The sequence below is a fragment of the Cyanistes caeruleus genome, chromosome 15 (genome assembly GCF_971803275.1).
Source record: "Cyanistes caeruleus chromosome 15, bCyaCae1.hap1.1, whole genome shotgun sequence".
NCBI classification, from domain to species: Eukaryota; Metazoa; Chordata; class Aves; order Passeriformes; family Paridae; genus Cyanistes; species Cyanistes caeruleus.
The window spans coordinates 11,888,009-12,029,612 of record NC_141715.1 but is presented as its reverse complement, the minus strand read 5'-3'; the positions used below and the strand labels follow the sequence as shown (position 1 = coordinate 12,029,612).

General features: G+C 37.8%; 2 long non-coding RNA genes across 6 annotated transcripts; both read left to right on the top strand.

Annotated features, from left to right (window-relative positions):
* Positions 1-26,487: 26,487 nt before the first annotated feature.
* Positions 26,488-115,954, top strand: LOC111935652 (uncharacterized). 5 transcript variants are annotated; one of them, XR_015276686.1, is made up of 6 exons: positions 26,488-26,778; positions 29,918-30,018; positions 31,141-31,219; positions 96,815-96,942; positions 110,092-110,202; positions 114,322-115,954. It is a non-coding gene; the product is annotated as an uncharacterized LOC111935652 (long non-coding RNA). The 5 variants fall into 5 exon arrangements; XR_015276687.1 differs by lacking the exons at positions 96,815-96,942; positions 110,092-110,202; positions 114,322-115,954 and adding exons at positions 31,654-31,814; positions 31,931-34,211; XR_002867778.2 differs by lacking the exons at positions 96,815-96,942; positions 110,092-110,202; positions 114,322-115,954 and adding an exon at positions 61,908-66,398.
* On the top strand, positions 105,605-108,903 carry LOC147650383 (uncharacterized). The gene is made up of 2 exons (XR_015276690.1): positions 105,605-106,600; positions 107,127-108,903. It is a non-coding gene; the product is annotated as an uncharacterized LOC147650383 (long non-coding RNA).
* Positions 115,955-141,604: the final 25,650 nt, after the last annotated feature.

The following is a 141,604-nucleotide window of genomic DNA, read 5'->3' as shown; positions in this document are numbered from 1 at the left end:
GTAATGTACAGATATTTATAAACTGGTGAATCTGACTGAGGATCCCCTGGCACATCTCCACCTGGACATCCAAGTGAAACTTGGGCAGTGTGTAACTGTGAGCAGTAAGCATTGCTGTCACACTGCAAAGAGAACAATGTCTTAATTTCCTATGGGAATTGGTGAGTTTAACAGTTAAGTGTGTGTCAGGGGGGTTGGAGAGCTTGTCTTTGGGAAAGTGTTGTACTTCCCAGAAGGACAGAATTCCTTACAGAAGGGAGATTGTCCCTTGATAAAAACTATGAAACTAATGTAGTGGTAGAGTTATTAGAAGGCATGAGCATTTTTAAAGTAAGGTATTTAATTGACTAGCTGTGCATGCTAGGAAAAAAAAAAAAAAAGAAAATAATTAAAGAGCTTACAGTTTTTTCCTAGAAAGTTACATTAACTTAATATATTTTATGTGGATAAAGCACAAGCACCTTCTTCACTTAGAATCAAGTGAGCAGATACACAAGAGGTTGGAGCTTTTGGGAGAAATGTGTTGAGCACCAGCACCTCTGACCAGCATTAGCATTAGCATTCCCTGCTCATTGCACAGACTCTTTAAAATGCCATTTGCATTGATGATGGTGTAATAAATGCCAATTGCATTGATGATCCCTAAGGAGCTGTGAGGATTGTAGGAAGCTTAAATCTCAGGAAAAGTCATCTGTTCTTGGGACTCTTTTATAGCCTGACATCTCATTGCTGGCAGGTTTTGCTTTGTTGTATGTTATCATTCTATTAATAAAGTGCCATCAGTATTATGGCTCTTCTCAAGTTCCCAGCAGTATTTTTGTTAAATCTAGTTGAACATTAACTTGCTAATTAGCATTACCACTTCATTCTATTGGATAATTGACTGCATATTTCTGTCTTGAATGGCTCTTCTGAAAGATATAGTGAAATAAACTTTTATAATGAAATTATTAACTTATATAAGGTTTCATTATTTCAGCAGTAAAAGTAATAGGATATGCAGTAAAAATTCTGTATTTGGTTTCCAGAGCTCTAAAGGCTAGGGACAAGGCAGGTGTACAAATCAATTACTAATAACTACAGAATTAAGGAACGTAAAATGTTAAAGGAATTTGGGAATGAGTACATGATTTGTATGTCCACATGTTATGTATCTAGTGAAAAATTCTTGGTAATGAAAATGGTATCAGAAGGAGTAGGAGAGGTGCTGGCTTAGTGAATCTGTGGCATGTAAGTGTGATTGCTTGCCTTTGGAAACAAAAGCTTTAGTTTGAATTCAATAAAAGATATTGGATGAAATTCTGATCTGATACTTAGGTGCAAATTTGCTGTAATTTCACTGAAGGCTTAACTTAATCCCACACTAAAGCAGCACCAAAAATCACATTGCATTTAGTTAGTCCATATTATTTTATGTGGACCTATAATTTATGTGAAGCCTCTTGCTCTGAAAGGAGGTACTGTGTGTTAAACTCTTTCAGATGGACATTGGATATATTGGTAATTTTAGGCACTCCAAAGAGAAACTGCAGTGATGAATAATTTTGAGTGCTTATTTTATGCAAAAGTTGAAATGCAATTCCTGAGCAGCAAATGATTGCAGTTTAAATTTCAGCTTTTTGTACGGGTAAAAGAGGTTTGAAAACAGTTAGTAATTATGTTTGGTGAGCATTTATCTTAAGTGTGTTAAAGACAAACCAACCACATTACACATCAAATTATGGAAGGGAAAGGGGGAGGGAGGTCTCTAAGTGATTTTTTTTTGTACAAGGTTTCTCATAATTTTTCCCTGTTCCAGGTATTTTATGTTAATTCTGTCAGTTAATGAATTATTGGAGGTTTAGAGGGGCCTGTACAGAGTAGAGACTGACAAAGGATTTTCTTTTTTTGGAAGTGTAAATGAGGAAGACAACAGTAGATGAGTGTGGAAAGAAAAGTGGAAAAATTTGGAGTAACTACTGTTAAGACAGATGCAGTTTATGATGCAAAAGCCTTGACAGATCCACTCTCATAGGCTTTTCTTGACAATCAAAAGGAACACACCAGTGCTTTTTTACAGGTGTGATGTTGATTGATGCACCATTGGAAAGGAAGATCAAGGCTGGAGGTAAAACAAACAGTTCAGGCACTTCACAAGGATTGTCTGACACACAGCCAAGGGAATGACACAGTTAAGCAACTACACTGACATTGGTAGTTCCCCTTTCTTTCTCTCTCATGGTGTTTGCACTGTACCCTTATTTGTCTGAAAATTAATTTCATGTGTCATCTACCAACCAGTGCAAGACATTTACAGAAACACAGTGTGGTGTGTGAAATGATTTAATACTCATGCTTCAAATCTAGATAGTTCTTTCTTCATTTAAATACTTTTGAATCATTTTATGCCATCATAGGTTAAAGGAGATACTTGAGAATGGAGAGCTTGATTCTGTTTCTTTGTACTTTTGGAAACCATACTAAAATTAAAAAGTATTAAAAAAGATGCCTTTCTATAATTTTTAATCTTCGAATTTCAGAATTATGCAAGAAATGTGAATGGTTACAGTGACCCATGGCATGTTCCCTATTCCCATGTTTATTTTAGTAATTGCTGCTATTTGCAATTATAATTTTCCTTTTGCACCTTGCCCTGCATTTTCAAAGAGCTGGTGCTGAAGAGAATGACCCTCAGACTGTTATTTATCACAAAACATTTACCAATGGTGGCATCTTTGTAACTTCATCAAATTCTAGCTCTGATAATTTAATTTCCCTTGTCTCAGGTATCTGTATAATTGCCTGGAATTATATTTTTCATCTCCCCTCTTATTGCCTGTTGAGCAGTGGCTGTATTGCACCCCAGCTGAAGAATGGGATGCAGGGGGGGATGAAGTGTTCCTGAAGTTTCTTGAGACAATCTGAAAGATTTTTAGTACCTCTAGGAATTTTTAGAATCCATGTTCTCTAAATGCCTAAGAAATTATTATTCAAAGCATAGCTTTCTTCAAGGGGTGGAGGGAGGAAATTCACTGGTGTATCCTAAGCACAGAAATTGCTTACCAATTTGCATTGTAGCTTAATATTACTGCTGTGTTTTCACTACTCCTGCATGCTAGTATAGAAGAAAATAATAAACTCCTTTTTCCTATCTTTATGCCACATTGAAGAGAAATTAATTTGTTTTTTTTCTTTGTATTCTCTGCATGGACAGCTGTTTTAAATTATATCTGACCTTCAGTAGCGTTTCCTAAGAGCTGCTGTGGATTTGTTTTTATCACATCATGAAATAGCTCTCAGATTAAAACCCCACCTGATGCCAGTCAGCCAAAATACTTTCACTACTTCCCTGCCATGGCTGTGTTTCAAGAGCCTGCTTAGCAGAGATTCTGAACTTCTGCTTTATCCAGTACTGATTCTGGTTTTGGTTTTTTTCTGCAGGAAAGAAGGAAATTCTAAAAATATTAAAGTGAGTATTTTTAGGCTTTACCTTTGTAAATGAGTAATGACTCAATTCAGACTTTTCAGGCCAAGGATATTTTCTGCAGGATGGTAAAGCAGGAATTTAGATTTCTCAAAGAATACTATGATAAAATGTGCTAAAGGTGAGAGGTGTTAAACTCAGAACTGTTTGGTGGGTCTTCAGAGACTTCACTTGAACTTTGTGTTCTGGGACCACAAGTCCACAAGCACTTGGCAGAAATTTGGATTGTTTGCCCTAACCATGAGAGTATTTTATGTTTAATATGTGGTTTATATGGTAACTGTGGTTCATGCAGTTTTCTTGGACAAGACTAGAAGATGGAGCTTTCTCTTTTTGCTAGCCAAGGAAGAAAAATGGCATCTCATTTAAATTAAAAAGAGGTATAAGGCATCAACATCAAGAGTCACAGACACTTTTTCTATCCAAACTTCATGTAAGGAGCAGCAAGTGGGAGCTTTTAAATTCCCACCAGTGGTGCAGTCTCTAGAGATGCCATTCAGATATGCCAAAAGTATTCAGCATGCACTGAAACCTTTTCCAAGCTGTGCCCTGGTGATGTCTGGGAAGAGTAATTGCTGTTCATGTAAGTGCAGTTGTCTGCACACTGTCCTAAAATAACAGCAGCTTACTGAATGTTTTCTATAAACTTTGGCACCTGGTAGTTATTTCCAGCCCTGTTTCTGTGTCAGGAGTTCTATTACAGTTGGATATCAGGAAGCCAAACAAATCAGATATACTGGGAAATGAACATGGTTTAAACTGGGCCTGGATTCTTCCTTGAGACTTCATTTTCCTTTTCAGCTTGAAAAAGCAGAAATTGAGTGAACAGAGTATCACCAAGGCCCTTGGTGAAAATGCAGATGTCTTGATGCTGGAATACATGTCAATCCAGAGAGAGCTGAGCGTCCTTTGTTGTCAAGTTGCTAATTATTCACAGAAAAGATTAAAGCTAAGCGTGGTTTTCCCAAATGATTTGATATTATACTCTGAATTAAAAATACATTATGCAAAATGCTGATGTGGTAGAAAGGATTTTTGTCAGTACAAGGCTACGAGGTTGTCATGGTGTTTAGACTAATAAAATCTAGGACAACAGGTAGAATGGTTGCAAGGAAATGCACTGCAGCAAGGCAGCTGCTGTCATGATGTGTATCACTGTGCTCTGTAGTAGGATGAACAATTTATTGCTGAACATCTCCCCTTGCTAGGAAGGTGTAGTAGACTTTGATATGTGGGAATTATTTGCATGTGTGGCCAGGGTCACTTGGCAGTTCTGGCCATGTAGCTGAGGTCAGTTTGACTCATACCTAGTTAATGTAATTTGGGTTTCTCAGCCTGCAGTGCCAGAAAGTATTAATTATGATCGAACTTGACATTATGAGAAAAAGTTTGGTTGAACATAATTTTAGGAAAGCATCTGTGCCTTTTGGGCCTTGCTCCCAATTATGCAGGTTGTCTAGAAGATGTTGCTTTAAGCATCCTAATAATACAGTTTTTCATCTGAATTTTGCATATTACAATTTTCTTTTGTACAGACACTTGAAGACAGCATGTTTTTCTGGAAGCAGACATGATGTGCTGTAGTTATAACATCTAGACTGTCCCACTCTACACTGCACTGATGTGACCCCATTCTGAGTGCCTCAGTATAATAGCCCTGTCCAGAGATGGTTTTATGATGGGATATTGTATTTCCTTAGTTTCTCTTCTGTTGTTAGGGCTTTGTTTAGGAGGCAGGTGTGAAGTTCTTTGATGGAAATACTATTAACCTCAGCTGAGCAGGAATATCAGTACATTTACACATATATTTTCATAGTACAAATGGTGGTGGTCAGAAGCCTTGGATGTGGAGAAGAAAAGGCAGCTGGCTATCTGTAAGGGACATTTGATTTCTTGCTGTGGTTTTTTTTTTCCCCCTGTATTCTGCAGTCTGATATAGGGAGCAGCTGGTAATAGGAACTGAGAGGCCAAGCAAGCCAGTGCTGGGGAAAATGAAAGCAACTGTCATGCAGAGGCAGGTGAGATCTTCTCTTGGGACTGCAAAGTTCAGAAATCTGTTATGCACCCTTTGTGAGTACGGAGCACAGGCCTTGCACAGATTTGACATTCATGGTACTGCTTTACCAGCTGTAACTAACTGCTGTGACCCTTGATCCCTCCTCATTATTTCCAGCTATGGCTCTTGAGAAAAGAGCAAAGGTCCATGATATTCTAAAAGAAAACTAGAAATAGATCTCTGTGTGTGTGTGTGTCTGATTTTTTGCTTCCTCCCTGGTAAAAGGAGAAAAGTAGAAGAAATATATTTATTCCTTATGCATTATTATATAAGACAGTGTTACCAAAAATACTTAGGAATTATCTAGGGTGAAAGGAGGGTCATGCTTTTGTCAAAGTATTAACTATTACCCAATCTGTGTCTCAGCCTGTGCATCTGTTATTCCTGGATATTTTGACATGGTTTTCTGATAAACACCAGGAAATTAAAGAATTGTTGAAATTGCTGTAATGGTTAAGCATGAATCACATATTATGCTTGGTTGACTGGAGCTGTTAGCTCTTCTTTATGGGTGAAGGAGGGCTGCATGATAGCTGCTAGGGGAGGCTGTGCTGGAAGCCTACAGCTGCTGCACACCCTGGCTCTGGCCTTGTCTCTTAGATATTCACAAGCAGTCCGGGCCATGTGCTCTGCTTGAGCTTAGAATTAATTTATTCATGATGACTGCAGGGAAACCTGGTCCCAGGTAATACTTGGGAATAAACAGAGGTATTTCAGCCCAATCTTTTTGAGAACTCTTGCATACTTTGCCCTCTTTACTAGAGAACAAAGTACTAATGTTTGCTTCTCCCCTCATAAGAGCTTGCTTGCTATTGTCAACTCCCAGCATTGAGAAGGAGGAATTGTTGAAGGCACAGGGATTGCAGTTCACATCTCCCATTTTTATCCCTTTTCAGTCAAAAAATCTCCACATTTCTTCCCTTATATTTCCTCTCTTATAATTTTCTCAATCCCTCTGAGCATAATACTACCTAGCTTCTAAAAAATGAAAAAAATATTTCCAGAGATCAAAGTATAGTGACTTTTCTAGTTTCAGGGCTCTGTGTTGTCACATGTTTTGTCCATCTGCTGTTGTGTCTGTGGAATGGGTTTTCTGCCCATCTGTGACTTCATTCCATTATTTGTGTGCCTGGCTCTGATCAGGCTTGTCTCCTATTAATTTATTCTGGATCTGTTTGCTATTCCTAGTAGCAATCATTCAATGCTTCTCTTTTCACTTTATTTCTGCTTGGTGCCTTTGATTAGTGTTCTTTTCAGCTTCAGACTATAGATGGTGGCTGGGGAAGGACAGGAATAAGTCTTCATTCAGCCAGAATAAACAACAATGGTTTATACTAACACAGAGCTCACTTCAAGTGACTTCTTGCCAATGTGGTTTCACTTTGGTGATTTCTCTTGACACTGACATTGCTCAGTTCATGGCTTTTTGCTTTAAGAAATGCTGCTACTCTGCTGGTGAGAGTCCTTTCCCCACTGCTTTCTAAGAGAAATCTTCCCTGCTTTTATTTCTAGATAAAACCATGAAGACTGAAAAGGGCTCAGCATCACCACTTATTTCAGCTGAAGCTTTTCAGTGTTCAGGAGGGCCTGTCCTGTTCATGTCCATGGTAGTGTTTATTTCTCTGTTTGAAAATGAACAAGCTATCAGAGTAAGTTAAAGTAGGATGGCAGTCATTTCTCAGGAGTCACTAACTCACAGCCCAGCATATCCAGAAAAAACTGTCCCAGTTCTAAGTTCACCAAATGAAATTAGGGCTATTTTGCCCCCTCTCCAAGCCTAGAACTGCACCTCTCTATCCCTCCTTCAAGTGGCTTAATCTAAATTAGTTATAGTGATATGCTGAAGTACATTCAATTTGCTTGGTTTTCTTAAAATCATATTATCATCCTATTGACCATGTTACTCATGTATCACTTGTTTCTGGTACTTGATTTATTGTTGACCAAACCAGCAGGATGATATCAGTGTTCCAGGTTGTCCTGGTTTAGAGTAAATTTGAGAAGAAACTTCTGAATGGGGTCCCTCCAGTAAGCAAATTCAAGTGAGCCCTCCCCCAACTGGTTTGGGAAAAATATTTCCATGGAGAAAAGTGGACAAAATGGTTTCTTTAACAAGAGAAGTATTCACAAGCATAAAGAAATGAATAATACTAAACAATAAAACCTCTCACTGTTGTGAAGAGATAGCAAATTCAGAAAGTCATTGTGGAGCATAGCTTGGCTCTCAGTCTCTTCAGTCCCTCTGGCACTGGAGTGCAGCATCCTGGGCCCTGATGGGCCACAGCTGCAAGATCATGGTGTTGTTTTGGGTTTTCAGTCCAGAGTAGATTTGAACTGCTCCAAGAAAAAGAAAAAACAAAGTCCAGGGAACTTCTCTGCTTCAGCTAGATAAAAACTAACTAAAAAGCAAATGAGATTTTCTCTCCCACTGTCTGTTCATGCTGCAGACAGCATAGTCTAGGAGCAGAATATGGAGGAGTGAGTGCAGTTTCTGAAAACAAACTGCGCTTCTTATCCCCCACCCTTTGCTCTCAGAACCAGTCTTAAAGGTTCAGAACTTAGTATTCAGCACAAACAGAACAGATGATTGGGGATACAAACATCATACAAACTACTGAAATCTCTAATGGTTGGTTAGAAGTTGAAAAAGCAGTGGAAAAGGAAATAGAAAATATACTCAGTTAAATGTCTTTGTCCCGTATTTCTTGACTTCAGAGGATGTTCCTTCTATGGACAGTGAGTAGTTCCTTATGAAGATGCTTTCATTTACTTGCCAAGCTTCTGGATTTTTAATGAGGTAGCTAGGAGTAAGTTTTGTGGGTTGATTGACTTCTGTTCATACAGCACAGAAATACAGAGAATACAGTTCTCCAGAAAGTCACCGTGCTGTTGGAAATCCAGAAGCACCAGCTGTTGGTTTGGTTTTGCTTCAGGCTGAGTTTGAAATTGTTTGATGCTTTAGCAGTGTAGTTGCTTACCCTTACAGGGTTGGATCCTGTTAAATGTAGTTAATTTAGTTTTGAAAATCTGATATTTGTGGTGCTGGGTTTGTAGAGGGTATTGGTATCCCTGTAGCATTTGTTTTTCTTGAGCTTCAGTATATGTTCCGAGCCATGACTTAATGTAGCTCTCGTCTTAAGGATTAGATTTGCTGCTGTGAAGGGCTTTTCCTCCAGCTTGCTTGATCCCTGAAGCAGAAAAGCGTTCAGCATTTAACTATTCCTTGTGTGTGATGTGTGTAGAATCGACCATTCTGACTCCTACATGTCTCCTACCAAGTCACATATTGGTCATCACTTTGCCAATGTTTTCTACAGTGCCTTACAGAGAAAGCTATAATGATAAAAGGATTTTTCCAAACTTATGCCCACTCAAAGTAAAAAGAGCATTTATGGAGCAAATCTCTGGTGTCTTTCTCCCCTTCCTGCTTAGGTGGAATTGGTATTCCTTGTGAGTGCACTGGTATATAGGCTTTTGTCTGCAGAAGCAGGCATGCTGATAGTTTTTGTCAAAATAATTTCAGTGTTGTCAGTCCAAGATAAAACTAGTAATAAAAAGCTCTTTTCCTTCTGAAAGTCAGTGTGGACCAAGTCAATTTTATTTTTATCTTGTCTAAGGTGTATGAGAGACCTGGTGGATATGTTCTCAGCTTCTGCTTTATTACCAAAATATGAACAGGGAAAAGTAAAACTATAAAAAACATTAAAAAATTGAAAGGTAAGAGCATATTGCAGTCTCCAGGAGCTATAAGAAAATGATAAGAACTGGGGCATTAATATGTAGAAGAATTTTATCATGTCTACTTAATCTCTCTATGCCACAGCACAGAGCCCTTAACTTTTCCTCCACCTGAGAACAGGAGATTAATGTTCTGAGTCGGAGTATTGGGAAGGAAAAGAAGAGACAATAGAGTGAATTTCCATGGCAAATACAAGCTGTTTGGTGTTGATTTTTCTCCAGCAGCCGCTGCTCGTGGCTCCGAGCCCTGCAGGTGGCAATCTTGTGCTGCCCGGGCCAGGCGACCCCCGCCGCTCCCCACCGCAGCCGGGAGCCCGCGGGTTAAGGCCGACAGAGGGGATGGCAGCGGATGAAAAAAGAATTTGTTTTTTCCACTTCTTTTCTTCAGCTTTTAAGTCTTGCATCCTTCAATATTTCCTCACGACTCCTTAATCCCCAGGACTTAGAGCAGCAATTAGCTGAGCAGGAGAGGCGGTGGCTGTGCGGCTGCTGGCTGAGCACGGGGGAGCAGAGCTGCAGAGGGATGCTGAGCACAGGGGAGCAGAGCTGCAGAGGGATGCTGAGGCAGAGCTGCAGAGGGATGCTGAGCACGGGGGAGCAGAGCTGCAGAGGGATGCTGAGCACAGGGGAGCAGAGCTGCAGAGGGATGCTGAGCACAGGGGAGCAGAGCTGCAGAGGGATGCTGAGCATGGGGGAGCAGAGCTGCAGAGGGATGCTGAGCACAGGGGAGCAGAGCTGCAGAGGGATGCTGAGCACAGGGGAGCAGAGCTGCAGAGGGATGCTGAGGCAGAGCTGCAGAGGGATGCTGAGCACAGGGGAGCAGAGCTGCAGAGGGATGCTGAGCTGCAGAGGGATGCTGAGCACAGGGGAGCAGAGCTGCAGAGGGATGCTGAGCATGGGGGAGCAGAGCTGCAGAGGGATGCTGAGCATGGGGGAGCAGAGCTGCAGAGGGATGCTGAGCACGGGGGAGCAGAGCTGCAGAGGGATGCTGAGCACGGGGGAGCAGAGCTGCAGAGGGATGCTGAGCTGCAGAGGGATGCTGAGCACAGGGGAGCAGAGCTGCAGAGGGATGCTGAGCACAGGGGAACAGAGCTGCAGAGGGATGCTGAGCACAGGGGAGCAGAGCTGCAGAGGGATGCTGAGCACAGGGGAGCAGAGCTGCAGAGGGATGCTGAGCACAGGGGAGCAGAGCTGCAGAGGGATGCTGAGCACAGGGGAGCAGAGCTGCAGAGGGATGCTGAGCACAGGGGAGCAGAGCTGCAGAGGGATGCTGAGCACAGGGGAGCAGAGCTGCAGAGGGATGCTGAGCACAGGGGAGCAGAGCTGCAGAGGGATGCTGAGCACAGGGGAGCAGAGCTGCAGAGGGATGCTGAGCACAGGGGAGCAGAGCTGCAGAGGGATGCTGAGCATGGGGGAGCAGAGCTGCAGAGCGATGCTGAGCACAGGGGAGCAGAGCTGCAGAGGGATGCAGAGCTGCAGAGGGATGCTGAGCACAGGGGAGCAGAGCTGCAGAGGGATGCTGAACATGGGGGAGCAGAGCTGCAGAGGGATGCTGAGCACAAGGGAGCAGAGCTGCAGAGGGATGCTGAGCTGCAGAGGGATGCTGAGCTGCAGAGGGATGCTGAACATGGGGGAGCAGAGCTGCAGAGGGATGCTGAGCTGCAGAGGGATGCTGAGCTGCAGAGGGATGCTGAGCATGGGGGAGCAGAGCTGCAGAGGGATGCTCTCCCTGCTCCTGCCTCAGCCCCCAAACCCTCCCTCCTGTGCCTGCTCAGGGCTCGAGTGCGATCACTAAAAGAGCTTTAACTTTGTTTTCCCTTGTGCAGCATGACACCCATGTTCCCTAAGTTCATAATTCCTTTAACTTCTGTCAGCCAGAAATAATTCCATGGAGGAATGGCTGAGAAGGATGTGGCCCATTCCAGTTCTAGGGTTTGCTGATTATTTATCTTTCAACCTTTATCAGCAGGACCTAGAAGAGTGAAGGTCTGAAATTTAGAATACAGTTTGGAAAATGCAATCATTTTTTGGATGAAGATGAGAAAAGGAGAAAACTTTGAGTGGCCAGTTTTAAGAGAAGCAGGACTAACCTGATATTTTAACGCTGTATTTACCATTAGTTTCCTGCCTATGTTCTTTTACAATAAAAAAGTCTTTGCTGGGGTTTATGTACTACTGAAATTATGTAAGTGATTCTTTGTATCTCTCTCTCTCTCTATATATACATAGACATATATATACATACATATATATATATATATCTCAGGGTTACACTAGGATGAAAATCTTAGCAGCTATGACTGGATCTAATACTTCCCTGACTTGAAAACTTCATATCCATGGACAGTCTTTTTTTTCTCAATCTCTTTTGGGGGATAAGGAGGCTGGACAGACCCCCAAAATCTCAGACACAGCTCTGCAAAATAAATATTTAGTTGATGTTGCATATTTCAGTAGAACGCTCAATACACCTGGGAAATCTGGGAGAGAAAACCTGGGACTGGGAACTGCAGAGCAGTAACTATTCAGTTCAGTACAAAGAATCAATTCTGTGGCTGCAGGAAAGTGAGTGAATTCAGAGCTCAATAAGGGATAGCAGTCCTGTCTGGATGTAAATCATGCAGCAAAATCATCCTTGCTCTAATATCAGTATATCACTTAAAGAACTTCAAAACTTGAAGGGTGTAAGCATGGGTTCGAGTTAATTTTGAGATAAAATGGGGATGCAGTTTTGGAATAAAATGAACATCTAATCATCTGGCTGCTTGCACCCTTAATCTATAGTTGATCTAGGTATGCAAAGGGAATCTGACAGTATGAACCTGCAGTGATTTAAGCCAGATGTAATTTTGTGTAGTTACAGGTTCACATTCCCTGCTGTGCATCTGGCCCTGAGGTGAGCTGGCTTAACTGGACTAGGCCAGCTTTGCTTTTTCTCACTAGTGATTAGCTGGAGCTGTTTGTTTCCAAGTCACACAAATGTCACCTCTCTTGAGAAGGGAGAGTGGAATGGTTTTGTTGAATGGGTTATTATGACAAAACACCTTAGGCTTTTATCTCATTCATCAGAGCAACACAAGTGATAACCTGTGGTCACTTCCTTCTAAACCTACAGATAACCCCTCGAGTGAGAGTATGGAAAGAAGTGATGCAGTAACAAAGATCTGCAGTGTAGTGAACACTGAATCAGAGAGGCTGCGAAGAAGGAAAGCAAGATGCATGATGCAGTATTTTTACTGTTTAGCATTTCCCTCAGGCTGACATTATTCATTCCTGTGTTGTTGTTTTTTTTCTTGACTAGCCACAGATTCAGGTCTAACCCTAGTCTGACCTTTAGTGAAAGTTAAATGGCAGCTCTCCACATGAAGAGAAATCAGACCTGCTTTTAAAACTCTATGGGAGATGGAGGCAGGAAGCTTTTCTTACCCTAAGGCAGACAGAAGTGCTGCTGACTAAAAGCTTTTTTGGAAGCAATGCAATGAATTATCCCAATGCACAGCTCAATTGAAGGGAAAAAGATCTAACAAGCCCGAGTAGGTAATATTTCATTAAAGTGTTAGTGAAGCTTGACATTCTTAATCTTGTTCTTCTTCTTCCACAACAGAAATCTGCTTCTAGCATAAAATATGTTCTAGAGGAGGGCTCAACAGGCAAATCCAAATAAGCCTGTTCAAGAAACTTGTTGTCTAGAAGGCTTCTCAATCACTCTGTATGGATTTGGTTTTCCCTTCATAGGAAATGAGCAAAAGAAATGATTGAGAAATGGTCAGGCTTTACTTTGTGTGCAACAGCAGGCACTTTGTTCCATGCTGAGCAACTTAAAGCTGAAACAGTTCTTAACTGAATTCTTCTTCATAGCTGTTCTTTAGAAAATAGTTTTTATTTTTTTTTCTTTCTTATGAAATGTTTCTGTCTCTTTTAAAAAAATACTCCCTTATAGGAATGCTTCCACCAGAACATATGGATGGCTTTACTTGATTCTGTCAGTTCATATCTTTGAATGATGAAAACAGAACTCTGCCTTATTACTGAATAAATACGGAGAAATATCTATTTTTAGTGTGTGGATTAGTATTATAGTACAACCTTTATCATTCTGAGGCTAGAATGTCTTGCAAAACAAAAATGTCTTCACACAGATCTCTGAGAAGGAAATACTGTTACACCTTCTAGACTGGGAAACTACAGTGTCCCTCTGTGTTTGTAGTCTGAGTGCATCCATGCCCAGCTTTGAAATGGCATTTTATACTTTTCCCACAGTCATGCAGAGGATAACACTAAATCCAAGCTAAAGGAAAATTATAGTCTGGATCTAATGAAGGGCAATGAACTAAGCAAATTTCAGGCAACTGTCCATGAACTGGAAATGAAAATTTCAGGTCTGAGACATATATGAAGCCAATTAACCTCTGTAATTCACAGTGCTTGCCTTGTTGGAGAGATGCTATAGCACTTCTTTTCTGACAAAAGGGAGGTTTCTGTGTTTGTGGACTGAAGGGTGGTTTCCTGTGTCTGAACACTGCTCAGCTGAAGGCAGACATGGTTTTGCTGTAATGCAGATTGCTGCTTTCAGATGCAGGCTTTGATTTTTGCTCCTTGCCAGTCACCTGTAAATGAAACTGCCAACACTGCAGGAAATGAGGGAGTCAAGGTCCAAACAGAAACAGTGCAAACCTTACTGGCCTGGGGAGACCAGGATCTGCACTAGCCCTTCTTTTAAATGTGAATGAAATGCTGTGAGTGACAGAAGCCAATACCCTTTCTGCTCTACTCATCCTCTCGTAGAGAGTCGATTCTAACTGCTCTCACCATTGGAAACATGAATCCTTCTGTGGCTGCAGAAGTGGCTCAGGATTGAAAGAGCAGCTGGGCTTTGGGCTGGTCTGTGAGAAATCAAGAGGGCAACTGTTGGGGTGGTCAGTGTGCTCACTGGGTTAACTGGAAGAGGCTGTACCCAAAACTCTCCTTGCTTCTGTTTGAAGCACCTTTAAAACTTAACTTGCTATGAAAAGATATGATGGAGGCATCTCTTTTTATTTTTTTTCCCCACTTAATGCTACTTGGTAAATTTGTGTGCTTAAATCATAACTTAATGCAATTATATGTCAGTGTTTTCATTGTAAATGGATGTGTAGGTTTTAAAAAATGTTTTCTGTTTCTTTGTGATAGCACTTGAGCATGGCAGTTTTCAGGATGGTATACCTGCCTTTTAATAGGGAGAAAAAACCCAGCCATGTAATCTGGTAAGTGATGGAATGTGGCTGTAATGACCAGTTAATGAGAACCACTATGGCTCATTTATGCAATCTATTAGTGCTTATAAAATACTTCCTAAGGGTCTAGACACTTTAGGTCACAAATATAAAATGAGAGTACGGGGTGGTTTTTTTTTAATAATTATTGAGAAAATGGCGATTTTATTAAAAACTTCCATCTGATTTTTCAGAGGTGCTGTAAAGAAAAGAACTTGTAATGGGTCTTTTAAAGCAGATATATTTAAGTTTCCTTGACCTATTCTGATTTCCATCTTCAGAGATTGTTCTTAGATGTAGAAAACTGTTTTAACAGCAGCTGGTAGGAAATAAACAATTTACTAATGTGATTTACTTAATGAGTTATCTATACAGATGATATTCCTACAGCTGAACTTTTTGGAAGAATTTGTCTTTGCTTTTTTGATAGTTTCTAAATACTTCAACTATTCCTACTCAAACTGTCAAGATGTATCTTCTATTTTCCTTGAATTCTAGCATTCTTCATTTCCTGGGATGTGTGGTTGCTCTTGGGCTTGGTCTGTTTGATGGAAGTGATTAACTTAACTAAGTGATCAACTTAACTTAGCTAACATAACCATCTTGTGAGATTACTTGGTTTTGTCTTGTGAGCCCTTGGTTTATCTTCATTGTGTTATCATTTCTGTAAAACTACAGATTGATTTCTTGCAGTTAATACCCATTTATTAGTTGCCTTTGCAATGAAAAATTATTCTGTATTGGTCTTTACAAGCAGCTCCTGCAGAATTCTGTAAATCAAGTTACCCTGTTGCAGTTCTCCTGTGCTGCTGTGGGTTCAGGTTGCACAGCTGTTCACATTAAAAGCAGCTAAGAAACTTTGTGGGAGTCTTTGTTCCAGATGTCAATTCTTATTTTGCACAGCAAAGAAAACCTCAGAAAAAACAGCAAAGAAAACTGCAATGTTTTTCATTCTGTGCTTCTCCTCTATCGTCACCTCTTTTTTAGATGGCTCTAGGAAACTGTATATAATGATTGCACCTTCTTATTCTGCTTCTTCTCTCTCTAAGTTTTGGCCAGTTTGACAAATAAGACTTTAAGTCAAGTATAAGCATCTGAATGCAGCCTTAACTTGCAAGCACTATAGTTGTCTTGCCTTAAGTATTTCTGAGTTGAAGTTCAGCACATGTCTCGGTGACTAAAGGAAGGAAAAAAAAGGAGGCTGAAGGAAATGAGGTTAGGCTTGCAGCAAGGCTTTTTTTAGGACTTAAAGAACTTTTACCTCATGTGTTCTGTGTGACTCTGGGCAACTTCCTGGGCTTAAGTCCTAAGTTCACTTGGAAGTACATGCTGAGGGTAACAGAATGCATTTCTTTTTCATTTTTATGTAATTGTGGATGCTTTTTTTTGTTTCTCTCTGGAATTTAGAGATTGGGCCATTGGGGCCATTCGGAGAACTTGCTTAAAGAATTTTTGCCATCTGAAGTTCCTTGACCTTAGCAATGCCCTCCCTCTGGTGCTCTGCTGTGGGGTGTTACAGTCCCACCTTTGGTCAGCTGTCTGTGTTTATTGTGATGTGCTGAAGGCAGGCTGATGCTTTTCCATCATTTTGGGCAAAGATTGAACTTGATCTTGGAGGTGTTTTCAACCTTTAATGATTCTCTGATGTGCAGACTCCATGTAGACTAAATGTTATTCCTATTTTTGTTTAGAATTTGTCAAAAATAACTTTATTAGCAGACTGGTAGAAGGTTTAATTTGTTGCTGTTTGTCAGGTGAGAGAAAAACCATATATCTTATCTGCAAAGGACTGGAGGGTTATCTCTCTGGCATGGTTTGTCTTAACTGCAGACACCAACAAACAGAAGTCATGAAACATCTCACCTGGAGTGGTTCAGTGAAAATAAGATGTGAACTCTGGTGCCTTTTGGGAAGTGCTGGCAAAAGATGATGTGGAGAGTGAAAAGCATTGTGAACTGCTGAAAATTATCAAAAGCTTTTTCATGTCCAAAACAATGTAGGTGAAGATGATTAGACTCAACTTCAGGTCTATTAATTTTCTAATAAGTTTGATGAAATCACAAGAAATTTCTTCTGTTTTTTTGTTGTTTTTTTCCCCCTTCCTAATTAGGACTCTTGATAAAGATTAGGAAACACTGTTTGGTGTTTTCTTTAATAGTGTTTCTTTAAAAGATATCAGGTCTCCATAAATGTCAAAATGATTTGACATGACTGAGCGAATAGCTTGACTATTCCCCAGGGGTCCTTGGTAGAAGAAAGCAGAGATGCTGCATGTTTTGGCACACATGTGCAGACACAGAAACTCAGGGAATTTATTATAAAGCAATCCCAAACCTATGCTTGTTTCTGTGCTTGCAGAAGAGAGAATCTATTTCAAATCACTAGGGCAGCATCTGGGTTAGGCCTGAGTAACAGAAGACTTGAATATGTGTGATTTTTTATTTGTCTAAGAGCAGGCAAGGAAAAGCTTGTTAGTAGTCAGCAATTTAGAGAATATTAGCTTTGAGTTGGATTGTACTAATTTCTGTGGCAGCTCAGAGAGGAAGTTGTGTGTGGAGTGACTAAGTGGAGTTATGCTGGTGCCCAGAGTCTTTAAAAACCTTGTTTTTTTAAATTTGCCTGCTTTATGAATTCAGTCTTACCTTTTGAAAGGTATTTGATCAAGGATCTATTCTCTCTGGAGAGAGAATGAAAGGATGATTGACTTATAATGTACCTTATGATTGCCTTTGAGATTATGTTGATGATGGGAAGGTTATTGAAGGCCAACAAGTGACTTCTGTTTATATTTTGCAGGTGGTAGGGGAACAATCACTGAGATTTAATGAGTTTTTCATCCTTTCAGTCTACTGTTTTATATAAAAGTTCAAATTAAGAGGCACATGAAACTAAAATAGGGTTTCCAATAGTCCAATTTGTGTTAATGTTAATTCCAATGTTTGTTCCTGTAACAGACCTATGGCACATGATCTAGATTTTATTACCAAATCTTGGGGAATGTGATGGGGGTAGAGTAAGAGCAAGGTAAAAATGTTTTTGTGTTTCAACATTTGCAGATCAATATATAATCCTATATTGTTCCTACTGCTGCAGAAGTGTCACATGTGTTGACAATAGCTCCCTGGAATAGGCTCACACTGGCAGACATTGTCAAAACACCAGCTACACAGAATTAGTCTGTGTTGGTAAATCCAAGGGGTCTGCCATGCCCAGCCAGTGCCCAGGGAACTTCTTCTAGTGGTTGCACTTGGTCTTTGTGGGTTTCCAAATGCAGCAGCTGGTAGTGCTCTGCCAGGTTAGGGGGGAACAGGGGGAATTGCAGGAGCACGATGTTCTCATGCTCCATCTCTAATTCCATCCCTCTGTCTTCACACCACAGTCTGTGATGCTCAAGCTATTTATGAACACAGTCCCACACCAGGACACACCTGGTGCATGTGCTGCTTCCCAGGGGGAAGGTGTTACTGGATGATAAAACACTGATTAACTGTGCAAACTGAACCCTAATGATGAGTGAAGTTACTCTTACCTTGAAAGTGTTGGACACCTTTTTTTTTTCTCCCCTGAAGAAAGAAACAGATAACTGAAGGAATTTGACATGCCCAAGTTAATGTTTTATTTTTGACCTAAATTAATAGAGGCTAAGTATGGTGATTTCAGGCTCCAGTAATTAATTTCTTATGGATAAATGAGGAAGAGTGTCAACTCTTCTCTTGGATCAGCATAGGATCAGTCTGGTCAATCACTAGCAGTCTGGAGAGACAGCAAATGTATTAACTGATGTTTCACTCAGTCTTCAATATTTAGTAACATCTTTTCCCAATTCCTCTATTCTTAGAATGTGATGACAGACAAAGCAAGAGCTTAAATTATTTAAAAGATTTCTTTAAAAATTTCTCTCCAATAACATTGTTGATAAGGCTTCAGGGACAAATTGTACTATAAATGATCTGTGTAAGAAACTGGTAAACAGTTTTTTGTTGTCAGTTAGGTACTCTGAGGAAGTTTATACCTCTGACAGCTGACCTCTGGATGCATTCCAGGATAACCTGCAAAGATGAACTGTATTCCCTCTATAAATAGGGAAGATGGACATTTGAAAACATGTGTCCCCTCATTCTCTTAGTAGGAAGAATGTTGTAGCGATTGATAAATCAAATTACCAGTTTCAGAGCTATCAGGCTAATTATGAACCCTGAATAATTCAGATGTTTAGAGTATGTGAAATCTGTTTTGAGACTGACCTAAGGGGAAGGTGATACTTCACTTCTTACTGCCTGAGTGTGCCATAATGGTCTTTTTCAGAAGTACTACTCCAAGTATTAGCGCTTTTCCACCACACAAATACAAGTAGGGTTTTGTTGTGATTTAAAAATTATTATTACAGCACAGAAAGCAGTTTTGTTTAATTGTCCCTAACAAGAGGTAGGTGGGGAAAGCAGGGAGTAGAAACTGGTACAGAGGAGGTAGCCAGTTCTGAAGAAAATAAAAAGCAGTAATGGGATTAAGACTAGAGGAAAAACTAAAAACATTTTGAGAAATCTCAATCTGTGAGTTTTTGGTTTGTTTCATCATTTGGAAGCCGCAAGATTTTGAGTTGGGGAATTTGTTCTTTCTATTATCTTTCATAATTTAAATAGATGTCCCATATTTTCAAGATAAAACCTCTCCCTGCAATTCTCTGAGTATCAAATAAAAGAAGTTCATTGAAAACATGAGGAGCAAAAGACTCTGGGGTTTTTTTTCTTCCTTCTCCAAATAAAGGTGTTGGAGTCCCCAGGTTAAAAGGTATTTAAGATTCATCTAATTTTCTGCCAGAAAACTCCTAACTAGCTTGGTTCAAAACTGGGAATAATATTCACAAATGGCTTATACTTGACCTTGTGCTTGTTCATTGTTCTTGGTGGCAGGAATCCTTCACCTCACACATTGAGGCACATACATATTGATTTAAAATAAAGTTCAAACTCAGCACAGGGGGAATAATCTTTGCTATGCAAATTCTGGTTCATAATCTGTATTGCTATGATGCATATATTGGAGTTTCTATTTTCATTTTTTTTTTTTTTTTTTTAAATGTAAGTGATGACCTTCTGTTGTGTGTGTGCATAGCCATGTAGGCTGTCTGAGGAGCTTTGGGACATGCTGCAGAATTTTATTCCCATAAATGTTTTCAAAGTTGGAATATTTGAAGCAGCTCTAAAAGAAAAAAAACCCAAGTTATGTGTGTTGTATTTGGGACTGGGGAGAGAGGGAGAAGTATGTTCATAATCATCTGGTTTGTAATGGTCTAGCAGAATTATTGTCATCTTGAACTGAGTTATTTTAAGTGATGTGGGAATTATTTCTTTAACACATAGAGAATTTGTAAAAAGCTGATAAGAGAAAACATTGCAACTCTCATATAGTATTGTGATTAAATTCTAAATTAGTCATTTGAATGACCTGCATTAAAATTAAATGCAACAACCAGTTCAGTTAAAAGTAGGTAGAAATTTCGAGGTGTAACTTCTTGCTTCCTACTGATACACCTGATTTTGTTTGAAAATCTTGCTATACTGAAGTGATGAATGGTGCTGAAAGTTCTAGGAGGCATCAAAGATGTGGGATTTGGTAAAGTTCATGAAACGTTATTTGCAGGAAGAAAGTAATTTCTCTCCCTTTTCCCTCAAATTAAACTGGGAAAAGAAGCCTTTGATCATCATGGGAACAGTGGTACATCTTGATGAATGAGGGCCTCCATGTTTACAGCAAGAAAAACCTGACTGTTTTGTACTCTATTTCTTGTGACTGTTAAAGCAAATAAAGATGTTACAGCTATTTTTGTTTTGTTTTGTTTTTCTGACCTAAGTTGTTTCTTAGGCCTCATCTGATTGACTCAGATTATTATTCAGTTTGATGTTTTTGTTTCACTTTTCTATTTTATGAAGGCAGGATTTTCTTCAAGACCAAGTGCCCTTTAGGTCTTTTAGCTGATGCAGAACTGGGTGGAACAGCCAATTTTGGATGTTATGTTTATTTCCTCTAATGTGAACTATAATTGGAATGATTTAGGCTGATAGATCAGTTCATGGGCAAATAAATACATTTTTCTTTAAAATGTAGGGAGCAAGAATAGTCCTTTATCCTTCTGAGAGATTAAAAGCTTCCTTAATGGCACTGTAGCTTTGATTTATTGAGTTATATATTATATATCTTCCCTTCCCTTCCCTTCCCTTCCCTTCCCTTCCCTTCCCTTCCCTTCCCTTCCCTTCCCTTCCCTTCCCTTCCCTTCCCTTCCCTTCCCTTCCCTTCCCTTCCCTTCCCTTCCCTTCCCTTCCCTTCCCTTCCCTTCCCTTCCCTTCCCTTCCCTTCCCTTCCCTTCCCTTCCCTTCCCTTCCCTTCCCCTACTGGGGAGGAAAAAAACCCAGAATTGAAGATGCAATCAATTAAAAAACATTGCTTTTTTACCCTCCTGTACTAAATTATTTTAGATTAGCTGGTGGTTTATATTTTGAAACATGTTAATTTTGACAACATGGAAATAACATTTACAATTTAGCTGCTCTTTGATTGAGTGTTGCTGAAAGCAGCTTTCCTTTTCTTACCAGAAGAGGATCTAGTAAAAAGGTAAAAAATTAAATGAATTATGAAGAAAATAATTTTCAAACATTATTAAATGGAGGTAAATTCTGCTTTCAGAAGGCAAGGAAAACAAGAGTGAAAGACACATCTTTCCTTGTGCCATGAATCATGATAGAAAATGCCAATGTAAATGGTCAGGGTTTATACACTGTGATACTCCAGCAAAACCAAACTCAGAGGTAGACCTCTGGAAAACTAGCTTGAACTATTTACTAAATATCACACTTCAAAATATTATTCTATATCTCCTTTCTTTATTCCTCAGACAATCTGGAATTTCCTCACATAATCTGGAATTCTAGTAGCTCTCTCCGTTGGGTGTCATAGCTGAAAACATGATTTCAGCTTTCAGATAAGGAGAGAGTGCTGGCTATTGTGTCATTCTGTGATTGTAGCAATCTGATAGCCTGACTCCATGGTTTCGGGTGGCACATACAGAGTGACTTTGTTCTGACTGGATTTGCAGTAAATGACTGAATGTTTTTCATTCTGGTTTCATAAAGCTTTGTATCTCTGTAACCTGGCTGTGGAAATACCTGCATAGCAACAGACAGGTTGGTTGCACTGAGTTTTCATCAGCATGCCAAGGATCTGGCATTGTCCACAGAAATCATATGGAGAAATAACCAGAAAATAAATGGGCTCTTGTAATCATACATCTCCTCTACAGGGATCTTTCCAGAAAAGGACTTCAGGTCTTGATTCTGCAAGAGTTGAATTTTGTATAAATGTTCAAAGTAGGAAACCTGTGACATCCAAACCAACTCTTCTGACTATGATGCTTGTGTGACTGTGGCATTACTAAAGGTCTTAATTTCTAAATTCTTTGGGCAGGAATCTTTCCAAAGACCTCGGTGGGAGTACCCTGCTCTGTGATACTACACCAGTAGTAATTTTACACATTCTTCATGGGCTCAGAGTTAGAGCAGAGATTTCTTTGGCCAGTGCCTCTGAGCTGAGGATATCCAGGGATTGTTACGGTGTTGAAGAGAAAAGGGGAACGAAAGTGCTAATTTCCTCCTGCAGATAATCCATGTTAGAGGGGGACTTAATCAAAGCATCATTACTTTAATGAAATTCTCATATAAAATGCAGGACACTTGATATAATTTATCTAAATTAATTATTCTCTGCTGCTAAAAGCAAGTTGTATGAAAAATTATTTGTTCTGCCTATTCATCCATTCTTTATCAGACCTTTTCCTACTCTGATGCAACATAAGGAGCAGAAGCAGCTTTTTTCATGGTGCTGAGTGGATTAATTTGCATTGATCCCAGGCTAATAGATGAGTTATTTCACCCAAGACAGCACTCAGTAATTTTAATAACATAATATTTTTCTGTGCCTAAATTAACAATCATTTTGCAAGTAAGAAAAATACGTAATTAATTATTTTTAAATTATTATTTTCAGTCGTGTTTTTTTTTAAGTTGTAAAATAAATTAAAAAAACCCCACAAACCGACCAATTTAATGTGTGAATAATAACACAAATCTCAGGTAGGAGTTTGTGCTCATGTTACAAATAAGAAAGCTCCTGGCATCTTTCAGATTATAAATTGTGTTTACACTTATCTGTAAAAATAAGATGCATTAGATGAAGAGCTTCTCCATCCAGTTAGAGTAAATGAAGACAAATGCCTCAGAAGCAAGGTGAATCAGCTTTAAAATATTGAAGTATTGTCCTGTGGGACACAAAGTATGAATCCTGAGTAGAAGTTATGTCTTAAACTTTATTGCCCATAAACTGTTGTTTTAAAAAGTTAGGGATGATCAACAAGAATAAGCAAAAGCTGAATAGCTTGTTTATCTTGCTTAAATGTTGAGCTTTCTTCATGGCAGCAGCAGGAGACTGCAGCACGGTGTCTTTCTGGATTGGGGTAGAACCACATCCAAATTACTTGATGTGGATTTGGGTTTGGTGTCCAGTTAGGGGCTGCTTTAGTGCTGAATCTGCAGTCCTACTCCTGAGCCAGGGTAACAGAGACAAATCTGAGACTCTGAAGTCCTCAGGTTTTTGGGAGGAGGATGCTGGGTTGGGCAGAGCAGTGCCTTTAACCTTGGCTCAGGTGGCTTGTGCTGCCACCTGAGTGCCTGGGCCAGGTTCTGTGGGACTGCAGGGCTGCACATCCCATGTGTCCCAGGAGTCCAGAGCTGGCATCAGTTCTCTCCATGGTCCCTTCGTGGTTCTGCCATGAAGATACAAATAATGGCATGTGGTTGCTGAGCTGTAACAATGTGTAATATTAAAATCAGATTGTCCTTACAGAAATAGAAGTGTGGGTTTTCCGTGCTGTTGCCTGTTGAAAGCTTGCTCACAAACTAGATCTGGCAGACTGGATTGTGTGAACACTCATCATGTCTGAGCACACAAGCCTTCATTTTCTTAGTGGGAAGTTCCTAAACAGTTTTTTAAAAGGATAGCTCGCTTTGATATGTACTAGGAGCAGCTGTTGTGCTGGTTCTTAGCTCTCAGCTAGTTCCTAAAGCTGGCACAGTGTCTGCAGCACACGGCTGATCACAAACCTGTGTTCAGGGCTCTGTCACACAGAGCGCGGCTGAACAGAGGGAAAGCGGCTTCTCTGCAGCTCCTCTCATCTGCGTGGGGGGCTGTCAGGGCAGAAGTGCTGTAGCACAGATGCAGAACCATTTACAGCTACTGTGTAAGCACCTTGAGCTGTGTCCTGTCATACAAACAACACAAGGCAAGAAACAGGGGCTGGGTTCAGCGTGATTTTTAAATAGCTGAGATATAGCCATTAGAACAATCTTCATTTCTACAGTAATGTGGGAATTTAAAAACAACTAAGGGAAGTATTTCTAATGTTACTTTCCAAGCCATTCTAATACTTCTATGTAGTTATAAACTTAGTTGTCATCCTTGATATTTTTTCCAGCATTTTCACTTTATCTGGGAAACTTTAAGCCAACTTATTTGTTCCTCTAACTTTTGATCTCTGAATATTGGAGCTCTTCTTTTCAGAATGTTTGTTATTACTCTCAGACTATGTTTGTGAACCTGCCAAACTCTGCTCAGGTTTCATGAACTCTTGATTCAGAAAAGGAATAATGAATGTTGCTCTGTGTGTGCCCAGAATGCACAAAGGCATTTTCCCAGGAACAGGTCCTGTCTGCTGAGGAAGGTTTGGTGAAACACGTCCAGCCTGGTGGCTGCTACATTGAGTTGTCAGTGAGAAGAAACGTGGAAACAGAATAGTCTTCGGGGGTCTTTTGAATGAATGCACAAGTGCTGTAAAGGAAATTGTGTTTCTTGTGTATTCTGGAGAGTATCTGGATAATAGTCCATAGTGTCTGGATAGATTAGTCTGTAGCTAAACCCAGGGGAGTTTCTCTCATATTTAAGGAACATTGAAGCAGAGAGTGGTGAGTTTGAATAGATTACCTTCAGGAAAAGCCAGCCTAATTACTGTTCCAGGTTTAAATTTGAGGGATATCTGGAAGAGTCTGGATAAGCACCTGAACTTTGCAGTACTCATTAGAACTGTTTGAAGGTATCTTGCTGGTAGATGGAAGTCCCTAGCTTATTTTTTCTTTACCTGTGAGACTTAGATTCTCCTCACACAACTGGCTTTGCTTGCCATTGACTCTTGGCAGCAGCAGCTTGCTCCCTGGCTAACCGAAATGTGCTTGAATTCAGCTGAGAAGGGCCATTTTAGGCAAACGAGAAAACAAAGAGGTCAAACTGACATCATTGCATATGCTGGAAAAATATGAGAAGCACAAATTATACCAGCTTGGTCTAGTTAAAGCCTCTAGGTGGACTAGCAGCTCCCAACCTTTCCAGTTTATACTGGTCATATTTTAACTTTGTTTTTTACAAACAAATTAAAATGGACACTTCAGCATCCTGAAATCACCCATTGGCTTACTTCTGAGACTTGACTGAAGCCAAAGATATGCAGGTGGTTCTGACAGCTGCACTCAGCAATAGATTCTAGTCTTGTGCCCACAGAAAGTAGGTTAATCCACTGCTTCTGGCATCGTGGGTTAGAAGGAACTCTTTGAAATACAATTGAGCACTGAAATGCTCTGTTTCCCCTTCCTACAGTTAAAATGAGATGTCCCCACATTTAGTGAGATTTTCTTCTCCTTTGTTAGCAATTATTAATGCTAATACTTTTATTTTTGCACTGCATTTCAAAACCTGAGTTTGCTGAAATAAACAATTGAGTGATGTTTATTTTTTTTGGCAGATGTAATCAAAGTGCACTTGCAAATATTTGCAATTGTTGCATCTATCTTTTGTAATTTATTTCTATTAAGAAAAATACAATCACTTCAATAAAATCAGTCTTTTGGGCAAGTTAGGTTTTTACTTTGAGCTCTGATGAGCTGGGTAAGTTTGTTTCCAGTCAATGTAAATGTAGTTTCAGATTAGAACGCATGAATAACAAAAAGGCAAAATAAGAGGCACGTTAATGGGCACTGATTAAACTCAGTGAGAGACACATGCATTATTCCTACATTATTAACTTTCTGACACAGTTTAAATTGACATAAATTAAATTTGCACGAATGGTTTAGACCCCCTGTAGAATAAAATGCTTGGTTGTGATAATAGAGTAAAAGGAAATTTAAGTCAAAGGTGAAATCTTAACTGATTGAGAGCTGATGAAATTTCCTATCTGTGTTGACAGTGCAAATTCCTTGTGTACTCTGGGTCACCCTAATGGGACAAAGCATCTTCACAGTAATTAAATCACTCTCCAACACCTCTCTTTCTGAAATTGAGGCTATAGGCTGCTTGGGATATACTTCTCTTCCTGTGTGTATGGACCCCGGAGAGGTGGGAGAACTCAGACTCTGAAAGGAGAATGAGGGGAGTGGAGATAGAATTTTACATAGTTTTTTTTTTTGTTTTCTTTAATACATACATGCACATATTTCTGGTTTCTGTGAACTAGACTTTGTCTGAAAATCAGACCTGAGTATTACAGTGAAGTTTTAGCTAATAAAATGTGCAAGTCCTTTCTGCAAGTGGAAGAAAAATTTAATAGCTGTATTCAATCTTGTGGTTGGAGGAGATGGAGAGAAGACACAACATGGGAGCTCTTGTGGCAGAGAGAGAGCTTTAATTGTGTGCCCAGTTCTTAAATGGGCTATTCAAAAGGTTCTGTGTTCAAAGCTGGTTAGCTGTGATTTGGTTACTGTCGCGGCAGGGGGAGATGAAGAGGAGACACCACAGTGGAAGTTCCTGCAGCAGAGAATGTCTTTAAGGGCGTGCCCATTGTATATTGGCTATTCAAAAGAGCCCACACTCAAACCTGATTGGCTGCCATTGTTACCGCCCAGCTCACTGGCCAATAGCTGCCTGCGACGTTCTCATCAGGGATTGGCTGGCTCCTGCTCTCTGTAGCCAAACCCCTCCTTCTCGCAGGATCCCAGCCCAGCTGCTCGCTCCATACAGTCTTAGGAGGTGGAGGGCTTGGGCTACTGTTATTTCATGCAAAACAGTGTTGAAGAAGTATTGCTTAGGAGTTTTTTTTTTGGGATGGATTAATTAAATGAAGAGTTTGTAGCGGGTTTATTGGAATTTGTTAACTCTTGTATAGTATAAGCATAGATATTTTTTCTTGATACGAATAGTTAAGTCCTATTAGAATCTGTTACACACATGGAAAACAGGTGAGCTCATTCACAGAAGCAAAGCAAACTGAAAACTATATGGAAGCAAAGTGTTTTCTGCATTGAGAACTTACCTGGTGTTGAGGCTTGAATGTTGGTCATTTTGCCTCTGTGTAGTCTTTGTAGGAAATGTTGGTTCCCTTTTTCTTTCCTGTCCCTTTGCCAAGTAAAAGGAAGTCATCAGCTCATCCAGCTGATGACTCCATCAAGGTTCATATTCCATGTTACAAAAAGATCACTGGGGAAACTTGAAGATATTAAATAATTATTTAAAACTTATATCCTCTTTTAAAATATTGTTATTGATTATTGCATATTTAATTTTAGTAATATTATTTCACTAGTGGCAACATTTTCTGATTGCTAAAGGAAAAGATGGCATTATTATATTCTGGAGGCAAAGGAAAACCTTTTTGATGTATTGGATAAATGCTTTTCATCAGGCAAGAGGGACAATGACTGTTAGTGTGGGCAGCAAGATGAAGTGAAAGCCGAGACTGAATTATTCTTGTGTCTAATTCAACACACCAGCTAGTTTTGCTTTCTCACATATTTAGCTTTATGACTCAAAGTTAATGTGTTTTTTGGAGAAAGATGTGGATGGAAAGGCCATCTGAAAAGGCCACTGAAAGAATATTTGTCTGTTCAGTTGCAAGTGGGTAAAAAAAAACCGTGAAACTTGAGCTTGTATTGAAAAATTGTGATGAGTTGGACATGAGTTGGTTCATGACAATGCATCAGAAAAAGTTGATCATGGTTTTGAAAATGAAGTTCTATATCTGGGAGACTTTGACTTATGTTTCCAATGCAAGGCACATCAAAGAGAGCAGGTGCACAGTGTTGAGTCAGGCTTTGTGCAAATGTGTCATAGCTCTCACTTGTGTTGCTGCTTCTAGGAGAGCTGTGAGGGCCTCTCTTGTTTAAAAGCTCTCATTGCACTCTGCAGGGGCATCAGATTTCCTTAGTGAAACTCCTTATTAATTCTGAATCTTTGTGACTTGAGAGACTATGAATAAAAATGATCAAAATAGGCTAATTGGCTCACAGTATTAAGACAAAATTTCTATTCAGTGTGAGTCTAATGTTAGTGATGATTCTTGAGCAAAGGTATTAGTTGAAGCATTTCCAGGAAAATTATTGCTGAAATTATTTACAGCAATCACCATCTGTTTTGATGGTTGGATATGCTTGATACAGCAAGGCTGAGATCACAAAACAGATTTCTTTCTATGGAATGAACTTCTCCCAGAGCAGAGTCCATGTCAAATGTATACCTGATAGTTCAGTACTATGCAAGTATTGAATGGCTTTGCATTTTTACTACTTTGGCCAAATATATCGATTTACAGCAGTTCGTAAATGTTGCTAAATGTTACTTAAGCCTACCTGTTCTCCTGGCCTTCCAGAATGCCTGAGTCATAGTAAATGAATTTAGAATTGAACCATCAGTGGCAGGATGCTGTCTATTACTCTCTGGTGTTATTTCACAGGTTAATTGCATATTGTATTGAAAACCATACATATATTCTTGATTAAAAATACATGTTTTGAATAATCAGGGGCTGGAGAGCTTCATTCTTTTTCTATATTTGGGTTTTGTTTTTTTTTTTTCCCATTGATTGGGATCTCCAGGAACTGGAAGAGAAGGAACATAGCTGAGATGGTGGTTTTTTTGAAGCTTTAGTCTGTAGACATGTAAAGTATTAGACTGAGGTGTGGGTGGAACAGATACTCTTCAGGCTTTTCCCTTCTGTCCCATGGCAGAAGCAGATGGGTGGATGAGGTAATTTACCTATCTGGACTCAGTCACAGCCATGTCCTGGGGCTGGGCTTCAAAATCAGCTTGCTGTTATGACAACAGGATACTGATTTGGTCATTTCAAAGAAAGGGTGTTTATACAATTTTATAGAATCTCTAAAGTAGAAATACATAGAATATATGTTGTCACATAAATTATAAAAATGTTAATGTAGTCATTGTAGTCATTATAAATTGTTATTTCATAACCAGTGCTGCTTTCTAATATGTGGAGAGAGTATTTAAATGATGTAAGGAATTAACAATTCATGAAAAGCAGCCACTGTGAGCTTCAAAGAAGACATTAAACACAACCTTTCAGATTTTTAGCACTGTTAAGGTTCAGTATTCAAATCAAATCGCTTCAGATGTATGTACACATAAGTCATGTAGTACTTCTGCTTTTTGCAACTCAGCAAATGAAACATAAGTGAAACTGTTTATTTTTGTTATTTAAAAGCCTTACATTTTAATCAGATCAGCCTTTTCAACATTTGACATGGTGACAGCAGCTTGTTATATATTAACTGTTAGAACATACCTAATGAGATGAATAGCTTTATTTTTGTCTTCTGTCTTAAGCTCTTTTTTTTAAGATCTAGATTATATTATGGCTTTATTTGTAAGAGATGTATCCAGTGTCTATGCCCTACTAACTGAATTTTGGTATAATGAAAAATGGATCAATGTATGTGGCATAAATTAGTATTTTCCTATCAGTTCAGACACACTTAATCTCCGCGTCTAGTCTTGGGGGGAATGTTCTCATGTTCTTTTTTCCATGTCTTTTCTTGTATAACCACCCCCAGCTCTTTTTGTGGTGATGAGAGATCCAGTCTTAGGAAGGGTAGTTCATCACTGTAAAATGCAATGTTCCAGTGTTTTTGTGATCCAAATGTATTTCAGCATTTGTGTTATGGAGGGTGTTAAAGACTTAAAAGAAGTGATTTACTACTTTGGAGCCATTTGAGTAGAAACTCAAGCAAAAAAATGTTTGTGAGGATTTTTGTTGGTTTTGTTTGTTTTAAAACTGATTCTGCCTTGTGCTTGCTTGCAAAGTGAAATACTCTGAGACAGGGATGGATAAGAAGAGATGTAAGCTGGTATGGCTGAGTATCAGCTCTGCTGACACCCTGGTTCTGAGAGGAAATTGAACTTTCTTCTAGTTTGTCATTCCATGTTCCTTAAATCTGTCTTTGCCATAAAAAGCTGTTGAAGGACAATACAGAAAATTCAAAAGCTTCTGCTTCCTTAACTACTTTAAAACTTAAATTTAAAAAGTATTAGAAAAGATTTAATACATCAGTCTGATGATTTTAATTTGAATGCTTTCTCTTTCAGTAAAGTCCTGCAGAAAATACTGATTTAGAGGAAAAGAATGTGTAAGAACATCTCCTCTTTGGGCTTGATCCAGATTCTGTTGTGTTGCATTACAAGAGGAGGTGAGTTATGAAGGTTGTTTTTACACACCATTCTACATTTGTATCTTTTCACCGTGTATCTTCCTTTTCCTCCTTGTTTTCACTCAGACAAATCTTTGTTTGTGGTCTACATGATGCACAACCTGTTCTTCTCAAAGATCAGGAGGTGTTCCAAGAACAAGGAGGAAGCTGCCCTGGCTGCCTTCTCAGTCAGGCTGTGTTCACAGCCTAGCACACTCATGTGATTTGCAGTTACGAGTATGATTTGCAAACTGAATTACAAAAATACCTTTGATAAACTATAAAGACTCGTGGTCCAATCAGGTAGATAGATGGATGGTTGCTTTTTATTTTCTATGATGCTCTGTTGATCTAGACTATTTGCACGAGATAGGCATGACTTTTTATATGAAAATCACTTCCTTGCTGGTGCTGCTGAAAGATGACTTGCAATGTAGAATTGAGATTGGTTTGCCTCACTGACAGAGGCTGGTCTCTGCACTGGTGTTCAGAATTTCCAGTCTGACTCTGTGAGTTGTAACTAATGGCATACTAACTATATTTCCACTGGAGAAAATGTGTAATAATTATATTGAAATGCTTCTATTTTTAGAATATGATAGGGTGCCTTAGTACCTTGTGTTTAGACCTGCTATTGCATTTTTTTTTGTGATTGATTTGCTTTTTTCCCCTGGAATTCTAGCAATTTGCCAAATTAAAGAAAGCGTTTGAGGAAGGGCAGTATGTCTTGCAAGGTACAATGAGAAACCTGCTTCTTTAGCAGAATGCTTGAAAAGGATAAATGTGAGGGATTAATCTGAGAAAAAAAGTCACAAAAGTATGTGAAATGCTGTGGTTTATCTTAAAAAAAATCCTACTTGGTATAAGGTTTGTCAAATTGGTGTGTATTTACCCACTAGTTAGAGCTGAAAAGTTATTTGTTTGTATCTAGAATGTGTTAGTCTGTGTAAATTTTGAGGAGAGGGACTGGTCTTCAGTTTTGAGAGGAGTCAGGTTTTTAAAGGCCTGAATGCCTCTAAGAAGTGTGCCAGTAGCAGGCATACCATCCAGCTTTCTTCCCACATGAAAGCATTGCAGAATGAGAGTATTTTTGTTTTAGTGCTTCTTGTTTCATACTTGTAGGTGTTGGCAGTGACAGATGCACTGAAGTACTACATGCAAGAGCCAGAAGAAATGACACAGCACACCTTGGGCGTTAGAGGTAGGATTTAAGTGGAATATAAATGGCTTTTATGCCTCTGAGTGGAGAATGTACTTTTTAACTGCTTAAAGGAATTTTCTCTTTTGATCATTTCAGCAAAGATGTACGGTCTATGTAAAGCCACTAGTCAGAGTTAACTTGAGGAAATCTAGTATGAACCTGCTTGGTTTTAATTAGAATAATTTCATAAGGAATTACCACTGCTGTCTGCATGCAGAACCAAAAGGGGGAGTGGTGTTTCAGAGCCTCTCCTGAGGAAGGAACTAGTTCACATCATGATACTGTGACTCAGCTTACTGCTACATCGCCATGAGAATGAATAAGAAAATTTTTCTGTGTTTGTTGAGATGCAGTGAAAATGTAACAAATGTGAACAGTAAGAGGGTGTTACCTTCTAAATAGGGGTTAAGAGTTTAGGATTAATTTTTTTGTAGATTTTGAAAGCTTGTGACAAAAACAGCATTTGCAAGATTGAGAGAAAGAACTAAATGTTTCATGTGTAGAAAATTTGCATTCTTCTGTTTGGAAAACCATCTTGATGGCAAACTGCAGAGTTAAAATATTCAAATGTCCTGTCAGCTTGATCATCTTTTAGGTAATCCCTGCTACATTTCTTCAAAGGCTGGCAGCACAGCTTTGAGAGCTCTTCATTTTTCTCTAGATGACTGCTTAAGTGACTTTGGAACCAAATTCTCTGGTCTCTGTTTCTAGGAGTGGCTATCTGCTCTCTTGGAGTCCAAAGAATGAAGCTGGGCTCGTGTGCCTCAGGTTTATTATCAGACCTGTCTTAAGTTAAAAAAATCTTCTTTTCTTCATACCTGTGAAACTGCTAAAGCTGTGCAAGTGCTGTCTGAGTGCTTGGACAGAAAAATCAGACTGATGGTTTCTGTTATCAAATTATTTACCTTTGTGGAAATGGAATATTTCATTTTAGAAATACACGTGGTTTTCACTTGGCAGATGAAGAAAAGCATTTTTATTATGGATATTGTTTCAGTATCAAAGGGTTTAGATCAGTAGCTCACCTCGAATTTGCAATATGAACTTTTATCAGTATCAGTTTTGTCTTCTCACATGCTGAAGTCTCTGGGAATTTCACTGTGTTTTCAATTGTTTGCATCAATAGTTCAAGACTTTAAAAGAAAAACTTGCAGAAAAGCTGAAACACTAGGCAGTATTGCCTACATTGAAGCAAAGATTAAATTCAGCCTTGATGTTGGAGTGTAACTTGAAATTGAAGTTAGTTTATGTAGGGAAGAAATCTCTTTTGGTCTCTCAGATACCTCATTGAGGAGAAGACAAGACAAAATACTCAGTGGAAAAAAAAAGAGGCTGTATGGGAGAAAGAAGATTATATCATCTCATCTTCTCAGGCTAGAACTTGCAATGAGGTGCAAAAGGCAGTCATGTCTTTTATGGGCTTTTGTAGAAATACACAGAAATGCAGTTACTGCCATTAATATTCAAAGTACTGAAGTTTCATTTGGTGCAAGAATTTGCCTGCAGGCCTGCATTAAGGGTTTATTATTTGACACAAAATTGTGATGCTGAAGTTTCAGAAAAGTGGAAAAAAATGTCAGGAAATAAAAAATGCTTTTCCCTCCTGGGATATTTAAGATTAATTATTAAATAACTCAGTAAAAAATTCACACTTGCTTCAAGGTACTCTAATTGGATTTACTTTAATGTACTATCCTATCTTACTAGAAGAAATATTGAAGCTTTTTTGACAGTTTAACTGTAATAAAAATAATAATCCTCTCAGTGGTATACAGTTTTACAGTATACACATGTAGTAGTAAGCAAAATGAAAAACCAACTAATTTCAAGTTGTAAGAAATAAAGCTCCAAAATTGTAGTTTGCTATTTCCTTTTTTACTCCCAGTTTCTTTGGCCACTGTTGTTCATGGGAGATATTTCTATAACCTCATTCTGCTTGAAGCTTGGACTTAGTTTAACTTCCAGACTAAAGTTTGCTTAGAGCCAGTTCTTCTGGTATTCTTGCCATATTTTGTGTGCTACCATGGTCTTAAATAGTTTTTATTACTGGGTTGGTATGTTTATGGTTTTTTTGGGTTTTTTCTTCACCACTTTGAAGAATTATATTTCTGTCACTTCTTAAGAGTTTTTGAGAGTGCACTAAGAAATGAGTAGTAATATTTTAGACTTAATTGATACCTAGAAGACATAGAAGAGTCTTTCTATTATTTTAGTTCCTGCTAAGAGGTGAGCCATCTGGTAAATAGCAACCTACAGCTCCATAGGGATGATCTTTAAAACATAGTGATGATTTTTAAAGATGCTTCATTAATACTAATGATATTTTTATTCACTGCTTTACAGAAAGGTGAGTAAATAATTTACTTTTATTAACATCAAGAGAACTGGTGAGTGTTAAGTACAGGCTGTTATTCTTTTGTTCAGAAAATGCTCAGGTATAACTTGGAAAGGTTTTTGGTTTGCTCTCTCTTGTCTCATGTTGATGAAGAATATTTGAGAAGGAAACTGCAATATTTCAGCACACTGCAAGTTTCTAAGAGCTGGGACCTTATTCAACACACACTTTGTACTGACTTGAAAGTACTATAAAATAATGATAAGCTATTTTGTGCCATTATTTGTGTTGCCATCAGCTGTATTTCTTGAGGTTTCAGTGAAAAGGCATTTAAAACCTTGTAGTTCTCTTGTACATGTCCTATATAAAGTGCAAAGTGATGGAGATAATTCTCAAAACTTTGTACTTTAATGCTGATCACAGAAAAGAAATCTGCCTTTTGTCATGTTTTTCTTCAGGTTACTGATTTTTAGTAAGAGTCTTACCTTAAAGGATTTTCACCTTTAAAGCTCAACATGTTAGTCTTCATGCTTCTCTTATTTGCCATAATTAATTCTTAGACTAAAATCAAACCTTTTTTATTTTGCAAGTCAGCCCTTTTAATAATACTTAGGATGAGTCTCTGTTGCACAAATAAAGTTATTTTACCTCAGGCAATCCCTGCTGTGTGTCTGCAAAAAACATTGTTGCTTTGAAGTCCTGAAAACTGTGTATCCAGCTTTTTTGTCCTTATCCCTCTTTTCAAGTATTTTGCATAGTTCTTTCTCCTAGTTGAAGCTAATTAATTATGCAAGTTAAACACTACAAAGTGAGAAGGAGAACATGCTTGAAATGAGGAAGGGCTGAAGTTTGTATTTTGCCAATGAAATAAAAATTAATCAGCATAATGGATTGTTTAGATTTTCAGCTTTGTGTGCATCCATGTGGCCTCCCACTGCCCCTGATCAGTCAAACTTGAGCTGCTTCCACTGATGATGATGATGGAGACTTTGGCCATTTTCTCTGGAGAGATGTCATCTGTCCCAAGAGCTCAGTGAAATAACCTGCTCTTGGCAGTAGTTTCAGACAGTAATCAGTGATGAATGTCTTCAGGAAGAGAACTTGTGCTTTCAGAAGAGGTTGATAATGAATAAATTCGGGGAATTCATGGTTTGAAGGGAAAACGTGCTGGGTTCAGGGGGTTCTTTGTATCAGTGAAATTATTATTTCAAATCACTCTTCTTTTATTCTGTTAGCTCTCCCAATAGTTAAATACATTAGGAATCTGAAATAGGACTTGGCACATGGAGTCTTAAAAGATAAAAGGGAAAGAGAAATACATTATTTGTTTTTTTTTTTTTTCAGAAGTAAGGGACTTTACTCCTGGCTTTCCCTTTTCTAGGACACTCTCACTCAATAGCTGCTTGGGCTCTTATCTGCTCCAGTGAATTTTCTTTTTATTCATTGCCCAGCTGAATTGAGGCATAAGCACAGAAGCTGATCTCTGAAATTCTGCAAGTTCAAAGGCTTGCAATGCCAGAGTGGGGGGTTGCAACTTTTCTGACTGCCTTTATAGACATTCTATTTTTATTTAACTTCCTGCTTTTTTCTGTTTCAGAAATTACATGATTAACCTCACTAGAAGTATCCAAGATACCTTAGTTGCAAAAGGAGAGCCAAGTGCAAATTTGTATAATTTGTTATCAAAATCTGAGCCTGTGTCATAAGTACTATTAGAGAATCAAAAATAAAGAAGATAATTTAGGACTATTTGATTCCAAGTAGGGAGCTAGGAACTCTAAAAAATAAAATATGAACTTACATGAAATTATTATATTAAATGGGAAAGTGGCTTGGAAGCACTGAAACACAAATTACAATGTTCCTGCTGATGATTTCAAATGAGCCTGTCCTTTAAAGAAAGATAACAAGTCATGTTGCTCCATCATGCAATGTATGTGTTGCATCAAAGGAGAATTTGGGAAAAAAAACCCAAGGAGCTGGAGATGACCTGCTGAAAACCTTGGTTTTATCTAAAGGGAACATAGAATTACTGAGACATTTTTGTCACAATAATTACTAATTCATGTATTACTAATTCATATCTATCCCTTCAAATGCTTTCCTACCACTTCTGTAATTTAGTCTTTCTGTCAGGAGAATTCACTGAAGTCCTGTTTAAGGTGTATAGGAATTCTGGGTGCCATTGAAAGCATGTAATGTTTTCAATCAAAACATTTCTGACAGCAAATGTAGTTGTTTGATGTTTCTTAAATCATTTAGGTTTTGTTGAAATTTCCTTTAAAAGAAATAAAACAAAGAGGATCTGTGAAGTTCAGATATTTATTTTTTAAAAAAGGAGTTCTTATTTGTTTTATTTCAGAAATCTCAGTTTTATTTTGTGGTGAATAAGCAAGTTCAAACAATATTTAGGATTGAAACAAAATGCCTTAATTATCTTAGTTTTTCCGTATGCACAAGACTAGTTATTCAGAATGTCAGCACAGTTCAAATAACCCCCTCAAACAGCAAAATTGTTCTCCCACAGCTATTTCCTAGGAATATTTGCATACAAAAATCACTCTAAAAATAATTACTTGTTTCTGCAGCTTATAATCAGGTAAAAAGGCCTCCATTTTCCATTGCAAAGATAGTGCCTGAATTAGTATCTGCAAATTGGTAGGAATGTAATGCATCAATTTTAATATTGAGGGTGTCATTTGACCTGATCCTTCTCTGTTTTTGTCTTTCTTCTTCTGCTTTGTGCTGTTCTGTACTTTCACCTCATACACATTAAAAACTTGCTACTGTTATGAAATTAACACAAAGATCCATCTCTCTCATTTGCCCTGATAATGTTTTTCCAGGCTTTGACAGTCATTTCTTCAAAACTCTGAATGCCACCATTATATTTTTTGCATTTGTCCCCACTCACTCACAGGTAAATGCTGAAGTCCTTCTGGGTTCATGACATTTTTGCATCCTTTTGATTTAGCCAAACACAGAGGATGGTAAACAGGACAGGAGATAAATGGGATTGGAAATAAGAAGTTGTAGCAGAGAAAGGACCTTCATCAGTGCAGGGGAAGCACTTGGCTCACTGCTTTTTTCTGTTTTTAGCTGTTCCTCTCTTTCCTGGCACTGCCCTTGGAACACTCTCAGGCCACTGCTCAGGTGTCCAGCTCTTTCCTGCTGTTCCTTGGCAGCTGTTCCTGTTCCAGATCTCTGTGACACAAATGCAGCCCCTGTGTCTGCAGTGCAGGATTGTTGTGTGCAGTGGCCAGAAGGGTTTTCCTTCTCAGACAGGATTTTGGGTTGGTGGTGAGACCAGAAAGGGTGCTGGTGCCAATATGAAAACACTGTGGTAAATAACTTGGGAGCAATACCTACCAGTAAAATAGGGTGTTTCTTGGTTTTCAGTTTGTATTTTCCAGCAATATCTGAGTGTTTCTTTGCGAGAACCTAAGCCACTGGGACTTTTTGGGTTTTGGTTAGAAAGAGAAAATCTATGTTAGGCTTTTTTAAAGGTTTAAAATCTGAATGATCTTGTAACTGATTTGCATTACAGCCTAATCTACTACTGCTTGTTGAGTAAAAGTACTCTGAGGGAAATAATTTTATTTTCACTTTGATATATCTAAAAGTAACTCCTAATGAGAAGAAACAAGCAAGAGAAACTGACTTTAACTGCCTCACCATATAAAAAGTGCCATGAAAATTATCTTGAGAGATGATGATGATTGTAAAACATCTAAGCTTACTTTGAGCTCTGACTGAAATTTTGAGTAGTTGATTGTTGCTCTGTTCAGCAAATAATTTCTTGAGGGTTTTGTGTTGTGTTCTACAAGTCAAAGGCAACAACTTTTAGTATATTTGGACATGTAAATTCATGTTTCCTCTAAAAGAAATTTTATGTTCAGCTACTTTGCTTTGCCATGAGTGCCTGCTCTTCAGATGGGTTTTTGAAGTGCCACATTTCGTGACCTGAGACTAATTAAACCAAGATTCTCTGCTGTCACCTTGAAAATTAAGCCTTCTGATAATGTTTTCATAGTTTTAGTTACACTCCCATGAAAGTCCTATAAACATAAGTTGTTTATCACATTCCTTCTAAGAAATGTTTTTTGATGGACATTTTGCATGACCAGTGTGCTTGGGAAGGTGGTGACTTAATTATCCAATCCCTGGTCACTGTCGAGAATTTATAAATACCAGAATCAAGAAATAAAGTCATGTTTTTTTGTTCTAACACTGAAGGTAGTAGTGTGAATCATTTTGTGTCCTTTAGCTACACTCTGCAGTAAAATACACACTTGAGACAGGTGAGTTCAGCTGAACTAACCATGCAAAGGATGAGAATCAAATACTGCAGTGTATTTCTTCACTTAATACAGCAATAAAAGTACATATGTGTGGTGGTGACTTTGTCTCTTTCAGTCTTTGTTCACAGACAGAGAATCTGTTCTGAAACAGGATTTCAGAAACATCCCTTTCAGGTTCTTTGTTTATAGTATGTTCTTCCATGCCTTTTGGAAACTGCTGGAAATATTTCCAGTACTTTAAAATGTTTTATTTTAATTTTATTGTAATTCCATATTAGTGAAAGTTACAACTGTATTAATTCAGTCAATTTCAGTTTATAGAAGGTTGTCCTGAACATATGATCATCTTTAATATTTGTATGAAAATTCTTCCAAAAAGGAAGATTTACATTTTTATTAAGTAATAAGTTTTATTTATTTTTTTTTTTAATTTCCATTCAGGTTTGTCATAGAAGTTGTGAAACTCTTGCTGGTGAGTTTTTTGTCAGTCAGTGATATGCTTCTGCTGAAGGCAGAAGAGAAGAGATAGGGAGCAAAGGGTTAGTTCATTAAAACACCTGAAATTAAAGAAGAAAGCTCTTGTATTTGGCTGTGAGATGCTTGTGCTTTAATAATTTAATCTGTGTTGTAGTGTTTGAGCAGGAGGGTGAAACTGAGTGTCCCTGCTAAGTTTCTTAGGAAGACATGCAGCCTCCTCAAATCTTTCAGTAGGATTTAGAAGAGATGACTCTTCGTTGCTTTTTTATTTTTAACTTAATTATTTCCTTTAAAATATAAAACTGAATGGTAGCATAGCTTTGAAATACTTTCTTCAGTTTATTTCTAGGACTGACTATAAAATTTGAAACTTGTCTTTAAGTACCTTTGCTCAATTGAAACTTCTTAATAAGACTCACTTTTCTCTTGAGTTTGGTAGGAATAAAAAACAACTTTAAAATATCAAAAAACTTTTTCCAAATAACATTATTTTTACTTTCTAGAATAATTATATAAGGGTTTAATATTTAGATTAATTTTCTCTGCGTTCTGTATGAGTTAGAAAAAGATTTCCTGCATCTTGCATGAACGCTTCTAAGATTGCTCTTTAATGGTGCCCTCCCTCTGTCCAGCTAAAAACTTCTCAGTGCCAAAATTAAATGTTTATTAAGCTACAGAGAAAACAGAAAAACAACTTTAATCTGAATTTCGGGGAAATCCTGTTACAAGTCTTGCTATGAAAAAATAAGGAAGTGTTTTTAGATTCAGGTATATCTATTCCTGTAATGTATCTGAGCTGTATAGAGGTGTGAGTCATATTTTAAAGACACAATTATATGTCCTTGGCAAGGAAGGAGTAAGCAGGAAAAATGTTCATATGCAACATGTTCTGTGTGGAGAGATTAAAAAAACCAAGTGATTCTTTGCAGAATGTCTTTAAGAATCTCCAGGTTTAACTGTAAGGGGGGAGGGAAGGAGGGGAAAAATAATTAGCTGACTAAATCTTTCCCTCAAGGTGGAAGATCATAAAAAGAATGATAGTCTTGGACACCAGCTTTTTTTATCTTCTTCAGAATATTCAGTTTTCTTTTAGTGCTAGTGAGTTTGGGATTTGTGGGGCTATAAAGTGAAAAAATCTTAGACAATCCAGTAATGTTGCCTTCTTGACTTGATGGGGATATTTTAGACTGTCATACATTGTGAATTTTCTTTGGACATTCATGCATGCTAAATAAAATTATTTGTACAATGACCAAAGGCTTCCAAGGTGAAAAAGATGATTTGTGGGTCACTTAGATCAGCTTTTACCCACTGTCTCGGTTCAGAAGGGAGCTGAAATAAATGAACCTGTTTATACTGATTAAAATACAGTATCTGTAAATGCTACAGTGTCCCCACAAATGAACCTGCTGTGGTATCTATAGGAGAGGTATCTATTTTTTGTATTTCTGCTTTTCAATTTGTATTTTTTTTGTATTTCTGCTTTTCAACCCTTTTCCAGGCAATGTAATGACAATCACTGAACAACTCTGCTTTTCTGAAATGTGTGATGCCTCTGTGTCTTGGAGATAGGTGGCCAGATCTAAAATTTTAAAGCCTGTATCTTCCCCTGTGTGTTGTTTCCAAATCAAAGGAGCAGCATGGTGAGGGATGGTTGCCATTTCTGATATCTAATGTGGGAACCCAGCTCAGTGGGTGAAAGGAAGATGCTGCTGCTGAGCCAGATAAGCTAAATTAAATCTGGTCTCATGGTCTACTTTTTAACCTAAACTCAGTTCTGGGGATGATCACTTAATTTGTAAAATGCATGTCCCACTGAATCAGTGATTTTGCTGTGACCTTACGGTGATTTGAGTGGATACAGAACATACTGCCCTAGAAAGTGAGCTGTGTCAGGGCAAGATTTACAGGACACTGATTTATGGAAGTTGCTTTGAGAGATACTGAGGGATCCAGAAACCAGTGTAATTCTGTCAAATCAATCTACACATGATTCTCTAATTCTGACTCTATATGAGCCATATTTGGCTGGAATTTAGTCTGCCTGTCTAGAAGTAGTACACACATTTTGGGAAAAGGAACTGCAAACAACATCTGAAAACTGCTGGCACAATATGCCTGAGTCTTTATGCAGGAAAATGTATTTAATAGCATGCAACTGGAGAGGAGAATATGCAATAACTGATTTCATACCATTGGGTGTGCAGGAAACTTGACTAGCAAATGCAGGGTAGGGATGTCTAAAATCAGTGCCAGCCTTCAACATTGTGACTTCACCAATCATAGTGCAATCTTACATATTTACTAATTTTGAGCTTAAAACTAACAATTAGGAATTCTCACTCGATTGTGGTAAATTTTAAGTTGTTCATTATATTTGTTATTTAATCCAGATTTATGTATCTGGTAAAATGTGTTCAAATTATGAGGCTATAATTTTAGCTAAGGTATTGTGCCTGTGGCATAGCTGGGTCCTGAACCAGAAATGTCTTTCTCTTTAACCACAAAGCTGCTGTTCTAGCTTGTGCTTACCTGGGGGGGAAAAAATTCCACATCCTGTGTTTTATGGGTTGCTTTCAGTAGAAGCTATTTTTCTAGTTTTAAATATGTTTTTGCTCCCAGTAGGATTTTTTAATATTCTTTTTGAAGCTTGAATACATTTTCTTCTCTTCTAAATTTTTCCTTATCCATTTGACAGCTCTAGCTTTTTGTGCATTTTTTTTCTACAGTTGAAATAATTGTGAAGCACTTTTAAAACTTTTTATAACATTTTGGTTTTGTGTGCCATATCAGTGGGCTCTGAATCCAGAACCTGTTACCTCACCACCTCAGAAACAGAAGTGTCCTTTAGGCCCTAGATAACACAATTTAAGAGCTGGAGGCTTTTTTTTTTTTACTTTTTGATAGAACTTTGCTGTTTACTGAGACTGTGAAGATGCTTTCGTTTTTTCCTCCTCCTTCACACTTGATCAATGGCAAGCATGGAGAGCTCCCAGTATCTTTCTTGCCCATTTGAGCTCTCTGTGCTTTCAAGCTAAGACATTCTAAGTTAAATTTGGCCTGATAAAGATCTCGGAGAAGTTGAGCACCAGGCACTGGAGATGCATGAGAAATCACCCCTGTCTGGGGGCAGCTCAATCTGCTTCATGTGGCCTCTGAGAGGATAAAACCTCAATCCTGCAGTGACGCAGAGCAATAATCTCTAGAGTTTTCTTGGCTTCACCCTTAGAGAGCCCCTCAGCTCTAAGGGACGTGGCTGCTCTTTCCTGTCCCCACATTAGCTGCCTGGAGGAAGCACCAGCTAATGTAGCCATTACTACTTTTATACACTTGGTGCAAGCCTCCCCTTACACATATAATGTATGTTTAGCATGCAGTAATAAAACACTGAATATAACAAACAGTAGCAATGAAAATTACATGCTCTTATAAACATTTTTATTTTAAACAACATTTTGTACTGTGATGCGGCAGAGGCATCTACAACATAATCAGCTCTGTAACAGGAGAAAGTAATTTCTTAGAATGATCCTAGAGCCCTTTGTTAATGTCAAGGATAATTTGGGCTGACTGATTTGATTGCTGCTCATTTCCAGCAAGAGGTCTCGATAAATGAAACTGCTTGCCTGGATAATTTAGGCTTATATGATTGCCAGAAAGCTAATGATGCAAACACAGCTGAAATAAAATTCTGCTTTATACTGGAGGTTTTGTAAAAAAAAAAAAAAAAAAAGAAGAGGGAGGAAAAAATCCACTGAAACACCTGCTATATGGATGTCAAAACAGGGAAAAGCCACTTGCCAGTCTCAGGATGGAAAGTGGCTTGCATGTATTATGAGACATGTTTCATACAACTGGCCTTTACAGATCACTAGGACAGTGTTTTATGTTGCTGCAGACAAGTGATCTGTTCCCTTCTGCTTTCTGCCCTTGTCAAAACAGGCTGTTAAAGTTTAATGGTTTTAAGGTAGGAAATTTTCTTTAAAGAAGAGCAGGAAAGCGAAGCTCTGGAGATATTTACAATGAACTTAGTATTCTGCAGTGATTTTTGCAGATTGAAGTTAAAGCTTCTTCATTTAGGAAATTTATGTATGAATTGCTGTACATTGGCTCAGACCATTTGTTTTTGGCATGAGCCCTTTGGAGAAAGAGTGGTTCTGGTGCACATATTGATTCCTTCTGTCACATAGAGTTCTGTCTGGGAGTAAGAGAGCTGAGTCTGTTCATTGGCTGCACTACTTAATGAGGAAATATTACAGGCCTCAAGGGGTAGGGGAAATGAAACCTAAAAGTGTTATTATATTTGGCTCTTAAAATGTTTCAGAGGCCAATTCATCATTTAGTTCTAGGTCAGCCTGTTCCTTATTACTTGTCCCTTTTTTGATTTCTTGTTGGTTTTGTGCTTTTTTGTGACTCCATCAGGATGTACCAACCATAAGCCAATGGTTGCAAAGTTTGCAAATTACTAAAATTCAAAGCAGAATCTTTGTAAAAAATTTGTAACAAATTGTCTTTGCACAGATTGTTTTAAAGCTGTCTGTGATGAGTTTTGTTCACTTCAGGTGGTTTGTTTGAAGACTTCCAATTTTTGGGAGAAATTGCACCTTATTATGAGCAGAAATCTGACATCATTAGGAGTTAAGCAAGTCAGAGGTGTATCAGTGATCAAATAGCTCAATGAGTAGTGTAGTTCTATCTCTAATTAAGTGGATTTACAATGATGAACTTTGGAGCTCATCAGGCAATATTATATGTTCACACTTGTTTATTTTAATCTTTCTGTAATGCTTCCATTTATTGTCAAGTACTTCTGTCTTACAGGTTGTAAAAGTCTAGATTTTTTGTCTAGATTTTTTTTGTAGCACTGCTAAAGTAAATTGGGCTTTATGAAAGCTTAATTCAGTTCTTCATGAAAGTTAACAGAGTAAAATATGTATGTGTCATATATGCACATTCATGGACTAGATATTACTTAGGTTAAAATAAATTCTTGTGTACATAATGAATATCAGATTGTTTAATAATAACTGCAAAAATAAAACTTTTTTATAACTTATGGTATATATGAGGGATGGAGTCACAATTTTCTTGCAGACAAGGAAGATTATAAGTTCTCTTATGTTCTTATGAATATTTTTAGTTGTTACTATCTTGGACTCATAAATTGTAAAGTTTGAAATAAAAGTATACACATGTAACTTCAGATGGGGGAGCAGTATCCTTCAGTACTGAGTTTGATTTATAAATAAGTTTCTAGCCACAGGCATCTCTTTCACCCTGAACCTGTTGCTCAACTCACCACCATCAGATTTCTAGTTTAATTTTCTCTACAAATTAGTCTGGATTTTCTCTACAAATTTAATAACTACCTCTTCAGCTAGGTGTGGCCAGAGTAATCCTCCCAAATTTTGCTCCCTAGATGCAGGCTGTAATGTTCAGCTTGGCTGTTGGGTGCCTCTGCTTTGTTCCAGAGAGGCAAGGTCATCTCAAAAGCCTGGTACACCCATAGGCAGTAAGGATACCTGTGAGGGATGTGACAGTGTCTTTGAATGAGCAATTTGGATGACAACCCTAGTGGAATTGCAAAATTCACCCAGCTCTTTACACCTCTTTTTCCTTAGAGATTCCAGGTTAAAATAGGATACAGGAATGTTACAATCAGTACTTGAGAATGAGTGAAATTGATGGGTTTGTATTCTCAGAAGCACGACTATTTTTTAATTGCATCAACTGATTTAATAGAAATTACGGTGCTTCCTTAGAAACCTCACCTTGTTTGACATATACAATTAATCAGCAGACAGCTTTGGGATGAAATGCAGCAGCCTAATGAGACCAAATCCTGATTGTGCTGATTAGTAATGAGAATTTGTAAAAAACTGGGCTATCTGATCAGCAGGATTGAATCAGTGTCTGTTTGGGTGTGTGTACACGTGGGAGGGAGGGGGGAAATAAGATGAGGAAACAAAACTTCTTCCAAATACCTTCATGACCAGGGAGTACAGAAGACAGCTGCCCAGCCACGCTTTGTAAACTGAGTCATTTTGAATGGAAAACCTTTCCCAGATTTTCAGTGAGGTTAGTGAATACAGCATGCCTGCAATGACATTTCAACTTTATTGAAGTTGTTCCCCCAATCTCAAGTCTTCACTTGTTGCAAAAACTGGGAATCTCTCAATTTCAGACTCTTTGCAAAACAGGCTGCTGGGCACTGGGTCACATCTGCTGGCCTTGGAGGCCTGAGATTGATACCGTGATTTCCTGCCTCTAAGACAATCTGGCTGATGGGTCTGACATGAAGTCTTTGTCTTTTGGCAGGGTGACAGATACACATTTTAAGGAAGCCTGTGGAATCTGAAAAAAAATGTAGATTACTGCTTTGAGGTCAGCAAAACATGCACATTTGTATATGTACACATACATGTATGTCTGTATATATGTATATATATATGGAGTTGTTTTTTTCCTATGAAACTTGGCTGAAACAGAAAGCTTTATATCAGTTTTCTAGTGCCAGGAACAGAATTCACTTAACTATTCACAGTGTTTTAGGACAGGTGGTAAAATTGAATAACTGTAAGGAAAATTCAGGTAAGGGAACATAATTACCCAGACTGGATCTTGCCCAGTACATTAGAGCTAACAGTTACCTTTCTCTGGAAAATACTGTGGGATTTTTAAAGGCAATTTGGTTTTATCTTGTATTACAAATATTGCCTGTTTTTATGGCTGTATGATTTGAAGCTTGTATTTGAGCCTAAGGAATATTTTTCAGTAGATTCAAGACTGGGGAATAGCATATAAAACCCATGGTACCGGCGTAATCAAATTTTATAAATAAAACTGTTAAATTTTATTTGATCCTCAACTGCTATAGGGTGATTTGCAATTCTTAGGAAGTGTGCTTTGTGGCTTGTTCAGTGTGGCTCTAACCCTCCTGTGCTGGCAGGTACCTTTTTGTTCTCGGAGGAAGGAGTGTGAGTAATGACTAATTCATGAACATATTAGAGGATCTCATCATAGGTGTGGCTATTGAGTAACAGAGTGTGTAGAAGACAATCAATCACCTGCTTAGAAAAAAGGGAACTAGGCTGTCTAAATACTAAATGATACAAAATGAAGTGCAGCCAGGTTTCCTCATAGGGATTTATTACCAGGAGAAGGAAATGAAAGAAGAATAACAATGATACCTAGTTGTGGGCAAGAGCTGTATAATTTTCAGGGCTGTCCTCTGCTACAGTCTGATCTGTGTTCTGTTTGTCTCAGTTTAAATTAGTACCAATATTTGGGTTAGTAGCTTTTTAAGAGCTAAATTGAGCCTTTTGTTGGTTGCAGGATTGGTTAAACTAAGCAGAGACAGTAATGATTCATTTGAAAATCTAAATAAGGAAGGCTGCTCTGAGAAAAATTGGATGTTGGGTGTTACTAAAGTTCTGTCCATATTTTTAGCAACTTTCTCTGGAATCCAATCAAATATGGTGATAGCCTGAAAAAGTGTGAAAAGACAAAGAAACATCAGAACAGTGTCAGAAAGTGTGTTGGTTTTGCATAGCCTTCTTTTTGGTAGCAGGGGGGACATGGAGCTTCTGTGAGGAGCTGCTGGAGGATTCCACCATGTCCAGCAGAGCCAATTTCTGATGGCTCTGAAGATGGACATGCTGCTGGCCAAGGCTGGGCCAATGGGAGAGGTTGGTAATGCATCTGTGATGACTTATTTGAGAAGAAAATCAAAACAAGGGGCGATGCAGTTTGAATTCCAGGTAGAGAAGAGAAGAAGGGAGGTGAGAGCCTGTGAGGGAAACAACATGGAGACACCAAGGTCAGTGGAGAAGGAGGGGAAGGAGGTGCTCCAGGGGCCAGAGCCCAGATTCCTCTGCAGGCTGTGGTGAGACCATGGTGAAACCCCCACGGCCTGTCCCCTGCCCTGCTGGTGGGAAGGAGGGAGGGGTTGGGGGAAGAAAAGTTGTTTTGAAGGGCTTATTTTACTTCTCATTATCCTCCTCTGACTCTGTCAGTAACAAATTCACTTTGTACCTCTAAGCTGAGCCTGTTTTGCCCTTGGAGTGTTTTCTCCTGGTCCTTATCTCAACTCATGAACCCTTTGTTGAATTTTCCTCTCCTCTCCCCAGATATGGCAGGGGAGGGTGAGTGAGTGACTTTGGTGGGTGCCTTGCATTGGGCCAGTGTCAAACCATGACAGCTGGAAACATGAAAGCAAATAATTTGGCATTCAGGCCCTGTGTGGGGCACAGAGTTCTTATGACTGAATGTGTACAAATTTCTTTAGCAAGTTTCCTAAACTACTCATGCATTTAACTCTTCCCCAAACTTGAATTTTACAGCAATTTTTATTGCTACAATCTGCTCTCCAAATAAAACCATTTAGCTTTGGCAATTCCCTAACACTGGAATGTTTAATAATACATGTAATGTTTAAAAAGTTTTGGAGCACTTAGTATTTGCTTAGTCTTAGTTTGGAGGGTAGTATGGTAATGAACAAGTGATGCTTGAAAGGTCACAAACTAAGCAAATAATGCAAGCATTTGTAATTTATTCCCTAATTAAACATTTTGCTGAACATTTTTTCTGAATGTAGTGTTTGCTGTATGCTGTGATGGATTATTTGTCTTCTTCCACCTAATAATATGAAAATACTCCATTCATTTCTGCATGTTGACAGGATTTAACCTCTTACAATAATCCTATCAACAAACAGACTAGTGAATGTTTTATAACTAAGTTTCTGAGTTCTTTTGTGAAAGTATTATTTAAACTTGTTTTTACAGCTAGGTACAATGCCCTTGAGATGAGCTGGTGTCACCTCTTAAACAAAGCCCTGAAGCTTTTATGCACATGTTATGCATTATGTTGTGCCTGGTGTATTCCAGGTCTGTGAGGCAGGAGAACATCCAATTATATTTATTCTCTGAAGATAATTGTGGCAAATCTAAGGTCAAGGAGAGTCCACAGGGAAGAGTGGGAATTTACATGCAAGATTTTTTTTGGTTCAACTCAGTTTGATTTTTCCTATTAAACATTCAGAAGTTTGTATTTTGGGGAGGAAGGAACATTTCATGGCCTTATATATCAGAAGCTCACAATTTACTGATGGCTAAAATATATTCCAAATGTCAAATGTTAACTCAAAATCAACTTTAGCAACTTTGAAATACTGATTTTTGACTTTTGCTATTTGAAGTATCCAAGCAAAATACATTCACTTTTCTCAAGATTTTTATTATAAATGAATCATTTGCGTTGCTTTGACAGTATAAATCAGAGAAACAGGAATTTTTCACACAGAGCAAATTGGTGAAAACCAGTTCTTTTCCTAGGTTTGTGTTTGGTTGTCATGTTATAATTTTGAAGAAAAACTGATTTTTGTTTTGCCACTGTTTAATGACAATTTAACTTTGTTCTATATATTGATTGATACACTTAAACATATCGACCATGTATTAGTGGAGTATTGCAGGTATGCACTGATTATTTCCATGTATTTTCACTATTCAGTTATAACTGAATTAAAACTGATGTCAGATCTCCATTGCAGAGTTTTCAGTCTGGTTTGACCCTTGATTGTGAGTTGTGTTTCCAGAGAAAAGGTGCACAGATTGCTTTTGGTGGCAGGGGAAGTAGCACTGAAACATTAATCAAAGGTTTCTCGTGAAGAGGGAGCACACAGGAAGGGGAAAGCAATGACAAGTGGTAACTTTTTCTAAGGCTCTATTTCTGCTTCAGGAAGCTTATTAAAAGGAGGAGCCTAAAACTGTTCTGGCATTAGGGAGTTTAACACTGAGCTTTTTAATTCCAAATGGAACTCACTAAGAAGCAAACAGCCCTGGTTGAGTTCTCTTGACTGTATATTTTCCAGGAGGCTTTGTGGCCACATGCCTACATAGATTATTGATGAATTTCAGCTCTTAGGCATCTCCTTCCCCATTAATATTCAAATAGGTTAGTTAAGCTGAGGTTTGACAAGTATCAATGTCTTGATTACCCCTGCTCCCCCCCAGGTCACAAGTGTTGACAATACACAAAAATCAGCTGGAAACAGGAGCATCCAGGAGTTTAGGGAATATTATCCTTGTGGGATATCAGCACTGTGTAGTTTTGTGTCCCAGATCTGGCTCTTATTTCTCTGTAAAGTAAGTTATAAATGCTAAATACAATAACATAATTTTTATAAGTGGAGGTCAAACACTTTGTTTTGTAACATTTCCTACAAAGGACTGCCAACTGTACTGTGGTACAGGACAATTTGCTAAAAAAACAGAGAAAAGGAAGTTTTGAAAACAGCTTTCCAGCCTGCTTCAAAGCACTCTGACATAGTAAGTTGCTCTGATAGAGATGAGTCCCTGTAGATTTCTTCCTCTGTCATTTCCCAGTGCAGTTAAAGGGAGAGCTGGAAATTACAGGATTCCTTTCCTGAAAGAAAAAAAAATCATATGGGAAAAGTTAAAAGGAGAAAAAAACCCAAAAGACAAACTTCCTCAGATTTCATAATGGGTAGTTTTAAGATTTTGGACTTCAAAAGTTAATCAATGATAGGAAGCAAAATGCAGAGAAACCACATCAGCAAGTTTCTTCAGATAAGAAGTGGAATAGAGAGAGATCAATTCCTGCCTCTTAATTATTGAGGAATAACTGCCCAACTTTGAAAAAGGCCTCATTATATCCAAATCCAGAAACTTCTAATTAGGCTTCTGCTTCAGCAGAGTGAGCAACAGGCACATGTACGTTGGAGGTGGAACACATAAAAACATTCTTCTGATCACTGAATTTTACAGCAGAGTTGATGAAAATTATATTAATTAGGAATTGCAGCACTGATATGCTGAACCCCTCTGCATTTTATTTATAAACACATTTCTTTCCTGCTATTGATTTTGAATGATGTTCTTAACAGAAAGAATGACAGAATGTATGCTAAGGTTATGGGCTGCAATTTAATAAAAATACATTAGATTCCAGCATTCACTTTGATCTTTCAGTGCTTCACTCTTAACCACAATGTTATTGAATCTTAAACTGCAGTATAGTTGCTAAAAAATGTATTAGTTGACTTATGTTATAAATAGTAATACTTAGCAATAAGCATTAGTTACCATAACTTTGTGTAATAGAGATAGTCTCAAAATTTCAGTTCTGTAATTAAAGTGACTTTTCTTTCTATGAAATGCTCATTGAAATTTTTAATTGAAAAAGCACAGTTTCATTATGCAGAGTTGCCATTTATGAAAGAATGGGTTATCAAAGATGAAAGCTTGTATGAAAAACTACCAAGCACTCTGGAGAGTCCATGAGTACAGGCACTTTAAAGATCAATTACATTCAAACTAAACTGAAATTAAACAAGCACCTTACCACTTTGACACATCATTGACTATTTGTTTAACTGAAAAGAGAAATATTTAATTTCCTTCCAATGGACCAAATAATTGATAAACTAACAGTACTCTGGGTCTCTTTCTATTCTGCCTTGATACACTACTAAGCAGGTTCTTGTTATTTCCTGCAATTTAGAAGTGATAAAAGGAGTCTCTGGTTAGGCTTTAGTTGCTTGTGCAGTACCTGAAATTCTGGTAAGGGACAAAATGGCTTCTTATAGACCTTGAACAACTTAAAAATAAAATTTTGCACTTTCATCACACTGAGAAGGGTGCAATATGCTGTAGCATAGAGGAATCTGGATGTAACAGCCCATTTTTCAGATTTTTCATTTTTCTCAAGTCTAATACAGTATTTACAATGCTTTGGCTGCAGTGCTTCACCAGGACTGCCAGAAGAGCCAGTAACTGGTCCTTCAGATTGAGTCAAGCTTTGTGTGAGGTGAATGAGGATACTGCAATTTAATTTTTATTACCTTCAAATCCTTCTGTCTACTTCTGTGTCTGGAAAGCCTCAGCACATTGCTGATTTTAATATAGTTACATTAAATTATGATATTTTAATCAGCAGCAATGATGCCATGATGATTTTTTTGCCTTTTATTTTTATATACACTTTTATGTATTCTCAGTATTCCTAGCATACATACTTGTAATTCTTTAATCATGATATTTTAGCACAGTCCTGCTATTCTGCTAGGCAAGAAAACCAAACATTCTAAAGGCCTCACAGCTGGAGGCCAGAAAGCTGTACACTATCTTGAGAAACCAAAATTCTCTCTAGAACATGTTTTGTAAACCAGGATTAAGCCCCATCTGGGGGTAATACTTGAGAACAGTGAGATGTCACACCATGCATTAAAGCTTCTCATTGGGGAATCTGTCAGATAGCTGTTTTGCAAGGGCTGTACAATTGTATACATGGAATACCAGGTATAAGGATCCTTTTTAAATACCAAGGTAAAAACAGTTTTATCCCTTAACTGTGTCTGGCTCATAATTCTCAGACCAGAGAAAAAAGCATCAGCTCCTTTTACTCCAGTTTTGCAACTATTTTTCTTTTTTTGTTTAAAAAAATTATACATGAGAGTAGAACTTAGAGCATTATTGTACAGATGCCTTTAAAATGAGACCAATGACTTCTGATTTAGATTTTTTTCAATTTCTTATTGCAATTCTTGAATGAAAACATTCTAGGACTATTTTGATGCTAAGCAGGGACTGAAAGAAGGGCACTGTTTATTCTAGTTTCATAGCTTCAACTGGCTGGTTATTTTTTGCCTTTTCCCTCCTGCTGTTTTGGTAAGGCTATGATAATTTGTGAAAATACTGCTTACAAATTTACAGTTATTTACAGTTATCTAGGAACTGTGTGTATATATTGGTTACTTGAGGCAGCCACAGGATTCTGTCTTTGATCTATGTCTATCTGTGCAGAGATCAGTGATAGATTCAGGTGGTTACAGTTCCTCAGTCCTGTTGGTGCATTTCTCTGTGATATTCATGTAAATCTTATCATGCATTTCTTATCCACAGTGTGAGTTATTTGCACTCTGAACTGCAGAAAATAAAGTAAGATTTTTGTGTGTATGAATCAGGATTGCCTGACTCTGTAACCAGAGAAATCTGATCTCTGTTTCCTTAACAGCAACAGTTGACTCCCTCAAACTCTTTTGAAGAAGCTACAAAAAAACTACATTTGCTTTTATTTTCTTGCACTTAGATCTAACTTGTATTCCAAAATTAGTAGATGTCTCTAGAGACCTCCTTACCTTAAAAATCAGATGTTCAAAAATGTATTGAGGGCACCATTTAAAGTCACAAGCAGACAGCTGTTGATCTATGGCTCATGGAGTGTGGTCTATGGAGTTGGTTGCAAGCTTACTTTGATGGGCTTTTCCTGCTTTTCACTAATTCATAGCAGTGGGAAACCTTTTGCTGTTTTTATACAATGGTTTGGGTTCTGTTAAACCAGCTGTGGAATTGGTTCTGAGACCTTGCTACTGAGTTTGTTCCCCACTGTTGTTCTTCACGTGGAAGTGGATTTATGCTCTGTGCACTGCAGAGGTCATTTGCTGCAGGATGATTTTCCTGCAGTACCTTTTGTTACTACAGTGTGGTGTTTCACAGTGAGGAGTGTGGTAGACCCTCTATCCTGGGGTAAACACTGCATTTCCAGCTGAGGGTGGGGTGTTGGGGGGAAGAAGAAGAAGAGGGTCGCAGCCTATGCCTCTGCATGTGCAACTGTATTTGTCCTGCTGTACTTCACTGCATGGCTGAAATTGCAATTATGCATCATCTTGTTCAGAAGTTGCTAACAGATTACACCAGCTTTGAAGAAAACTGCTTTGAACAAATACTGCTTGTCAGCAGCATTTATCTTTTACTTGAAGGTATCTCATATCAGTGTGGACAAAAAAACCAAGCAGTTTTCCTGAAGACTTCTATTTTCTAAGCTGTGTGTGCCAAATTTTGCTGCAGACTGCTGTGAAGTTTCTGTTCCTTTTTAAGAGCTCCCTGAAGGATGCCACAGTTGGAATCAAATCTGGAAACCCAAGGGGTGCCATTAGCTTGTCTTCCTTATTTAGCTTTCCAAATGTTTGAATGGGAATTGTAGCACAGATATACATCAAGAAAGTACATTATTCCAGGACCTAATTTATGCATAAACACTATAAAGGTTCTGCATGAAGCACATAATCCAAGTGCTTTCAAGAAGTATCCAGAAATGTAGGTTTTGAAATATTACTTTACTAAAGAATCCAACTTATTTTTGCTGAAGTATGGAATGTACTTACAAAATGAAATTTCTTTATTCAATTAATTTTATATAATGAATAATTTTATGGTCTTCAGATATAAAATTTAAAGCACCTCTTGTCTGTAAGAGAAATTTAAAAAAATTGTGTTCTGTGTCAGCAGGTAATTGCTATCATGGTGAAGCCATAAGATCAACATTTCCAAGAAAATATGGAAATATTATGTATTATTATAAAAGCTTTTCTTTGGCTTTCCCAGCCATTATCTGTCACACAGATTTACATGAGGTTTTCTGCTTTGCCAGAAAAGATGAGTGCTGGCTGCCTGCCTTATTTTCCTTGGCTGCATTACCCAGCTGCTGTGGCACTTGGGCTGAGGGGTTGATGGTGAAGCAGAGAAGTCTTTCAGATTAGTAATTCAAATTGTCATTTTGTAATGCTGTGTATTTATATCAACATACATTTTGTGTTGCAGCGTTAAATCACATTCAGGAGAGAAAAGTGCTGGGCTGTATAATGGGAAATACTACTTTTAATAGAAGTCCTCTGTTAAGAAGTGCTGTGAAGATGAAATCAACATTGAACAAAAGCAGTGTGAAGTTGTTGAGTGATGTTAACCATCCTCCTGAGCCCTGATCAGTCTTTTTCTGACCTTGGAACAGCATCTGCTTTGTGGTAGCCCTGGCACTTGTGTGACAGCAAACTGACCAAAGGAAAATGGGTTCATGGCTTATGTGCTCACCAAGAAAATTATGTGCTGTGAGATCTGGGGTGGAAGTCAAAAAGATTGTTTATTTCAGGAAAGGAAGAAGGTAGAAAAAGAAATTCCAGTTACACAAACATCTGTTTTGTGTTTTGTAGACCAGGGGATGGTAGGTGCCAGCTGGAGAGCACCTTGTGCTCAGTGTGCTGGTAGGATAACCTGCCTGGAGTCTGACATTACTAATGAATGCTTTTGTCTCACTGCTTTCCTTTGTGCCAATAGCTTCAGTGATTTCTTTTCCTTGCTAAGCCCCCACATCCTTTTTCTAATCACTGTGCTGAATAATTGTGCCATTTAGTACACTTTTCTTGTCTTACTTGCCTGCTTCCAGACCAATTATTTTGTAAACGTGTGCTCAGAAGTGCTTTTGCCATCTGTTGGAGGAATCACTTAAATTATTGAAGTTGTTTAAAGCTGCTTGTGTTGTCAGTCATTATTTTATCTCCCTTAAATTTGGTATCATCTACAAGCCTTGGAATTTTGCTCTTAATGTTGTTGCTACATAGGATTTGTTATTGACAGCATCCCTAATAAATTAATGAGAAATTTCAGTAATTTATTTTTGGGGTGTTTCAACATGTATAAAGACTTAAATCACAAGATTTGGACTAAAAAAAAAAAGAAATTTGTTTGGATTGTCGTTACAATGGACATTAAATGAGTAGTCTTCAGTGATAAATGCATTTTGAGTTTTCAGTCTGAGACAGAGGTAGATAAAAGTAAATTGTCTTTGTCCTGTTGGTAAGGTTATAGCCCAATATATACACAACTAACAATTCTATTAATCTAAAAAAAAAAAGAGAAACAAATTCTAAATAGATGAAATCTTGACTCAGAAGCTAAAATGAAAGAATTGAATCATTTACTGGCTGTAAAATCTCATGGCTATGTCTTCTGTGGGTGGTGGAGCATTTGGGTTTGCCTGATGCAGTAGGCCTCACCTTGAAGGACCTGGTTTTGTTTTGTTCCTGAACTTTGTGGAAAATAACCATTATAACATCTCTTTAAAATATAAAATCACAATACTGAAAACCATAATAATAGTCAGATTTTTCTGGTTGATTTTGCAGAAGCTAAAATAGATCTTGTGGGATTCAACCCCTTAGAGTGTATGGAACATTCTGACCCCATAATGATGTAGAAGAGCCTGTGGCATCCCTGGTGACACCTGTGTGCCAGAGTGACTCCAGAGAGTGACCCCTGACTGCTGCTCAAAGTAACTGCAGACTAAACTTCCTAATCATACAGGGTATGGACACAGAAACAAGGACTATGTTTCTGCTTCTCTCATCTGTGCTGAGGTTTTCCAGTGGAGAAGCTTCATTGTTTCCCAGGTCAGAGAGCCCTGTCAGACCTGGAGGGGGGCTGAGCTGTGCAGCCACAGCCACTGCAGCATGTGTGTACAGGTCTGTGCTTGCTCACCAGCAGCCTGAACACTGCTCAGAGTGAGACCCTGCTCTCACAGCCCGCTTCCCTCTCCCTCTGACACTGCCATTTCTGCTCCATTCGGGATTCAGTGACTCTGAGCTCCCCACTGGCAGTCAGGAGCTCCTTGTCCACTGCCAAGATTGCTCTGATATGAAGCCTCTCTGAAGCTGCAGGAATCACCAGCACTGACTACAGGGTAAGAGAGAGAGTCTGAGAAATATCTGACTAAAAAAACCCAACTCAGTTGTCTTCCTAATTAAACCCTGTAGTTACCTTATGCATAAAGCAGCTTTTGTTGTTTGAAGTGCTCTTCTACATGCACATTGTGTATTTATGATCTCGATAACAATTCTTAATAAGAGATGCAATGTAATCTTAATGTGGTATTAAAGCAATGCAAGGAATTGTGATGGGATGCATATTCAACTAAGCCCAGCAAAGCTTGCTTGCTCCTGTGAAAAAAATAATGATTTGCAAGCAGCCTTCCCATATGGCTAGATTTGATATGGGTCATGAATCTTCTCTCTCTTTCAATGCAAAAACCTCCTAAGCTGCAGGAGAGCCTGTGGTAATTAAATAGAAAGTGACCAAAACTTACTGTGTGTTTTTTCAGCAGTCCTCACCTGAACCTTGTAGTTGCTCAAGCGTGGTTGTGTAGACATGTATCTCATATAAGTAGAGAATACAGTTCTTTGGAATACATTTTCTAGTTTATCATCTTTAAAACAAAAAGAAAATTCAAACATATCACAAATCCATTTATTTTTCTGCAGTACAGAAAAAAATAACAGTTTGTCTCAAGAGAAGAGACATTATAAAACATTTAAGTTGATAATAAAAGAATGTTTTCTATTCCCATTTTATTCACAGGACAAACATCTGATGCCCACTGTGTGCCCACACTTGATGTGATAGTACATGAAGATATTTTAAGACACTGCAGGATTAGGAGAATTACATAATGGTCTGTTTCAGCAGACCTAAATTCCTGTAACTAACATTTATAAGGGAAGAGGAGAGTTTCTAAGGTTTAACTTTATTCAGCTTACTGTAGGAAACTTTCTTTGGTTGGGGGTCAGCCACTGCAGTGTAAATTTTATGTACATAAGCCTCTTTTATTTAAGTACTGATGGAGCATGGGCTTATGATGAAGGGTATGGATAATTCCTGAAGAAGTCAATTGTGTAAATGTGAATACAAGAAAAAAAATGAATGTCATTGGCTGATCAGCTGCATTTGACAATGACTGTACCTTACTTGGGATTTGTGGTCTATGTAAAATAACCTTGAAGCTTTTCCCGTTTTTACTGTATCTTATCTTCTGTGTTCAGAGAAATGAATGTAAGCTTAGGCCCATGTTTAAGTGCCCAGACAAATGAGGACCCCATATTTTTTAGCTCTTAGTACTTCAGTTACATGAGTACACTGTGGAGAGGGCTGGTTAGTGATAATTATTGATGGAGTTGTGAGGAACTGCCATCTGACTGAGCTGGTGTTTAGTGTTGAATATTCCAGGTTTGAAGGGAAAGGTTTGTTTCACCACTATTCTGTTGTGGAGGGGAGAAAACAGATGCACCTTCCCCTCTCACCTGTGCCTGCAGTGAAAGCATGAAAACAAGTGCAAATCAAGAGGATCATGGCAGTGCTAAGCCTGTAGAGGGTGAAGAAGATAACTCTGTCGTGTGTGACCTTGGATGTTTGTTCCCATCCCTCCTCTTGTTTTGAGAGAAGAGCTTGTGTGACATAAGAGGGAGGTTTGAAAATGAGTGGGGGTTTAATTCTGTGTTTTGGCTTGGCTTATTTTGGCTTCTCAAGCTCCCTGGCCTGGTAAATGGTAAATGTGAGAGCTGGCATGAGACAGGGGAGACAGACTGTCCAAGAACCGGGATGTGACAGGACTGTCCCTTCCAATTTAACACAAACCTTAAGTTAACAGTATCATTGCAGCTTGTGGGTGCCACTTGAGGAAATGTAGCTTGGGTACAGCACTCAGTGAAGAAAGTTTTTCTTTGCCTGGGCCACTTGTCCTCATTCTCCTGCTGTGGCCTGTTTGTTGTGCCAGTGCAGCTGTCCCAGGGCTGTGTTTTAAAATAAGTGCTCTGTGCAGGCAGTGGTGCTGCTCCCTCGGCAGGAGCATCCCTGGGGTCACACCAGAGCAGGCAGGAACCTTCTGCTGGAGCTGGGCAAAACTCAGAGCTAGGCAATGAAGGCAATCTGAGTTTCTCTGACTGGTCAGTTCTCTTATGCACTCACAGCCCCTAAATGGAAATGCTTGGAAATTGAAAATAAAGGGAATATTCCTTTAAATTAATCTTTATTATAGTTTATTTAAATTTTAATATTGGAAATACCTTGAGGACCACTAGTGTGATTGTTTAATATCTAATCCAGAAAACAAGGTTTTCTAATTATTGATAACATAATATTAAAAAAAAAATCAGTAAGTAGGTTTTAGGTTGTTCATATATTATAGAAAGCCTTGTCATTCTGTGTTAAAAAAAACCCCTCACAACAACTAAGGAATAAAATTAAAAAAACCCAACCAAACAATAACAAAACCAGACAAACAAAACAAATCCTCCAAACCTCCAAGCCCACAAAACTGTCCTCCCCAAACCCTTTTTTGCTTTCCACAAGTAACCAGTGTTTAAAACTTCTGGACTGCTACTTCTGGAAATTTTCTTTAATTTTGATCATCTATCCAAACAAGTCTTCCCCACCTCCAAATGCAAGCCTTTGAAACTAGAAATGTTTCCTTCTGGCATGGTTTCAAGCATCTTCAGGGTTTTACATCTCTTTTCTTGCAGTGTTTGTTAAATGATCTTCTACCAGTTGGGCCAGGAGTGTGTGTTATAAAATACCCATCTGCAGAGTCCTAGTGCTCACAGCTTATAGAAATAGCAATGCTGTAGTCTGCCCTCTCATGCAGAGTTTGGTCACCTAAACCAGAGGCATAAAGTACCAAAGCCTGCCTGCAACCTCTTCCCTCAGTCTGGCTCTCTTCCTTTGCCTTCCTAAATGTTACTCCCCACCAAGGATGGTCCTTTCCTCCCTGGATTGCCCTTGAGACAGCCAAACACAGCTGATGGGGCGGTCTGCCTGACTCAGGTAGCAGAAACATGGACTTGCCAAGTTTGGCTTCCCCTGCTCTGAGCAGTATTTTATTGCAGCTGACATTTCCATACCCCAAAACCCCTCATGTTGTGCCAGGCACACAGCATGCCTTGAGCTGTCACGTCATTCTGCAAGGCTTGGCCAAACAGCCATTTCACTATCTGGGATCTGCTGACATGAACAAACTGCCCAGGGCCATGTCCCTGGGCTGCAGGTGTCATCTGGAGCCTGGATGGAACCAGGAGCAGCGCTGTGCAGGGCGCTCGTGGCCGCAGGGCTGGCAGGGAGGGTGCCAGGCCAGGGCAGTGCCACCCTTACTGGCAGATCTCCCCAGCCTGGCCCACAGATGGGCTGCACTGCAGGGCAGGACCAGTTGTCATGCCACATTCCTGCCAGAAAGTGGTTTGTACCATACCAGAATTTAGTTTTCTTTGCCTTCTTAAAGATGGGAAATTCATAAGAGCGTGTGCTGAGGGTTGTGATCATAAGGATTTTGGGGTACCAAAATGCACTATTTGTGAGCCCTTTGCACCTAGTGAAGTTCCATCTAAAAATCACAGACTGGCTTAAGCAGCCTGTGGCTACTAACAGCAGAGAACTGCTAAGTGAATTTTAGTACCTGTGAGCATTGACATGTGCAGTAAATGGGGATTTTGTTGTACGGATTCCTTGGAGAGCAGCAGATAGGCTTCGCAGCAGCAGAACAGAGTGAATTTCCTCAAATAGAGCTTGATTGAAAACTTCCCTGGGCAGGAACCCGAAGATCTTTCTCTTGATTCAGCAGCTTTTAATAAGACAAGGAGTTATTTAGAGTAAAGTAGGAAGTGCAAGTCTCTGAAGAGCACTCAGGTAATGCTACTAGTCTGAGATCCAGATGTATCCTTTAAGAGGCAATACTGAAGTATCTTGCTTGATGTGTTCTTGATTAATGTTTAATCTTGCATTTCAAATAATTTTGTCAAAAAATAAATGTTGTCTTCACAGATCTTTGTTTCTGTGTAGTGACTTTGCCTGAACTAGATGTCCCTGAACAATTCTGTATGTGAATTAACACTGAATTACAGGGGAGAAAATAAATACTAGGGACAAACCTCACTGTAGGCACATAACTTGAATTAAAAGCTGCAGCTTGAGAAACACATGTTTGTACTAAGGTGTATGTTTTCAAGGAATGCATTTTCAAGCTGTTTAAGTGCTGACTAATGCCCCATGAATGTGGTTGGATGTGGACACTTGAGGGCACATGATCCCCTTTGAAATATTTGAATGGAGGTTGGAGGAGTTCTGGCAGAGCAAACTGTCCAAGTGGAACTTTTAGAAGCCTGGTTGTGTGTTTGAAGAGCTGCCAGAGAGAAGGAGGCAGTTGAGGTATGTGCTGTATCATTGGCTTGACTTCAGTAGTTCTGTGACTTGGCTTTCCAGGAAAATCTATTCCCACCAGCAGCTTTTCACATGAGAATGAATGGGAAAAGTGGCTGTGACTGATGACTATCAGAGTGAAATCTGGTTTAGACTTGACTTGCAAGTAGTATTCTTATTTTTTTGCTACCTGTGTTGGTGTGTTAGAATAAGGACATTCCCCCCTTTGCAGCCTGTTGGTCAGTACAGCTGTTCTGTATGGCCAAGATCCTTAGCTCTGTTTTTTATCAACCTCAGAGAAGACAGAAGGACTTTACCAGCAGGGACATGTACCATGGACTGATGTCTTGTCTGATACAGAAGAGTGTGCACAGGTCATCACAGCTCTTTGGGAGCAGCCCTCCTGCATGTAAATGGCTCTAGATAAAGATTAGAACTGGAGCCACTTAAACAGCTGTGTGAGGATTTTGTGGATCCCCAAAGACACTTAGATAAATTGCCCAAGGGCTTCAGCCTGTGTCTTGATCAAGCTTCTGAAGACACTCAGGAAATCTGAGAGTTCTGGGTGGCAGTTCTGGATGGTTCTGTTGTTTAGGGAGACCTGTAAACTCTGGGGACTCAGATATCCCTGATGTGCTTATCACAGGCTCTTGTGCCATGAGTGAGTTCTCCAGAGGACCTAATGATTTCCACCTTCCATGTACAACAAGTTTTTAATAATAATAATGATGATAAAAAAGGCATTCACTTGATTTGCCAGTGCACTGGTATCTGGACAGATTTATTTTTTCCATTTTTAGGGGTTGGTGGTGGCTTGCTCAGTTTTCTTTAAATAGAAGTTTTCTTCAAGTTTTTGATCTGTCTCCTCTAATCAACACTGGAACTGAAGAAGTATCATGACAAATTTGATTCCCAGGTTTATCACTTGCTATCATGACAGACTCTGCTTTAGGTGGATAAAAAATTGGGCGTTATGCTGCTTTTTATTTAGTCTGAAATTAGCTTCTATTGATATTGTGTGTTTGTTCTCTCCTCTACAGGGGAAAAGGAAGAGACTGATGTGCCAGAAGTTTATTATTTTGCTATTTTTCATTTTTAATATCACCAACAATTGTAGGAAATAATTCTGAGAAAAATTACATAAGAGATGAGCTGTGAAGGCAAGAGAAGAACAGGAAATAAAGTGGAAAAATCGGTTGAGTACAATTCTGACATTGAAAAAGCTTCTGTTCTTTTTATTCTGTTGAAGTTTGGCCTCAAGTACTTGGTTTTAAGGGCATTTGAAGAGATCAATTAGCCCTTCCAGTTCCTGATATTTACTCTTTCTTCATGAACAATTCTAGCCAGTTAAAAAATATTGCAATATTAGTTTTCACATGAAAATTAGTAGGGAGGATTAATTTAAGCAGATCATACCTAGCTGAAGGCAGAAGCCTTGTCCAGATCCTTGTTGGTGATGCTATTGACTTGTGAGAATGAAGAATTATGTAATGAAAGATTTAATCATATGTTTTCAGTAAAAATATGCAAAAACACTACACAGTTGTTTGGCCAAAGCCTTGCACTTTTCAGCAAGGAAAGAAACAAGAGAATTACCAAAAAAAGATGAGATGATCAGGAGACACACGTGAACCTGCAGGGAATCACACTCCATTGACACATCTCTGTTGATCTTGGAGGAGGTAGCAAGTGGTTGCTATTAAAAAAATCTTTTTCTTTTTTTTTTTATACCAAGTGGGTACCTTAGTAAAGACCAGAGCTACATAGTCCAAAACTATTTTTTCCTTTGTAGTGGAGTAGGGACCAAGAGTTCTGACATGGATTTTGTTTCTGCTGGGAATTTAAAAATGTGAAAATTATTCCTGATGTAGACTTTAACATTTCCTAATGTTTCTTCTGTCTCCTGCACCCCATCCTTTTCACAGATTTGCCAATTTCTTCATCGTCATCCTTGCAAGGGGAGGATTCCCAAGGCCAGTTCTTAGCATGTCTCATTTCCAAATTCAGCTTTCTCTGAATGTGGATTTTTAGCACTTTAATTCTAACAGAAGGCCTCAAATCCAATCCCAGTCATATTCTACAAAGTAAATTTACTGTCAAGACTGGAAAATAAAGATGGAATGAGAAGTAAAATGAACTTTACATGAAATATAAATACAGCTGGACTAATCACTGCACTGATTGTAAGATTGTTGCAGGTGCAGGGCTTAAACACATAAAATGCAAGTCTAACAAGATGTGAAATGCAGATAATGAAGCCCTTTCTGATTCAGCTACTGAGGTCTTGCTTAGACATCTCCCATGAATTCCTTCCTTTGTTAAGGAAATTAAATATTTCCTCCAATTAAACCCCTTGTTGTTTAGAAGTCTATTTGTTTTCTGAGTCAAAGCCCAGTTTATTATTTCTTTAATGCTTATTCTGGAGATTGCACAGGTGTGTTTCTTACAAAGAACTTTTTTTTCATTTCTTCTTTTCATATTGGCTTACAAATAGATTGAGTTGTGTGAAATCAAAGATGTGTTTGCTCTGTTCCACCAGCTACAGTTTGAGGTACACACAGGAATTAACATTTTAACTTCCCTTCTGCAACTCAGAGCATCTCAGTGTATACATATAAATAAACTGCTCTGTAGGAGACTCACTGCTGCTTAGCCTGAATTCTGAGAATCCACAGCAGAACCTGAAATAACATTTTCAGTGTTTTTATTCTCCGTGGGCATCAACTGCTCAAGTAGAAATTTGTCCCTTTCATATATTCTAGGGGCATGGACTAAAGGATTTCTGTGAGATACCACGAGAGGACATCTGTTTCATCTCTGACCTGCAGCTTTGCTGGTGAGAGTGCTTTTTTGAAATTTTCCCCACAAGGAAAATCAGAACTATATGGGAATATGAAGTTCACAGCGTTGAATAAGAAAAAGTCTGCAAGAGGACAACGGACCTTGGTGTGCCTTTTCAGATCCATTTAGACTCTCTTGTAAATACAATAGATCTGTGAGCTTCTGACCACTGAATAACATTTCACTTGAGTGGTTTTTAGTTTTCCTGAGTTTTCAGGAAGAGGATGGAGGTGTATATATATGAAGGATGAGAGTTTATTCACACACACTCTTGCATAAATACACAAATAGGTTAAGAAAGCCAATATTGTCAGTACTTTGCTGCTTTCAGATACAATACTGAAATCTTCACATAACAATCATGTAAGTGAAAAACTAAACAGTTTGAAATCATACTGTAATTTAGTTTTCAATTATACATCCATAAGTAATTTTACTTGCACGTAGTCCACTGAAAGCTGGCTTATGAAGTTATTTCAATTATCTGTCTTCTTAAGTAACTGGAGAATGAAGTAATATATTTCAACAGTTGTAAACACTGCAGTTTTGCTTGTTGAAGGGTTTTGTTGTTCTATTAGATTTTCCCCTCATGAATTTAATTTTAATTATGCCAGAAAACATAGTCAAGCTGCTTCTAGTACTTTGACTTGGCTGTGCTGAGGTGGAAATTGCCATAAAGACACAAACTTTGTTTTATTCTTTTGAGGGAACAAGGCAGAGGGAGACTATTAAACATCACTGGAAACTTGAGATGAAATCAATTAAATTATATGATCAGGATGTATCCTCATTATAATCTGGGTCATGATTCACTATCACTGTTCTCTTGCCAAGGCAAGAGAAAAAAAACAAACAAAAAAAACCCATCAGCAAAACCAAGTTCCTTTCTGGTCCTGTGGCTTCCACCCCTTTGAGCCAGGTTGCCTGAATGAAGTGATCAGTGCTGTGGCCACTAATTTTGATAAGACTGATTAATGATACATGAATTTCTGTACAAGCTGGGCACAAACTCTTCAGCTGCATTAAAACTGTTCTAACAGCTATTTTAAAAACCATTTTTAATGACAGCCCCAACAAAAGAATGTTGGTTAATTATCCAGGGGAGGGGTGGAGGGAAGAAGGGGAGATGACACACACACATGCCAAGAAAATAACTTTCTGACATGAGAGGAATTCTATTAGGGTGGTTGTGTCTTGTTCAACTTCTTTTCACAGTTTTAGACATCTTGAAAAACTACACTATAACTGTTGCTTAATTTAAAATGTAGAGCAAATTTAAGCAACACTATTTAATCTGCTCTGATTAGTTCCTTGTTTTCTCTGGAAGCGTGTATGATATTGAGTGATGCTTTGAAATATGTGAGAGATGAATGATCTCTGGTAAAAACAAGGATTAAAAAATAGATGCAAACTCAACCAATTGTTTTTAGTGATATCAGTCACTGCATTTTTCCTTTGCTCCTGCGTGTATGGTGCTGTCTTTTTTCGAGTGAGTGTTTTTGTAGGAATGCCAATTGATTTATAGCCTTGCTGAAATTTCTTTCATTTCAGCTTTCAAATACCACTTGTACACAATTTGGATATGTCAGATGATGTTACTGTCCACCAGAAGTACTTGGCATAACGTGCTTGGGTTACAGGTGATCTGTCTGAGGATGTCCTGATATAAAAACCTCTCCTGGAAATCTGCCAGTACAAGTCCTCAAAAACAGAAATGTAGTGGACCAAGTTCCTGGTGTTCAGTGAAGTAGACACTGTTATTTCCCTCTTTTATTGCATATCCCTCTATATTGTGAGACAAAGCATACAGCTGTTTGATATATAAACACTGAGTTATGATAGGAAAAAGAATAAAAAAATCTGATTGGGAGACTTCAATATCTGTTTGTTAAAAGAATTTGGCCACAGATATGCAACTGTCACTTGCAATTGAAGCACTGTTTTTTGATCATGGATATGCAAACTGGCTTCAGATGCCAAACACTTCCATGTGGAAACCTGTGCTCCTCCCCAAGTTCCATGCAGAGTTCATCCAGGAGTGTTGCCAGGATCTTTAATTTTGCATTGTTATTTCCCACATGAGTAAAACTGAGTTTAAGTAATGAGATGGTGTCAAGAGTACAGGGAGCTCCTCATCCTGTTTTGATTAAGGCAGCAGACAGGTGATGTGGCCTGGGAACAGCTTCCAAGGAGAAACCCTGACCGTGGGGTCTCCAGCTGCATTTGACCAGGTCTTAATTCAGCCCCCTCTGCTTGCTGGCCTTTCAGCCCCATTTACATTCTTATTCTTCTCCTGGTAACTTTCCACTGCTCTTGGCTCACTGTACATGTTCTACTTTATCTCAAATTTAGCCAGGCAGGAGTGTTCCTGTTCCAGGTCAGCAGGCTGGGTCACAGCAGGTCCCCAGGTTCCCTGTGGGACGCCCTTACAGGGCTCCCTGCTGCAGTGCAGGATGGGCAGGCTCAGGAGAAGCTGAGGAAAGAGATGAGGGAAAATCCTTCTTACACCTCTGTGTGTTGGCTGAAGTTTAATGCATAACTGACAATTGTGTGGAAGACATCTGCTTGGGAGAACATGTTTTATTTAAAAATTTTGTATGAATGAAATAATTTAACTTGGGAATTCTGTGTACTTGCACTATGGCTCTGAATTTTTATTTTTTTTTTTTTCATTCAAGGTTTTAAATTCGGTTTAGAAGTTACAGATTGCAGGGTGGCTTGGAAGGCAAATGCTGTGTACTGTAAAGAACTTGAATTCTTGAATGCTGTTAATCTCTTATTTGAACTTTATAGTGTTGTCCTGCTTAGCTCTATAGCCCAGGAGTGTATTATGGCCATAGAGTTCCTGACATGGAGGTTATGAACAGCAGCACTGTTCAGTTCCTGAGCAGGAGCTTTTTGGCACCTGGCAGAGTCCCAGCAATCAGATGCTGACCAGGTCTGAGCAGGCAAGTTCACTGCAAGGGCACCTGGAATCACAGTCTGTGGTCATGGTGTCCCTGAGGAGTCTGGGTGTGCTGGGGAACAGGAGGAACTGCTACAGTCTGTGTGTGTTTGTGGTGGTTTTCAGGGCACAAATTGAAGGAGGGGAGTGAATGTGGGATTAGCATCTCACAGGTTCCTTTGAGTCTTGATCTTAATGGGGACAAACATCCTCTTGTACATCTGTGAACTTTTTAGACATCACTGGACTAAAAACAATGCATATTGGAGCAGTGTGATGCCTAAATAACATGGAGAAGGGAACAGGTGAACTGCTGATTCTGTCTACTGAAAACGTGCTTAAAGGATAAAGATCTTTGAGATACCACAAAGAAATGTGCCTGTTAATGTGTTGTGTTATCATAAATGAAGTGGTGATCATAATGCAAAGGAACCAAACCATAACCTCACCAGCTGTTTTAGCATGACCTCCTGGAACCCAGCACACTGTTTCAATTTAATGTCCTACTTTCATTATGTTAATCAACAGCCATTAAGTGCTAGTGATAATATCTGTCCTGATGTAGCTGCAAGACATTAGGCCATTTGGCCAAATATGGTGTTTCATTTAACTGTATGATTGCACAGGGTAATATTATTCATATTGATATGTTGTGGACAGTTGGCATTGAGAGAAATGAAAGACAGTGTATAAATCAGGATTTATGATCTGGAAAAAAGAAAAAAAAAATTAAATATACATGAAGTGTTATTTGCAAATAGAAAGTAGGTAGTATGTTGAATTAACTTAAAATTATTTTTCTTGGCATGTCAATAAACTAAGCCATTGTTCTTCTGTGCACCAGCATAGCTAAACTGCTTCCTTATGATTCACTGCACTGGATGTCAGGTATATGATTACCCCCATCTTATTTCCTACCTACCTGCAAATGCATAATTCTGAAAAGATCACCCATTCAAGTGTTTTTGTCCTGTTATGCCACAAATTGCTGTGTTTTTATCCCATTTTGAAAGTTAATTTTTTGTTCTGCAACTTAGACTAGGATTTGCTTTACTACTTTTTTTTTTCTTCATAGCAGAAGTCTTGAATCCTGGCAACAAAGTTCGTCTTCTACTGAAGTTTCTAAAAAGTGATATATGTCAACTTCTTTCAGTGCATTGTTTCAGCTTGAAATGAGAATTTCTATCAATCAATGGCTTTAAATACTATTTACCTTGCTTATATGACTCTTGAAAATGAATGGTATTTACAAGCATTATTGCAAAACTTTATATCTATAGATTTTCTGCTGTGAATGGCAAAGGTGAGCCCTGCAGATGAGTCCTCAGGAGTGATTGGTAGTCAGTGACACAGGCAAATGAACCCCCAGAGCATGTTTGTTTGTCTTTCATAAATTAAAACTGACAGTAGCTTAAAAATCTGCAGCCAACGCATAAAAGCAATAAATCTGTATTTACATAGAATGAAAGAAGATGGTGTTTGTTCGTAAATTCATAATCTGTGTAGGCTGTGTGCCTGATAGCCTGGAACTGGCTGAGTGCCTAAATAAATGAGTGGGAAGGACAATTTACCTTCCTGTGGAATATTCCACAGAAGTGAAAACCTATCATTTTTCCAGTGTAAGACCAAAGGCACCAGTTGGTTTTGATTTATTTTCTTGGTTTCTTTTGTTGAGGAAATGACAGATCACTGTGGTGTTGAATTTTTTTAAAGCAGTATTTTTCAGGGACCTTGTATATTTAATTTTTTTTGGTTTTAATTGAGGTAGTCTGCAAGGTGAAGGGTAAAATATAGTGGCATAATCTGTATATTTTGCTCAAGCTGGAATAGATTTGTTATTCATTAAAACTTATGACTGTTCTCAGCATGGGGAGTTTTAATGTACCCCTTTCTGCAGTCACTGCAATGTGCCTGACAGTGCTGGGAAATACTGGGGCAGTTACTCAGAAATGCTTACTGCACACTTTGTCTCACAAAACTTCCCTGTTGACCACTGATGAGGGGTCATTCAGTTTTGTCTCAGACTGTCCTGGGACAGCATCACTGTAAACAAGATTGATTTCAGGGGAAGAGTCACATCCACATCAACAGCTGGATAGGGACATATAAAAATGATGTGTTGCAGTGGCTGAACTTGGATGTTTCACTTGGCTTTTTGCTCCTGAGTGCATTCCCTGGCTGCAGCCAGGATCTTGTATTGGAAATATCAAGACAGCTGTGACAGTCTGGAGGAACCCCTAGGATAAGGAAAATCACCTTTGGAAAGGCTGCTTATCTGTGTATGCCAGCAGGAACAAAGCAGGCCTGACCATTGGGGGTTTTGCTTGTTTTTCTATTTTGGCAATGTATGAGGACACATCGATTTGGCCAAACCAAAGAGATTTCCTGGAGCCTCTTCTCATCCAAAAATTGGTTGTTGCCCCAGCAAACTACTATTGAGGTGAATAAGGTTATGTCACCTTACTGTGAATTGATTTTTCGGGGATAAAATCGTATCCTGTGTTAATGAATATGCGCAAATCATTTCCACTGGCACAAAGGTGTGCCTGCATGTTCCAAGTGAAATATCCTGAGTAAGTGTAAGCTGTTCAGAGCAAAATGATTCATCCTAAATTAGATAAAAACTGGCATAGATCAGTAGTAAATTTAGTCTGCTGGATCAATGCAAAAACTCTTGGGTCCTTGGATCTGATGTGGCCTCCAGGCTCAGCCAGGTTTCCCTGCGCTTTGCTTGGTTGGCTGTGTGGGACAGAGAATTGAACATCTGGCTCACAAGATGCTTTGTGTGAGGTAATATTGACCCTGACATTCTCTTTATTGGTTGCTGTATCTTTGGAGCCCTTTTCAGTGGACCTGCTGAAGTCACTGGCTCATTGGGAGCCCAGGCAGCTTTGAAAACTGAAATGATTATATTAATACTTCCCTCCTGGAACTAACATTCAAGTGATGGGGGAATGGAGGCAATAGGAATTATTTAGGGTACAAGAGTGATCTTCCAGAAAGAAATTAAGGTCATTTCTGCTGCTTGCTACTTCTCAGTTTGAGGCAGTTGAGAAAGATACTGTGTCTGTCAGTGAAGCTGTTATTTAACATTGTACAGTTTTGAAGTGGTACCTATAAAAATATTTGTGTGAACTCATAATGTAAGAAACAAAACATTGGTATAAAAAATAACTCTTGTTTTTTTTAATTTTTTTTAAAGGCATGTACTTAATTTCTGACAAGTTCAAAAAACAAATGATATCAAAATAAGAAATCCAGAAGCTAAGAATGCACCTATATATTTAAAAGGAATGTGATCAAAACATTGCAAAACACACCTTCTCATTGGAGAATACATCAGTTTTGCACCATTTCAGGGACAGATAATTGAATGTTTTACTTTGCATATTAAACTATTAATTATCTGCAATTCCATAAGTTCCCACATGCCCCAAGACATGGTGTACCCTTCACACCATCTGTAGCTCTGCTGCAACAACACATCAGTGCTCACACTGCAGCTCACTCAAGGATCTATCCCTCACTTTCAGGGCTGACAGTGAACACTTCTCTGGCAGGTAGAGGGATTTTACATGGGGAGTTAATCTACTGATGTGAAATTCAGTTGTAATATTAAATATGCAGGAGAAACATGCGATGCAGAATTACCATTCTCTGGTTTCTTGGTTTTCTAACTGATAGTTTTTGCTCTATATCAAACTTAGAAGAATGTTTTGTCATCTTTTTGTCCGTGGCATCACCTCATTGCACTCATGCTGTACTCTTCTCCTAACTACTAGAAAAAGCAATAGTCCAGCAGCTTCTGATAATGGTGATCAATCAAATAATTTATTTTTTTGTTACTGCAGTTGAAGTGGTGTTTTTCACTTCATAAGGAAGGAAAAAAAAAACTGAACAAGATGATACCATGGAATATATTTTTATATTCCCAAGAAGATGTTTGCCTGTATTATTTATCTTGTTACATTATTTGCTGTTCAGTCCAGTCTCTCATGCCAGTTGAAATCATTAAAAAGAAATAAAAATAAAAAGCCAATTTCACTTCCAGTTCTGTGAGATACTTAGAACATGTCTGGACAGTCAGATCTCATTGGACCTGGTTTGAGGAGGGAGCTGGACTAGATGGCTCCCAGAAATCCCTTCCAGTCTGGGATTCTCTGTCATTCTCTGTGTGGCTCAGAATGGAGCACTGGAGCTGCAAGCAGGTGGGGCAGAAGGTGCTTTAGGAGGGTGGGGGTAAGGGGGGCAGGAGTTCTGGGGCATGAGCTGTCATTTGGGGTATGTATGGGGCTGTTGCTAAAAATTCACAGGCTGTAAGCCTTTCCAGGAAGCTTGTAGGCAGTAAATGCTGCTGGAAAAAATGAACCATCTTATCAGTGATCAAGTGCAACAGGTCTTTAATGTAAAAATGCCTATTTCTTATACTTTACAAGGAGAATACAGAGTTATTTTTCCTTATAGTGGCTACTTCCTTCTGTGGTGAGCAGAAACTCCATCACAGATTTAGCTGGAATTTTTTTTCAAGGACTTTTAAATCCTCAGAGTTCGGAACTAATAGATCAGGCTAAGTGTATTGCTCTAATTCAGTAATTTGGAGTGAATAATGGAGGTGAAGTTTTTGTGTCTGAACACAGAAAGATGTGCATGTTGGTATTGCAGTGTATGCATGAGCTGTATGCATATTATGTGCATATATTTACATTTCTGGTGTAATACCTTCTAATGGAAAAAAACAGTGCAACAGTAGGCAATGGACTTTTACGTGGAAGTAGGCAGGATTTAAGTACCAAAATATAATCAGATTTTACATTATTTCAGCATTTTCAAAATGCAAGATGTGTAATAATCACTTCAGATGGTATGCATAATTAAATTATTCAAATGTATTCCACTTTCCAGGCTTCAAGGTCACAGTGATATATTAGATATTCTGTTTCTCTTGTTATCATGTAGGTAGTACAGACCACTTATAGAAGAAAACTTCTATTAGAACAAATGAATATGTAACCAGGTGAACTTAAATAGTCAGCTTAAATAATTACAAAGTAAACCAGAGTCTGATGTGAACAAGCCTTTTTCCTTGTTTGCTTTTTTCAGGATGGTTAAAGGTGTTTTAAATGCATTATTTGTCCTGTATCCTTATGACACGGTAGTAGCAAAATTAGCTGTGTAAACCTAACTTTTAAAAAGTGATGCATTTTAAAAAAGAATAATATTCAAGTGAAACCAAATGTCACCTTGACTAAGGCTGCTCAATGCAGCATATAGGTGAAGTGCTCATCTTATTCTCATTCTGACTAGCAACTTCTTTTTTTTCCCTTGGAAAGAGGACAAAACTCACACTGTCTCATGACTGCAATGCTGAAAAGAGCAAAGTCACAAAACTCTGCAGGATCCTTCATTTTCTTAGCTGTTTCTTGAGGTCATTTATTTCTGGGTAGGTCTGTGTTGCACTTTGACAAACAAGTTTGATATCATCTCTTCTAAAATTCCAATCACCCTTGTAGATGAAGAAGTCTGCACTTATTGCTGTGCTAATCTCTCTTTGAATTTGCTAATTTTGAACCTTAGTAAAATCTCATACAATATGTGTTATTTTGAGACAGATACTGATGGACATCAGAAATTAATAATGATGATGGTGGCTGGAGACATACATTTATATCTTAATCAGGCAGCATTGCTTATGTACTAACAAGATACGGCTGATGCACTGTGGTGCTTTACAGGAGGTTTGGAAAGTCTGTGCTTTGATTATTGATAATCAAAGATGTGTGTTTGTGTAGTGGTTCCCAAGACATTGTGGATGTGAAGCACAGACTCTGGCAGAAGATGCTTTACAGGAGAGGATTGGAAATGTGGTGTTTAGAGGGAAAGTAACCAAAGATTAACCACTCTGGGCAGTGCTGGTTACAGACAGGCCAAAGGCTGCAGACTTTCATCTCCCAGTTAATTTTTTCTGGCTCTATTAAATAATATGCTGCAACCTCCCCATCCAAGAACCATGAAAATACAAAATGTTTGTTTATATTCTTAACCATAGAGAACTACAGCTTACTATATACCCACAGTCTGGCCATTAATTTTTGGACAGCTAGATGGTGCTGCTTTAATAGCTACTATATAATTATTTAAAAATTTTATTATCATAGTGTAAAGTCAAAGTTCAGGATTCATATATATCTGAGAGGGAATGCAGATTTGCTGCATGTCCCAGGAGACTTAAAATGCAGGTAAAAGAGTACATCTTTCCTGCACTTGACCTGCTGCTTTCTTCTGGTGAGGCTGATAAAATCCACAGCTGCAATATTAAAATGAATTAAGTGAAAACTAGTAAGAGTTTTTCTCTAGTACTGTGATGTACTCACTTGTATGAAAGTGCTGATGGCAGAGATGTGGAGAGGTGTGTCAGGTAAAGTGAGGCAGAATGGGAGGCAGTGAACAATAGCAAAGCTGATGAAGTATTTTCCTAAGAATAACAGCAAATGAGGGTTATATGTGGGATATAATAGTAGACAGAGCTTTTGGAGGTAACAAATGAATAATTTTAACTGGAATGAATGTGGATCATGAAGAGCTGTGCAACTGAAGTCAGGTAGATTTTGTGTTGGGGACAGCTCTGAATGGCTGCCAGGTAGTTGGAGTTGCAAACTAGGAAAATAAAACTTAGTGAGAACATACACAAGCAACAAAGATGCCAAAAAACCAGAATTGCATCAGAAAACTTAGTGTAAAACTGAGTTTTCACTTTTTATTTTGATAATTATGAATTTAAATTATTGTTTCAGTTGAGGGAACAACAAATATCTGTGCACTTTATTAAAAAGTGCTCTGCATCTTCCTGAGGTTAGTAACAACTTCCTTTTGTGCAGAAGATTTTGAAGCATAAATATAAAAGGAAGTGCTATTGAAGGGAGGGAAGATGATGTCCTAGGCTTTGAGGTTGTATCAAAAGCAGACACAACAGATAGGGAGCTGCCTAGTGAAATAGGAAAAGCTGCATTGTCAGGGCTGGAATGTTTTCAAGGAACTTGGTTTTGTTCATGTGCAAGAGTTTGCTTTCATATGCACTTCTCAGTTTCTCATGTCAAGCCATGCCTCAGCCATCTTAGTGTTTATTATTTCACCTCCGAAGGCAGATGTGTGATAGATTAAAAAAATATCTTATCGTTACCATTGCCATCCCCTGGAGAATACCTGGTAGTTAATTCTTTCTCTTTATGGGAAATGGAAAATATGTGAAAATGGCAGCCTTTCAGTCCTCTACTTTCATTCTAGCCTTCCTTTCTACAGGGCATGGAATTTATAACACTTGTGGTTACTGCTTAGCTATAAAAGTGCTGGGTAAGACTTACACAATTATATGCCATAGCTTGCTTTAAATTGCTGTGATTTATGGAAGACATTACTCAGTTATCATACATGTTTGTTGTAGTAATATTCAAGAAGCTGTTTTGTAAAATACATGTTTAGCATTAGAATGCTAATATTTTATAAATTCTCAGAGATATAAATTAAGGCTTCCTTTTGTGTGTGTGAATATTTTGCATTCAGATATGTACAAGCACATATGTAAAATATTCACTAAGGTATTTGTAAAATAATAAAGACTAATGCATTTAAAGCAGAGCAACAGCTGAGCAGAATATTTGGGTGTTGTAAACTGTCACACCTTCAGTGGATTTGACTGAATTTATATTGTCTGGATCATACAGAACTAATTGAGTCTTCTTGCATAGGCAAGTATTGACATGTAAGTATTTCAGATGGTAATTTGAGGATTGCTAATGCATTGCTGGAAGCACCCTTGACTTTCAAAGGTGCCTGCACAGATATGAAGGAGGAGAGAGAGTTTCTCACACTCATCTTTTCACCGTGTTTCTGCTGAACGGTAAAATATCAAGAAACCTTCTGTTACCCTTAAAGGCTGTGCTAGTAATTAATTAGCTGGTATATTCTAACTTTCTTGACTTAAAAAACCAAACCAAATTGTGGAGGCTGAAGAACCTGCCACTGTGGCTGTGACACCTCAACCCTGGAGGGGCAGAAACAAGTCAGAGTGACACCCCTCTGAGATCAAGGTGACAGGAGCCTCCCTCCCACAGGCCTTTGCAGGCACGTGCTAATATTTGAAGTTCTATTGGTGAATATAGCTGAGACCACCCCAGTTCAGCCCCTGTTTCCCTTATTTATGCCCCCTCTAGAATGTTCTCCCCTCTCCTGGTCTTCATTGGCCCTGATTTTCATTGTTCCAGCCCTGTTGTCATACTGGTTCCTCTAGTTGGCTGCCCCTCCTCTGCACCACTTTTAGCTGCTCCTATCAGGCCTTGACAACTTTTTTTGTAATATTTATATTGATCTTCACATTTTACACGAGGCTGTGTAACCATGTAATTGTTAATTTAATTGTAATTGTTAAAATACACAAGGACAATGCATCAAAGTATTCATGGACATGCTGAGCACCCAAGGGCAGTCCTCAGCCAAACTTTCTCAAGGTCCAGTCAGTTTTCACTCTTGATTTCCATGGCTCTTTCCTTGTCAGAGTTTCCAGAGGAGCAGTGCAGCAAGTTTCTTTTTCTCACTTTAAGTATCTTCTTTTTCTGGTGTGATGAACTAAAACTTGTGCTGGATTCAAAGAAAATGTACTTGAATGTCATGGACACTATTTAACACTTCAGAATTGAAGGAGAAAAATGGTGTGAAAAGTAATAGTTTCCAAGTATTGTACAAGAGCAAGTGGCTGTTTTGATAGGTGTTCAAACTTGCCAAAACAAAAGATGTTCAACCTGAGAATTAATACTTCACACAAGATAAGAAAGTGTGTTTACATAAAGCTATTTATCTTTAAGCTTACCTTATGTCTGGCATTTTTTCAGATATAATAATGAAAATGCATCTGATCGAAGAAAAAGAACACGCTGCCTAATAAAATTATTGCTGCTTGTTTATATTTTGATTAATGACTGCTTCAAAATGTGATTTTTAGTATTTGGTGTCGAGTTCCAAGAAGGTTTCTGGTGAGGAAAATCTTATGACCTGACCTCTATGATGTGTGAAGGGAAGGAAGGCTGAACATGGGGAGAGCAGCTTGAGGTGAAAGGAAAAGACAACAAATGGCTATAAATTGTCTGGGGATCCATCTGGGTTGGAGGGTAAAGATTAATGAGAGGTGAAAAGTTAAGCAGCAACCCTCAGTAATTTGTCTCATTATCTCAGGTGATACTGAGGGATAATAGCAAAACTTTTGAGAAGTTGTATAGCCCTTATATTTACCATTTTAATGTTAATTTTTTTTTCCAATGTCTCATTTGTAAGATGGCACGACTGGGTTCTTTCTAGCACAAAATTGTTTGTATTCATGTGCTCCCCAGTGAAAGCTCACCTCACTGTAAACGTCTCACACATTGCATTGATAGCAATACAGCAAGAGTTGGCTCACATTTTAACCTGTTTAACTTGACATTGTGACAGAAACATGTTGAATGTTGCCTCTTCTTATTCCAGACTGATGAGATCTAGAAAGTCTATTGTTTCTTACCATATAAAACACAATTCTTCATTAGCTGTGGTCTGAATGTGCAATCTAGAAATTCAGATTTCTGCAAATCCTTAAGCTATGTCCTAGTGTTGAATTAACCTTTCCCTGACACTTAAGTATAATCTTTTTCACTCCTTCCCAGTACATAATTCAGTAAAATGGAAATAAAGTGGCTTGGTGGGAAAAGATATCACTAACCTCTCTTAAACTTAACTGTTCAGAGATATCAAACATACTCCTTGAGCAGCTTCTTCAGTGTATCACAGGACAGTACAAAAGTTCTTTGCCACTCTATAATAAAGTTATGTATTTAGATGAAATGCAGAATATTTTTCATTGAAGTTTCTCTGAAGTAATTGTGCTTTAATGCTAGGGTGTTGCTTGATGTTATTTTTCCATGAGTTTATTTACTAGGATCATAAAATCACTTCCCTCATTTTAATGAGCACTACAGCTGAGAAATTGAAACTCAGTTTAATATGCAATATTAGTTCAGGTTCTGCAAAGAAATGGTAGGGTGTGTTTTGGAACAGGCTTTGTGATCTGTTTCTTTTAATACTAATAGTCTTGTTCAATAAATATTTATGTATGACTAGAAAAAATATATAAATTGAAATAGCCTTAATAATCATAAAAAATTGGGGCAGGCAAGAAAACAATAATAACCTGAAGGATATTTTTATTAAGGAGTGTCTCATGGAGATAAGAGAAGCTTTCTCACAAGAGCAAATATAGCAGCAGGAACAGTGTTTCTGAACTGTGTTGTTCTGTAATATTGGATATTGTAGGACTGAGCTGAACCAAGCAAATAAAGCTCTTCACAACTGAGTAACTACTGGAACATCAACTTGTGCAGCTGCCTCTCTGAACTCTAGCAAGTGTTTATTAATGTTTCTGACTTTGGTGTCATGTTCTTGGTGTCAGTGAGGTGGTGGTAGCTGCCCTAGAGGCTACAAAAGCCAGGTGCCCTCAAAGTCACTATATTTGAATACATTCCTAATGTCTGTTTATATCAAAAGCTTAAAAAGTTGCTTCAATCAGATTTTCTAAAGGGAAAAGGAAAAATACTTTGATATAAGTAACATAAAACTTTGTTCAGAATATCAAAATTTTATTGTCATAGGAAGCAATTTTTTCTTCAAACAAAAAAAAAAATCAAGAAATGCCAACTGGGCTTGTAAAAATGGGCTTTAAAATTGTATGGCTGAAAGGAATGATTCATATGCTGTGAGAGAACAACTCTCTCTTAGGTTTGCTGAAGATTTATATGGAGGTGGTGCTGATCCTTGGTGCCAGCAAACTCCAACAGCATTTGTCCTCAGCTTGTCAAAATGGTTCTGTTAATTTGCCAAAGCCAAAAGCCCACAGTGTCAGCTGGAACCTGTTCTTCTCACTTGAGGTGGCTGAGTCTGCCTTGGGAAGACAGAAATGGAAAGAGAATGAAAGCTCTTGGTTACAAGTGGAGTCCCAGTCTAATGGCAAATATTTTCAAAATGCTTTTTCTTTTCCTCCTAATTAGCAATTGTAGAGTCAGCACTGCAGAGTATCTGGGCAGCTTTCATTTTCCTCATGTCTAAATTCCTTAAATCACTTCTTTCAGTAAATCAAAGAATCAAGGAGGCAATAAAATCCATTCTCTGCATCTTCTCCGTCAGAAGATATTCCACGATTAATGTCAGGAAAATTTTGTATTTTAGGACAGAGTTTCTCTCATCTTCTGCTTCTCAAAACTTAACACCTTATTTTCCAGCCATCAGTTGCATGAGTAGCTGTCAACAGCACTCAAATTTAAGACCAAATCAGCTGATATTTCGTAGTTAACATTTCTGAACAATTTTTACCTGCTGTTAAAATGCATTTTAATTAGGTGCTAAAAGATGTGCAGGCTTGTTACTGTCACACTTTTCTAATATCCTCCCCCTCCAAACAAAAAAATCTCCAACCACACCTTTCCTGACTGGGTAATCCCAGTGGGGATCAGTATTTCGAGAGAAACTTTCTTGGAGCATCTGTTACAGAGAATTATACCAACAGATGCTGGGTTAAATTGTCACTGTAGTGACATATACATGTCAGACTGTGATTTTAGCCATTGTAATAGGTCTTCTCTTTTAATTTTCTCTTCCTGGTGACTTCCTGTAACCACCCTCTTCTTGCTTTCTCTGCCTTCTGTTTGGCTTCATTACATTTGGCACTGGAATTACTTTTATATACATTTTTAAAGCATTTCCAGCCTCAAAACCACAGAAGCAAATAAAAAACGAGTTTGGTTTTGTTCCATCCAAAGGTGTGTTAAGGTTCCTCCATCCTTACATTAGCAGCTATAATATGAAGATGTTATTTTACTCTAAAATTGTATCAGAAGCCACTCCAGGGTGGCTGTGGTATGCCTGGATAGCTTCCAGGTTTTTTCAAGATCTGGGAGCTCCTGTAAGGTTTTCAGTCAGTAATGGGAGCTCTGTGCACAAAGTAATGTTTCTCTTGATGTTCCTGTTCTCTCTCTGTCACCTCTGCTGCCTCAAGCAGGGTTTAACTGCTGTCTGTCCAGTCATTGCTGGGTTAAATTTTGATGCAGGAGGAAGGGAGCAGGGCTGCAGAAATCCCAGGAATCTGACAAAGTGCAAAACATTTACAAAAACAACTTACAAAGTGTGCAAAGAAGTGCAGAAAGTAATGCTTAATCTGACAAGAAATATTTCAATGACAAATCTTTCAGCCCTCTCTTAAGATTTAATTTAATCTTTGTATCCTTGTGCTTATGAGTCTTCCCTGCCTTCTATTCTATGCTATGTGTCTTCTGAGGCTGGATCTTATTTATGAGGAATGTTCTCAGTTTTTGAAGACAAATACAGTACTATGTTCTCTCACTTTCTGAAGAACTCCAGAAGATGAAGGCTTCTTTCTGCCTACACAAGAAAGGATCATATTCAGGTTAGACACATCTTCATGAGCATTTGTCAAACTGTTCATTTAATCTAAAGCCTAGAGCAGTGAGAGTTTATGAATGAAACTCCCAGGACCAGGATCTTTCCTGCCATATGTCACTGCTTCCCTGAAGAGAGATGGAGACTGGAACATGAAAAGTTGTTTTTAAAGCAAACTAATTCTTGGTGTATTGTGGTTTTGGCCCAGAAATAGTGTAGGCAGGCTAAGTAAGCAACTATTTTTCCTGTTTAGGTAGAGCCTTTAAAATAAGTCTATATAAGAAAAAAGTATATGTGCAGATACACAGATATTTGGGAGCTATCATTAACTATCTTAAATGTAACAGGAAATTTATCTAGCAATTAGGTTGGCAGGAAGTTCTGAACTAAGGAAATGTTTTAAATAGTATAATTATAGTCAAGGCTTATCCATTTTTTTACATCTCCATATTTTTCTATTAGTGATTTACTAATTTTATTTTTATATCTCTAAAAAGCCTTTAGATTGCTAAAAGTAGTTGATAGTCATGGTGACTTTTGATATGTTACTTGTTAAAAGACTTGAACGGATTTATTTTCTGATTTTGCAAATGGCAACCATTTAACCATGCTGAGCACTCCAGAGCAGAAGTGAGATGGAAATTCCTGATCAGAGCCTATAAATGAGAACATCTTCCAGGTCTTTCTAAGGAATTTGGTATTTAACATAATTTTTGTATTAGAACACAGAAATTCAATTAGTAATATTACTTATTTGGATCAATTATCATGAAGAGGCTTTGTGTGAGATGCATGTATTCACATACACCCTGCCTTTCATATTGTAAGTCATATGGAGGAAGAAATTGAAAAAATAAAAAGGATAGATCCAGAAGCAATGGTGTCCAAATCTCTGATTTTCTGTTTCAATAAGCCATTTCTATCTCTTGTCCTATGAATTCCTGAATTTCATCTTGGTAAGCAGAACAGCTTCTCCCACTTCTAATCCAGCTATGAATCTAAATCTGCACTTCCAGAAGAGTTTTGTAGCAGTAGTGAATTATAATGAAATTCAGTGGTATTGTGCTAATGAGTTGAGTCCTTGAAACCTAAGGTAAATTGTGCAGGACCCATTTAGGTTTTGAACAAAATTATTTTCAGGTGTTCCTGACTAGCAAATAATCAAACCATGTTTTGACTACCAAGTATTGCTGCAGCATGAAAGAAAGCTTATGCTGAATTTTCAATCCACAGGGTAGCAGAGGAATATTTGGATTTGTTTGGATTTATCTCCTTCCTTAGTAGCAGTTTGAGGATAGTTCTCAAGTATTTGCATTTTTTTCTCCTAGGCAAGCAGTGACTTGCAATAGAGCTGTATTTGAATTAGCTTTTTCTAGCTCCAAGAGATGGAGAATAACTTGAAAATGGATTGTATTGACACATTTGTCTTGCATACTATTGCTATTACAGTAATGGACAGCCCAGCCTCAATTTATGCACTAACAGCAGCTCTTCTGACAAGAAGCACACACAGGACTAAAACACAGGCAGGACAAGAATGGAAATGGCTGGGCAGAGACTCCATGATCAGTGATGAATGATCTGTAAGGCTGGTAGGGGCTGTGGTTGGGGTTTGTGTTGATAAGTCAGGGATGTTCCTGAGCAGGGCTCACAGAGTCAGGGCATTTTCTGCTCCTCACCCCACCCCACCTGTTGGCCTGGGGGTGCACAAGGAGCTGGGAAGGGGATGCAGTCAGGGCAGCTGGGAAAGTGACCCCAAGTGACCACAGGAATGCTCACAGACCTCGTGGAATGTCAGCACATAAACTGAGGTGAGGAGGAAGCGAGGGGTGTCCTGTTTGATGGCATTTACCCTCCCAAGTTAGTGTTTCCTGTGATGGAGCCCTGATGTCCCAGGGATGCTGAACACCTGCCTGCCCATGGGAAGTGGTGAATGGATGTTTGGCTTGGCCTGTGTGCAGCTTTTGCTTTACCTCTAGAACTGCCTCGATATCAATCCATGGGGTTTTCCACTTTTGCTCTTCTGATTCTTTCTCCTGACCCACTGGAGGGGACAGTTGAGTGAGTGGCTGGGGTTAAACCATGACACAGGTGAGGTGAAAATTAATGTATTTGGGAAATCTGTCTGGATTCTGAGGCTATTTCCATGACAGCTGTAATATGCTGAACAAATATAGGGATAGGATTTAAAGGAATAAATTAATTTTGAAGTGTAAATTCAAAGTAATTTCAACAAACTTCCGGAGATTCAGAAAAATATGAAGTCTAACCTAATCAATCCTGAATTGTGTGTATTTGGTTTATTTAAAAACAAGTTAAGATATCTTTGTGTCTTTCAAAATATGTCAGTCAGGAAACCTCTAGAGAAGACTCTCCAAAAAGAGAAGTTTTGAAAGCAAGCTTGTGCTGTGCAAGGTCGTGTTTAATTCCTAGTTGACTTCAAAGACACCAAATGTCAAACTGCACTGGGAAAGCCTCCATACATAATTAGAGGCTCAGATTGGCTGGAAGGACTCAGAGGTGTCTTTTATTGCCAAAGAGAGTAATTTAATTACTGTCCATATGCCCTGTTGGGTCTGACTGAAGCCCTGTGTTACTGGGATAAATCTGATTAGAGAAGTGTTTCTACAAAACCATCATCTTCACCTTCCTCAGCCACTCTTGGATGGGGCCTTTTTCTCCATCTCCTGCTTTTCATTTTCACAGTTATATACCACAAGGAGGCTTCTGAATGGTTTTCTTGAGGCAGTAATCACACAATAAATCAAAACTTATTTTTAATTATTAATTTTGAACTTTTTCTGAAATTTTTGAAAAAATTAATTTCTGAGCTTTTTTAAAGCTTTTCTTTTTTTGTTTTAGCTGTTAAAACTTTCTCATTTAACTTAAGTCTCATAAAATATTTCTGCCTGCCTGTATTGATTGAGATTTTTTAGATGTTTCCTTTCTCAAACTGTTGATTGTGTTGTTATTCCTGTTATACAGGCAGGGAATTGAGGCTCAGGAAAACCCCACAATTTGCAGGAGGTCACAGAAAAGACTGAAGCGAGGGCTCTGACAGATGAGCACAAACCTGTCCATCTTGTGTCTCCAAGAATCATTGCACATTTTGTGGAAGCATTGGCTTCTTTAGGCTGTAATTTTTTTTCCTTAACCCTCAGTTCAGGTTCATCTTTGTTCACAGCTGCAGTGTAGCAGCTTTCAGGGAGAACTCTGCTAATTCTGTGGGGATGGTTAGAGGGCAGATGAAGTGGTCAAAGCTGAGATATTCTGTGGCTCCTGAACCAGCCCTTCCAAGCATGTGTGTAACTTGAAAAAAGTTAAAACTGGAAATGAATTATGTCTGTTAGTGTTTATCATTTATCTTAAGTTTTATACTTTTTTGGTTTGTACAGTTGTAAAGTTATAAAAACTTTATAGTTTTGATTTATACTTTTGCACTGGAATTTAAGCTGTGGAGCTGTCCCTCCCTCAGAAAGCTCAAGTCTTACAACATCTTTATTTCACAAGCAAGGAGTTACCTAAGAACAGAAGTTATGTGATACTCCAGTGAAGTTCAAATATCCAATTCCATTAAATCTGGCTGTTCTATCTTCACTCTTGTTCCTTGCAGATAATAATAATAATTGGTCTCATGTTATTAATTTAATTTGAATAATTTAATTTTTATTTACTTTTTAATTAATCTATTTTAAAAATAAATGTAAGCAAAAGTTAGTAATCAAAAATCTCCTTTTTTATACTTTGTGTAGCATAGCATTTCAAACTCTCTTTGGGAATCTTGTGAACAGATCTTTCAAGCACTATTAGCTGTGCAGAAAATAGAAATTTTGGCAGGAAGGGAACACAAAAAAAAAAAGCTGTAACAGATCCAGCGGCATTTTCAAAGTGATCTTTGATGAAGAGATTCATAGAATTTATGAACTGTACTGCTTTAAATTCTTGTAACAATTCCCATCATAATTGCAACAAATGTATCACAAAAGGTTCAGGGATTAATTTGATTTGTGTGAGTATCCAAAAGTTTACCAGTTTATTCAGGGCATGCACACATTTTGAAATGGCAGACTTCAAATCTTAGAAATGTTTCTCTTGAGGATTCTGGAACTTGGGTCAGTATTTCTGTCATAGCACAATTGTACCTCTCTGGCTCTTGCCTGGGGTACAAAGTACAAAAAAAATCTATGTTTAGATTAAAAAAAAAATAATAAAAAACCCCAGAAAACCAAAACCCAGTAAAATAAAACTACTTGAATGGAAAAAAAATCTTCAGAATCCTAAGTAAAAGTAATTTAGTTTTGTCTTGAAGAGGAACTTCATTATGCACAAACAGCTCTCCTTTACTCTCATGGGTAATACAGCATTCGTGCTTAGGTAGATATATAAAATCCACTGCAGCTGAATTCTACAGCTTTCCATGGCCAGTGTTTAACACTGGAGTGGTTGATTCTCCTGTGTGATTTATTTCCCAAGCAGCCCTAACTCCAAGTGGATGCAAGAGCTGGTTCCAGGCATTTATAGTCTGGCTTCTTAATGGAAGTGTGCAAAAGCTGGGAGACAGCTCGTTATGCAGAAGTGCTCCTTCCTCCTCTGAAGCACTTCATAAAATGCAACCAGATGAAGCAGACACTGAGAATTGATTGGCTCTGCTGTGCTTCAGGGAGGGAGGGGATGTTTGCTTACTGAGGTGGGAAAAGTTAGCTTTTATTCAGAGAAGATCCCAGGTATTTATTGATCAGTGGCTCGTTAAACTGAGAGAAGTGAGTGGTTTGAACTGGGAACAGCAGGTCAGGGCAGTCAGGCAGGGTTCTAATAAATAGCTTTCATAAATGGTGCTAGAAAAAATGACTTTGATTTTGTAGAAACGATTCCTTTTATGTCCAGACTACCAGGAAATTATACTTTTACATTCTCACATGTGTTCTAAAGGCGTAAATGCTAATGGTATCAAGAAATGAAGAATAAAAATTTGCTCTTCTCTTGGCCATGATGTGTGCACTTGCAAGAAAAAGTAGATTGTGTTTGTGTACTTTTTCTGTTATGGAATATCAGATCACAGAATGGCTTGGGTTGGAAGGGTCTTTAAAGGTCATCTAATTCCACCCCCTGCCATGGTCAGGGACACCTTCCACTAGACCAGGTTTCTCCAAGCCCCATCCAACCTGGCCTTGGACACTTCCAGGGAGTGTTTTCTCCATAAGCTATTTGCTATATGGACACTTCAGTGCTCAGAATTTTAATTCTCTCTGTAATTCAGAAATGCAGTACATCAACAACTTCAGTGTATTGATCACATTTTGGGATATTGTACTTCCAAAAGGGTGTAGTTGGTTTTGTTGTGTATATTACAAGATGTTCAAATGTGAGAGTAATTTTATTTAAGGATGTTGGAAAAAAATGGAGCCTGTGGAAATAAGGGAGAAGAATCCTGCTCAGAAGATGGCTCAAATGGTGTTAGAGTTCAGTGAAGGGACATGCAGAATAAAGGTAAAATACTTCTCTCTTCTGAAACTCTAAGGTGAACTGCACATTTGGAGTCTGTGTAGAAATTAGCTGGAAATGAACACCAAAGGAGCAAACCTTTATTGTTGAATTTTCAGTGCAAACTACTAAAGGATGATCATCCATCTCCAAAGTGAATATCTCCTCTGCAACAATCGTTTTCTCTAACATTTATATCTTGCTCAAGGCTAATCAGGGGAGGCTTATAAATTGTTGAAATCACTTTATAGCACATTTAGAGCTCATTTCACAGCAGTTTAAGGGGTTGCAATGAAGCTAATAGCCTTCTGCGTTTCTTAACTGTTTGTGATTTAAAAAATGATAAAACATTTTTAGCACTTTAGAGTTATTTCCAAAAGTAGCATGGTAAATCTAATCATTATATAATCAGTACATGATAAAAATCCCAGTGCTGTGAAGGCCTATTTTCAAGTATCTTTCATCATGCTTTCCAATGTTTCATACATTTGGCAGGGTGATTCTTGTAAAATGAAGGACATGAGAAATACAGACAGAATGCTTATCAGGCCTAAAATCCAATATGGGGAGAAAGAGTTTTATAGGTTTGTGACCATAACCTCCTTTTTTTATATATATATATATATATTTGGGGTTTTTTTTGTGAAGTTGATAAATTAGGAGAGGTTATAGATGATTCTGTCTTGCAGGAGCAATTAAACTGAAGAGACTGCTCTTTGCTCTGTAGCCATGTTTAATATAACTTGCTATAGCTTTCTGTATTGAGCTATCAGAGCCAGTTAGAAACAAGAAGTGGTGGACACTACAGTAATCAGTTCACTTATAAAACAGTCACACAGTGGGAGGAGATGGAAATCTACTTGGCTTCATATAATTTATTTTCAAATTCCCATTGGTAAAACTGAGAGGAAAATCTCATTTACAGGTGTAAAACATTTTTATTTAAGAAACAGGAGTTGAATGTATGATATTATTTATGTACTATCAATAAATAAATTTTTATTTATCCAGTTACCAAGGACATGATCACTGAGTGTCATGACTTCAATAACAGAAATGTTAGTGAAACAATCCTCTCATCTTTTTGTATTGTGCAGAAGAAAACCAAGCCCAGGAACCTGTAGGTTCAGCAATGCTACAGAAAATCCATTGGGGCTTTTATGGTTTGGGCTAATCAGTTTTAACCTCGATTGACCTATAAATGCTTAAAAGTCATTGCTAATTCAGATTTACTGAGATCTGGCTGGTTGCCACAATTTCCCAATTCAAAACCTCAGATCCTGAAATTCTTCATAACAAAACTGTGTCTCTGACATTTTCCTTAATTACCAAGTCAGTCACTGCAGTTATGTATTTTAGTTAATCACAAGGTGCTGTGAGGATGCAAAGGCAATAAACAGAAATAATCTTTTAATAAGATCCAACAGCATAATGCCAACCAGATTGTCTGCTGTGCCTCTTCAGTCACCTTGAAAATGTAAGGACTGACAATTTCTGGATTGTGATTGTTGTTGCTTCACTTTTTCCTGTCATGTATTTGTGTATGTTGCCTTTGTCTTGAGGACAGGAATTAGCAGTTGTTTGTGAAATATTTATAATTCTGCATTACAGTATTTTAGGCTTTTCTCTAACAAAGGCTATTAATTTTCTTAATTTTCAGTGCTGCTTATGTAGTCATCCTCAAGAACTACTTTGGACTTATACGCTAAGAACCTTTAGCATATCGAGGATATAAATCAAAACTGGTAGTTACTTGCCACTGTGTCAAAGTATTTAACATAAATATTGGCCTGATAATCTTGTGTAAGCCTGGACTTACTTATATCTGTACCTGCATTTCTTATTTTTATCATTTTAATTGATATGAGAATTGGAATTTGTTTATGGTCTCAATAAACAAATCTCTCATTTTTTTAAAATAATGTTAAGTGGCAATGGGCCTAATAGGTAGTGGTATATTTTACTGAATAAATAGAATGAATAATATTGGGATAGTAAATACTACAGTTCTCCATGTCTGCAGTTTTTCCATTCATATATATATATGAATGGATATATATATATATATATATATATATATATATATATATAGCCTATTAAGTTTTCTAATTAGAAGCATGTCATTAACTATGTATGGGAATGGTACATCCCAAGAAAGCCATTGAGATTGAGAGTATTCAAAACACCTTTTGTCTTCATCAGCTTTAGTTCCCATTTCAGTGGGTCCACTGTAGTAATCCATATCAAACTGTTACTAAATATGCATGAATTATTCCATGTACAAGCAGACATCTGTTAATTCACTGCTTGCAGTTTATTAGACTAATATGTGTAAACTGCTTTGAGCTATAAATTACAAGATTAGGGCTTTTAATGTTTAGGGATATCATTAGGCATTGTATGCTGGAGGTAGATTTGACAAATACTCTTTGCTAATGGAGTATATTTAAAGGAAAATGTGCATGAATTAATTTTAATTACTGTCATATTAAAGGGTATAAATCTAACTAATGTCAAAGGTGTACCAGTGCTGTTGATTCAGAGCATTATCACGTGTGTATAATTAAAGAACCCTGTTTGCATAAATATTTCTTCAAATAAATACACGCAGTCTTTCCTTTGAAATTCCAACCATGTCATAGCCTAAATTTTTCTGATGTATCTTTTGAGCTAAAGTTCTTTACAGTATTTAAACATTAAGAAGAAGCAATCATTAGTGATCACTGAAGCTGCTGGATGATAAATAGAGGAAGAACTCAAAGGCTGAAGATCTGAGAAATCTGGGTGTTTCCTGTGTTTGGAAAAGGAAAATGTTTTGTCTGGCTTTTTGTTTTTAAAAAGCTAAATTTTAGCATAGCACAAGCAGCTATATCTCAGGATCTCTCTGCTAGGTATGATACTGTTCTTGATTTTGTTTTCTAATTAATCCCCAAGGTGTCCATGTTTAGTAAGACCAAGAGAATGAAATGGGTGAGCTTCAGACAGCCCTTCTTGCAGTATTCCATGAACACTGTTAGCTGCTATCTTTGCAAATATGGAAGGAAACTAATGGCAGTGGAATAGTAGAAGTTAGTTTGGATTTGGTATAACCCAAAGAAGTTCTGATGAGCTATTACATAACAGAACAAATTTCTGGCAGCAGCTTGCCCTTCCAAAGAACCAGCAGGAAGGAAAATTGTGATCCATTCAACTCTTTAATAGACTACTGTCCATAATGGGAACCCTGTCTTGAGAAGCTGCACACAGGAACAATTTATTTTGCCAGCAAATACAGTTTGCTGTACAAATAAATGTTTTTATTCATTTTCTTTTAAAATTTTCTGCTAAGGAATCTTGGTTAAGCTGTATGCTGTAGTTAGTTTCTCTCTGTGGAGTTAGAGAAAAGAAAGGGAAAAAAAAAAAAAGGGTTCCCTTTATCTTATGGAAAAGCAGGCTATCCATGGCTTAATGATCCAGCAGAACAGAGAGGTTTAGTGAGGGCCATGGCAGCCAGTGGCTCTGGAGGAATTTGTGAGTCACAACTCAGCAAAAGCACACTCTGAAGCAGAAACTCCTCCAACATGTGAGTGCTGCTGTTCTTCCTCTCCCCTGTGGGCTGTGACTGCTCCTGCCCCACTACTGCTGCTCTGGTGGGGTCTGCAATAGGTGGCAGTACAGAACTGACTTTTTTCTTCTTCTGTTGTTTTGTTTTATTTAAGGTTTTGATTTGCAACCCTCTGTGTTTTGAAGGTGCCCTGATTGCTGTGGGGAATGTATAATGGGATGGTGTCTGTGCTTACGAGTTGCAATGCATGAACCATGAGCTGTATGGAGATGTCTTAAAATGGATTTTAGCCTTTCTCTTTTTTGGGGGTGGGGGGGTGGGGGGGTTGTTTGGTTGGCTGGTTGTTGGCTTTTTTTAATTTCAGATATCTATCTAATGTATTTCTTTCTAAACTCCCATTTTCTGTCTGCTCTGTCTCCCTGCAGCTGGAAAATGTCTGGAATTAGATGCATAGCAAATGTCTGGCTCTGAAAACTCCAGCATCTACTGAGGCAGGAAAAGCTCCAGCTCTGCTGTATTAACTGTTATACATGAATAGTTCCATCACAGGGTGTCTGAGAATAGTGACATATACACAAAAACTATTATAGCCCATCATTCATTTTCCAGCAGAATAATTCATAAAAATTTAGCTATGCCAAGTGGCAAATGTCCCATCCTACAGCCCTGAAAAGCCTAAGATTTTTCATTTTTCATTGTAAACATTTTATTATGACATTTTCTGATTAGAATCTCATAAATCTCTCAGCAGTGAATTCGTTGCATATATTTCTTGCTGGGATTGTAACTGCAAGTAAGCATCCTCTGGTATTCTTTATCTGTAATTTACTTAGAGAAGGTAGCAGAACAACAATAACACCTCAGAAGCATTGGATCAAAAATTATACTAAGAAGAGTATTTTCAAGGGGAAAGAGCATAACACAAAAGGAGCAAATAAAGTCTTATTTGCTGTGTGTTGTTTGCAAAATGTTTTGAACATTTTATTGAATATATCTTCCTTGTGAATTATGCATGCTCTCCAGTGTATTTGGGAAGATGTAAAACTTTATATATTATGAATAGAATGCATGACCTCCTGATGTTTCCCAGATATTGCTTTAGGTTGAAAACTGAAGAATTTCATATCTACCAATGGTTATTTTATTCACTTTTGAGATGGTTAATACTGTGGTGAAGGGAAGGTTTTTGAATGTGCTCTCTCACTGGAGCCTGCTGCATGTCATTGCTGGAAGGTTCTGTACATTAGTGCACTAAAAGGGAGCTTCTGTAGGCTAAAAATCCATCTTTCCAGTGAATTGCAATTGAAAATAGTGTGTTCTAATTCCTTGAATAATTCCAGGGAGGTCTCATAACTTTTTTAATCTTTATATGCCCAAGAGCTGGCTGGTGATGGGTTGAAGCTGCAGATCCTTCTGCTGGGTGTTGGGCTTCTCCTGCTGAGACCAGCACATCCTTGCTGTGTGAGTGAGTAGCCAAGGCTGGTGTGGAGGTAGCTTTTCAAATGTGGTGGTTTCACTCCTGTGCTCACTGCATTTCCCATCACACTTTCTTACAGCTTTTCAGAGTTCTGAGTCAAACCCAGGTATCAACAGAACGTATTTTACCCTTCCTTTCAAGAAAATGCTTCAGTTTCTAAATGTAGTCTCAGCTAAAGCTTCTTAGGAAGATATTCATCCACTCAGTGAACCTTTACAAGATACTTCAAAGTACCAAATATTGTCTTTTGGAGTATCTTTTAAGAAAAAAATATGATGTAAGGACATATTTTGCTTTTTTATTTATGTGAATTCTAAAAATTGAAACACTTGAGCAAAATTGCATCAACGAATTGCTGACAATTACGTGAGTTCTGTGGAATGGAAATTAAGAGTACAATGAGAAGTGGCATCAGCTAACTTAGATTGAAATATGGAATTCAGGATATGAACAATTGAAATTCATCTCTCACTGCTGGAATCAGAACATGAAACTAAAGCAGTATTTATTATTAGTTCATTTTATGTATAAATGTCCTGAGTCTTTCTGTTGACAGCATGGTTCTGTCATGTGATTTGCCTTACAAAGAAAAAAATCCATACTGTTTGGTATGGATTTCTTTAATTAGATTCTAGCCCTAGACTTTTACAGGGATGATAATTGCTCTTTCTATAGAAAAGTTCTCTTTTTTGGGATATAAAGCTCAGCTCTTGAGCCATGTTAATGCATGCATAAAAGTGGAACAAAGACAAAAGGGAAAATAATCCCCCCCAAACCAAGCCAAAACCCCAAATCCTCAACAACAACAAATCCAACATAAAAAAAAAAAATCACCACCAAAACAAAAATCCCCAAACAAACAAACAAACAAAAAAAATCCAACCAAAAACCTGCTAAGCTGGGGCTCTGAAGGACTTGCCTGCACTGAAGGCATCTTTTCCAAGAGGAAAAGCTCTTGGATCCAGAGATCCAGCTCATGGCAGTGGATTGGGTACCTGCCAGCACAGCTGGCAGAGGAAGCACAAAGGGTAAAAATGACCTGGGGTTAGATTTAGCCCATGAAAATCTGAAAAGACACCACCAGAAAATCTGGTGTGGTCAATGCTGCCATCTTTGTTCTGGGACATGGAGGATGAGTTTGCTTGGGAAAAGTTTCTGTGTGTGAAGCAAAGCTGTAGTCAAAACTGTCAAAACTGAGGAGCTCAGAGTTCCAAACTGGCACAAGCCACCTCTTGTTGTTGGGACTGAACATGGAGATGTGATTGTGATGGAAGGGAGAGGTATCTATGTGGATACAAGGATACAAGTAATTATTTCTCAGGGAGTCTAAAATGTGAAAAAGAAAGAAAATACCCAGAACTGTACTTACAAATTGCCTCTATTTTTCTGGAAAGAGCAGTTCCCTGAAACTTTTCTCCTAGTTGTTCAAGGGCCAACACAGAGAAAAGAAGTAAATGTAGAGACAACAGCAAAATGCTGAGCTGAGGCTGTTCTGTTCTGATTGTTCCTCTGCAGGTGCACTACCCAAAATTCTTGCTTCCTTACCATCCTCTGAAAACACACAGCTTGATTTTTTATTTTTATGGTCATATTCATGATCTTGCATCTTTGAGTAAACAGTTTTCAGAGGGTGCTTTGTTTTTCATCTGTTCTCCTGGTCTTTTATTAGGGCAAGGGCTGTCTTCTGTAGTTCTTTGAAAAGTCTTGCTCTTCTGGAGCTTTAGCTTAAGTGAGGATCTACAACTGAATGATTAATAATAATAATGTCAGATCTGGAAGGATTAACACGGTCTATTTTGTAGATTCTCATTTAACAGGTCTGTATATGAAAAGAAAGTTATAGAAGATAATACATCTGTTCTTTAGAAAAGTGACTACATGGTAAAAAGTGGAAGAAGTGTTTGGATGGTAATTATATAACACAACCTGAATAATTTTTGCAAGTGGAAAATATTGGTTTTGTCATTCATCTCTCTTCAGTAGCCTGTTCAACTTAATTTGAGAAGACAGACAGGCCTCTGAGACACATTATATGATGAGTCAGCCAGAGACTTAGAGAAGTAGTCTAAAGGAAAAAGAAATTTCCTGCAGGATCCAGATCAGAAAATTGAGTTGTTATTTTTATGCAGTAGTTGGAAAAGGTAAGCAAAATTGAGTGTTCCTGCTCTCTGTATGCTGCACAGAATTTATCTGGTTCAAAATGCTCAGCATCATCACACTGATGATGTGATGTGCTGACATCATGTGTTCCATGTGTGTTTCATGTCCTGAACTCAATTTTTCTCTTAAACTTTTAAAAGGTTAAATAGGGACCAGACTAACCAAATGACCATTTTTTCTCCAGAAGGAGCAACAATAATAAAAAAGTCACCTATGGAGACAAGTTCTTTGTCTGGTCAATTCAGACACCATTTGTTTGAGGGAGTTATGAATCAGGTGTAGTTTGTGGCTTGTGCCTGGTAAGGAAGGAAAGTTTGAAGGCAATGCTTGCAGGTAATCAAGAACCATTATGGTCTATTATTGAGCCAGATCTTTCAACCTTTGTAATGGAGTTTAAAATATAAAGAAAATATTGGAAAAAACCAAACCCTGTATGTGTCTTACTCACCATAAAGGCATATATATGTATTTTGCATGTAGCACACAGTATTTTCTTTTGTACACTGTCCTACTTTGTTTTCTATTACCCAAAAATGACCTTGTCCTTCCTGGCTTATTAAACTCATTGTCCAGTCCAGTGCAGTCTAATGTTACTGAATAATTTTGCATTGAAAGTGGCAAATAAAGTGGGTGCTATATCTGTGATTCCCCTTTTTGGGTGTTCTAGGAATACTCAAGAGATCTAGAGTGTGCACCAGAAGCAGCATTCTAACATTGATACCTAGAAACAAAGGTTTTATCACGTGGCATTTGGAAAATACCTTTGTATAAATAGGTCTGAATTCAGTTCTTATGTGTTTTTATTACACATTACTCTTAAGAATCTATGTTTAATGTGGCTGGTTGGTTATTTGACTTTCAGCTGAAATGAAAACAAAAAACTTGACTTTCAGATGAAAAAAAACAGGGTCATAGAACAGCCATGGCAGGAGGATTTTTAAGCGCTGTGAAAGTTGTTTAAACAGTAGGCTAATAATAAATGAGCATTTGCTTTGCAGCACTTGTCACGAGAACTGATAAATTGCATCCTAACTTCCTTCTATGATGATTACTCTGGTAACTATGGATCTCTGAAAAAACCCTTTCAACTGCAGGACTTCAGAAGAAACTGATGTACAGATCCTGAAAGCTGAGCCCAAGTGCCAGCTTTTGCCTTATTGATATGTTTGCCTTTCCACTTCAGCAGTGGAATCAAAACAGATTTTGCATTTGGATTGAATTGGATTGGATTTTTGCTTTTGTCTATACTTATATTAAATGGTTCAGTCTTTGCATTTTGGCAGAGAGCTTTACTGGTGCTAAACAGTGTTAATATTCTTTTGTCCATGTACTAAACTCATTATCTTAAACTCTTATGCTGAATTAAGTTCCTTACAGTTATCTATACTAATAAGAAATGTTGGTTAACACTCTGGCAGTGTTTTAAATAAAAATGGTCAATCCTGTCCAATCCTCATTTTCTCTCCTGTACAGGCTTGCAATTTCCTCTGTTCTACTCATCCTCTCCATAAATTCTACCTTGTATGTAATTAGATATTGTCTTAATTTTATGCTTTTTCATTTGTTTATAGGTAGAATTGTTAATGTTTCAATATAATTTTTAATGTTCAAACAGGAAATGTCCTTGTTAAAAAGCAATCAGCTTGGGGTGATTAGAGAGATGATCTCTTGACTGTATTGAGGTCTGTCCACCCTTGGTGAGTATGGGATTTTTGCCCTAATTAAACAGACACTTTGGATATGAAATACTATATATTTTCATTGATGTTGTGTCTGTTATGTAATACTCTATCAATAGAGCTATTATATACAGTTTTGATTCAATGATTTCAATATTAAAACCTTTACTCATCTTTTCAGGGAGTTTTCAACTGAATAATTTTCCTCATTCTTTTATTCTCTCTTTTCATTCCTTTATGACCTTTTAAAGTTGATCTGAACTAAAAAGGAAATGCAAACCCAAAACATTCTATCTACTGCTCTCTATTTTGTTTTTTTCAACATCTTGAAAACCAAATAAATCTCAGTCCATGTATAAAAGTAATTTGCTTTCATCTCACTCTGTGTTAGGAATTCTGGTAATGTAGGTTTAAAGCATGGCACTTTGGAAGGAGAGCTGGCTTACCTTAACATGTGGAACCCTTTTAAGGTAGCTGTAATTCTATTTTACAAGAGTCAGCTCTAACTGCTTCTCTTTAAATAGCCCATTAGACTCCCCTAATAGGAAAATTTATAGCTCTCAGCTGTTTCTGCATATGCATAATGCATACAGAAATCAGATCTCTCATGTGTCCTGTGGATCAGAGACATTTCCATCCAATTAATAAGCAGTGAAGGAGATGACAAGATTATTAAACAAGTTTATAATAGATGAAAGATTTTATAGACTTATGACATGGACTATTAACAGAGCTAAACATTTTTCTGAAATAATGTGTCTTTGTTATTTATTGAGAGGTAGAAAGAGTATTTTCTGTTGCAGCCAGAGCTCCCACAGTCATATTCTTGCTGGTTTGCATTTACATGTGCAGATTTAAGAAAGTGTGGATGCTTTGTTTCTCCTTTCAATACAGAGGAGCTGTTCTTTAACACACTGACTTCAGGCCTCCACCATCAGTAGTATGACACAATGCTGGATCTGAAGTTTGTCACTATTACTCAGTTTGGACTTGGAGCTTTTAGTTTTGGGCTGTCTGGTGGAGTTATTAATCTACAGGAGGTAGACAGAAAGTACAGTCTTCCTGAGTGGTGTTCTCATGTGACCAAAGTAGGAGTGAGGTGTTTATCACATTTAATAGTGTCTCTGCAATGCAGGATTGAAACTGAGCTCTGTTTTCAATGAAATAAAAATTTAGAAAGTGTTACACATGATGGGACTACAGACAAGGCCCATTTTCTGTTTAACATGTAAACTCAGGTTTTACCAAGAATGTGATTGCAGTTAGTGTTTTTTAGTGTGAGGCTAATTAATGCTCATGCCATAAGGCAAGCATAAGGTCTTAATATCCATCTGAATCTTCTAAAATTCTATAATGGTGAGTGGACTAAGAAGAAAGGCAAGAAAACAGGAAATAGGTGAAGAGCCTAGAGCTGATATAAATGTCAAGGAAGCATGTGAAATGAACTGGAGAACAGGAAGAGTTCTCTTACTGCTTTAGGACATGCAGCTCTAACTTCTCCGAGCTTAGCACAGCTCTGAGAATCTGTGATACTGGGTGGACTTTTTAGAAACTATCAAATCATTTTACTGGAAGTGTTCTTCCAGTAAAAAGCATCTAATATGTGCTGCTTGACTGAAAATTTCTAATTGATGATCTTGCAAGAAAGTTGTCAGCAGGATTAATTGATCTCATCCAGTGAAATAAAAAGCAATCGATAACAAAAAGCAAAATATATGATAGGTGTATCTCATGGTTTAAATGAAGCATGCCATATGCATTATTATGCCTAATGGCATGTGAAATACACTTCAGATATGACATTGGTGCTAGTTTACTAAATTACAAAGCATAGCAGAATGAACAAGGCACTTTGTCTGTCCATTAGTGGACAACATTATTTAATCTAGGAATCTTTTTTTTTAAAAAAACAAGATTACATTTGTTGCTTTATGGTAATTGGGACTGCAGATTTCATGATTTTTAAATTATCTTTTTCCCATCAAAGGACTTGTTGAGCTGCTGCTGACTAAATCTACATTCACAGCACAGTGACAAAGCCAGAACTATTGAACCCTGTGCCCTGAGCTGAGGGTGGTACCCTGAATTTAGTTTGGAAGTCACAACAATACCCAGTTCCTGTTGGCTCTTGTCCAGGGAATAGAATTTACCAGACAGTAACTGATCTTTGATTGTCTTCTCCTTAATCTTTCCTGCCTGGTTTATTGGTTTCCCATGCCTGTCTGGAATTCACCCACTATTATTACACATTTTAAGGAGGAAATTCTGTCCTGCTAAGAGCTAATAACATGGCAATATGAAGAGGAGAGAGAACCTACCTAGATAATTCTCTTCAAAAAAGGACTAGAGATTAAAACAAAGGGATTAGGTCAAGTGATCATTTAGAAACAAAAATGACCCATGGTGTGAGGATCCCAGCTGGATCCTATAAAGAGATTCCAATTCCTTGAAAAACTGGATTTTCTAATCTAGTCTAGAATTTCTTCTCAGTTCAGCACCCTTATTGAAGTCCTGCCAAACTCAGATTTGAGGAAGAGAATTCTCCTCTCAGGAAGAGAGTGTCCTGTGTCAACTATTCTTGTGACAAAGCTGATTTGTCTGGTGCCTCCTCTTGCTCTGCTCACATTTCCTTGTAAACCTTCTTTGCTCCAGTCCTTGCTCTGGACCTACACATGGCCAAGTTTCCACTGAGCAGAGTGGAACAGGAACTCAGAACTGAGTTTCTGTTGCTGCCACAGCTGCAGAGAACTTTGCTTCAGACTACATGGAACTTCTGTACCAAGAAATCAGTTGATTTAGATCACTATCTCTCTTGGAAATCTTAATTCAGTTGTGTAAGGAAGGACAGAATTTGAGAGTTGCTCTCTTCTCAGAGACAGAGCCACTTCACCTCCACTGCTCTTGCAGAGCATGTGGTTGTCAAAAACAGTTACCTTTGAAAAGAAAAGAAAAGAAGTTGCCAGTAACAGCTTGAAAAAGAATGCTAGCAATAGTCTCCTCTGCTAGAATAAACCACACAAGATCATTTTCACTCTTGGGGAATCTTTGAACACAAATGTGGAATAGTTCTAAAACCTTTTTGTTACGTTTCATGAAATATAATTTCATGGGCTGTTTACAATCAGGCAGTTGCAGTTTACTTCTAGTTCTGTATCTCATGGTTAAGAACCTTACATATTCTCAGTCAGGAAAAGATTCAGGTTTCCTTCATTCTTTTCCATTTTCTGTCTGTGTCTTTTGGTTGGTGTAGTGTTTTGTCAGTACCTTAAAAATAAACAAAGAAAAGTCAGTACCTTTTAAGTGCTGCTTACATTTCAGCAAAATTGACCAAACATCCAGAATGAAAAGTAGAACTGAAACCTGAAGTGCTTAAAAGAGTCATCTAAGATACCCTTTTGTCATGTTGAACCTTGTTTTATGTAGAGCTCAGAATGTGCTCACTAATGTCACTTCAGAATGTTGCAATAATGGGGAATTACCGAAAGGGGTAGAAAAGGGTTTTTTTTTTGTGTTTTTCACTAGTGAATTAGTCTGAGGAAAGAACATGTTTGGAGAATAAACAGTCCATCTTAAAAAATCCCCAAAACAACAAATACCAAACTTTTTTGGGGTAGACTTTTTATTGATAAGCTTTTCAATTCTTAAACATTCATTAAGACTGAAATTAGGGGTGTTTAATTTTGGGTTCTTTGGTATAGATTCCTAAACTGCTACTTGTTCATGTGACCCATTAAATGACAGAACAGTTCCTTCCCTTTTTGTTCTTCAACATGGTCATAAATATTTATCTTCCCACATCAGTGAAATATTCTTAAGATACCCGAAGAGATTTGACCTCAGCCATGACTTTATTATTATTAATGTAATTATTTGCATATGAGCAGTACCCATGAGCTATAGACATGGCCTATATTTTATACAGAATTAGAATACAGTGGGAGAAATTTCGTATAGCCTTTAGGTTGAAAAATGTGATGAGAGTTGGGAGATGGACAAAGGAAGATGAAGAAATGGGAGACTGGTATCATTTTGTTGTATGGTAAATAGTATTTCCAACATACCACCTGTTCAGCCTGCTGTGTGTATTGTTTGTGGGGAGGCTAGAACAAAAAGTAGCTTTCCAAAGGGAGATATGACAAAAGCAGGCTGTCAGGTATTTGCAAGCAACTTCTTCAAGCATAAAATACGGGAAAAAAACATTTCATCCAAAATTATTCCTTCTTAAAATTTAATGAATAGGAGATGGGAGTTGATGGCATTGGCTGCTCTGAGTCAGCATCTTGGCAGTGAGTCAGTTAATTAACCTCATCCAGTTGAGGGCAAAGGTCTTTTTGCCTTTCATGTAGAAATGAGTCTTTGTCACACTGGCAGAAGTCTTGCTCACAGTAGTTTTACACTGAAGGTCCCACCTTGAATTCCACAACATTAGTTGAGAACAGGGTGAGAAGAAAATCTGGTTGTTTGACACTGAATTGACTTTATTATGAAGGCCTGACACACACAAATAAATTCTTCTAACTTTATTTGAAGACCATATGGTTTTATACAATGTAAGTTTGTCAGCATCATGCTATTTGCAGATTTGGAAGACAACATAAGCCTCAATATCCTCACTGCTTTAATTACCTAAGTAAGCATCATGCTTAGTGGCATTTCTGGTTAAAGTCCTAATTAATCTTCTCTATCTAATGAGAACACGAAGATTTGGCTTGTGGCTTATTATGCTACTCATTATTATGAATGATAGGACAACTGTATAAAGCCTCCAGTTTTACACTGCAACATAATTATTTATGAAAAGGCCTTGCCCCAGAAATGGAAATAATGGTAATTACGTTTAATCTTTTCATGGTTTATTGAATTTTTTTGCAGTGAAAAAGATCCCTATACTGACAGAGGAAATGCAATAAACTACCAGATAGGCTTATTGGAAATACATGAAATTGAGGTTACATTTTTCAATATCCTTGGTATTGTTACTTTTCCTGTTCATGTGTGTACTTTTCATGTGCTTGGCTTCATGTCATATGCGTATCTTATAAGCTAATAATTCTACTTACTGCTCTGCTTTACAGGTTACAAAGATGGACAGGAGGACTACAAAAAGCTGCTTGTTTAAGCACCTCTAACAGTTGCTGCTGTTGCTGTTTCTGCACTCACAGAGAGTGCTCGATGCCAGATGCCTCAGAAGGGCACGTTTAAGGTTAGCACCAAGGTGGGTTTACACCAGTTAGAGCCATTCTCAGTACTCTGAACATTCCATGTCCTGCCCAAAAAATGTCCCCACTTGGTAACTGACTCTGCTTTCCTTGTGCTCTGCCAGCATGGTGTCCTTAGGAGGTGCCAAAATAAAAATTTTCTGTTGTATTTTCATCAGCAGCTTATGTAGCTATTGTTGAAATGGATTTGAAGGAGTAAAACTATTTAATGGAATAATTATTATTTTGGAAAAAACCTAGTTGTTTGTGGACAACTTCCTGATTTTTTTAAAAGTTCCAATAAAGCCTTAGCAAACATGAACATAATTTTTGTGCTCTCGGAAGGAAGAATGGTGAAATGGCCTTGTTTTAGGCTATGGCTAAGTTGGAGAGCTGACTGGCTTTACAGCATTTCTGTGTTGAGTGTTGAAGTGTGGATGGCATTTGCAGCATTCTTAAATCTGAGAGCCACTGCTGCAGGCAGTGCCCCTGTGCTCTGGGAGACTGGGGCACAGTGCAGAGCCAAGAAGCAGTCACCAATCTGTGGATGGAGTCAGGCTTTCCATTCTGCTCCCAGTGAGGCAGTGGGCTTGTCTCATGAATGTCTCCTGGATTTGTGGTGAAGAAAGAATTGCAACTTTTACTGTAGAAATATTTGAATGATGGCTGGGTACATGTGTTTGGAAATTGATGAATAATGCAGCATGGGTAGGATTTTGTGGTTTCTCTTGTCAGCTGCCATCCTGTGGTTTAATATTTTGGTTAGTGACTTTTATTTTGATTTCCATATACATCTTTTTGTCTGTCCAACTGCACTGTTGGCAAGACAAGGAGGTCACAAAGAAATGGATGAGGAACTGTTCTGATTTAATCTTAGGTAGGTCTTAGTGTCACTTCTCTATTTTAGAACAGTGCTGATGAATCATTCTACACTGGGAGGATATAGATTACAAAATAGAAAGAGACCAAGAGCAGAGAACAAAAATATGCAGATTAAAATGTTGTTACCATATGCCACTATTTTTGTTGTTGGCACTTAGCTTTTCTAAGGAAATAGAGCAGAACTTAATGAAGGGAATCATTCTCCCAGTTGCTCTGGTTCCTCAAAAACGGACCTTGGCAGCGCCAGGCAAAATTGTCTCTCTGAGACTTTGAACTGCTCTTATGTGAAATGCATTTGGAAGTATTAAATCAGATCTAGTGTATACTGTAGCATGGAAATGCAATTTTAGCACAGATGTCAGAAGGAATTACACTATCCCTGAACAGTGATGTTTTGATCACTCCCTTTAGGATTACATCTTGTACATTATTACTGCCGCCCGCTGTACTGATGCTCAGATAACCACAGATCTCTTGTTTTCAGGCAGTCACCCCAAGCAATGCATGCTTCTTTTTGCCATAGTACTCTACAGTATTCAAAATCTTGTACAATGTCTGTCTTCAGCTGCTGAACGCAGCACAATGTCACTTTGGCCACTAGAATTGCAGTTTCCGTTTTCAACAGTATTTAAAAATTTGATACAGAAAGGAGTTAATGAAAGAGATTATTAGACTTTTTATTTCTCAATAAACCTGAGTCATGGTAAAAGGAATGCTTTGGATATAACATTTTTATCCTTACCCATTAACAGTGTCACTAGTAGTGTTTTAAATCCTGTTTTTTATGAGTGGAGTATTATGAAGGAGAATGATTTCTTAAGTAGAGAAATCGACTTCATTATTTATGATCATTTTCCTCACACTTCTCATTTGTGGTTTTCTTTTTTCAATTGGCTTTTTTATATGTTCTGAATGTACTGGCTTAGCTCAGCAATGCTTTATAGCAAGACAGGTTACTAGGGAAGATGCTGAATGTGGGTACATTTGTCATGGAAAAAAGTCCACTCACATCAAAATGGAGCTGTGCCAACTAGTCTGGAAAGCTTAAATAAGTAACAGTAAGTATGGGTACCACTTCTTCAGTGTTCTATTTAAAAACAGAAATTTCTAATGTCTCGTGGTTTGTTTGGTTTGGGGTTTTTTTGCTACGAATTGGCATCTTTGATTTTGTTAGCATTAACAAAATAGAAGACTTAGGGAAAAGGAAATGAGGTCTGTTGGATTATTTTTTAAGCCATAGCTAATTTAAAGTAGTTCCACTGCTCATTCCTGACTTTCTATCTGAAGGTGCATAAGGTTGAATCACATATTTATTAGCGTGCTCATAGCCCAAGTTGGATCCTCAGCTGTTCAGAGCTACATTAGTGAGAAAAATGAATGCATGGTGTTAGAACTGTGCAGAATTCAGCTGTTCTTGGGTAATGTGTCTAGGTGGTTACAGTGGGTCAAAGTGTCTGCTGAAACATGTCACTGAACCTATATGCTGTTAAATATTCCATTAAAGCACTACATGAACTTGCAGGAACTTCCTTGAACATAGCTATGTTGTATTCTACTGCTGTGTACATGAACTGAATAAAAATAGAATTCTTTTGTACTCTCCCAACCCTATGTGGATTGTTTAAGATTGTAATATATATTTTATTTGCAAGATGTTTACATAAGTTTTTTAAAAGTAGATGTAATCTTTGTATTAGCATTAGAAATTACAAACTGAAAGCAAGAAAAGCACAGCTCAGGGGGCAATTTTTTTCCTTTAGGATGAATTCAGAACTGTGTGGCACAATCAATTCATGTGGTTACAGTCAAAATTCTGATGAAATCACTAGAAATAGATGTACAGGTGATGTCTAAAGGAGATAATAAAAATATACAGTCAGAGTCTGTATCATTCCATAAGGATTATGATGCAGGTTTTAAGTGATTCTTATACTGAATGATGTGTAGATGTGCAGAACCGCTGTTAAGGCAATTACAATTTTCCAGAAAATTAGTCATCTTTCTGTGTTATTTATTTTTATGGAAAACTTCCCTGTTTATTATCTCTTTATTTTTGGTCCATTTCTGTGGCCCTTGTTTGAGTTTGCATGAATGTACAAATACAAAATTTCAACTTATTCCCCAATTACTATTGGTAAAATTTTTAAGATTTCAAAAGCCTCTTTATGGTGTTTCTGTGTACTTGGCTGAAAACACATTTATTTTTATTGTTTTTCAGTTAAGAATTACCTGTGGTTAAGCTTCTTCCAAATATGTCATTGTATAAAATCACATAATCTCTTTGAGAAACAGAAAGATATGATGCTAAATTGTTCTACTGTCATCACCATCTGGACAGAAATATTATTTTTTTTCATTTATCTGAAAAACCTACAAAGAAAAATGATCCTTTGAACAAACATGAAATAAGTGACATCTATAGCTAGCACACTCAGTAATGAGATTGCAGATGTCATTTTCTGTGCTTTCCCTGTTAACTTAGTCCTGTTCTGTAGAAGATAATAAGATAGGAGATTTTGTGGGAATTAAGACAGTTCAGGCATGATGATGTGTGTAGGACTGTTGGACAAACAAAGAAAAGGAAAAAGGATCATTAGCAGTCTCAGCTCACCCAGATCTGAAGAGCAGGAACACACATAAAAGATGCAGTTTGTCCTGTGTGGTCCAGCCCCAGATTTATTTGGTCCAGTACCATGTTTGACAGTGACCAAACCCAAGAATGTGTGGTTGGGAATGGAGCACTCTGTAGCTCAGAGGAAGGTGGGGTGACTGTGTAGTTTGAAGTTTGATGTGTTTGCCTTCATTAATTCCCTCTGACTCCTCTTGTACCTGTGTCAGCTCTTGGAGTGCTGTGGCAGGAGGCTTCACAGACTGAGTACAAAGCACCCACCACCTCTTTGTCCCATGCTATCTGCCTTGCTGTGACAGCCAGTGACATATTAGAATGATTCTTGTTCAGGGTGATCATGGCTTACACATCTCTCCGTGGTTCTCCCTATTTGCCTGAGCTGACTGTCCTTTGCCCTTTTCCATGTCACACCCTGGAGTTTTATGTAAGGGCACAAGATGTCTTGTTTTTGTGCTCCTTCCTAATCTTTCCCTGCCCACTGAGTTTTTTGGGCAGTCAGCAAATGCTTTTGTCAGCTGATGTTTTTGTGATCAAAAAGTCAAAATTACTGTTCATGCAAGAGTATGGACAGTCTGGATCATTAAGTACGTGAAATTTGGGGTTTTATTTTTTTTTAAATCTCTTTTAACTGGCAATGAATTAAATCAGTAATTCCCAATTTGAATATTTTTTTGGCAATTGTTAAATGACCTCCCTGCCTTTTGTTGTGGCCCAAAAGCTTTTTCATTCTTGCTCCCTCGGTCCTGTTGAGGAGGGGCAGTGATGAGTGGCCAGGGGCAGCTGGCCAGAGTCACTCCCTGTAGGATATGGGGCTGTAATTGTTAAATTATTAAAGATTATGTTTACTAGAAAGCCCTGTAGGAGTGCACAGCTGCAGCCTGGACAGCTGGAAGCTGGTTTTTGGGTTAGAGGCAGTTTTGAGAAGGAATGCATGGACAGCACATGAAAGGAAACTTGGGTGATGGGATGTGTGGACATCAGCCTGCAGCTGAGCCAGCCTGTGGTGCTCTTCTTCTGTTTAGTTTTGGTGATGTCTGGTGGAAGTTGAATGTATAAAAGGGCAGTGTTTTATACAATAAAGTGATCTCCTTTGCATGCACAAAGGGAGTCCATGTCTCTGTTCCACCATTGCTAGAACCCTCCTATTTCCAAATGTGCAGAAACTGTGTAGTGTTAATTTAAATTGTGGAACTTCACTGGTGACTCCTTTGTACTGCAAGAACTCTTTACTTCTGTTTCCAAACTCTGTATACACATCCCAGGGTAAATACCTTGTGTCTTAGGGCTACTTAATATCCTGCAGAGCTGAGGTGCAGAAACTTGCATCTCCCTTCTTTATTCATTCCTGTTTGTTGATTTTTGGGAGAGCTTTTAAGTTTTGTGAGATAGGGTTTTTCCTTCTCCTTACATAAAGGCATATGGCTGTGTCTCCAGTGTACTCGTGGTCTGTGTGTCTGTGCCTCTTGAGTGCTTACCTGGATTGTGTCAAACTCTGCAGCTGATGAGTTTTCACAACCTTCCTTCCTTCCTTCAGAGCACTTTGCTTTCTCCTGTATTCCTGAAAATTGATTATCAGAGAAAATAAATTTTCCTTGGTGTTTTTGGGCTCTATCAAATGCCAAGGAATTCCAAAATTATTGAAGAGGGAGGAGAGGAGAGTGGAAAGGGAATCATGAAGGCCTTTTTCTGTTTGAAATATGAACAAAAACAAGAGCAGTGTCATGCAACACAAATTCTGTTGGTTTTTTTTCCTTCATTAGAGAAGCTTTTCCTACAGTGAATACAGTCTGGAAATAGACAGTTCTATGGGTTTTGTTTAAAACCAGAACAATGAATAGCAATGTGATGTAACACATTGCAAAAGATGATGACCACTTCTGTTCATCAGTTTGGTAACAATTATGTATTTCTTCAGAAAAAAAAAGTTTTGAATAGGAAGTATCTATGATCTATTAATTATGTAAGATGGAACAAAAAAGGGTTACAAACAGAATAAAGGTACCAATATTAAAAAAGTCAAGAAAAAGCCCCAGCCAGAAGCTATGAAGAGGGCAGTCTTATGAAGAGATGACTGCTGTTAAGTGAGAGTTACATGTGTGAGTATATGATTTTTGTTTTGCATATTTTGCCTGTGAACTTGACTGGCATGTCCAAACACATGAGTTAAAGGGAGTTAAAAATCACTGTATTTCATTTTCCTAAAAGTGGCAACTGACCCACAGATTTCCTTATGTGGGGGAGAAACAGGAAGAAAATCTATAAGTGGATGAGAAATTTCTTTTTTTAATTTGTTTTTCTGCATATGAAAAACAGATTGTGGATATTAAAAAAACCCAAATAAAACCAAAACAACTAAGGATCAAACAACTAAAAATAAGTTGAAAATCTTTCCATAAGGATTAATGACTGGTTGCTTACAGTTTTATGTCTTGCAACCTCCCATAAAATCTGTCTGGTCTCTCACTAATTCCCTAAATGCTTTTCTTTGTGCTTTTGGCTGTCAACAAGCAGCACATGCCTTGGTAGCTTTGGAACTACTCATGGTTGGCTGATCATCTGATTATTGCCCTTTAGCTGATGAGTGAAATGAGCAGAGCAGCTAAAATTTGAATTCTCCGTGCTCTCCTCTGTCAGGGCACTAATTGGATGCAGTTCTCTAGTCAGTCATTAGAGTTCACAAAGTTGAAAGTTAAATTTGCAAAACCTTAACCTCATCAAATTTGCTTCAAATGGTCCAGTGAATTGAAAAGTGATTGCAGGGAGAATGAAGGACTGACAAATGAAGATGGACAAACAGGGAATGTGAGATATACTGTTTGCCTTTTTAGGAAAATGAGAAGAAGCAAAGATAAAACATAGATACTTTCTAATGTTAAATCATCTATGAGATAGCTTAACTGTAGTGGAAATATCTATCTTAAAATTAAATGTTGGTCTCAAATATTCAAATCCTTGTATCTTTAACTATACAGTTACCATTTGTTCTTTTGGGCCACTTTTTGAGTCTCATTAAATTTAATTTAGAACAGTGTTCTTGAGCAGCACAGACCTGAAACAGTGCAAGTTTATCTTACTGCTGTATTTCTGTGCCTTAAAAAACAACATTTGTTTTGGGAATTCAGTCTGTCTGCATCTTTCCTGCTGAGTATATTGAAGCTGCATGCAAGTTGCTTGGAAAACACTGAAGATCTTCAACTCTTGCATGTTTAATCCAAATATAATAGCTAATATGTAAAAGCACACACATTGTGTAAAACTCAGTTTGGGTTTTTTGGGGTCTAAGCTGGGATCTTGAGAATTCAGAGAAATCCTGTCTGACCAACAAACTCTTTCCATACAAGTGGAAAATATCAAAGTCTCGTGGATGAGAAAGAAATGCCATTTATGAGAGCTTAATCTGAATGTTATTTTTTAAATGAATGTGACAAATGGAAGCTAAAAATGCATATCACTAATGCTTGGAAGAAACAGCATGGGCATGGTGGTGGGATTGGACAGTTGGAAATTATAGTCTCCCACAACTTTCCTAATGGGTAAATATGGGCAATTCTGGGACAGGTATATGTGTTGTTTCTGACATTTCTGTGCTTTAAATAGGGATGAACTCATCTGAAATCAGTGGACTTACACCAGGAAAGTTTGGAAGTGAACTGGGTGATTTTTTTTCTGTGCTTAAATTTTTCAACAGATTTTCCTCACTACACTCTCTCTCTGTATGAAGTACACCTAGGCATTATGGAAACATGATGGAACCTCTTTTGTGTTATTCCTACAGAGAGAAAATACATATTTAAATAAGTAGGAGTGTACATTGTAAGTATCTTGTACTTGATTTCCACTGGGGAGCCTCAAAGAACTTTCAAGGTGTTAAAGCCCAGGCAAATGCAAGATCACAAGCATTCAGGCAATAAATATAGCTCTAATAAATAAATAAATATTTACATCTCTGATGTAAATAAAGTTGAGCAGGGGCTAGAACAAAATGACCTCCAGTGGTCCAGTCAAATCTAAATTATTCTGTGATTCTGATACTAAAGTTTAATGAAATCTAGTCTCTGTTTATCTCTAAGTTTATTGAGAGAAGCAAAATGTTTCTACACTGGGAGAAAGGTTTGTGGCATTTGAAATGATGAAATGCAGGATAACTAGGAGTACCTGAAACCTTGGAAATCATTAGGAAAATTCATTATCAAGGCATTTGGGACTGCCTAAGAGAAGAAGCAAAAGCTGACCTGGTGTATTTTAGTGGCTAAAGTGTTTTCTTTTTAATATTGCAAAATGTAAATAGGATAGTTCTACAGACAGAAATTTTCTTACATGGCCATGGGTTACTGTAGCTCAAAATAAGCCAGTGCTATGGCACAGGGCTGAATGATGCAGTTTGAGGACTTAAGCAAACCAGTTTTCCTGGGTTTTGGTCATAAATGCCAATGGCATAACAATTTCAAATAGTGAAACTTTCAAAGGTCAAATATCTGCAAAAACCAAAGCATGTACCACCAGTTAAATTGCTGCAGTGAGCACAGAGCAGTGAAACTGAAGATAATTGGAGTGCTGAAGAATGTTTACTGTAGTATTCACTCTGCCAGACACCAAAGCACTTGATCTGCATCCTCTGCATATAGAATGTTTTTTAAAGCACCTAAAGAATGAATAAATTTTACAGTTTGAGAGTATGAACATTAGGAAGGTAGAAGACTGTAGAGAATGCTTTTTTAACATTTTCAAACAGCTGTGTGTGATAAGTGGCAGGTAGACTTGAACTCCAGATGCAGTTGTGGAAGGAGGCAGGTGAATATATTATCAGGAAATATTGGTGTAAGGACACGTGAAAGAGACATTGGGGACCTCCAAACTCCAAGAGTTATTGTATTGGTTTGCCATTGAGAGAAAACAGCTGAATGCAGCAGGAGTCAAAGATCCATGATATGGGAAAGGAGATCATTAGGCTGGAGCTCATCATCAATTGTCAGCCCAGTATAACATCCCTATGATAAGGCAGATACTAATTGATGACTTAACTATTAATGATTTAACTAATTGATGATTTAACTAATTGATGATTTAACTATCAAGTAGCAATAAATTGCTGATGTGTCATTAACATATGTAGGGAATTGCTGATTTAACATTTAAAAGGCCATAAGATAAACAATGCAATAATATTGTAGTTAAGGGACAGTGAGGATGAAGGGGCTGGTGCTCTCTAGGTTGGCTTTAGGGGGAAAAATTCCCAGTAGGATAACTGCAGGACAAGAACTGAGTAACTGGTCATGTTTAGGTTGGGTTTGGAGCTGGCTCAACAAGGATGAGGAAAAAATCTGTCTACACAAGGAGTACAAGAGAACACAACTCACAGAAACCCAGGGATAAATAAAAATTTAACATTTAGGAGTGTGACCTGCAAAAGATGATGCAACATTGATGGTCCTCTCAGCTGAGCATGGCCTGTTGCAGATGGGAACATCACTGTGGGCAACCCAGATGTGCCAGGCAAAACCCTGCTGAACCCATGTGCTGTGAGTGTGGATTGCATGGACAAACAGAGGAGTCTAAACCTTTGTGAGCTGGGAGAAGTCAGGGGTTCAGGAGCATTTGTCATGATTATAATGCTTTGTCAGTCACTGACACTACACCTGTGTGCTGTCAAGTTTATCTTAATCATCCAAAGCTGGGGTTAGACAAACACAGCTGACAGATCTGAGTGCTCTGTGTGAGTAACCAGTTATTTGGTGTGGGGTGGATGGAAGGTTTGCTACATGTGGCAGTCACTGCCTCTGTCCTCACAGGGTAATGCTGCTCACATTTTGCTTTCCCACTAATAGCACAGAAAGTGATTAGGAGGGATTCAGGAGAAGCAATTGAAAAAATAACTGACCTGTGAAAGATTTAATGAACTGAATTTATTTGCATATACAAGTGAAAATGAATTTTAGTTAAGGATAACACATACAAGGGGAATAATATTCTAGTAGTTGATGGCTTTTCAATCTAGTTGAAAAAACAATCATAAAATGTTCTAGCAATCAATGTGGCAACAGACACACTGGGAATGAAATTCAGGACATTCAGGATTCACTATGAACTATGAACACGTTCATAGCTCTTTCTGCAGTTAACTTAGCCATGGGAAGAACCTGCTTAAGGATGTGGTGAGTAATTTGCCATTATCCAAAGTCAGGGGAAAAAATCAAATATAATCCTGCATTTTTTTAATGGATCCTGAAAAATATTTGGGGTCAAGGCTGTGCAGAAAGTGAATAAAAAACATTTCAAAGTAAAATGATACACACGGATTACTGCTTGTCTCTGAAGTGCAGTAGCATTGCATATTTTTTATTTTTCCCTGGAGTTAGCTCAGTTAATAATTATTGTTGCTAAATCTGTCATTCTGCTAGGGAAAATGGAAATATTTTGTAGAATAGTGATGAATACTGTATTTGTCAGATTTTTCTTTTTCTTCTATAAGTGGTATGTGTTTATATTTCATCATACCTGGGTTTGGGACTGCACTTAGTAGATTGCTCCTCAATTCAAGAAGTAAGGGTCCTGTCCACCATTTCATAATGTCACTAGATAATGTAGTCAAGACAGAAGAAGTCTGATGAGATGAGATTATATACTGTTTTCTGCTTTCCAAAAAGGACACTGCTTGCTTCTAATTTTATCTTCGTCTAGACTGTGCTTCCAATGGCAACAGCTCAGCACTGAGCACTCTGCAGAAGATGCTGGGATGAAGTTATTTTCAGGAGTGGAGTTACCAAACACAGTGAATTTTTTATGGTCCACAAAGAGAGGAAAAGTCTGGCAGGTGTTTTCTTGGGATCCTCATTGGAACTGACAGTTGCAAGTTTACTGTCCAAGAAGATTGAAAATGTCCCAGATTGTAAAAAAATTCAGACTTTCTAAATGTCCTTCCTTCCCCTAGCAGTTCACCTTGACTTGTTTAGGAATTTGCACTTGTGTTTAGGTGAAAATAAAAATTTTGGAGGCACTTGTACAAAATATTGCTGAAGAAAGGCTTAGTTGCTTCATTGTTTCATTTTTGATTTGTCTCTTGGCTATAGAGCTCAGGCAAAACTCTTATTTCACAGGACAAGCCCAGTTTCTTGTGTCATCCACATTGCCAGGTTTTATGCAAGAAGAAAATGAGGTAATCTGTTTCATTGCAGATGGCACAAGCCCAGTAAGCAGTAAAACTGGTGAGAGAGATCCCCAGAGATCACTGGTGATGGGATCTGCCTGAGCAATGGGAATATCTGAACAGAGATGTCTTTCCAGTACATCCCTCTGCATCAGAACAACTGATGCTGTATTCCAACAGTATCTGAAGAGCAGATCATTAACTTCTCAACCAAAACTTCTAAAATTCTAAAACACAGGAAAGAAATGCCAGACATAACAAAGTGTGGACCACAGAAACTGAGACCAATGTTTTCTCTCCAGGTTCTCAAGAAACTTGTTTCTACAAGACTCATTATAGATGATAATTTAAGCAGAAAATATTTTAAGAAAAGGTTTCCTGCAGGAGAAGAGATGAAAGTTTTGTCAGTATGGGTACCATAAAAACCTGGAAGCTGAGGGATGAGTGGATTGTTCTGGCTGGATGAAACTAGGACACATCATGAAATTATATTCATATTTTCTGGAGGTCCTATCAGAAATTAGTTTCCTGATTCCTGAATTTTTATTCTTTTAAAGGTTTAATTACTTTACATTATATGTGTATGTGGCCTTCCCTTTTTATTGCTTTCAAGAGTATAAATCTACATTTCTGCTGATGCCAAATGTATCAGTTTGTATGTACAACCTGGACAAAGGAGTAGTTCAATAGCTACAAAAGGCTTCTAGAGAAGTAGGACAATTAAGCTTCACTCCCATTACCTAAAATCAAGTGATGTTACTTAAATTAAACATGCTTTTGGGCAGGTTTGACCCACTGATGTAGCAAGACAAAACCTGTATATCCAGCATGAAAGAGTGTGTACCTTTTGCATGGTGTAAAAATGTTTCCCCCTCTTATACTTCTACATTAATGAAGCAGTAAAATGCACAGTATTACATCTGGGATATGAGTCTGATAACTTCACCCATATCTTCATACACACTTTAGATTGTGTGTATGGATTGTGTATGCTATTGTAGGATGCCTCCTTTTTCTAGGGGTTTTTATATTTTTTTTAATAGAAGTTTTTTTACCTAATCCTTTTTTTATCAAAAGAAAGCAACCTTTGATCGCAACTCATTTAAGCTTTCATCTTTCAATATGTTCTGAAATACACAAAATCAATATGTAATATGTGGAAGATTTGCCTGTGGTGAAAGGTCAAGAAAAAGAATTTTTCTCCTAGCTATTGACATAAACACTTGGAGGTGAAATATTTTTCAAGGTATGTTGTGTCACACTTGAAGTCGCATTGTGTGATATAATAATCAATAAAGACCACGATGATAATAATTCCATTCTGTCTGTATCAATGTTTATGAAAAGTTTATGAACTGATAAATCTCCCTTTGGCTGCTGCAGGGTTGGTTAGCCATCATCATGAAACAGAATGATTTATTCTGCAAGCATTTTCTCTTTCAATCTGAAATTATAATGATGAAAGCACTTCTTAATTTAAAGTAGAAAGAGAAAGATAAAATGCATTTGTTCCAACTGATAAAACTCAGTGCAGAAATATGTAAGTTGCAAAGTTTGCTCTAAGCAAAAATAATCTCACAGGTATTTTTTTTTTCACCTGTGAGAGCTAATGTCAAGGATTCACTGTACTTGAGAAACTTTGATTCTCTGAAGTATGTGATGAGATCAGAGATACATACTAATTGTGGAATAAATCTTAAAAAGGGTTACTGAAGTGTAGAGAACTCCAATGAGCTTTGAAAAGGAGTGAGGGTTTTAGAAGTGCTGGCAGGTGAATGTAGTGGCAAAGTATTCATATTTGTGGAGACACTGAGGGAGTCTGCAAAAGCTTTGCTGAGTTCAGCAGAAAAGGATCTCAAAAAATACCCCCCCCAATTTTATGGTGTCATGACTTGAGTTCATTCTGGGACTTGCATGCATTTTACATACTGGGAATCAGAGTAAGTTAACTAAACTGGTATGATTTTTTATCTATTTCTTTAAAACTGCAGGAAACTGTAAAGTCCTCTAAACTGCAAGGGTTAAATGATAACTGTTAGTATGACATTGGCTCTTGAAGCCATAAAAATCTGCTTGTCACCCTTTGAGTACAACAAAGCATTAGGAATTGATTTGTTGTTTCTGTATTGAAAATCATGTAATGAAAAATTACTGATGAAGTGTCCACTGAGAAAGCCTGTATTTTTTCTTTATAATGTCCTGAGCCTTCTAATATAGCTGAATTTAATCTTTTACTTTAGGATGTAATTCCTATAAAGCAATTTAACTTTACAAATCATTCCAGGCAGTTGTCATAGAATCTTACAATAATTTGAGTTGGAAGGGACCTTTGAAAGTCATCTCTAAACTGGAAAAGAATAAGCAAAGAGATAAACCAAGTAGAAAACTATGTTTGAAATGTACAATTTTAATGCAAAAAGCATTATAAATATTTTACTCATAGATTTTGATACCTGCATCATAGGAAATTAGGTTATTTTATTGTGCTTTATTTTGTAGATATTTCTGGAAACCAAGCTGAGAGCTAAGCTCATGGTGCTGGCTGCAGCCATTGTGCTAGGGATTGAAATGAAATCTGGAAACACATTTGGAATGGCTTGGCCAGTCAAGGTAAGAATGGAAGAGAATTTAATTTATTTATTTTTTTACATCTTTTTTATACGTTTAGCTGGTGCTAAAGAATAAAAGCACCATGAGACAAAGGCTGTGGACACTCCACAGAAGGGTGATACAGTCTCAATCAGTGGTGATTTACCAAGATGGTGAATGGGTACAACCAAAATTTGGTCTTTGTTGCAGCAGCAGCAGTTCACACTTGTAAATGTAGATAGGTCTGGAAAGCCAGGCAATGTCCCAGCTCTAACACAGAGATTTCGTTTGTGTCTATGACTTAAGCTGAGAGGAAAATCTCAGTTTTATTTAGGGCTGAAATGGGAATTGAACCTCCATCAGTCTACTTTTACAGAAGGCAGCATGGATTCACTGAAATAGCAATCTTTTTTTTTTTTTTTTTTTACTTTTATGCAGTTTTCTATAAAATCATTGTGCCTGCCTGAAGCCCATTAAATAGCCAAACCATTAAAATATTCCTTCCTTTAACCAGATGAAACTTTCTCTGACAAATTTACTGTAACAGTCAGTGAATGACCACATGGGACTTATTCTAAAACCGCAAGGTTTTTTTTTTTTAATATAGGATTTTTGTGAGAAAATGGTAGGCAGGCTACTGGAGGAGATGATTTTATAAAATATAAAGGATAAAGTAACTTTTAAATAAATCTGTTTGTTTTTTTTTGATGTGTTTCCATAACAGCATTAGATATATCTATTTTAAACTAGAAATTAGTAAGTTATAATGACATTAATTCATTATAAAGGAAAGAAACACCATATTATGTCCCATTACATTGCTGTAAACCTATTGCATTTTACCCTTATATTTTCTGTCTCTATTGCAAAATACATGTTAGAAATATCTATTTAATGGTAGCAAAAATCAATCACTGTGATATATGAAGTCAGACATAGCTTCAGCCCTCCTCGTTTTTTTCTTGTAGACTTTATTTACAAAATAAAAGATCTGTGTTTTTACATGGACCTGTGAATAGAGATGTTGGAAAAAAAGACAGCTATGCAATAAGAATTTTATGCAGATCTCAAACAAAATCACAGGAGAGAAATTTTTCCTTTTCAGTTTAATACACAACTTTGGAGAGCTGCCTGTAAACGCAGATACAAAATCAGGGCCATGAAATATAAGTATGTAGAAATAGGAAAGAAAAATTAAAATGTGGGGAAAACTCTCAATACAGAATCTCATCAAGCTGCACTCCCCAAGAGCAAATAGGCAGTTCTGATATAAAGTGAATGACTGTTCCTTCTGCTGGGCTCGGAGGTCGCTCTCAGTACGTGACACATTTCGGCAGTGAACACCTGAAGCCTCAGTTGCATGTAAATGCACAAAGCTGAAATTCCCAGGCTCTGCAGAAGGCACAGCTCAGCACAGAACAGAGCAGGCTGCACTTCAAGTCCTCCAGCTCCTCAGAGCAGTGAAATAACAGGCCAAAATTCAGTCCTGAAGACTGCTGGGAGCTTGAGTGCAAGGAGAATATTGCTTCTTATCTATAAGCTGAGATTCAGTCTCCACCAACTTCAGACTTCTCCAATACAGATGTCCATATCCTAGCTAGATTTCTTTTTGAACTTGATGAAGAGAAAGAGGCTCTTCTAGAGAGTGATTTATCAGAACTATTTTGTAGGTTTTTAAAGGAAAAGATTAGGTGACTTTTGTAACATTCTGAGCTGGGTGAAATGACAGATTTTGCTCCCTAGGAAGTACAGATACTTCATGCTGTTTCCTGTGGGAATTGTTTGATGAACAAGTTGAGTTAAAGCAACCTGCTGCTCTCTCATTGCTTCAACTTGAACTTCCCAAGTGGGCTAACTGTTGGAATCTGTAGTGGTAGCTGTAATGAATAACTCATGCTGGAGTATTTTGTCATTAAAATTTATGAGCATGGAATACTACGATACCATATTTCTTTCTATGGATGTGTTGGAACAATCCAAGGTAATATCTTTGGGTATTTTTTCTTTGTACTTGGATATGACTTCAGTATAAGTTCTGAATGATTCACTTCAGTAAATTTTATATGATAGCTTATGGCAGTAAAAAGTTATCATGAACAATGTATCATTTTCAATTTAGTGTATTGCTAACTATTTTTTAAAAATAATAGGATTGGACAAAAAGTAGTGGCATGAATATATCCACAATATCCCTAAGGGAATACCTGGAAACATTTTGTGAACTTTAAAACACACTGGCATGTGAAATAAAGAGTCACATGAATGATGAAAGATGATTCTGTATTGTCCTGCTCTGGCAGTGATAATTCATACACACTCATGCAGAACTAAAGCTTCCCTCCAGGTTCAGGGGTCTGTGTGCCAGCTACATGGACCAAAGTGAAGCTGCTGCAGGAAGGAGCATCAGGGGATGCCTGAGTGTCCTTCACAGCCACAGCATCCCCTGCTCTGAGTCCCACCCTGGGGAGGAGGGAGCTGTGCTGCTCCTTCCAAGTCTGTGCCTATTCCTGCAGTGGGGAAGCCATGGAAATTTTATGAAAGATACTCTTTAAATCCCCCAGTCTGCTCCTGCAAATATCAACTCTTGTTTTTGTTCACCCTCAGCTTTTTCCCTTTTTCCATGTAAACCTTTGTTTACATGCTATTTCATTGTTCATATTTCTCTATTTTGGTCATGGCTCAATGCCAGAATTGAGGCTTACTTTTGCCTCTCTGCAGTATGTTGTATAAATATATGCTATACAAACATCAGTTGGGATAACACTGTGATCTCCCTAAAATTTTTCTTTTTTCCCCAGCTGAATATATTAGGAAAGAGTCACCAAATGCTTGTGTCTGAAAAGAATCAGACTAATTTCTGATTCTTTTCAGAAGCATGAGAGCTAGATAGATATTTCTTGGTGAGAAGACCACCAAATACAGAGTAGAGAGGAGTTTAATTAACTAGTGTGGAGAAACTGCAGGAGGAGAAAATATATCTTGTGGTAGATGGAAAGTGAGCAAGATCGATTTGTTTGTACTGGCAGTATCACCCACAGAGCATCACTGCTAACAGGAAAAAACAGCCTCACTCACAGGTCCATAAGAGAGGCCAGAAGACATGTATAGCAAAAAGAACAATGTTCACTTAGGACTGAGATGTTTCTGTGACCTTTAACAAAATCTCAAGACGTTCTGAGATTTTTATATCCTGGGTGATTGTTTTAGGATGGTTAAAAAAAAAAAAGAGTTGGAGCAAAAAAAAACTCGGAATAGAATGTCTTGTTCATGTGAAAATTTATAAAATCACTAAAAAAAGAAGGTGCTGGAAAGTCTAAATAAAAAAAAATTAACATAATGCACTTAATAAATTCAGGAAAAAAGGTAATGATTATCATTTTACAAACTGATGCTCTGCTGCAATATTCAGCTGCTTAAGTTATTTTCTTGATAAGATATTTAGTTCTGTTTTTCAGTATTGTAAGATGTGCAACAGAGACCTTCATCCAGTGCAAAATCACAGTGTTTTTAGGTTTTATTTCCAGTTTCTGGTAGTTCTGGAGCAGAGCATCTCCTTGTTCACTAGCATTAATATTAAAGATCTGAAACATATTAAGCTATGTAGGTGTTTTTAATTAGGTAGGTAATTGGTTTAAATTTGACCAGAGAAGACTTTTATTTGGGGAACTTACTGAGCTGTTCTCCATTCCCTGTTCAATGGGTAAACTCTGACTAGTAATAAGAGTCTCAGTTTAAATATTTTGAGGGAAGGGAGAAAAATCCAAATAATTTTTAGCATTTTCAGCCAGTTCCTAGCAGCCAGTAGATGTCATTCTATCTCTATTTTAATGCCAGTTTCTACTGTTCTCATATTTTTTCTAAATAACAAATTGCAGATGGGAATGGGGGGGAACATTCATGTTTAACTTTTTTCTGATTAATGCACAAGTCTGTATCTTTCTTTTCAGTAATGTAAGGTGTCAGAGTGTGAAATTGGTACTTCTTGATGCAACTGAGGCTGATAAGCTATTGTCTTTCTGTCACTCATCCATTAATACTATTTAATTTATTTATATGTTTGTACAACAGATTCGTCAGCCTTGCACTGTGCATGGTTTTTCTCTCTTTTTTCTTTACAAACTCCTTTTCCTTTCTAAGCAGGTTTGCTTGATGCTGTTCCTGTAGTTTTTCTCCTATCACTTCTCAAGATGTAAAGGCCAGATCCAGGAAGAGGTTTGTAACCCTGGGGGGACTCACAGACTGCTGCCCAGAGTCACTCAAAGGAAAGGTCTGAGACCAAGTGGAAAGAGAGGTTTGGCATTTCTTTTCTGAATAACTTCATTGTTAACTAAAACCCAAATGCAGAGCCCTGCTGGCAATTGTAGCAAACGGAAAGACTTCAATCTACAATAAGGATTTTGCAGTCTTGCTAAGATAAGACATTTGTAATTAGTCATTTAATTTCTGTCCAAAGATAAATAGTGACTGTCCTGAGAATAATGTGGGCAGAGGGCCAAAACACTGAGACTGTGAGGGGAATGAATTGTGTGTACCACCTTTGTAATGTTCACAGCAGCATGTGCTTGTGAGAGTAGGGGGAAACCAGACACGCCGTTCATTCTATGGCTAGAGTGGCTCAGGTGCCAGGACTATCAAGCTGACAGTTTTGAAACACTCAATTCTTATTTTTGACTTTTGGCAGCCAGTTTCACCTCATCCTGCTCTCTCACACAGGGACTCGTGTTTTGTTAGCCACTGAGCTGAGGCAGATGCCCTCCAAGGTACATTTATTCTGCTCCAGCAGAGAATTTGCAATCCATGGTCCTAGAGAAGCCCTTGCTGTGCCAGAGCAAAAATCCCCCATTTTCTACAGAATCAATTACAAACACAGGAACACAGGAAAGATCAGCCTAATGTGAACTTTAAGATGGGAAAACCTTACCTGGCTTTACAAAAGTAAGGTTCTAAATGAGACTGGAAGAATAAAATATTATTACAAAATTACATTCTATAAAGCCTGTCTGTGATACCTCTTAAAGGGTTTACAGTATACATTACATTTGAACCCACAAGGGTTAGGCTGAATGGCAAACTTAGTATCTTGGTTTGGGCCTTACCAATGCCACTGCAGTTTCTGTCCTTGCAGTCACTGAAGTGGAATCAGGTGGGTGATGGTGGCACAAACTGGTCTTCAGATGCTCAAAGGAACTTAATCCTCTGTGTGTGTGCTGGGTAATGCATGCAGGGAATTAGTTACAAACTGCTGGTCAGGGTCTGGTTGTTCCTGCTGCTCTTGGGCTGTGTGACAGCTCATGCTAGCTTCCCACAAATGTTATTAGCACACTAATATCACACCAGTGCCACACTGTCACTAGAAAGAATTTGACATAGGAGCATTGCATTTCCTCTGGATCTTGGAGCTGTGATCTTAGATAATGTTTTGCCATAGAGAGCTACCATCTCAAGCAAATTGGGAATTAAAGCTAATAGGAATAGTTACACAAATTGTTTGTGGTACTCCGTGTCTTACTAGCATATTAATATTTATGGCAAAAAATCACAGTAGAGAGTTACTGCAGTCACAAAAGGAAAAAGAGTAACAAATCCATCATCAGCAAGTGATACAAAAACAAGGAGAAGAGAGACTGAAAGTGTCTTTATAGATACCAACTGGCAAAATGTCTGTCTGCTGAAGAATATCACAATCCTGGTACTGTTTGCATAGCTGAGGAAATCAGCTACATAAGCAAGCAAAATGAACACTACTGCCTGTGTAAAGAGGAAAAAAAAAAAATAGTGTAAAATAAGTGATAAAGTGAAAATAAGTGAGATGGGGAGTTAAAAGAATATAAAGACACTATGAATAGAGGGGATCCAGGGCTAGTCAGTTTAAATCTGCCTTGTACCGCTACAAGGAAGAGCATGGAAACAAATTACTCTCAACCGGACAAGAAAATAAGAAAAAGGCTCAGGAAATTAGTTGTGGCAAAGGGTCTAAAAGACCAAAGATGATAAAGCTCAGTTGGTTGGACAGAGGACAAAGCTTTTGTTGACTTGCAGTGTGCATCTGAATACCTTTTGCTGAATTCTGCGCATTTTTACTCGCAGCACCAAAAATAATGAAATTGCATTCTACCTTTTAAGCTGTGAGTCACTTTGCTGAAGGGTCATTGCCCAGACAGTCTGAATGTGCCCAGCAGACAGAGAATACCAAAAGGGAGCTGAAATTTACATCATGTCTGTGTCGTGACAAAGGAAAATGTAAAGATAGCAACTTCTCAGGGGGTTGTTATTAGGATCCTTTCAATCTGTGCCAAAAGAACATTATTCAGAATTCATACTGGGATGTGACTTGTGACTGACAAAATCTTTAGTCCTGAGTGTGTCTATTCATCATCTGGAAGAAGCTGTATCCCATTGCTGCATGCCTTTATAAAAAGGCTGAAAAAGGAAAAAGTTGAGAAGAGCATGGAAAGGTCTGCAAGGTGCAAAGGAAAGAGGAGAAGCCTCTAATAATTTCTCACTTCTTCCTATTTTTGCCCACATGAATCATGCCATGCAATGCTGAGTTTGTGTGCGCTCAGGAGTAAGGGAAGGGGGGACATGCAGAAATTTCTGCTTTAATCTGTCACCTAGCCCCACTAAAAGGGTAGGATAAATTGCTTTCACAGAAATTGGCAGTCTGGGATGGCATCAGAGAAGTGAAAAATAGGGGCTTGGAGAGAGGTTGACTGTTCAGCTGCTTTTTCATGAAACTGTGAGCATGGCAGCACGGCAGGCCTCATCCTTCTCACTGCTCCTCTTTCATTCCCCTGCTCCTGGAAGGAGTATCAGGTATTAAAGGTGTGACTGCTCCACATACCTGTGGGTCAGCTCAGTCTGAAACGCTGGAAAGAGAAAAAGCCCTGCAGTGGCTTTCCTCAGAAAGCTGTTTTCCTGCAGAATCTGATGCACAGGGAGTTGTTCTGCTCCTTAGGAGAGGCCAGAGCTGTGGAAGGAAGCTGACTAGAGGCAATGCTGCTTCTTCTTCCCCTCTCTTTGCATTTTCATTGAGCTTACACTGAAATGGACTTCACAGGTTTTCAGATATGCCAAATTTGTTCTCTCCTGTACCTGTGGGAGAGTATGCAATATATTTTCATCCAGAGACGAAAACAACCTATTATTGCATCCCACTACGTACTTCAGTAATTGTATCCAGTGATTCTGCCGAAGGAAAAAATTGAGTTAGTGCCTTCATTTGTGCTGTGAATATGATCCATCTTTTCTCCTGTGTCCAGGGCTCTAACTGCAATAATTAGTTGGCATAGACCATTTGCAAATTTGAAATGCCTACATTATGTGATTCTTTCTTTGCTTTATCTTTCTGCCTATTTAGACAGGAAACATATGTCATCAGCTGTGGATGCAGCTTTTACAAATAGATGACTCTGTCCTTCTGTGCATGTGGTGCAGTGATAGTTACAGATGCTTTGTGGTTTGCAGGCCCTACTCTTTTAAAACCAGTGCTTTCTAAAAGCAGAGAATTAACCTTTGCTTATCACTATTCTCTTTCTGACTGTGGTATGTAAATGCCTTAACGTAAGAATTTAATTATTTTATGTACATCACAAAGTCAAAGCAAGCCTTCTGTTCATCTCACCTTCCTCCCTTCCACTTCTATTTTGTGATATAACTGTTGATTAGGCTTATGTTATGGAAACATTAAGGTGATCTTGTCCTTTTTAATAATTTGTTTTCAGTTCCAGATAGAAGTGATGTTTTGTACTTTTTCATGTGAAAATTTCTTGTTCACATCAATAACCCTGAATCTCTGTTGTATGTCTCCAGTGGTACACTGGTATTAATTACTGCTGTATTGGATTTCTTTCTTTCTTTCTTTTGCTTTTCCATTCAGAGGTGATGTTTTTGGGATCAGTGTCTGCCCAATGCCAGCTGGTCTGATGAAGCTCTTTACCAAATACACATAATCAACAAAAGGATCTACTTATATTTGAATATTTTGCTATTTACATTATTATTCATTCTCAGTAGTCAAGGAAATTATATATGTTTTTCTCTGTTTTCACTAGAATTATAATTTTAATAGGCAGAAATTATATTATTTTGGGGGTAAATAGCTTTCCATTATTTTAGGTAGAGTTTAAAAGTTTTGAGAAAAGTAATATTGAAATACTTCTAAAATTGTACTTCGTTTATTAGGAATATATGAATAATAAGAATCTGAGACTCCTATTTTGTTTGTTTCCTAAGTCTCAAAGCTAAATGGCTGTCTTGTACTGAATTTATATCTAAAATATCAATTGTAATAATTAGGCTTTGTTTTCCCCATTACTTTTATGGGGAGAAATACAGTAGCCTTTTGAGGTTCTTGAATTTTTAGCTGTTTATTTCTATTGCATGTAAGTAACCTGAAGAAATTACACTGTTTACATGCTCAGTTAAAAAAAAAAAAAATACAAAGAAAAGACCTTTAAATTTAGGTGTCTTCTAGCTTTGGTCACAGGCTAGTTGTAGATATAAAAATATTCTGTATATAATGAAATACCTGGAAAGTACCAGCAGCTGTTAAAAATTACTCTGCCTGAAATAAGCAAAATAAAGATCATACTTAATAAATATTAATGTAATTATGTTATATGTAGATACACAGAATACAATAGCACCAATCACCATAAGTGATTGAAATATTTCCATCAAATTCAGTGATGACTGAGAGATGAAAACCACTGCCAAGTGGAACGTGTTCTTGGAATACTGCATGGTAGTTTAGAGTGACTGTTCAAACTGTTGGGATCATTTAAATGTCTTTGCCAAACCCCTTCTTTTTTCTCTTTTGTATGGTGTTCCTTGGCAAAGTCTGGGTCAAGTTGCTCCCATTCAGCAGCTTTTTACATCCTTTTTGTATCAGAAAAATTATTTGTACCTGGCACAATGAAGTAGAGAACTATTCTGCTCTTATAGTTTTCATTACAGAAAAAAGACATAAATTAGTCACAACTTTCCTTGTTCACAGTGACAATACCTGTGCTCCTCACTTTCCCTTCTAGTAAAAGTTAAGGCATTAGTGCCAACATCTTCTCTAAGTTCCATTTAAAATTATTACTTTCTGCTTCTGAATTCCTTCTGAAATTTAAGCAGGATTTAGCACTCACCACCTCTAGTCTTTAACAATTTTGTCTTCTGTAACAGCGCACAGCAACATCTGTCCAAAAGATCTCTGGTTTGTAGCAGTGCTTGTTTCTAACCCATAGGTTACAAAACACAACATTATTATTCACCACATGTATTCATTTATCTTGCAGTGCATTACAGCAGTTAGAGCTGCAGGCACAAAGCACCATGCAGGGAGACAGACAGTCCCATGGGGTTCTCCCTACATTTGCATGGAGGGAGAGCCTGATGTTCAGCACTTGGAGTAACAGCACTTTTGCCTAATCCAGCTAATTTCCTTATCAGCTCGCAGTGCAAAATCACAAGTAATTTATGGAAGAACAAATTCTAAGCAAGAAGGAATCAGGCTCTCAGTAGTGTGTTTGTTACCCTGCCCTCTGCAAGTGGCCTTACCCAGGCACTTGAAGGCTGCTCCCAGTGCTCAGTCAGATCAAAAATCCTCCAGGGTGGCACAAACTGAGATATGGCACTTTTCCCACAAAACACGGGAAGCTGAGGGCTGGGATGATCCAAGTAGCAGAATGAAGGAATTGGTAAGAGACTGCAATGGTTAAGCTCCAGTGCCTGCTCAGGAAGAGCTGCTGTCATTGCAGGGAGTGGGGGAATCAAATGGAACCTTGGAAAGGCTTGAAGGGAGAAGGTCTGTGACTGGCTGTGATTGTCTTAACATATGGGATTAATTAAAAAAAAATGGTTTGTTATATATCTTGGACATGAATAAGCTCAATTTAATAGGTTTCTCATGAGATACAATGGAAATCATTAATTGAGATAGAAAAATTTCATATTTACCCACCTAGAGGCTGTAATATCTTTCAATTTCATGTTGTTCGACAGTGTTGGAATGTGAAAAAATTCCAGTTTGTTCTTCAAGGTGAGAGATTCTTGACTTGGATGAAATAGTGAGATATTCTTATAGAGAAATGTCCATCTGTAGCTGTGTTGAATTTCAGTCAAAATCACTTTACAGCTAATTTCATTATTTTCTGCTTTCAGAAGTGTGACACGGTGATTATTTCTTCTTGTCTAGTCCTTGTTTAGTTTCTTAAAAGCAAAACAAAATAAGAAACCATGCAGTACATCAATGTATATTTCATTCAAAGACTGCTTCTACTTGGTCAAAGCTAGTAGAGCACAAAAGATAGGAAGAAAAGATGTCTTTCTGTATTGTTCTCATGTTGAATCTTCATTAAGATTTCATCAAAAATCCATTAGAATCTTCCTTGCTCAGTAACTGCAACAAGAGCTGTTCTTCCAGGGGCCCAGAAAAGTTCTTGAGGAACTCAAATTAATCTATTAAGAAAAAGCTGATCAATGCTTACACTCTTTTTTCTTTTTTTCCCCCTGTTTTTCTTGAATGACCTGAAAAGCAACTTCTCTTTAACTTGTACTTTGTTTGCAATATATATAGATGCAATTTTTTTTAGGCTCTCTTGAAAATGAGAAAACTAAGGTCTAAGGCAAGGAATTTGATTTTGTGGTGGAAATCTAACTATCAGTTTGATGAAATTTCATTCTTTTGAAATGCAGTTCAGAGAGGAAAGCAGGAGGTTGAGTGTTTGGAAATGTTTCTTATATTATATATGATAACCTTTGCATACGTATATGGAGTTAGTAAACCCAGCAACACATGTGCAGTGAGAACCATAAAATTTACTTAGATGATGAATAAAACATAAATAATTAAGATGAATATCTAGGGCATTTTCATCTCTATGGCAGGTATTAAATAAATGTCTTTCCAAAGCTGGATAAAAGTAGATGCATTTGAGAACTGAAAATATGGCGTGGTTGAGATCTCAGGTTCTTCATCCTGTCTGTGTTATGGTATCCCAAAATTCTGGTCTCTAACTGGAGATCTGAGAATAAGAAATGTGGGCCTTTCATTCAGCAGCTTAAAAATTGGCTGATTTTGAGAGCTATTAGTCATCCTCTGGGCTATTTTGAAGCTGTATTCGTTATGCCAGTTTGTAAATTGTTCATCTGTATCTAACTTATCTCACTTGTCTGCCAGGCTTATGATGTCTTAATATAGAGCAATAATTAAAAATTCACATAGGTGGATGGAAGCAGTGTGTGAGCACACAAGAATTTAAGTTGTTAAGAAAGGACAATATTGTTGGAGAGAGTACAATGATGTCAAATGGAAAGAGGTTGTTTGTCCATGAATAGAGAAATCTTTCAGCACTGTTTCTGACTGTATATGGACATCTCTTTCAAAAGGAATTAAGTAATGATAATCTGCTGGTTTTAATGCACTGTTTGTTTTCTAATGAAAACATTGAGAAGGCAAACATTTGCAGAGACAAAAAAATATTTTACCTTGACTACAAGGAAGAAGAGTTTGTGATCTGGAGTGGGATGTTTAGTTCAGACAGAAGGCAGCACATAATAGCACAAATAATTAAAGAATATTCTGGTGTTCAGTTAACCAGTCTTTATGAATGTCTCTGCAAGTAGACCTCTGCTTCGTTGAAAACTTTGAGAGCTTTTGCTTTTTGAAGTGCTGGTGTGCTAATGAGAGTTAGCTGCAAGGAGGTGTTCTGAGGGAAGGAAGGGTATTGGGGAGCACTCTTTTCATCATGTAGATAGTTTATACTGTATGCAGCAATTAAAACTGCTTTAGTCTAGAGGTTAACAAGAAGGAAAAACCCTCCAGAACCTTCAACTTGCCATCATATTTCAAGGAGCCCAAGAGAAAAAAATGGCTCCTCCTATTTCACATAAAGGTTCTCAATCCAGTCCTTTGGGGTTTGAACAGTCTGAGCTGTTATGAAGTCAAAACCCAATGCTTTTACTGCAGAAGAGGTAAACAATATTTGGACAGATATTAATATTAATAGTGACTCGAGTGCTAAATGACTTCTGGTTTTGGCATGTTTAGATAAGGCAGACATTTAAGAAATTAGCACTGCCAAGGTCTAATTATTGCAAACTAATTACAGTTGTTGAAGTTGAAGCTCAGGAAGTGTGAAGTGCCTTCAAGAATTGCAACTCCCTGGAGATGTGATTAGCTCACAATCGCCACCCTGGTAGCTCTGTTTGGAGCCTTCTTGTGTAAGAAAAGCAGACAGGATTGACAGATAAACCCTGGTTTTATCTGAGTTTCAGATCTGATTCACCTGAGTGGGAAACTGTGGAACCAATACAAGAACAGGATCTTGTGTAGAAAGTTTCAGAGAAATTTTTTAGCTCTTTACCTGGAAAGTGGGATATGGTATTCTGCAGTGCTGTATACAGAAATGTACATTAGTGATTGTGTTCAGTCCTTGGATGATAGAACACAAGGGCAGTAGCCTTTTAACGTAAGCCTGTGCTTCTGCCTGTGTGACCTAAGGATTGACCTATCTTGTTGCATAATACTCTTGTGTAGATGCTTGTTATGCCTGTGGGCTGGAGTTTGCAAGCACTTGCCCTGGGGTTTTATATTTGTGTGGGTTTTGCAGTCTGGTTTTTAAGCTGCAGTCTTTTAGCATACAGTGAAAGAACATTCAGGGTGAGGACAGAATAGAACTATCCTGTTTAACCTGTCAAACTTACTCTTCAAACTCTTACAGAGACAGGAAGCTTCTGAGCTGAAGGCCTCTTCACATGGGGCACTGATTGCTCCTTTGAATTACTGATCATAAAGACTCTGCATACTGATAGAATTTACCTCAGCACAGTTACTAAGCATGTGCAGACTCTTCTAATCTTCTGCCTAGAAGAAGGATATATTTGCAATAAAGCAAATAACTAATATTCCATATAGAAGGAATTAAAATGAAGCATAAGAGGAAGCTAGGGGATTTCAGAGATGATAGGAGACTGGAATTTAACTTAGAGTCATTGCACTAGGAGCCCACTGATTTTTTTTCTCCTTGTTGCTAACCTTGCAAGTAGGTGGGATTTAACATGAGCTTAGAAAAGCTTGAGAACAATTATTTCACCTTCCTGGAATTTAGACTATCTGGTGGCTGAGTTGGAAGACAGTGTGAGAGCAGAGTGGGTCCATGGTTAGAGAAAAATAAAGAGGACTGTGACAGGGATAAAGATAACCATCTCTCTTATCTGGCTTATAATTTTTTCAAGATGTTTTCTATTGGTAAAGCAAGACAATCTATCAGACTTCAAAGCTTATTAGAAAAATCCTTCAGGGGTTTTTTTCTTGCTGCATAATGCTAATGTCTTTTAGAGCTGTTAACTATCTTGGTTTTGAGTTATACAGGGGCTCTTGTAGTAGCCTGCATTCCCTATGTGCAAAATAAACCCTTGTGCAAATCAAGAATTTATAAATCAGGTGACCCAGGAATAGGTTCTATCCTAAGCTTTCTGTTCTGGATGAGCATTAGTGCAAAGCACACCATGATTCTGGTAGTAAGGGACATCTCTGGCCATTATCTGAATACAAAAATGAAAACACAGAGGGATTGTCTTAATACCAAGAGCTGAATCAAGGTTTGACTGCTCTTTTAGCTATGTCTGAGAATTAAAAATAGGACTAATTGCTGGAAACACTAGTTTACTAACACAGGCTTAGCCCTTTCTTGAGTCTACAGAAACACCATCTTACTCTGAGTTCAGAAAATAATTATATCTATAACCTTCTGCAAAATCTAGCCTCATCTAAAAAGGCCACTTTAGGCTTGTTGAGCTCAATAAAATATATATTAAACAAAATACTCATTGTAATCTGAATATGTTAGAGAAAACTGGGCAATCTATCTTTTTTTCTTTATTTTTTCCTAGTTTGATTGGGTGATAGAGGTCTGAACCCAGCAGCTGCAGCAATGTTTTATTTGTATTAAATTAGTGTTATTTCTGCATTAAAGAGGTGGCTGTATTCCCTAAGGACAGTATGATGCTGTGCTTGTGATGCAACAGATACATGTTTAGGTATTAAGCCTCCTAGCTCTGTACCTGTGCTTCTGGAAGAAGCATGGAAACAAGGATTGGAAAAATCTTCATGGCTCAACAAATCATGCTTGTATTGCTGTTTCATAAACTTCAAACTTTACATTAGTTTGGATTTTTGTCTCAGCTGCTGTAATTGGGAAACTATTCACAGTGTCATTCTGAAGGCTAGAAACCTTCTAGTTTCCAGTCAGAGAAATTCAGTTTATATGCATTTCTTCATCTACCTACTTTAACCTTTAGCTTAAATTATTCTTTTAAATACCTAATCTTTACCCTGAAGTGCATTTATGGAGAACAGTCATATCCTCTGATGAGCTGTTCTTTCTTCTCATGCAATAGACTCTTCATTCTTCTGCCAGTACCTTTTTTTGTTTCGCATGTTTCAGTCTCACTTAACTTTTAAAAGTATGAATAACATAATAATGACAAAGATTAATGTTTTTCTGTCTCTCCTGGAAACGCCTGTTTTGATTCTGTCTAGCTGCTCATTTACTTTTTTACACTTTTATCCCATTGGTAGCTCATCCTGTGACTGGTGACTAATATGCCCAGGTTTCTTTGTGACATCTGCAATTGATGAGCTTACAGCTTCTAGCAAAATTCCCTGTTATTAGTCCTCTTGTGAGCTGAGAGATATTGAGAGCTGAATGTGTAAGAGCTGGCCCTGTCATGTTAGTGACCTAGATAATGTTCTTAATTTTGCTTGCAGCAACTTTGTAGGACTTCTCAGTTACTTTATTTGTAAATCTGGGGGGAAGAGAAGGATCACAGCTGTCTGTTTTTTTAGCTATGGATGAGGTTATTGAATTGCATTGTAAAGAAGTAAACCACAAAGCCAGGACCTCCAATGCTGCAGCATTTTTGAAGTGAATTACTGCAGTGTCATACCTCATAATTTGTGTGAGGTGTGTGGTTCATAAGAATCTTTGAGGTGTACAATGGAGGAACTGAAGGCATCTGAGGCCTCCCACTGAGGTGGCCATTCTGAGTCTCTTTCACAACCAAGTTTGAGCACCTTCTAAGCTTCAAGGAAATTCAAAGGTTTTAATTACCACAGTTTATGAAGGTTTCTGACTGAGAACAAAGCATTACTCATTTTGTGTCTATCTTCCAATGAAACATGAAGATAAATAGAGATATTAGCCTCTGGGTATAGACCTCAGTTGGTTGTTGAAGTACCCTTTGAACTTGTGAAGAACGGGTGAAAATGTGAAATGATGAATATTAATGAGTTTGGCCTGTGTTCCTGTTGAATACTGGGAGGTACAGCAGCTGGAGTAGGAAAAAGAGGCAGCTGATGAAGAAAAATGATAAAGGCATTGAAAATGTGAGATCTGTGAAAAAGTCCCTATATATTTAAATTAGTTTGTCAGCAATGTATTAGCAGGCCCTTACCTATATAAACCTTCTGCTGCAGATCAGTGGAAGTTCAGTCATGTTTCCACAAATTTCACCTAAGGCCTTTGTGAATTTTTATTAACTGAGAATTCCCTGTGCTGTGCTGCACTAATGACTGTATCTGCCCTATAACTTATCAACACAAGGGACAACAATGATTGAACACTGTTTGTTTAAGTTATTATTGGTAGCTACCTTAATTCCCCAGAATATTACACCCCACCACTTAGCAGGCATTTGTACCCTGCTATATTTAACAGACCTTCAGGTTATAATTTCAACAATAAAGTGCACAGCTGGATGGCAGAGGGAAGGAAGTGATTGCCAACCAGAGTATGATTTAAGTGTTTGTTGATTTGGTTTTTAATAAAATACCCAAGGTCAGAACCATTTTCTTTTTTAAAAGTGAACCAGAGTATCTAAGGACTCCAGGTTCTGTAGGGATGAAGATGTAGAAGATAAAGATCAGGCATCTCTGAAGACTGAACCTGGCAAAATTAACCATTTCTTGTGCTAATGCCATCTGTCTCAGTTTAGAGACAGGTTTAGGGAAAGAACAATCTGGAATGTGTTTCCTCTAACAAAAAAAAGGGGTTCCAACAATCCCTTTCTCCCAATGCAAAAATGAATATTAGTGGATGGAAATGAAAAAAACCCAATCATTTATTGACAAAGTACCCACATAGCATGGGAAAAAAAGAATAAATGCTAAATATTGAATGGTCAGAACCTTACCTCCCCCCCACCAGAACAAAAAACTCCCAAACAAAAAACAAACTAACAAACAGAAAACCAAAACAAAAAAGCAACAAAAACACCCTCCCGCAACAAAAACAAAACAAACAAAACCCCTAAAAAACAAAACAAAAAACCCATTAAAAAAAAGGAAATAAACAAAAAAACCCAAAACAAACAAACAAAAAACCCCAACAAAAACCCAGGGGAAGAATGGCAGGGGAAGAAAAAAAAACAACGACTGACCAAGTGGTGGAGAGGAGGGAAAAAAGAAAAAAAGAAAAGGCAAGGGCTTTTATCTCAGGGAATTGTAAAACAAAGATTCGCCCAGCAGCTCGGGGAAAAAGCAGATGCTGGTCTCCACAGCAGATGAAACTGGTGGATTTAGGGTCCTGTTTCTCGCTGGGTAGGATTTTTTGAGGTCTGGGGCTGGACAGAGCAGCCGCTCAGCTGGTCCCCTGCTTCTCCAGTCAATAGCTCTTCTCTGGCCTCAGACCAAACCAAACCAAACAGCTCAGGAAAAAAATAAAGACTTCAAAGGATTATTACCACAGCCTAGGAGGCCAGGGAAAGGGAAAAAAACAAGCTTGCCCAAGCTAACAAAAAATTAAGCAACAGAGAGCCCAGGCCATTCATGTTATAGATGGGTGTGAAAAATGACATTCACTTTTACTGGTAAATTTTAAAAGTTTAATAAAAAAGACAATAGGAGATGAAGACAATAAAGCAAAGGGTTAAAATGGCTGGGTGCTTGACATTCTGCCATGAGCACGTGTGCTGTTTTGGAAACACCCTTTATATACCATTTCCATTGCATCAGCCTGTTGCATATTCATATACAATTATGCATATTCAAATTTTTCCAATAAATGTTTTGCATAGCCACTCTGCCTTTTTAGAGCATGTGTCTACCTTCATTACCACCTTCAGTCTGGGCCTTGGTCCATTCTCTCCACAGATGCTAGGTGTTGATAATTGGCATGTCAGCAGTGTGAGAGGAATGACAGGTTGGTCTTTACAGACAAGCTGTGGGTCTGCTGATAAAATGAAATTATCACTGAGAGATAACAGAAACAATGGGATGGATTCCACTGAAGGATGAAAGGAACACTGAGGAAACACCATGAATTCTACAGGAGTCAAGAATTAAGAGAGGGGTTATGAACTGGGGGAGATCTCAGCTATCTGGCATTCCATGAAGTCTGTACCGCAGCCAATGGGGAAAGAGGGAAGGGATGTATGGCTGGGAATTAGGATAAAAAGGAGGCTGCACCCTACAAAAATTTGAGAGACCCCAAGGGCCCCATGGCCTCTCCCTTTATTCGAATAAATTAAAAGGACTCCTCTGTCTCCTTTTTGGACACAAACCTCTGGTGTTTGTGGATTAATTTTCCTGACAAGTGGGATCCCCATCATATGTTCACTGGATGTTATCTCAGTCAAGCAGACAGTTCAAGCATGACTATCAGCTGTTCCACTACTATGCCTAAGTTTAGTTAAAATAAAAACTGTAGCAAAACCACTTTAACTATATATATATATATAGCTTTGTGAAAAGCCAATATTATAATAAGTATTTATAACAATGGATAATGCTGAGAACAATACCATGGAGAAGTACTTGGTGATATAAATGGGGTTTTCCCTCTTCTGTGTGAAACAGGCACAAATAGGGAAGTCCAATTTTTCCACTGCTGTGGACAGATGGTAGATTTGGATAACATCCAATAAACCACTCTCAGGAGTCACATATGTAATTCTTGAAACAGAAAATTACAGCAAGTAAGCCACAGTCTATCAATTAATGCTTGAAGAGTCCAAGAAAATCCTTCATACAGAATGCTCTTTTGATTGTTAACTGAAAGGATAGCTTTTCTATGTTTAATTAAGTCAAATACATGTGTTACTTAGGAATAGTGCTAAGTAGTAATTTATTTTCCTTTCTAATTTTAATTATAATGTCTACAGAAGCTTATTAAAAAAATACCTGATAAACTTTTCCCTTTCCCTGTTCTCAGGTCCTAAGAACAGAGGAAAATAGTAGATACTTCAAGTGAATTGAGTTAGATTCACTTGAACACCACAGGAGGAAGACCTCATTAATGGATAATTTGAGTAACTACACAAAATTGTGTTTTGCCTCTTATTTTGCACCAAAGCCAAGCTCCAGTTTAACTAAGGGACACAGTGGCAGGCCATTGTGAAACAGATGCTCCATGATGTTCCTTGCTATTTCTGACATGCCAAGGTTCAGGTCTGCTCTTTGGGCCCTGTCTAAGATCAGTTTCCCCATTCCTTGAAAAGCTTCTGTAAATACACTTCTAACAAATGTACAATCTGTCTGGTTCTAGGGAACATCATCCAAAGAATATTGATTTACTTTTGGGAGTAGACCATGTTAGAAATATACCACTATGCCTCGCTGAATGGTCATGCTTATATGAGACAGATGAAAAATTGTTATTTATAGGGAAATTACACAGTAGAAACTGCTCAGTACCACACAGCCACTATGAATATTTCTGCTCTGTAAATCACCAACTGCAAATTACTCAAAATGACACTGAAATAGTGAATAAGTTAAAAATCTGGCATGATTTATGTAAATCTTTCAAGTGCTTATCATGTATTAAACACCACAAGATTTCTGTGTGATATCTTTATTTAAGCTGCAAGCTTTATTTCAGTTTCAATAAAGATGAATTTTTATTCTGTAAGAATTCAACACAGCTCACTGGTATGGAAACTTTTCACTTGTTGATTGTGTGAAAAACAAGGTTCACATTTTTTTATGTAAAATATTAAAAGTTTAATAGAAAGATAATTATGAGACAGAAATACAGCAAAATGAACAAATACGGCTGGGGTGCCTCAGCATTCAGCCAAGAGCACGCCTGACCAATAAAGGATTGTCCCTTAAAAAGAGAAATCTCTTGCATATTCATAAATGCTTATGCATGATTCAAACTTTCCTCTTCAGTTTTAGATGTTCCTTTGTTTAGCTTCAACTCACCCCTCCCCAATAGATCAATCTTCTTGTCTCCCTTGGGTCTCACAGTTCTTGATAACAGAGGTTCAATAAATTCCTCCCTTGGAGCTCCAGTCACTGCTGTCTTCATCTGGATAAGGTAATCTAAGAATGCAGGGGGTATTTCTGACTATCTTTTCAGTGTCTGGGTTATATGAACAAAAGCAGTCTTTATTTATATATATATATATATATGTAGAATGGTATTACCATGCTACAGCCTAAAATATATATATGTGTATATATATACACACACATATATATACATTCATACATATATACACATACATGCATATATATATACACATATATATGTGTGTATATATGTATTACACCACTATTTCTAAGTTGTATCAATAACAAATAAAAGAAACTATATGAATACAGCAAAGTTTTCCAACATTATACATATAACATTCATTTTAATATTTGAGAAAAGCCAATAATATAATATTTTTATAATAATAACAGTTGTTTTGTAGAGAAGTTGTCAGAGACTGAAATAGTTCATGCCTCAAACATTGATTTAAAAGAGTTCTGCCCATTATAACAAAAATTGTATAAAGAAGCTACAACCAAAGAAGCCTCTCTGAATATACCTCACTGGAACTTTGGACTGTAGGTTAAGCCACCTATATGAAGCTATTGTTCAATCATCTTGGCCTAGAGATAAACAAACAAGGCTGAGGGAGAGGAATGCATCCACAAGAAAGCCAAACACAGCAGAGATTCTTCCCTGGCTGAGTTGGAGTTGGGGGAGACACCCGAAATGAGCAGGGAAGAGGAGGTTTCAGGTGTAACCTCTGGTCAGAGGCTGTGAACACCCATCCTTTCTTTACACAAACTGTGCCAGCTGTGAAACCCCCAACCCCCCAGGCCACACATCCTCAGGACATCCACGGGAGAGGCAGCTGAGGGGGTGTCATCATCCAGCACAGACCCCCAGAAGTGCTCCCCACACTCATTCCTGAGGCCTTGCACTGCAGGACTGTGTGTGGTGCCACAAACCCTGAGCCTTCTGCAGGAGGCAATTGCAAACTCTCTCCCCACCAATGCCCCCCACAGGGGAGGTACCTGGGCATTCCCACCTGAGTTTATAATACCCATCATGTTCTGTGCTTTTTGGAGGCACCTTCACCACAAAGAAGACCAGCTGGAGAGGATCGACAGAGCACCGCTGGGATCCATGGAGTGGTGATATTTTCTTTATTCTGTCTCTGTCACTCTCTTTCTGTCCCTCCCACCTATTTCCTATTTTTCTTTCTCTCTCTTCCTCTCTCATATGTACTGTCAAATAAAATCCATACTGTTGTCACTGGCATATGTTCTCATTTGGACCTTAATTTGGGCAGAGGAAATTCTGAGAACTTTATTAACCAGATCATGACAGAAGTGTATGAGATCTACAAAACAGGGAATGTTATGCACCTACAGGTCTATGCACAACATCTGAAAGAGTCAGCTACAGGAATTGTTACGGAATTACTTCTTATTGCTCACTGTTCCTTGCAGTAACTTCCCCAGAGATGAGGCCTTGTGGTTCTGGTTCCTGAAAAGTTATTTGGAATGATACTGTCCTAAGGTGTGGCTGGCACTTTGGGATTGAGAGGGGAACCTTGGTTGGGTCTGTCTGTACAACAGGATAACAGAATAAAATAAGCTGGAAAGGACACTTTTCTCTGCATCCATCTGAATTAATTCAAGATACCTACTTAAACTGTTTTATTCAATTAATTTTACTTGGGGCAGATTAGTATCACTACTTTGGAGAAGAGCTAACAGAGACTTGCAGGAGGACCACACTTCTTGGTAGGAATATGAGTTTTACCCATCGCTCTTCCCCCTAAAGTTTGTCACCAGGCTCCTCAAGAACAGATAAAATGTAGAGGCATCTGCAGTGCTATTGGGAAAATGCCACAGCAGCTGTCACTGCACCAGAGACTGTTTGTGTAATAAGAAGCTAGATTGTTGTTTCATGGCACTTACCAGTTTGGATATAATATAAAAGCAATACAGATGTTTTGTTAAAATGGACAGGTGTTTAAAAAATGATTAGCTTTAAAACAGCTGTCTGTTCTTCACTGAATTTAGAGGAAGACTTCTGTTATTTTCACTAGATGTGCAAGAAAAGCCAAAAGAGCTTTTATTTATCAGCAAAGGAAAGCATTCCATTCTGTTACTGAGCTCTGTGAAGTCAGGCTATGAAAAATTCTTCACATTCAGAAAGATCCTGCATATCTACAGAGATTTTTCTTCTACATGTCCATCCCTCCACCTTACCACACCTGTCTTACAGCTCAAGACAGAGTCCACTGACCACTGCTTCTCTTGCTATACACTTTCATTGATGTCTTTAGCCAAGTTTAATCATTATTTATGATTTAAAATGTACCCTTCGCACAGTATTTGTAGGATTTGGGGGTAATACTAACAATCATGAACACTCTGCTTTGTTAGTCACTAAGAGATTCTAGTATTATGCACTTTAATAATCTTTGCACAGTGGATTTTGACAAATATCAAACTGTAAAGCCTCTTTCTTCAGAAGCTGCCTTTGTAATAGATTATTTACAGGTTACTGTTTTTTCTTGCTCTGTATTTTTCTGCTTGCCTCAACAAATCAGTATAATCAATTCATTCAACTCTTCATGAAAACAGAATAGAAAATACTTCAAAACATAACTCCTGCCTTCTCCAGATACCTCTCTTTACACAGTACATGATTTCTATTGGTAAATGTTAGTCAATACAGACTGTAAATCTAAATGGAGGTTGCTCAAGATGTTGCACAAGCTTGCTGAAGTCTCCCTTATGCATGTGGTGTTTTAAAATCCCTAAGAGACTAGGATTCATCTTTCTGCCAACATCTCTGTTTTGATGGGGAGACCCATTTTTTCCATGTATTGCTAAGAAGTTATGCATGTGTTGATATCAGTGGTTGAAAATCTGATCCAATGTTAAGTGAATGGAAAGCGATGGAAGATTCTCTTCCAGAGATCAGTTATATATGTGAACAGGAGGTATTTAAATTTTTATATGGTTTCAGATTATATTTTCTACTGCAGTCCTGATATGTGAACTGTGGGAAATGCTGCAATGATTTATTTCTACATGTGTGAAAACCAAGTAAAAGAGAAATGTCTAGGAATATGCATAAAAAAAAAATCTGACATGGAAATGGGTATTTGACGACTCCCATAGTTTAGCATAATATTGTAGACTTCTTAGATTTACTGATAAGGTGATTTCATAATCCCAGTGTTCATGAATCTCACCTATCTCTGGATGTTGTGTGAACTTAGGGCGTCCTTTAACAGGTAGGGTACCTATTATGGGAATTGTTTAATGAGTCATCTCATGAGAATGGAGCAGGATTCAATTAGTCCTGCATTATATCTGTGGGGTCAGTGTATGCACTGGCAATGCCTCACTTTATGGCCTAAGATCAGAATTAAATCACAGTGGAAGACTTTTTTTTGTTAGATAATTATTAAGTGGCTGTCACAATTTCAGCAACATGAGATTCTGTAAACTGTATTGCAAAGGCCAGTGATGCTTAAGCCAAAAGAAAAAAAATCAGTTTGAATGCAGTTTTGTATTTTGTGACCCCACAGGAAATTGGCAAATGGCTAATGTGAAATCCCTATTACCTTTGCTTAATTGTGATTTTAGGAAAATGGATACTTATTTCTGTTAAGCCACAAAATGTAAACTCTGTTTTTTAAAAAATTGCATATAAATGAAATCTAGTTATAGGCCAAAAAAAGAGAAAGGGTTTCTGCAATGACAGTAGGGTTGATGGTTTTGGGTTTGGGTTTTTTTTTACAATTGAGAAATAAGATAATTGTATTTGCAGTTGACTAAGTGCAAATATTTTAGATTTGTAAAACGCACCTTTGAATTGCAGTGCAGATAGATGGAGTCTTCCATTTCATTAGTATTCTGGGTTTGGGATGTGGCAGCTAAATGCAGCCATCCTATGGGAGCTTGCTGTAGCCATGGCAACTGGGCTGCAGTTTCAAAGAGCGATGCAGGTCTGACATCTCTGAAGCACAAGGTGCTCGCTCATTAATCAATGCTCTGCCTAACAACCACGGGAGAGATCAATCCATGAGCGGGCTGGGGAAACTCGGGATCATCTGCACTCAGTTTTATCTGGCTGCTGGGGCTGCTGGTAGTTTTGAGAGGTCAAGCCATGCCTCCTGTGGTTGTTAAGCAGCAGTGGGTGTGACACTCTCTCAAGCCTCTCACGATTGACTGAAATCTCTGCAAATCTTTACAGGTCATCTGGATGTGATCTGGGCGAGGCTCACACAGTTTGTGACACTGTGGTGACAAGCGAGTCATAAAGTAGAGTAGTAATTGAGTATGAAATTCCTTTGAATTTGTCTGGAAGTCCCAGCTGAAATGCAGTTCATTTTCTCATTGCTTATGATGTAATTCAAAATTTAATGAAAAGTAACTCACTGGAATTAACTATACAGGATTTTCACTCTCAATTGGATCTCAATACCAGTGCTTATAAAGAGAGAAAAATTAAATGGCATCATGAAGAAGACAAAATGGTTATGGCCTACCAAAGAATGATGGATGAAGAATTAGAATCATCATGAAAAATCTTCGTCTCTTAGTAAAAAATAATGTCTTATATCAATGAAGGTCAGTATGTATCAGAAGACTACACTGACGTAAAGACAAAGCCATAAAAATAATTTGCATTTCATGGTATGATGTGAACAAAATATTCTGGAAGCTGAAAAAATATCTCAAGTAATAATGACAAATATGCCAAATAAAAGTAGTATGATTTTAAAAGGATAACTAATGCCAAAGTCAGCTATGACAAATGCACAGCTGGTTAAAAATTTAAGGAAAATATGAAAAATATATTTTATGCAAACATATTTATTTTGATGTGAAAACTTTATGTGTTCTGGAAAATGTGATCAAGAATATTGACACTGTTTTTCCAGGACAAACATCCTTTTTTTAAAAATCAAAATCACTTAAAAAAGTATGTATATAGAGATAGATAAAATTATTTCCACATTATAGATATATATATATATATATATGTATGTATGTAGTTTTGGGCCTGCATCTGTTAGAAGCTTACCCTTTAAATACAGCAGAGTTGTTGTCAATTATCTTGAACCCAATTAGGCAGAAATTGTTGTCTGCAGAAAGAATTGAAAAATTAACTAGAGAGTGGAAAACACATTAGCTATAAACACATTTTCTGTCCCTTCCCCCAAAAGACAACAATGTATTTTCCTTAAAATTTGCATGAAATTTAAGTAAGAGGATTAGAAGAATTTGTTCTTCCCCACAAAAGAATTTGTACTGCCCTTCTTAAGGTTCTGCTTAAGAAAAATTAAACCAATTTATATCAGGTTTGAATCACAAAAGCATCATTAAAACAAGCATACAAATCTGAGAACTTTCTCCTTCTCGTTGGCATAATATGACTGGCTGAAGTTTGGGGAGATTTGTGTAAGTTCCAAGAGTTGTGTCAAAATGTTTTTCACTGAGTGAGAGATTTAGTCTCTCCTGGACCAGGTCAAAATGATTCACTGCAATATTGTGGGTTTGCAGCCCAATTTCTCCCAGTGTCTCCTTGCAAACTGTAAGGCTGCATTTATATCTGATTTAATCTTCTGGTGCAGTCCAACTTCTTTCGTTCTCCTGTGGCTTAAAGCTGACTTAATAAAGGCTTACACCAGATTTCATTGGAAGTAGTGGGATATTACTAATTCCAAACCTTATTTGGCATAATAAATTATGTTGGCACTTAAAACATATCCTATTTTCACTAAAATCAGTCTTCTAATAAATTTCCTTAATTACCTTTTCTTTTTTTAATATGGCGTGCTGAGAAAACTGAAGTTTCATTGTTAACAGCTGTTAAGTGGTTTATTTCATTAGAATGTAAGGCCTGCACAATTTTATTGAAACCACAGTGAAATGACAATCAATTCAGTTGAAATCACATTTTTTATTTGAGTTTGATTAGATAAAGCAGACAGTCTTGTAAACAGTTTGGTTTTGATTTTATTTCTGAAGGCAGATGCATTCTGTTGTTTTCAATATGGTTATATCAGTGCCTGAGACAGATGTTGTGTAGGCACAGAAAGCTACACTTGCTGTTCCAATGTCAGCATAATTATCCTTTAAGAAAACATTGTAGTTCTTTTAAAATAATTTCCATATATCTGCAGGAATCTGAAGAACTTCTCCTGTCCTTCAGATTTGTAAAAATAATCTTCTTTCAAAGTAAATCCTCTTGCTTATTTTTATATTGCTTTCTTTGGGTGAGTCTATTCTTTTTTAAATGTATTTTTTGGGTAGAAAAAGTCTGTTTTTCTAATCCAATTGTTAATGAATGAGCTGCTTTTAAGTAAGTTCTGTTTTGCAGCTTTGGATGTCCTCATATGTAGCAGATGTTTGAGACGTTTTGGACACAATTCTTTCAAACCAACAAGAATTCCAGGTCTGAAATTGAGTCTAGTCAATACTTTACTGAATCTTACCAGGCATTAAAAAACATTAGCAATAGGCTGGTGTGAGACAAGGTAATCTGTAAAAAACATTTCTTTAGGATGTGGATGCCCAAGTCATCCATAAAAATAATCTGGAGGCCTTGAGCCAGAAAATCTTTGAACATCAGCCTAAGTCTACTCCAGTGACTTTAATTGCATCCTCTGAGCTCAAGTGAGGCAAATCCTTTGTATTTATCCCAAGAAAATTTTACAGCACTGAGTTTTATAGAGTGATTTAGCAGTAAATACTTTACCACTTCTTGCTTTACCTCCTCATTGATGTAAGCAACAACACAACTCCTTCGTCCATCATCCCCATCTCCACACAAGACAATCAGTTAAACAAATTTGCATAATGCAATGTTTCATCTGTCTAATTTACACATTAAGATGATTTCTGAGGATGGCAGCTAACTGAGAGCAGGCTCTCTTGCTGGTGTTGTCAGCAGCCAGACAATTGGGAATTAAATCTGAGTTATCAGTAGTGCTATATTTGAATTATCACTCACCAAATTAATGCTTGAGTAGGATACGTTGTTAATAACATTTTTCCCACAAGATATGTCCTGGAAACCCCAGTTTCAGTTTTTGTCACAGTCAGAACATATCTCTCATCCTATCTTCAAGATAAAAATTAATCATGTTTATTGCAAATATTTAAAGTAATATGGCAAAATTTTTATTGGATGAAATTTTACTCTGTACACATAAATAAAAAAATGTAAAAAAACAAAACCCTCAAGTGCAGAAATGTCTTGGCATTATAAATTCATACATTAAACACTAAAAGTAAAAACACATAAATAAAGAAAATGTAGTGCTATCCTGTGTTATAAGATTACTACTCCTGTTATTTCATTATTGTAGCTATCAGGTTAAATTACCAGAATATTGCCTTTGCTATTTGGAAATCACATAGACTACATTCAGAGATGAGGGTCATATTCCCTTAACTTCCAATAGAAGTTATTTAAATAGCTACAAAATAATGCTTTGAATTCTCAGTAAGTTTCTTCTTTCTGGTTTTGCATGCTGATTATGCTTGCTGCTGCATTATTTTTTTCCTGAGGAGTCGTAATCTAAACTGAATTCTGACATCCTTTCACTAACACAGACATGTTTACAATTGTTGCCTAATGAAATCTAGGACAAAATATGAAGAAAATTAATTATACACTAATGTGAACTATCTGCAGCTAATTCAAATGATTTCTTTCATCTGTTCCCTTCTAGACCTTCTAAAGAACAAATACTAATTTTTCTAGACATCAGGTGTCTAGCGCAAAAGGCTTTCTAATTAATTAGTCCTTTCTTTAATGTTTACATCTGAGATAATTAATGTCATAACGAATATCCAGGAAGATAAAGAGTTTTTATAAAGCAATATTTTTGCAGACAGTAACATAAATTGAAGAGTTTTCTGCACACCTTTGCTTGAAATGATGCCCTTTTACTTTTATGTAAAGGAATTCACAGCCACGAGATATTAAAATGCTGATCAGAGGTGTGTCATTAAAGCAAATAAAGCCTTTCTCTTTGTGTTAATGTTATGGGATATATTCAGATTATTTTATTTATAACTTCAAATACTGTTGGAGTAGCATTTCTATTGGAAACACAATACTATTTACCTGGGCCAGAAAACAGAGTCTGGTGCCACCTCCAGTGGAAGAGCAGCGAGCACAGACTGGTCCTGCCAGTCTGGTTTGGCTCCTGTGCCTCTCACAGGTGCTCAGTGTGCAGGGACAGAGGATGAGTGAGCAGAGGAAAGCTGGAATGATGACATTTTACCATATTTCCACAAAGAAGATGTACACCAGCACAAGGCCAGAGCCTGGAGAACATTGGCACTATCACAGAGCTGCTGTAGCACATCATAACCACCCTGAACTGTGCCCTGTCCCCAGGGCACAGCATTGTCTGTGTCACTCCTCAAGCAAGGCAGTGAATCCTGCCAGTAAAAATGTTTTTGGAAGTAAAAAATAATATAACTAAGGAAGAATAAAATGTTTAAGAACCCAGATAAGTGAAGAGTAATAAAAAGTACTTCTGCTTAAGGGAAATTTATTTTTAGAAGAATAATCTAAAAAAATCATAATCAACTCTTATGACTGAAGCTAATGAAACCACTATAAAGTAATCACTGCCTAGAGAGGAAAAATTATGTTGTGTGAAATCAAGCTTGGGTGTTTCTAATTGTCTTTGTGTTGCATGCCTGCAAAAATTATGTATTTTCTATATTATATGATTTACCACTATCAAATTTTAGATAAAAACACAAAGTATATGATTTTAAATTTTGATCATATATATGGTGAAAAGAGATACCAAATTAATTAAGATGCCACTTTTGAGTTATATGTATTGTAAAACAGCATTCTTTCTGCTGGCTGTAGCTATTTACAGCATATACAGATGAGAGCATATTTGTAAGATAATCAGTAATGAGTTACTTTGAAAACTACCTCAAGTTTCTACAATTGTTTTCATCACAATATGAAATAGGAAAAAAAAATATCCTGTCGTATCTTTACAATGCTTATAGTTCTACAGAAGAAGGGAATTTTACCACAGTTTTCAAGGAAGACTGTCCCATGTCTTACTTATATTTAAAAGTTTATCTCAGGACTGATTAAACTGCAGAACCATTCCTGCAAGACTCCCATTCGCTTTCTGACTGCCAGAGAATCTCAAGATAAAATTATGCTTATTTTCATATTTGAATCTATCTAAATTCTCCTTTAAAAATCAGTTTTAAAGAATAAGTTTTCTTTGTATTCACTTAATGATTTTCTCGTGCAGAATTACTACAGTACAATTCTATAGTACAGGATTTTTGATGGATTGACATTTGGTGTTGCCATATTGCCACTGACCTGGCACTGCCACAAGTTGTTCCCTTCACCATTCCTGACTAAACCCCCACCCAGGCAGTGATTACAGTCACTTTGTATGCTGGATTTGCCTTTCCTCATCACTCTGGGACAATCCCATTCTCCTCCCTCCATATGCTGTCCATTACAAGCCTGTTCATGGCATCCACTTTGCAGCAGGGAAGGGAAGCAGCCTGTTCTGGGAATGTTTTGGGCTCAGGAGTTCATCTGCAGGATCCAGCCCAGCCATTTCTGCACAGCACAAAGTTCTGCACACAGCAAACATAACGTAGCTTGCAATGCTGGCATTGCCAGAGAACTTAAAATAATGGGAGCCTCTAAGCTGTTTCCACTCAAAGCCATGTGCTCTTAGCTAAAGGATGAAATGTCATTGCTAGGTTTGCTCAGAATATGGTGATCAGGGAAAAGTTTTACATCACATTAATAATAGAGGAGGCTTGTTTGAAGTAATGAGGGGTTTGGGGTTAGTTTTTTTTTTCTTTTTTTATCTGCTTTGTTCCCTTGAGAACATAAACTGAAATGATGATATTTTGGAGTTTGGACTGAAATCATATTACTTGGGAAAAGACTGCATTAAACCTCAAAGGAGCTTATGCCTTTAAAAGCATTGCTGAACTTTGCAATTTGGCAAAATGTGCTTACTCACACACTTCAGTTAAAAAAGACAGCTAAAAATAGCTAATACAATCAGAATATGCATAAAATAACTTTAAGGTGTCAAGCTGTCATCTCTGTTGGATGAGAGCTGAAATGGAAGCTAAAAATGTTAAAGGTCAGACTGTGATGTTCCTAATTTTGCAAAGTAATGTAGGTAAGCAGTTTTTGAATTTGGGGATTTGTCCCACCTGTGTGTAGCTGTATCAAAGTTACTGTGTTAAGTCCAAGAAATTTGGCTAAACTCTGGACATACTGACTGAGATGTTTTCCCCATCCCAAGAGATTCAAATGAATGCAGAAACCTGCATAAGGTCAAGTAGGAAAGAATTACAGCCTAAATAGTTTTAACTGCAGAAAAAATAATTAACTACAAGAATGAGCACAAAATTCACATCAGCCTGTTGTCTTTTAGATGCAGAAATTTCCTGTAGGTAAGCAAATGAGAAACCACAGGAGATTCCCAGTGCAATGGTAATTCAGGAGTGGGAGCATCTATGTCAGATGAGATGATCAGCATTCAATTCAGGGCCAAAGCATTTGTTAAATATTTACTCGTCTAGGTAGGACCTGAAACTTGATACCAGAACACCTTTATTCTGTGTGAGTACCTTATCTGTTAAATTAATGACTATCCTAGATGGCAGAGTCTTGGAAAAAGAAATCAGGGAGACCCTCAAGGCAGAATAAATTACGGCTGTGTACCTCCTGACAAATGTTTGTATAATTGTTTATAAAATCCTTCAATTATAACTATGCCATGGCTACCCCAGGCAATTAATTTCACTGTTTCTTCCTTAATGCCAGCAATTTTTCTCAGTCTCTAAACTGGTGTGTTAGTGTAGTTTAAGCCCTTTGGTCTTTCACTTATCTACTGTAACTATCAAATTGAAGCATTCCCTGCTCTTTTGCTCTTTCTTTGTTATGTTTCCTAAATCTCTGATTATCTACCTTAGTTTGTCCATGTCTTTGCTAAAGCACAGTTGACAGCTTCATTTGTTTCACCGAGGCAATACTTGCTGAAGCCTTGCCCAAAGTGCCTAGAGAACCTTTGTGACAAGGATTTTTCTTATTATTTATTGGGTGTATGCATGTTTGTATGCATATGCACTGTGGTTTGTATGTTCTCATGTTATATATGTTTACTAAATGGGCACAAATATTCAAAAACATTACCTTTCTTATATGTTTGTAGTGGTGTGACATTCCTGCCTTGTGCTTCACTTAGGAAGGAATTTAAGTCTGTTTTTAATCTTTACAAATTAATTGTAATTTTATATTTTTTTTCAGTTTGTCAAGACCACTGTGAATTCTATACTTCTTCCCCAATGCACATGGGACATTTCTTATTCTGGTGGGAGGTGCATATTTAATAAATGTATTCTCTCTTCCTTTGGTTAGGTTAATAATGAAAATACTGAATAGAACACACCTATGAATCAGCCTCTGTAACTTTGGTGAGTAACTTTTACTGTTTCATAGTAAACCCCTATTAATAATTCTGTAAGCCCGGTTATCCAAAGCATTTTTGTACCTATTCTTCATTACTTTTCTGATGATTGTACTTCCCTGGTTCACCTAATAGAATATGTTGTGTTAAAAGCTCTACAGAAATTGATATACAATTATTTCTTCCTCCTTGAAATAACCTGTTGCCCTGTCAGAGAAGAAAATTAGAAAATTAGTTTGACATGGTATGTCCTGGACCAAGACATACCACCTCTTGGACATAACCATGTTTTTCAGATTCCTTGTTATTTGTGAGCAGTTTGGGAGTGAAGGGAAATTTAGTAGTTCATGTATTCTTCCAAACCTCTGGTTCATGGTTCCTATATTCCCTTTAATGACAGATACAGCAAATTATATTTTGGGCTTTTCAATTCTTCACAGATACCTAATGAGTTTTAATATGTCTGATTTGTTCAGCCAGTTCAGTGGCTTCATCAGTCAGTACGAGTAGCTTGTTTTAATCTGTTATTCATTATTCCAGACTCTTTTCTCTGGTGTTAATTGTTCTACCCACCTGCTTGCAGTTAACATTTTAAAGCAAGAATACCATTCAGCATGTGAGCTGTCCTGGCATTCTGATAGTTTTCCTTCTACAGTCAGTACTAGACTGCCACATA